Source organism: Vigna angularis, chromosome 1 (genome assembly GCF_016808095.1).
Source record: "Vigna angularis cultivar LongXiaoDou No.4 chromosome 1, ASM1680809v1, whole genome shotgun sequence".
NCBI lineage: Eukaryota > Viridiplantae > Streptophyta > Magnoliopsida > Fabales > Fabaceae > Vigna > Vigna angularis.
The window spans coordinates 4001388-4126166 of NC_068970.1; the positions used below are offsets into that span (position 1 = coordinate 4001388).

A 124779-nucleotide genomic window follows, 5' to 3' on the forward strand; every position below is an offset into this window, starting at 1 on the left:
TATATTATAATAGTCCATTGAAGAATTTAGTGGGTTTTGATGTTTAGCTAAGGATTCTCTAAAATATTGGAGTAGAGAAGATTGTTTTATTTGGTGAGTGGGAGGTTTATGATTTAGATGGTGAAAAGTTTTGAATTTGTACCGTTGATCTGATGAAAATCTGAAAAAGAAATCCAGTTTGAAGGGTTGTGAGAAAAGGACATTTGAATAGAAAGAGGTGAATTTTGGATGTATCCTTGTTTGTTAATAGGGTTGTGCTAAATATAACTAAAGTTGAAGCAAGGTGATGGCAGTGCATAAGTGTTGGAAGAGAATGATGGAGACAATGTAGAAGGGCCATTGAATTAAGAACCCCATAGCAACAGCCCAAGGCATTAGAAGTAGAAAAGAATTAAATTGACAGCTTGATCCACAGCATCAGCAACCCCATATAGGCAACTTCAGTAACTATGATGTTCAGCCATATGTAGTAAACTGGAACGCATTAATTGTAGCTAAACATTGCTGTGCATTTCAAACGTTGGACACCAGTACAAGAGTTGTCATTCTTCTTCACAGGTGACTCCACAGTTACTTGTTCCTTTTCAGCATCACTTGTTTTTGCCTTTCAATCTTCTTTCTCTTCTTTTCTCTTTTTTTTCTTACACTTCCTGCAACAGGACTTAGCTCAATTTGGAAAATATGGCCACAACTCCCATACTCACACCATAACCCAACACTAATAATAATAATAAAATTCATTTTTCTATTAACAAGAGATTATATTTATAAATACTTAAATTATAATTTTCCTCTCGTGTAATCTACTATTTTAGTTCATTACAAAAGGCTAAAAGATAATTATAATAATAAGTAATTTTGGTGAATGTAATTAATCTTTATCCTTAATTTTTAATATTATATTTAACAATTATGAATGTTAATTTAAGAGTTTATATCTTAATGTGAGTTCGGTCGTTTTATTCAAAACTCGTTTATTACTAAGTGTTCGCATCAAAAGTACAAAAAGACATAATTAAGTTCTTGTAGAATTTTGATCTTCTCTAAACCGTCATTCTTGATTCTTGAAGTTAACCAAATGATTATTTAATATATAATTTTTCTAGGTATTTAAGAAGATTTTATAAATTTGATTTCAAAATTATAGCTTTTTTTAGAATGATTCATTATTAAAAAGAGTATATGGACGTGATATTCATCCGTATAAAGGTTTAATATCACTTTAAATTTAATATCGACAGTCTCTTTTTAAAAGTGAATTTCTTTTATATTACTATATTAAGTAAAATTATGTATTCATTACAAATCAATATTCTAATAGGTATTCTTTTTTTCAAAGGATGATTTACTAGAAAAAATCGATGGATCTTTTTAAGAGAGGATGTAATGGGAAAAAAATTACATATATGTGATGTGAACAATTAATATTATTTTTAATCTTTAAGACAATAAATCTTTTTTATTCAAATTTTTCATTTCTTTCTGAAGATTTAAATTCATCCTTGAATTCCAAAACAAAAAATATATGCTTAGATTAAAAGAATCTTTGCTTTCCTTTCTGCAATTAAAACTTTACTTCATAAATTATCCTTTTACTACAATAACAAATTGAAAATGTTATTCAAAGAGTTGTAAGCTAAATGTTGATCTCATTTCTTATTCAATTCGAAAATTTTTGCTGAACAGATTACATGCCTTAAATTATCTTCATATTACAATAATAATGAAAAAATGTTTAAAAATCATTTTGTTGTTAGCTGCATATTCAAATTGGACCAAAAGGAATTAATTTCTTAAGCTTCTTTGTTTTTATAAAAAGCCTTGGTCAAACCAAAACCATGTTAAAAAATAGTATAAAACTATAACAGTTGTGTAAATTAGGTGACTCATTTTTCGTGCGTATTTTCTTGCCAAAGGCAGGAATAAACTATCATCGTTTATTACATTAGGGTATTTTTTGGTGTTATAATAATATTTCTATTTTGATTAGTACTACAAGTCAATAATGGTGTATGAATTTGAATCTCTCTTTACAAGTTAAAAGCATGATTAAATAACGGAAAAAAAAGGGTCAATTTAACTTAAAATTGAAAAGAAAAAGTAGATTTTTTTATATGATAAAAGAAGAAATAAAAAAATTGCAGCATAATAACATTATAAAATGTTTTATCCTTATATTTTATGAAAATAATGTAAAACATCTCTTAAGAAAATTTAAAAGATTATATATTTTAATTTAGTGTGGTTTGTTTGTCATATAAAAAATATTTTATGCATTGTTTATTGAAAATGATGTTTATATTATAAATATATAATAAAATAAAATATTATAAATATAAGAAGTAAGGTATAATTTATTTTAATATATATAGATTTTTATAAATATAAGAAGTAAATATTATATAATTTATTTTATGAATAAAATAAAAGTTTTTATAATAAATTTAAAATGAAAAAAAGATTTAATCTTAATAATAAGAGCTTATTATTAAATAGAGTGAAGGTGTGGAGTGGGAGTATGAGGATGAAAGATGGAATAAAGAGAAAGAAAAGAAATGGTGAGACAAAGAAACATGATTTAAAGTTGCAGTCTCCTCTTTGGAATTTGCAGACTAGACACACTTAATTCTCTCTGTTACATGTTTCTTCGTTTTCTGCCTTTAATTATCATTATTCCAATTCGTAAAAAACTATACACTTCCACCCTTTCACCTTTTTTCCTTTTCAACACACATATTAACAAAAATAAAACCAAATGGACCATGCAACCCCTTAATCAACCTTCACAATTGCATCATAAATATAGTTTAATCGGAAAAAATAAAACATAGCAATTATTATTACACCTCTTTAGAGGCTCTCCTTAAGGACGTGCCAATCTAAATACGGTTCTACCAAACAAGCCCCACGGAGCCATTTATGTTTCCATCAACAAACCTTAATTGATCCGACAAATTTTGCCACGTGGCCATCTTATGATGACTCATCCCACTAACCTGTTTTTTATTCAATACAATACAGGGGGACCAGCATAGGCACTTAAATTTTATATTTTTATATTTTTTTAATGTATAAAAGTTAGCAATAAAAAATATTCACATCCCCTGTTTTTCCTTTACCCAACTCACAGAATTAACTAACAGTGATGTTTTACCTAATCAATTCATACTTAACTATCATCAAGTTACTGTAATTCTGTGGGTTGTTTTACGGTTTTAGTTTTGGTATCAATAATGAAAACCATTTTTTATTAAAAAAATATGATTCCATTCTCAAACAGATGTAATATTAGATCGAATTAATAAAATTACTAGCTAATAATATTGCTTTTGTTAACCAACTAATATGTTTATCTACCTTTTAATTTTATTGATGTTTAACTTAAAGTTATATATATATATATATATATATATATATATATATATATATATATATATATATATATATATATATATATATATATATATATATATTGGATATTAGGTATTAGGTTCTTTTTTCATGCGAAAGAAAAGACTTAAAAACTGAGAAGTTCGCGTCTCCTTTAATTTAGTGGAAAGGAGGCTGGAAAGTAAGAAAGAAAAAAATAGAGTTAGAATTTACTTAAAATCCTAACACATTGAAAGAAAAAAAAAATCTGTTCATATTCTTTACTATATTAATTGTTTGTTTATAATCATAATGTCATTCATTTTTGTAAGAATTCAACTTTCTATTCTATTCTAGATTCAAAGATATTAATGTGAGATATTATTAAATACATGATGTTTTGGATGCTAAGTTATTGGAATTGAAAAAAGTTTATATATATGACAATAGTGTTGATATAATGATTAAAACATATTTGGTATTGAACTTCCTTCCTATGTGGAAAAAAAGCGTAAAAATTAAGAAGTTCATCTCTCACTTAACATAGTGAAGCTTGAAAGTAAACAAGAGACACAAAAAGTAGAGTTAGAATCTATTTAGAATCCTAAAACATTGAAAGAGAGAAAGAAGGAAAAATCTATTCACAATTTTCACTAAGTTGCTACTATAAAAATTGAAACTTCCAATTCATTCCCTCTTGGATCATGTTGAAAATTTGACAAGTTTGAAGCATTATGTTCTTCATTTTGACTGTTTAGATCATTGATACGAGATTTGAATTGAAAGAAATTCAGTTTGCATTACATATTTATAGGTTTTCTTTATCTTCTTTTTCTTTATTTGCAAACTTATTTTGTTGTTTGACTAAGTGTTACACTACTTTATACAATTGATAAAAACTCATTTGTAGTCTTTTATTGATCATTGTGGAACTATTTTTTTAGTCTGGATGACTCATGATTTTTATCTTTGTGAGTTTTCCATATTAAAAGTTATATTTGAATATTTTTGTTGTTGTTTTGGATTATTTAAGAGTGAAATTTCAAGTTTTGAAAAACTATTTTTATTAAAATAAGATATATTTTTTATGCAACATGTGATCAAATTTTGGAAAGAAATGATTCTGGTGCATAAATAAATATTTGACAATTAATATATGAATGGATAAAAGAATTGAACTTGGTTTTGTCTAAACAATAATGTAAAAGTCTCTGTTATAGTTAAACAAATATATATACTACGTACTGCCAAACATGTAAAGTTAAGTATAGTAAATTTTGTAAATACGTATACAATTTTCACTGAAAGTGGATAGCCTTATAGGTTGCTCGATCGTATTATATACAAGATAAAAAAATCAACTACATTATCGAAGTAAGAATGAGATTCTGTAAAAAAAGTTAATCTTTTATTTATTTATTATGTAAATAAAAAGTGAGTAATGATTATGAGTATATAAGTTATCAACTACGGACCAAAAGTGAATATTAAATTTTTTATATGTATAGATTGTGGATAGAATATAGGACCAGTATTATTATACCATATACTCAGACCCTGAGTATTCTAATACCTAAAATGTACTGTTCAATAATCATTGATATATTTCGAACAGTAAGCTATTTATAATATAAAACAACTCTTAATTATTATCTCTTATATTCACAAAAATACTGAAGTTAGATTTATTTATAGAAACCTTGGCCATTATTTATTTCATTTAAATTTAATAAGAAATCTATTATTATTCTAGTAAAAGTAATTATGTAATATTTAATTAGTTAGTTTCCTCAATTATAAATATTGTATTACATCAATAATCTTACTACAAATGTTAGGTTAATCAAATAATAATACATGAAATTTGTTTTTTAATAGAAGAACTGTTTCTTAATTATCACGTATATCTTTTGACTTTGATAATAATTAGTACTATAGTTAAGGTTACGATTTTAATTTTTGAAAAAATAATTACTAAGATAGAAATTGTTTGTGATTAAAGAAAGTAGACTTATTTCATATACTTTATTCACGTGTAGAATGAGTGTAATACATTATTGTGTGAGAGGAAAATAAGTTCACTCACGCTATTTTTAGATGTGTAGATAATAAACTAATCATTTTACATAAATATTAGATATTAAAACCAAGTTTAATCTAAGTATGTTACTTTGGTGGTTCAAAATTATTGATCAAAGTACGTTATTGTTACCAATAATACCTATTAAAAGATGTGTAATTTTTTTTAAAGTTTTAATTTCTTATCATAAAACGACAACAATCAAATATATTTTTATAATACAAATAATTTTTCCTATTTTTTTAAATTTTTTACTAAATAATCATTGTTTTTGTTGTATTTTTCATTTTTCTTTTTTTTTACTATTTTTCCACATTTGAGAAACAATTTTTTAATTGTAAAAGGAAAAATTGGAACTGAAAAAAACAAGTAATAACATATTTTTGACATTATAAAATTAAAATAGTATGGGAACATAGCAAAATAATTATTGTTTTGAAAGGAAGAATGTAATTGATCAATTATTGTTAATATGTCGGCTGAAAAATCGACAGTTGAAAACAGTTAAACAAATACGTTTGAGAGTTAAAATGATGTACCCAAAAATTCAGGAGTTGTTTATTGATTTGATCAAAAAGTGAAAAGAAAAGGTAAGAAAATTAAATCATGTATACTTTCTCATGTTAGTTATATAAGATGGAGATTAATTCAAAAAGAAACTCACAGTTTTTTATGACTTTTTTAATTGGATTATGATTTACTTCTTTCAACGCAGTATTACCCTAAATCATAGTCAGAGTAATCTAAATTATTTCATTGTTGACCACAAACTAATTATGTGAGAGATTTATGATGACAAATATGGAATCTTATGAACACCTCCAAAAGTATGTATGCCATAAAAGTATTATGTTGTATAAGATAAAGAAAATCAATTACATTCTCAAAAATAAGAATGAAATTTTGAAATAAAATTTTATTCTTTAATTAATTTATTAACTTTGTACGTAAATAAGATGTGAATATATAGTTACTTATATTTTATCACAAACGGAGATGAAGATTAAAATCACCAGACCAGAATAGGTATTATTTAGTAATCATGGATGCATTGCAAGATACAGATAAATTATATTATAGAATAACTTTTGATATCTCTTCATATGTTCATCTTAGATATACTTATAAAAAAGCTTAATCATTATTTATTCAAATTCTCAATTATTACAAAGAATAAAACGAAGAAGTGTAAAAATATTTTAATATTTTTAGTAAATATTTAATTATTTTTTTAAGAAATGTTACGCCAAACAACATATATAAAATAGAATGATGATAAATAAAGTTAAAAAAATATCATTATAATAACCTATTTTCTTTTTCATTTTTTATTTCATCACTAAATAATCTTTATTTTTACTATATTCTTTGTTTCTTTGTATATTATTTTTTTCTTGTGAAAGAAATATTTGGAATAGAAAAATTAAGTAATAAGTATTTTTTTACATGATAATAAAATGAAAATGGAGAATAATAATTGTTTTGAAAAATGGAGAATAATAATTGTTTTGGGTGTGAGATCAAGTCTGAAGTCATGTTTAAGTTATTGATAAATTATTATTATTATGTCGGCTCAAGAATCACAAATTGAAAAATATCCTAAATTTTGCATCATGTTTATCGAGGACGAGGTTCATCGAGGAGACATAAACACCAATGAAATATAAGTATAATCATATAAGGGATTGACATTATTCTTTATCCAAAATCTTAAAACAATGAGTTAATGAGTCTTTTATCTTTATATAATACCCTACTTTCTTATTTCTATCCAATGTAAGACTTAGACTCGTACATGGAATCCTAATATTTACATAGCATAAGGTGAGATTAATTGTAAAAAGATAGAATGAAAACACATATAAACATACGAATGTGACGTCTAAAAAAGTGATATTGAAATGAAAGAAAAATGTAATAGATATATGATTAGGTGTATGTAGGCGTGTTGAAGTGGTTAGCCATAGTGATTATTTAAGCAGAAAAAGAAAGGTATGAGGCAGCGATGATTAGGGAAAGAGGAAAAGAAGGTGCAGAAGAAGTTAAGGGGGACACAAAATTTGAAGCTTGGAAGCAACAAATAGTCTTCCATCTCATTTGGGCAAGTTTTGATACCTTCGAATCTCTACACAACTTTTTCTTAATTCAATTTCCCAATTCTTATCTCAAAAGCCAGAACTTGAGCCCAACTTTAACAAACATGCAATCAAATACTCTCTCTCTCTCTCTCAATATATAAAACCATGTGCCTAGCCATGTGCCAACCTCATTTCCCTCCAATCACCATTTTTCACTAACATCAAAACTTCAACCCTCTTTCAGGGAAACTTAATTCTTCATTACATAACACAAACATATATAACCTTTGATTTCGCCAATTCTGTGTTAGGTAGGCATAGCTAGAGCTAGAGAGAATAACGCTTTGTTCTTTCATTTTTCACTTTCCCCTTTTGCTCCTTTTTCATTACACCTATGGAAGATGGCACTATGATGAGAATGTTTGTATCTGCTTACTGTTGCGTATTTCTATGGCATGAATTTGGAGTACTTTTCTTCTGCCACACCATAATTGCATACGAAATAGCAAGAAGGGGAAATGAGGGAGCAAAATTATTCCTGAAGAAAGGAGCGAAAGAGAGATAGTGAGATTTAAGATTCGGTTTGTTAAAAACAAGGGTAAAAGAAAGGGTTGTTCCCCCAATGTTGCTTTAATTCGACATCTCCCTCTTTTCTTTGATGCTGTATATAGTATTGTTTATTTCATCATTTTTTTGTCACATACCACTTTGTGTGTGGCTTAAGCATGTACATTTCATCTCCCCCTTTCTTCTCTTTACTTTCAAAAGTCACATACAAAACCACAATCCTTGCACCTTTGTGTTTGCCCTAAACACCAACCTACTTAACATCTAATTTCATTCTTCCCCTTAATCACCAACATGTTCTTTATTTCCATATCAAACTTCGCACTTTTTCAAACCCAATAAACTTATCTTGTTTAACGAGTTAAGATACGAACAAAGTTTCACATTCATAAGGTAAGAGTTCAAAAGTAAATACTTCACTTTCCTGTTCTCACTTCTATGCTATGTTTTTTCTGGAAAATTAAACATTTGATTGAACCCATATGGTAGCTTGTCTGGGAATGAAGTTATGAATTTGAAGGAATTGGTTTTGGTGTGTGTGAGTTAATGTCAAGATTTCATTGTGGACAGTGATTTTCAGCTAACTGATCTTTTTGTAAACACTATGATTTAAAAAGTGATCACCACATCTAAAAGTAATTGCCTACTTATTAATTGTACAACTGTGCACTTCATTTTCCTTACAGCTGTTGTGCTTTATTACCTTAATTTAATTGTCTTGTTCTTATCCTCGCAGGACAATTAGCAATTCCATTTGCAATTTGATCGTGGTAGGAATAGACATTTTCCCTTTGTCATGTCCCTTTCAAAACAAAAAGCAGTACCATTCTCATCTACGCTTTTTTTATATCTTCCTACACCTACACTATAAACGAAATTGAAATTCATTTTTATATACATTTTGATCTTAAATTTTAAAAATAAATAGATATATTCAAAGACATTATTTTTTTTTTCAGTAATATTAAACCACGTAACAAAGAGAATTAAATTTTGGTTACTAAGCAATAGACTATTCACAAACATGGTAGAAAAAAGAGAAAAATTCCAGGAGTGATATGCTCCTTGGAATGAGAAAGATTCTTGTAACCCTCCAGAGGGTATTAGAGACTCGTGTGGGATTCACATTTCAATTATTTCTTTATATGATTTTTTAACTGAATAATGTTATATGATAAAATGTATGAAAACCTAATTGAATGAATGTAATTTTAAACCAATTTCTAACGACAAACTTTCACCCTCCAATTAATTATTATTTTTATTTTAAATATATAAAAAAATAACGTCTAAAATAAGGGTGTTAAAAATGTAAGAAAATTACACTTGTGTCATTGGGCTAGCCAACAGATTGCTAGCAAATCCAATACAAGCTAAACGGGCGACCCACATGGCCCAGTTCATATGCGTGTTAACCAACGGAAGATATTGGATAAATTTCTTTGAACTTAAAACAAATATTTTTAAAATAATTACTTATTTAAGCCATAGAAAAAAAAAACACTTATTAAAATAAAAAATACTTATTCTTGAAATAAACATTTCTTTAAAAAGCTAAATGCAAACTAACCCATTCAGTAACAATTTATTATATAAATGAAAAAGAAAACCCACATCCCAACATGTATAATGAAAACCAGCACAGCGACACGCTAGAAGGCAAATACGGAATGAAATAAATACGAAAATTAGCAAATTTGAAAACCTCTAAAATTTGGTTTTCTATCCTTTTATTATCCTAAAACAAAATAAAAAGAAATAGCAATAAGATTTAAACATATGCATAATTCGTGAGACTTAGGAGTCTACTTAGTGAAGTTTAAAAACTATGCCAGAGAGAGAGAAAGAACCTTAAATGGTATAAAATAAGAGTGTAATCGCAAATCCATAATAGTTTTATGGACTCTTAGAAAGTGAAGTTATAAAGTAAATTTGCAGTCATTTATACAGTATATTTTGACTATAAAAGATGAAAGTTGTTTCATCCATTGGAGAGAATACTGTGTAATGAGAATCGAAGAGGGAAGAGACAGAAAACAACTTACTCGTTTGGAACACACTCCATGGTTGGAAGTTCCAGAGAAAGGAACCTGAATCTACTTGAAAAAAAATAAAATTGAATGAATATAGCTTTTTCTGGCAATGTCTTTCTTCTTCAGATCCCAATGGCTGCTTGTGTGCAATATAGGAGCAGAATAAATTTTTTGAAAGAATAAGACTTGAGCCGTGATCACTTAAAAACCAAATTATGGCAGGTTTTGTCACAAGGGTAAGGACAACCAATAGCCTGGACACTAACTCGGTCAAAAAACCAGTTCCCAACAGACTCTGCGATTCCCTGCTTGTAGTTTTAGACAAACATTAGATGGCTGACATCAAACCTTAAAACAACAACCAAAATATAATGAAATTCAATATTAAATAAAAAACCTTTAAACAATTCATGAGATGGATATGAACAATTAAAACAAATTTCAAATCTTTGTTTTAGAATATAAAGTGAGACTAATGATCTTGGACTATCAAATTAACGGTTGGAACTGTGATAAAGTATAGGCACATAACAAAACATGGAGAAGTTAAAATCTACTGATTGTATTGTCACTCCGATGAACTAATCTTAGTATAACTCTTCCTTAAAATTGATAAAAGCAACATCATGATTTATTTACGAAAGATTAATTAGGAAAGACGTACTCTGTTTCCTATACGAGGAGAATCACGAGCAAACCACGTATCTTGTCTTTCTGATTGACAATGTGCGAAACATGAATTTATGAATAGCCCATTTTTGTAAGACCGTGAGAAGGCTCTTGTAGATCTAAGCATCTGATTTCGAAAACCTGTTTTATTCAAAGTTCATGATGTTGCTACCAATTAGTAACCATACTGAAAACAATTGAAATCACGGAAATGCTACTCCAGTGACAGAAAATTTACAAGGAGTAAAAAGTAAATAAAAACAACCGTTGAAACTTATAATCAATTACCTTGAAGATACTGTATCTGTGGTGCACTGCAACGTGCATAATCTTTTCTGCATTCATACCAGTTCCATCGGTAGTCAGCAGATGGTGGAGCAAGACTGGCTTGAATCTGAAAAAAGTTCAAATAATCATCTATTAGCCTTTCAGACCAGTAATCTGAAGCATGCTCGTCACACATAACAATAAGGGTCAAAGTCATTCACAAAACATGAAATTCCATGCTTCAAAGTCATTCACAAACCATACTCCACAAGTGATAAGAAACTAACTAGCTCATGAAATGTTGCTCTCAATATAAACAAGAATTTTTGTCATGGGAAAATTTTCATATGGTGAAAGGAACTTACCTGCCAAGTATCATAAGCTGCATTGAGAAGAAACAGTGGTGTCCTAACACTGGCAATTAAGTGCTGAGGAAAATAGCACTGACAATATAATACAGAAAAGAGTAAGAACAAATATTAAGAGATGCCTCTGCATTGAAAAGAACAAATGATGATAACAATACTAGTATTCCATCATATTATGCCCCATTTTAATAAAATATATTTCATCTCAAGTAACATAACCAGAATTTGATTAGACCAGTCGTGTAATTTCACAATCTTGAATGACAGTAATAGTAGTTACCAAAATTGGATTGAGGCGACTGGTGCAACTTCTTGGAAGGCTGTTTCGCACTCCCTGTCATGCAAAGATGCATCAATTAACTTTTGTTGTTTTACATGCATGCATTGCTAATAATCAAGCAATCAGAAGTTACTGAAAGCATCCTACAGGAAACTGAAACAAATTTCCACAACAAGGTGATTATCAATTATAAGGCATTATTATTACATCTTTACTCTTTTCCTTCCTCGTATGGGAGGAGCAGAGCTGAAGTTTCTGATTGACCAGTGAGCATGAATCTTCTTACAATCATAATATTATTGTTGGTTGTACTTATTTAACAGTGAAGAAACTCGTTTCAGTCTGACCAAATGTTGTTGTCATTGTTTCTCTGGTGTGCAAAGGCAATATAAAATGTTCTACAACATAGTGATTTGAGACAGTCTCCAAGCAGCATTAAAATTTGAGATTATTCGTGGTTCAGGCTTGGGGCAAACAATTGTTTGGAGTTCATGACATTCTGTTTTCTGCTATGAAGTTATCTGATTCACCAAATTTTACTATATCTATAACATAATAGAAACAGAAAGACAACACCATTAAATATTCAAATGAGTAAAGACCTGTAAGGTGACCACACTCCCAAACAAATTCCTCAAGCTGCGACGGCCAGACACATCAACACTGCAACAATACAACTCAAGATGTTTATTTTGTCTCCTAAAGCAAATGGACTAATCAGAACTAAGATTCATGACCAGATCCAACAAATAACACATTTGAATTGAAAGTTCATTGGATGATGTTTACGAATCAAGGAACAATCCAGCATCACTCAGGCATTTTACTCTTGTGGTTCTGGGAAACAATTCCCGAAATTCATCACAATGTATAATGGCAGCTAAACCTCCTGCGGAACATCCAGATAGAAGAGCCTGAAAAAGAAAAAAAACATAGATAATATCAAAAGGAAACCAGGCAGCAATTTTCTTTTCCTGAAATTATCAGAGGCTAGAGGGAAACCTGTTTGGCATAGTGCATTCCTTTTGACATTAGATCTTCCATAGCAGCTTGCCAAATGCGTTGCCCTCTGAAATATAATCCTGCTCCCTGTGGAACAAAGATGAATTTGGTATTAATTCAACCACATTCACCATCAACCCTACATAACAGAGTGTATGACTTCAGGAGGAACTTAATGTTGAAAACGAGCTGGAACAGTTACCGCATTTTGACTGTCCCCACTAAATGATGCCCCATCACAATAACGGATTTTTATTCTATTCCAATTGAAAAAATCTGAAAATATAATCATCAAAAGAAAGATGAAGCTAATTTCTACTTAGAAATGAAGAGTAATAAGAATGGACAGGTATAAACATCTGTTATGTGCGTGTATATGCAATGCTGTTGAGTCTGACAATTGTAACCTGGATTTTCCTCAGCTTTGTTGCTCAATATCCCAATAAATGGTATCTGTTTTTCCATAAAGAATGAAGAACCATGACGTGTTTTCTTACTGTAAAGACAATTTTTTATAGTTCCACACCAGCCTCCTCCCTGTCACCAAAAGATTTACTGAAATTATTATGACTCAACAGATCAGCAGGATATTACAAGTTTCCTATAGTTACATCAATACACCGTTTTGTCCAGTGCATGAGAATTAAGCCAATGAAGATGCCCAAAAAAATGGTATCGGCAAAATCTCTCAGATTCCAAAATAAGTGCCACCAATAATAAGAAAAATTATAATCTACAGTCATCACAGCGAAATGCTAAATTCCGTAACTCCACATGCTATATGGAAGATCCTTACACATCCTTGTACGTTAGAAAGAGTATTGGTTGAAATTTCTAATTCCAACTTCAAAATTATGTTTGGCTTAGTGCCATAATCATATCCAATACATTATCCAAAGTATTTAGAAAGGTAATCCATATTGCCTGTGCATTGATTTCCAGGTGGGTTGTTAATCGGTGCATTATTTACTTGCATGGAAAGGTAAGGAATGGATAAAAAAAATAAGTTGCATGTCATAAACCAAACACCACTGAGGATCTTCTTGACATCTAAATACGTTGTATATTTTTTAACAGGGCAAGCAAAGCTCCAACTTTACCAACATATAGTGATGAAGAAAGAAGGGGAAGATTATATGCAGCTTTACAATAATTAAGTAGTGCTCAAGAATCAATTTAAGATTGCATTAGCATAGCCTTTCTGGTCAATTAGTCCATGACCACTTTTATCAAGAAACTGTCAGAAAAAAAAAATGAAAAGGATGATCGTAGTCAGTAACAAAAGAAAAACCATTATGTTCCGTCTTTGGTGCACCCAGTTCAAAGTTCAGGAGTCTCACATACCTCCAATTGTATAAGCCAACTGTTTGATCCCGAACCATATCCCCGATGGAAGTGGTAACCTGGTAATGATCCATCCAGGCAGACTGCACAAAAGAACAAAAATCACGCTATATGATAATTTTCAGATCTCAATCAAAACCAGTAAAGGTTATTAGTAGCTGTGTTTTAGAAACAAAGAACACGTTTCTTCATCCTTCTCAGTTTTAAGTTCATGAAGCATGTAGGCCCAATGTCTAAATTTGTATGCTTCTGAAAAAAGGCACCAAATGAACAAAACAACCATTGATGACCTCATTTATTTGATCTACCAGATTAGTTCCAAAGAAAGCAAGCATATGTGAAGAAATAATGAATACCAGCTCCTTTAGCAGCAGCACCATTAATAAGTGTAAGCCCAACCATCAAAGGTCTGTAGAATCCTCTTCCGTTGACATATAGCATATCTATATCTGTCACATTAGTATCCTCCATGCCTTCTACCCATTTCAATATCGCCAACCCCACAAACAAAACCATCCTCTGCTTCAGCAGCTTCATGCCTCCAAAACTCTTGCCTCTTTGGCTCATTGCCAACAGAAACAAAAACACAGTGGCAACTAAAAAGGCTGCTTCACTAGAACTTTAAGCATGAAAAGGAAGAGTTCAAGAGAGTGTAGTTGGAGGGAAAGAAGAGAATGGAGAAGAAGTATATTCTTTTGGGAGAGAGGGAGAAACAAAAAGGCAAACTTTTTTCCAAAGGGTGTGAAATTGTCAAAGTGAAATCGGGGAAAGGAAATGATAAGATAAATAAGGAAGCTTTCTGCTTGGGTAATAAAGTAACAATGAATGCAGCAATAATAGCTGCAAGAAAACACAGAGGGAGCTTAAATAGAAAACATAGAAAGGTGGGACACAGTTTTAGGATTGAAAAAAAAAATGGAAATGATAAACAACAAAGTCCAAGAAACAAGCAAGAAAGGAATGAAATTCATTGAGAGAGTAAATAATGGCAATCACATGAATGAAATGAAAGTATAGATAATGAAGGAGTGAGTGAGAGGAACTAAGGTTGTAGTTTAGAAAGTGAAGGCAAAGAGAAGGTAAGGAATGTGAAGAAAAGAGCACCGACATGAAACGTGAGAGGAGGAGGCTGGCCAGAGCTGTACCTCACTCCCATCATTCTCACACTGTTGAAACTCTGGGCCCTCTGCTCTCATGAGTTGTGCAAAATCCCATCACAATTTCAGCACTCATAACAATTATTTTATTCTATCTTCATTTTCTTTCTATTTTATATCCAATCTTTAACCAAGTAATTCAGAACTTTAACTTATTGTATTCGTAAGTTTTTGTCACTGCTTCATTATTTTTACTAAACTTACACTCATATCTACGTATCAATACTAATGAAATCAATATTTTTACTCTCTCTACTTCTCTCCGTGTATCTGTCACCTTGTTCTGTTCCTGTTATTTTGGTGGTACCGCATACCATTTAAGATTCTTTTAGGACCACGGGACTTCAGCACATTTAATAATAGTTTGGTTCTTTTTCAAATCTTGAACACGTTAGTGTTTGAGGAACCCAGATTCAAGATGTCTCTGTTCAAATAAAAATATCACCTTCAAATGCTCAAGAACTCTTTTATGCTACATTCTTTCTTCCAATGTAGCGAATGTTTGTGAACAAAAACTTTCTTATCAATCAAGCATCGGCTTTTCTTTTTCAAATCGTTCCTTTCTGAAGGTAAATCATCGTTTGAGGATTTTGAAATCGTTGATTAAAAAATGAGAAAATAATTTTAGTAAGTTATGATACATATTTCATATGTCTATGTACTTTATATACATTTATTTATTGGTTTAGTAACCAAAATCTTATAAAGATACATGATAGATATGGCATACTTGTTTTTAAAATATACTGGAGAAAGACTGAACGGATGAATTTGAAAAAGAATAAAAGATAAAATAATAATATTATTTTTTTAAGAATTTGAAAATGAAAGTAAAAGAATTTAAAAGTATAATTTATAAAAGTTTGTAAATAATTTAAGAGATAAAAAAATGTTTTAATAAATGAAGAGATAAGATTATATATTTATTATTGTGGATAAAATTAATAGAAAATAAAATATAACTAATATTATGGTAAAATTAATAACTTTAATACTAAATAGGGTGTTTCTCCCTCCATCACTCCAACTCCAAGTGTTTCTTCACTTTCCACTATTTTCTTTTATTCCAAAAGTACTATACACTTCTCCACTATTTTCTTTTATTTCAAAATTATCCTACACCTTCCCATTATCCTGAATCATTTTTCTCTTTCTCTCTCTGCATTAATGGAACATTCATATGACTTACATTTAAACTTGTGATATATTGCAAAATATAAAATTCAGAAGAAACTTCAATATTAGTGCTTCTACCACTTTCATTTTATAAATTTAAAAGTTAAATACAAATACAAAATAATAATATTAATAGTAAATAATAATAATATTATTATTATTATTATTATTATTATATACTAACTTAATGAAATAACTAAATAAATTTCAAATTTTTAGTAGTTTTTAGATTTACTTTCTTTTTCTATAACAGGCTAGATTATAATATACAAAATTTGAAGGTTTTTTAAATTACTGTCTATTGCATGCGGTGGCGATAGATAATGTGAGAAAAATAGTGAGCATGTTAGATTATCATTTTACAATAAATAGGACTGTCACGAAAGAATGAAAATACTAAATAATATAACTATAAAAAAATTACGTTTGCCTAATTTTATAGAAAAATGATTTTTATATATTGTTATACATATTTATATAAAATAGATACATAGTACAGTTATAAAACTATTTTGTATACAAATAATACATGCATTATTGCATATAGATTACTATATACATAAGAGAACGGAAAAAAAACAAGAACAGATATAAATAATTCATCATAAAGTCATTTTCAATAACAGTTTTTACACGAGTTTCTTAAACTAAATTTTGAAATTTTTGTAGTATTTTTTTTAACTTTATATTGCATTTTACTTATACTTAAAAATTCACGCTTTTATTCTATTTTTTTTTTCGTACAATATTCCTTTAAGAGAATGGAAGACTTGGGATAGATCATTTATGATTTCTCTACTAATAGATTTAGCATTTTAAGATAAAAAATTACAAAGTCATATTTGAAATCTTAATTAGAAAAGGCAGAAAACATTAATAATGTAATGATTGGGACATAATGTCTTCATTCTTCCCCCTCAATTTTCCCCTTTCTTGTCTACATTTTTAACCTAAAATAATTGAACCATACTCATATTGTGATTGTGACTTCGTAACGAATATAGCATATCACAATGGCCATATAGTGAATAGTGACCACTACTTCATTTATGGATACGCCAGGAGAAATTTAAAAAAATAAGTTATAGAAAGTAAAAAAAAGAAAAATTTCTTTATGAATTTTTATTTTATAAACAAATTGAAAGATAAAAGATGTAGAAAATGGATGTGATTTTCTTACAAATTAATTTAAACATAAATTAATGTTAATCAAGTTTATTTTTTATTTTCTTTTCTAAAAATTCTCTAAAATAATTTGTACGAACATATTAGATTTCAATATGTGTTCATGAGCTAAATTTTCAAGAAAATAGTTTAATGTTAAGTGAAAGTTACTTTATCTTTATTAAAAGGATACTTTTAACACTAGTTGAAACTAAAAAGTTTATGTTTGTATTTTAAGTCATTTTAACATTTTTGTTTTGTATTTAAACATGTTTTAATTCGTTGTGTAAATAAACTTGTTGACGCTTTTAATATTTATAGTTTTACAAATTTCATCCTTTAGACTTTATATTTAAAAGCCATACATTTAATATCTATATTTGCCTTTTTTAGCTTCTATCATGTTTATGTTTGGCTTTCTATTAAAAGAATTTCAAATTAAGTTTGATGACATGTTTGATTATTTTTTAAAATATACTTTGACATGAAAAAAACTACTTAATTTTTGTTTTATGTATGGATTGCATTTATTTTAGTTGTTGGATTAACCTTTTTGATTTAAACAAAATTAATGTTGAATAATCACCTTGATAAAGAGGACCTTAAAGATGCATTTATTGGTATAGGTAATCCAAATTCATTGTGATAGTTGGTCACGTGTAATTCTTTGATTGTATTAGGATATACTGAAAAGATACCTATGCAAATATGTGATAAATTCTTTAAAATCATTATCCTTAAAATAATGCAAAGGTGATTGATATGAAAAAGAAAACATGTTATAAAACATAGTATGTCGTCAATTAAGTGGTTTAAACTTTGTTTTTTACTTTTATATTATAAAAAATACTTCTATGTCATTGTGACATCATGACATCATGTTTTTAAAATTTTCTATACTGAGTTATTATTATATAAAACATTTTGATGTCAAATATTTGTTTGTTATAAAAAACATTATATTTAGATTTAAAATAATTCACATGAGTTTAATTAAAACTTTTGAAGTATTCAGTTTGCAAAGAGTATGAAAATATGTAATTTTATTATGAAGAAATATTTTCCTGACTTATTTTACAGATGTCTCTCACAACTTTTTAAATTTTTTGTTCTTTTTATATTAATGGCCGACATGTTTTCTATTTTCCAAATGGTTATCATAGTTTATTCTTTTTTTTAATATTATTTAAGTGGGAGAATGTAAACTATTTTAAATACTATAAATTACTATTAAATAATACTTAAAATATTATTGAAATTGTTTTTTTTTTCTTAAAAGAAAACACACTTTTTCTTTAAAAAGTTTGTAGCCAGCTTTAATTTGAGGTCACGTGAATATCATTAGCCACACCGTCTTAGAATAATTAATGAATCAATCGGCGATGAATGCGCTACAACAATTACATAATAAATAAGATGGGCTCACATATTTGCCATCCCCATATTTCTACATTTCTTTCTGCACCCCACATTTTTTTTAATTCCATTTATTTCAAAAAATCTTACATTTCACTTTTCCTCAATAAATTTCAAAATTTGTTAAAAGAAATTCTTAAATTTCAAAATCTATTAAAAATTTTTATAAACTTTTAACAAATTTCGAAATATGTTAAAGTTTTTAAAAAATCTCGAATTTTAAAATCTGTTTAAGAATTTTTTTTAACAAATTTCAAAATTAGTTGAATTTTTTTTAATAATTTTTAAAATCTGTTAAATTTTTTTTCAAAACTTTAATGAATTTTGAAATCCATTATTAAAAAAAAGATATTTTTGAAATATAAGGGTGAGAAAGAAACATTCCATCTGCATTACAAAGCCCAAAAGAAAATGATGGTAAGTCCACTAGAAAGCCCGTAAAGTAATTTGATAAAAAAATATTTCTATAAATTCTATTTAACAATAGAAAAATAAATTTCACACAAAATAAATACATTATGATATATAAATCCGATAATTTCAATAGTATATAACGTGCTCTATGATATAATTGAATATGTCTGTCAAAACATATAACTTCTAAAATCATTAGTAATCTTATTATTTTAAATCTAACTCAACATATATGCATAATTGACAATTTAAATACAAGACTAGGTTTCATATTAAATAAAAAAGAATTATTTATAAATCAGAAGATCAATCAACTTTTTATTTTAAATTTTATTAGTGTTATATTTTTTCAGTAATCTTTCCATAAATTCAATATAAATAATGTTTGAATGTATTTAAAAATTATTAAACTGTTTTATTTATAGTGGACACGATAAATACATCATGGTAACAACAATGATCTTGAACATTGTTTACATGACACATTATTATTTGTTTAATAAATTGTAAAAATATAACAGTCTCATGCATAAATTAATTGGGATGGCGTGATTAGAAAGTGAATCCATAGAGTTTAAACTATACAATAGTTTCTGATCAGTGAAACCTTTGTCGTGTATCTTCTTCATTGGAGGCAGTGTTTTGGAGTGAGGACACAAAGCTAGCAGACATGTTTTCATGGTTAGGAGGTGCTGGATCTTTCTGCAACATTCCCTTCTCCTCAAATGGTACACTGCTTTGGTATTTGTACCACTTTGCACACAACAGATAAACGAGAAAGTTAAGGAGGCTGAGTATAGCCAAGAACCAGTAGAATAATTCGACATGGTTTTGGTTCAAATCACGTCCCTCTAGCCACCCTTTCTTGCTCTTTCCGATTCTACCAGTTACCAAGTTGATGAGCTCAACAAAAGCTGTGCTCAAGAAGTAACCAATGGATAAGGAAAGAAAAGAAAATGAAGTGGAAAGAGAACGCATGCCATGAGGAGCTTCTTTGTAGAAAAACTCCAACAACCCCACCAGTGTGAACATGTCAGCTATGCCAAAGATTGCGTAGTGGAAAGAGAGCCAGAAGAGGCTGATACGGTGCTCATTGTGATCATTGAATTCGTGTTTCCTCTTCACTTCTATCATCCCTGCTATCACCATTGAGATTGCTGACAAAACAAGGCCAACCCCAACTCTCTGTAGCTCTGTTATTCCATTGGGGTGACCGGTGATTCTCCTCACTAAAGGTACAAAAACAAATTCGTAGACAGGTATCAAAAGGGTCATGAATACTAAAGGAATTATGGGAATGGAAGCTGCTGGGATTTTAAGTTTGCCGATGTATGTGTTCATCAGGGTTCCTTGTTGGATGGAGAAGGTTTGCAACTGGGCTAAGCACGTGTTCATGATGATGGTACTCAGAAGAATAGGCATCATCCTTGTCAGAATCTTCACTTCTTCAACTTGTGTCACTGTGCAGACTTTCCATTTCCTTGCCTCCATGCCTTCAGGTAGAACAGCAGCTTTATCTAGAACACTGTTTGTGGACAAAACAAGTATTAAATATGCGTTTCTCTTGCATATGAGTGCTACAAAATGCCTCTTGAAGTAGTTCACTGTTTAAAAAACTCAAATTAGTATAGCAGAAACCATTTAGATAGTAGAAAGTCCAACCTGAATTGGTCAGTGTGAGGGATGATTTTTTTCATGAAGTTAGAGTCATGGCTTTGCATTTCATACAACTCATCAGAATCCACGGGTACTTTCACCCTCCAATTCTTTATTGTGACCACCAGCACCTGCAAGAACAATCTCAAATGAAACTTGAAAGAACTTGAATATCAATGAAACATGGAGGGGAATGCAGAGACCTGTAAAACACTTAACAATGGACTCTCTCCTGGCACCCTGGTACGATAGAATTTCTTTCCCGAGACAATGCAAAGAAGACCAGCAGCTGAACATGTGAGAGACATGATAAAACCTATGTACCAATGACGTTCTGTGCTCTCATAAACTACAAAGATGACTCCTATGCTGGCCCCAACTGTAATGCTAAACAAGAACCAATTGAAGAAACTGGCTAGTTGTACGCGTTCTTTTGGTTTCTTCTCGTCAAATTGATCAGCTCCAAGAGCAGGTACACAGCCTCTGATTCCACCACCACCAAGTGCCAGCAAGTATATTGAAGCGTAAAAGAGCAAAGCCTTTGTGCCATGCACACATCTTGATTTTAAACATGGATCAGGCTGAAGTTTCTGGTCGTGAGATTGAATCACAAGTAGGGAGTATCCCTGCAATTCAAAAATATCAAGATTAACTCAATGAGGAAAACTTACTTTTCCTTTTGATGGGTCTATTTATTGGTATAAAGATTACATAAACTTAGCATGACATGAATCTAATTCACATTAGAAGAAGTTCACACCACTTTTAATTCAAAATCTCAATTAATTTCTTTCATACAGTATATTTCCCATCAAGTACATATGAAATGTGTGTTGAAAAATGTACATTAAAAGATATATTTGTAGCATTTCTGTATTTCAAGTATTTAAGTTTTGACCCTGAAATTAAAACTAAGCAGCTCAGTTGTTTATACTTTACCAACAATTGAATTAAGCCAAAGAGGATGCAAGTGTTGAGGCGATTCATATAAGTATCAGAGACGAAGCCTCCAAGAACCGTCAGCAAGAAAGCAGTACCCAACAAGTTTGTTGTGGTGGTTGCAGATCCAGAGTAGTCAAAATGTATGACATTCATGAAATATAAAACCAAGCTCACCATGTTGGCCACAAAGCCTATGTTATCTAACAACATCATTGCTGCAGTAAAAAACCAATGAATTTGCCTTTGTTAAACAGACTATTCCAATTTACTTCAAGAAAGTTTTAAAAAAAGCTGAATGAGGAGAACATAGTTTACCCACCAAAGATGAAATATGTGGCTCTATATCCTCCTTGTCTCGTAGTCTTATCTGCTTGGTACTCAACATCTCCCACCTTATCCTCAGCTTTCAAATCCTTCAGTGTAAAACATCGCATTCAATTAACCAAATGAATAAACATCTAAGAGTGATCTGATTTGTTAATGAGCATGCAGAATCATTTTTGAACTATTTGAATGAGCCAAAGATAAACAGATAACAAAAGGGATGTGGATAATGTATAATATATATGAACCAGAAAACTGTGAACCCTTATACAGGCAAAGTCTAAAACTGCATATTGCAGGCAATATGCAGATAGTTACCATGACTCTCGAATGGAATGTTACAGCTTGAAAGCAGCAACAACTCTGAGAGAAATAGGAAGGAAAGCTTGCTTGTAGTGCAATCCGTTTGAAAAGTGTGCTTTATTTATAATGATCACCCAGTTGCTTTCATGACAAGGGTGACACAGACAACATGCTAATGAGTAATCATACAATGCTTTGTAAGAAGGGATATCTCCATTGGCTGGTAGTGTTGGCATAGTATGCTAAACCGGCTGTAAAAATTAGTAAAAATAAGAGTATCTTTAAGAGAAAGATGGTGATGATGATGATGATGTGATAACTTGGACAAAACCTACCACTGACTTTGCTAAAGCCAAACATATGCTAAAGGTAGTTTTGGAATTTTTTGAGGTTTGATCTGATTGATAACATTGTCCGCCCATAAACTGCACCAAACTATAAATGTTTCATTGCTGACAAAACAAAGCAGAAGTGATCCAACAACATCGTTAATATCAGAGCCTCCCATCTCTATTATGCAACAGTGCATCTTTTATCTCTTCTCTTAACTTTCATGCATTGTGATATTTACAGCTCTAATAACAACTGTCATATGTGTGTAAATAATAAATTAAAGAAATCTGTAGTGTACAAAATATACTTGCTAAATGAAAATTCGCATGTAATACTAATAGAACACTTACTAAAATAAAATTACTGTATCGATGATAACTAATCAAAATCAAAATAAGATTAAATATGTTTTCCAATCCTAACATGTTATAAAAGGGATTCACTAGTGTAAGAAGTCTTTGTACTCTGGCTAAAAAAGGTTTTTTCTTATGTTAGAAATAGACTATATAAGTCGGTTCTAAACCCAACATTGAAATTCTACCTGGATAAAGAAAAATATACAATAAAAATTACTTTTATATTGACTAAGACCTTAATCGACATAGAATATGTTGATTAACATCACAACCGACATCTTTTTTCATAAATACTTAAAAAAAACTATGTTTACTGTTCACCAATTTCCTTTAAGACTTCTTGCTCTTAGATACGCATCACTAAAAATCTACACAATTAACAATGGTTTAGTCAACAATCTTATAGTGAACAATATATTTAATATTTGACTTATCAATTGTATATATTACCAAATTCTATAGTCAATGTTAGCATATATCATTCAATGCATGTCTCATGACATAATTTCACACTCATACTTCTTCGATTAATATAAATACCACAAGTTAAATTCATATAATGTTTTAATAGTATAAAGATTAACTACTTATCGTTAATAATACAACTTCTTTTTAAACCTAGTTTGATGTCATTACAACATCAAATAAGCATAAACTATTATGTAAAAATTAATATACATTCAAATTCTATTATGTATGAAACTTAATAAAATTAAAGCATAAAATTAATTAATAAAAAACTTAGTGAATTTTTAATCGTGTGTTTCATTTAAACTAAATTTGTAAATTATTTTGTTATTAAATTTTATGAATTGATGTAAAACATTCATCCAACAAATCAAATGAGTAGTGTTTCTCATATAAAAAGAGTTTCACATTAGGCTATAATATAATTTTGCATGTCCATAGATTGAAGTGATATTTTATATGATTTTTGTAAAGTTTAGGGATAAAATCTTTTATAATTTAGTTTCAAACGAAACACAAAAGAACAAAAAATATATATCACTTATTAAAAATAATATTAAAAATACAAGTATAAATATAAGTCTTATATTAAATTGGATTGCTAAATATAGCAAAGATAATACTGACTTAATCCAATCTAATTAAATTTATTTAAATAAATCCTGACACAACCAACTACTTGCCAAAATATAGATGGTAAAAGTCCGTAGAAAAATCAAGTTCATGAAAATATTTTCTTAGATAGCGTCACCAAAAAATCATGCATTGATTGATTGGGTAAGAAAAAATCAATTTAAGTTGCAAATATTTCTATATTACATAATTAGTGGACAAAATTCGCTCAGCGGGAGGGGGAAGACTGCAAGTTCCGTATGTTTCAGTTTCACTATTGTAATAAAAGGTAAAAGCTCAAATTGTGAGAAACATAAACAAAAAAATGTAAATGGATAGTATACGTATGCTATTCAGCGAACTGGTGATTTCAGTTCTGGATCATCCCTCCCTTCATCAAAATAGTAAATTGAGGCCAAACAAATTAATGCATCCGTCAAAATAAGATTGAACACGTCGAAAACAAACTTCGGAGCAAACAAACCCCAAACCTACAAAAATTATTAAGCATTGAGTAAACTGTACAAGCATCAAATACGGATATATGGGTAAATTAAACCTATTTTAAGTTAAAAATAGAAAATTTACCATCAGATGCCGCCTTTGGATTGTGACACATAGTATCGTGAAAGTGGTCGTAATTGCTGTTATGAGCCCATATGTTGTGTATATCTATATAAAACATTGAGTGGTTATTTCATTCAACAAGCAATGCATGCAATGATCAACTAGTAGATCTACTAATAAATGAAGAAAACTCACTTGAGACAATTGTGTGAAAACAAAATGCCTTCCGAGATTAGCCTGGAACTTGATTGCTACAAGAAACGGGAGTCCAAAAACTGGAAGAATGATAGAAAAGCCAAATGTATCAATAGTAAGGAGGATTGCTTGGCGAACAAGCACAAATTCTTCAAACCTGAAAATTAATCAGTCTCAATTATTTGATTTACAAAGTGTATAGCAATAATAACGACAGAGATGACCCTTTTAAAGCCAGTAACTAATTATTCGAACACAATAATAGGGTTGATTGTAATGGTTACATTTGTTTAGAGTCCCAACATACTTCCAAAGGAAAAGGAGTTCAATAATAATTATTTACCCTATAAATGCAGCACCGTAGCGGAGACCATCAAATGCACACCTAACACCATAATTTTCAAAATTATTACAAGACAACGGGAATCCAGAACAGAGAGTTGCAATGTTATGCATACACCTACTAAAAATGATAATTATAACTCCAAAATTAAACTTTGAAAGTTACAGACATACCAGTGACCACTACAGAAGAAAAGACACGTAGCAAAGAGGCTCCATTGCATGATAGAAAAACTTCTCTGAGGTCCATCCTTACCACCTTCTATGTTAACAAACTTCATAATAAAACAACCTGGAATACATAGAAAATTAAACATTTCTTCACTAAAAAGCATGTTTGAGCTCATGAAAGAAATGTATTGGAGAATTATGCAGCAAGATATAGGCAATTTATACAACACGAGCAAAAAAATAAAAAAGGAGCACCTCCAACCATGGACGCAAAAGCAACAATGGGACCCTGTTTTCCTGAGAGAAGAATGACAGTTGAACTCCACGCAGATAACATGGATGTTGTTTTTGCAACTAAATTTGTTTTGCAATCTAAATCGCTTTTCTTAAATAATTGACCAAATGTCAGAAAAAATAACTGCCCCAAAGCAATAGCATAAATGATTCTAGGAATATAAGTTCTTCCAATGCTTTGAGGTATCAATGCGCCATCAAATCTATTACTGTCTGTGATCCAATGAGCAATTATTAGCATATAACTTAATATAGTGCCCAGTATGACAAACTTCCATGGCCAATCAAAGAAGCAGCCACTGGTGGCCTTGTACAGCCAAGCTGCCAACATAATCAGAACAAGTATTGGGACAACTTCAGCTGCATAGTCCCAAACAGGTAAACCTGAGGCTATGTTGATGATCCATGAGGAATAGTCTTTCATAAAAGCAGATGTGGCAGCCTGCTTGGACAGCCCAACTTCAATTGCAAATCGGCAAAATGTGCTCAAAATAAGAAACCCAATGCTCTGCAGAAAAGATAGACAGGTTAAAGAGCCATTATTTAATTATAATTCCAATGAAACTTCTATAGGCACACTTGCGTTAGAATGTCAGGAAATCCAGACATAAACTAAGCTTTTAGACAGAGGACAGAAATAAAAAATTAAACTAAACACATACTTCTATAAACAGCTTTCCCATGTTAACTGATTGGCGTAATGTCACAATTCCAGATGTGCTCAAAAGAAAATTCGCTACTTTCCCTTCCTCCACTGACAAAAAGATAGAGTGAAAAAATACAATGACTATTTTAAAGATTCTGGATAAACAAAGTGGAGAGTATGTTGATAAAAACTGCACACTTACAGATATAACTGTTTGAAAGGAAACTGAATGCACGAATGCCCAGTAAAAAGATTGTAAGAATTGAGGCATTGCCAATCCACGAATCTCCATACGATGAAAATGTCCCATCATGCTCCTTGGTTGTCCTTAAAATGGTAAAAACTTGAAATATAAGTGATATTAACATGATTCCAATGCCAACTCCCATCATATTCAAATCAAATTCAGTCCATTTAGACCGAGCTAATTCAGTGACTGCTGTTAGGAACTTGAAGTATGCTTCAATTTGCTTCTTAAGTGCAGACACTGATGTATTGCTGTCATTTTGTCTATCAAGCAGAAGCTTTTTGGTGGACTGTGACCAATGATTCTCCGCTGCAGCATAGATGTTTGCTATTCGTGATAAGTCATCACGAGAAAATCCAACTGCTGATGAAGCTGAGTAAGCATCTACATATCTCTTCACCTAAACAAGGAGAAAATCACTATTCAAATGACTAAATGATATCTCACACACGCTCCTTACTGCTTATAGCATTATTGGTTGCCGTAATTAAATATCAAATGGTAGTAAAACCCAAGATTTCCCTACAGAATAATTAAGCTATTTTGAAAGCAAAAAAGACTCACGTTTTTTCTAATTAAATAATACATGTATGGTAAGTTTGTGAATAATATTTTTACATACAGCACCACAGCGGAAACCATCAAAATTTACTAGCACCACAAAAATGTCCTGCATTTATTGTTTATGAAAAAATAATGCTAGTATATTGAATATGAAACTCAGTTTACTTACAATACAAAAATGTCAAAGCATAAAGCATATTTTAAGAATAAATAAATCACGCATTGACACTGACAACGTTAAAGTTTTCTACATTGCTATCCAATAACAAGTAGTCATGTATGATAAATTAGTTGATTTGTATAGTAACCACCTTAAAGTTATAACAGGACTGATTTCTTATCAGTTGATAGTATAAAAAATTTTGCAATGACAATGCATATATGTACATACATATATGTGCGAGCATTTGTTAGTCCTCGTATGTTCAATTGGGATAGAAAATGCGGAATATGTTTGTTTCAGTCTAAAAAATATTAACATATTAAATAATTCACTTGTCTATCTTGGTGCTTGAGCAGCATTTTTGTATCAACTAACAAGCTCCAACAGAAAACCGTTTTTTATAAAGTTAGCATGGGATTCTCAAAAGTCCAAACTGAGAATTTTGTTAAATGAGACAAGAAGAAGAAAGATTGCTGTGTTTTTCAGGTCAACGAATATCACGAGGAGAAGTAAGAGAAAATGCTGCAACCAGGAAAGAGAGTATTCTAACTTTCGAATTGCACCATCAAGTCCGTTTCACAACTTTATAGCCAAAATTTGGGCAGAAAAAGTGTAGAAACAGTAACTTGTAATTAAGAATATAAGATTCAGCAAGTACCTGCCAAGAATTTATGCACAGCGCATTAGCATAATTATGCATCCAGACATCTGATTCTGACAGCTTTTGAGAGGCATTAGAATTCCAACTATCTGCTCCCAAAGCGTATAATTCGGGATTGATATAACCAATGCTGATGAACAAGAAAAAGACGTTAGTATCAACATAGTTATCAACACTATTTAAAATGTGCTCTAAAAGAAAATAAAAACCAGACATCAAAATAGAAGCTTCCAGATTGACGAAATTAATGGAGAATAGGATTCAGGACATATAGAGAGGGACATCAAAGTGATCAATCAATAAGCCTTAAACTCAAGAAATCTTGAGGCTTATATACAAAAGATTAATGCTCTGATGCACAATATATTTGTTGGACTTAACTGAAAAAATTGCACAGATACTCCATTTCATAATTTTCATTTATCACATGTACACGTGTGTGTGTGTCTGTGTAATCAAGATTAAGTAGCAAGAATTTCTGAAGCCCTATGGCAAATCTATATGCCGAATAATAGTTTTATGTGACCTCCCATGACTCTGGGAGCAAGAATTTTATTATATATTCATCTATTCTCTTAAAATTTTTTAAGAAAAAACAAATTTCAACCCCCTTCAACACCCAATGATTTTCTGTAAATTCTCAACACCAAATAACACTTAAAACAAATACTTTCATGCATAAATATCCTATGCCTTTGTAAACCACCTCAAAACATGAAATACTGAATCAAGATTGAGACCTAAACATCCTTCCACTTAACCCACAACTCATACCAGAAAACAGAATGTTACCGAAATATAGAAAATTTGAGTCAATAGATCTAGCAAATTATATAGCTATACTGATATAAGACAAAGGAAGACGGTAGTAATATAGACAGGATGCTTACACTGCACCTTCCATATGGGAAAGGTACGCCAAGCAATGCTGAGATTGTTACTGCAAAGTCTAGCTGTAAAGGATGATAGGCAATTGGATACATACAGATATCAATATATTAAATTATATAAGTGGTGTTCAAAATGCCATTACAAAGTAAAAAAATTTGCTAACCTGCTGCATGGAGCTGAAACAAACATTCTTCCCATCCTGATATGTAATTTACCCAGAAAAATATTAAAATCCAAGCAAAAAATTATAAAGATCAATGTCAGCTTCATAATTACATGGATCACACAACCTATAAAGAATGAATATTTATCCGAGTGTATCCTTTAAGCTAGATAGCCATGAAGTCAGCGTTATAGTTTACTAGAGGTCCTCTCAATAACTTATTTATACATAAGTATACATTATTTATCCACTCCCAATTATGCTCTCCATTCCTTGATTTTTCTTGCACTAAAGGTAATGAGCATGTGCAAGAGGAAGCAAAAGATTGTTGAAATTCGGAGAGAGATAAAAGAAACTTGGAAGACACCAGATGTTTATTGTCTATGTTTACACTTTAAAAGGAATAGTAAATACCAGATCCTGTTGACAAGAACAAGAATCATATTCTGCAGGTACAGAAGAAAGAGGCTTCTTAAAACTCATGGCAAAAAGGGCAGTTTCAACCTGCATGATTTCATCACCAGTATCCTAAGTCAAATTGGGAAAAATTTATAAATGAAAAAAAGAAAAGCATATGAAAAGACACTATAAGTGCTGCACACACCTCTTCAGCACTCCCACCACCATGATCACCATTTAATGTTTGTCCATGGTCACCCATGACCACAAGCAAAGTATTTTCATGTGAGCTCCCAGGTCCAGACTGATTTTCCAGAACTTCAATAACTCTCTAAAACAACTTACATTAGTTTGTTTATCAACCCATGGAAATCAGCAAATATTAAACCCAAAAATTTGGATAAAATATGAATACAAGATTACCACAAATATTTGGATAAAACATGAATACAAGATTAACACAAATATTGTAAATCAAGGATTACAAAAAAACTACCTCTAAGATGGTATTGTATTGCTCCAACTTTTCTATCATTGGGGTAGAGTCAACACCAAATATGTGTCCTGCATGATCCTGAACCAAATAGAATACCATACACAGCATCACGAAAATTGCTTATCAAAACAGTAAGGAGAACGAGAACAGGAATAACAAGTATAGAATGCTGATATTAGGTGTATAGCATTAAAAAATATCAAACATACCACTCCAAGAAAATGGGCAATAAGAACATCCCAATCTTCTTCATATAAGGATGGTAATAGGTGATCAATGCACCCATTGTCAACCTACAAAATAAACAACAATATTTCATATTCACTGAAATGATAGATCAAACAAAAAGACTAAAGCCACCCATACTCAATTCACATAGACTGCAAGGATTAAACGTCTAATCAAAAGTTGGGTTTAACACGACAGACGGCCTACCGTATGAAGATCTTTGACGTTAAAAGACGGGTATGGATAAGATCTTTCAAAATGATGAGGAAATAACTGAGTCCACGTATCATCCCCCATCATGACAACTTTCTTTCCATTTTGAACCAACTGCAATTGAGCACATAAATTAGCAGAAATTTAACAAGAACCTGTTCCAATCTGGGATCAAAGTAGTGAAGCAATATTTGAATGACAAACATTACAGACAAGGTTTAAAAAAAACGACCACAATGTCAAGGACTCTCTACTCACTATGACTGCATCGCAATCTCAATTGTGTCCACAGGGCCTCATTTACCCACAATATCAAGGATCGCAACGAAACCACAATCGCTACTACGACTCTAATATAAAACCTAGATTACAAGCAAGAAGCTTGAAAGAATACCTACCTGATTTATAAAATTATCTTCGACAATTGCCGGGGCACCAAAGCTATTACCAACATCGACGAAAGTCGGAAGTCCACCAGTTGTCAAACCCTACATCAGTTCAAGATACGAAACAAAAAAAAATCCCGAATTCATAGACATTCAAAACAGTCTAGCAACTGAGAAGATTACAGTACTAATTCATGATTATAACGATGAATTCATAAAAAAGAAATCGATTAGACCTTCAAGCGCTGCAAACTTGTGGTAGGCGGATCAGCAATGGCTTTGAAAATCCTTGCAGACAACGGTCGCGTCGACGCCGCATTCTTCAAAACTGGCAATTTATCCATCCACGGTTTCGACTCTGTCACATAACATAACGAACTCGTGAGAAAAAAGAAAGAAAGTAAAAGAAATGGTTTAGCAAGTGAAGAATAGGTGAGATAGGTAACCTGCGAAGAAGGCACTGGGAACCACGAAATCAAACCTGAAACGTGAATCACAGAATAAAACGCGATTGATGAATGGTGATAACTGTGAACATCGTCCAGACAGAGTAGTGTACCTGAGAGCATCAAGAACGATGAGGACAAGACGGTTGACTGCGGGTTTAGTCCAGCAAGATCCGTTGTCGGAAGAGAAGCAAGGGGAGCTTGACACGTCCGAACAATGACTGTGGTATGGAAGCTCGGTTCGGGTTAGGAGAAAACCGGCCGTGAAAAGGAGAATGGCAACGAGGTGGAGCAACAACGTCGCCCACAGTGGCCAAATGTATCCCCACTTCCCACGCTTCTGTCCTTCCACCGCCACCGCCACCGATGAAGACGTCGTTCCCGATTTCTTCATTTCACTACCCCGCTTCCGTCTACCAATCGATTCATTCAACTGTGTCAAAATATTCCTAAATTCATCTTACAGTAATTAATAAATTCATAATTGATTGTTATTCGAGTTTAAATCTGTTTTATTTCTTTTCTATTTTGGAGGGAGATAATTAACATTTGGGTGTTGTATTGAATTATACTTATAAAAAGTAAAATTTAGGCATAATTTTACTAGAAAATTTTAAATAGATGTGTAATTATTATTTGATAAAATCAAGTCTTCTAACTTTTTAAAATTATCCAATTGAATCCTTTGTGTTACATTAGAATTAATGTCGTGTATGTGGTATTTTTATTTTTTTATTATATACATGTTAAATTATCGTCGTGTCATGCCACACTAATTTATTATATTTAATTTAATTTTTATATTTAAAATTTTGATTCAATTTAATTTTAATTTTTTAAATTAAAATAATTTTATTGTTGTTCAGTTAAATTAATAATTAAACTTAATTGCAATTTTTATATATAAGAATCAAATCATTCCGACTAAATATTAAAATTAATTTTATTTTATATATTTTAATTTTAATAAAAAAATGCTTATTTTAAACTATTTCAAATATTAATATTTAAAAATTATAAATATCATTTTATGTTTATATTTTTAATATTAAAAAAAATAAAAAATCATAAGTTTAAAATAGGGATTTGAATGAAAATGTAAATTTAAGTTACATGAATAAAAATACTTTTATTTATTAAATATAATAAAGATAATATTTGAACTATAAAAAATGCAGATGTTCGCATAAATCATGGAATACCTATCATCACCAACAAATCAAGATTTGAATAATGAGACGAGAAACGTTCATATTTAATGACCAATTTATGTTAAAGAAGAAAAGAAAGGTACGGGGAAAATAAATAATTAATAATCCCACTGCCCGTGACAAACTAGGAAACGTGGGATTCGATAAAAACATAAAAAATTTCGATCAAGTAACCTTGCGACAACATCGTTAACGCTGCTACTCGTACTTAGGTGGAATAACATACCAAATAATCCACTTAATCGAAACTCTCAGTTCTAGTATTGTATGTTGTGAAGTGCCGAAGCTACTTCGTTTACCGTACTAAAAATTGCATTATCCTACGCGAAACTACGCTGTGGTTTCCATGCACGGTTAATCCAAGTGAAAAATCGAAGGAGCCATATTTTGGTCTTTTAGGTGAAAGGGTAGCAAAATGTTAACACTTCCTTCTTACCCACTACTTACTAACAGGTACCAAGCAACCTTATCATGCTTAGATTTATATATGAATGCCATGTTACACCTGTGTTGTAGTTCCGTGCCTGCACTATAACGTAACTCTTTCTCATTCTTTAAGAATAATTTCTATATCAGGTATTTCTCTTTCTTTTTCGAGTTTATCATGATAGATACTACGCTATAGAGTTATGCATACATGCATTATGAGTTTTGTTCAACAGTTGAAAATGCCTTTAAAGTGTTGAATTGCCAATTAACAGATGAGTTGATGAGAACATGGCATTCAAGTATTTGCTGGTTGTGACGTGTGTATGTGCTTGGTTTGCATCCTTGGCTGCTTCTGATAAGGAGTTATTAAGGGTTGGTCTCAGAAAGAGGAGTTTGGACATTAACAGTTTTAGTTCTGCAAGGATCAGGGAGGCTGTTCATCATTTAAAACCAGATACAGTGTATCTGAAGAATTATCTTGATGCACAGTATTTTGGAGAAATTGGGATTGGGTCACCTCCTCAAACCTTCAGAGTTGTGTTTGACACTGGAAGCTCGAATCTGTGGGTTCCTTCTTCCAAATGTATTTTGTCTGTAAGTTAGATACCCTATATGGATACTGCTTCGGATTTTTCTTTTCTTTTTGGCTGAGTTTATTTTTAAAACAAGATATATGTGCTACCTGCAGATTGCTTGCTATTTTCATTCCAAGTATAGATCCAAGCTATCTAACACCTATACGAAAATAGGTAAGTCCGAATTAGCATGACATTGAATATGAAGTTATTCCATTTGGTTTTACAGGTTCAAAGCTTGTCTTATTAGTTCATGTTAATCCTACTAATTGAAGGACACGATTTACCAAATGGGAAATGAAACTTATATTCAGTGAGACCTTTGTGTACATCACCAGATAAATGAGTGTATTAGATAATATTTGGCTATCATTTTCCTTTTTGTACTTGATAATGCTTATACTGAAGTTTTTGTTTGGGAAATCCCCAGGAACATCTTGCAGGATCCCTTACGGGCATGGACACATTCCTGGCTTCTTCAGCCAAGATAATTTAAGAGTAGGGGAACTCATCGTCAAAGATCAGGTCTTTATGACTCTAATTAGTACTTTCATTCAAATGTATCTGTACTGTTGGGTTATTCTGATGGTTGGTTACTTTTCATCCAGCAATTTGCTGAGATTACAAAGGAAGGACCTCTGGCGTTTTTAGCACATCATTTTGATGGGATACTTGGACTTGGATTCCTGAACAAGTCAGTGGGACAAGTCACACCAGTGTGGTAATTGATCCGTTTGTTTATTATTATATTCCTTGATTTGATCTTTTGATTTTTCCGTTTCAATAATGAGTGAGCAAGAGCACATGCTTCTGTGATAGTCTTTGGTGACTAAAGGATAGAAGAAAAATCAAACTATACCCTTAGAACATGATATATCATGCAGGTACAACATGATAGAACAAGGGCATGTGACTCAAAAGATTTTCTCCATCTGGCTAAACCCAGACCCAATGTCAAAGGTAGGGGGTGAGATTGTCTTTGGTGGTATTGACTGGAGGCACTTTAAGGGTGATCATACTTATGTTCCACTTACTCATGAAGATTATTGGCAGGTCTACTGTATTTATAGCTTTATTTATGTCTCTCTATCTCTTAGCATCAACCGTGTCAATATTCACTTTTTCCAGTTTTCATCTCCAGATTGAGGTGGGAGATATTCTACTTGCAAACAATCCAACAGGTTCTCTCCCTTTTATTTCTGTTCCGCTTGATGTTAATCTAAATGCCTTGTTTTTTCATTGTTTCTTATACTTATGAATGATATTTGTTATGGAATAACTCACAAATTCACTCATAAACATCTACACACAAACAAAATAGAAATAAAGATATAACTGCAAGTGCTGAAAATGACAGAAGGTAATATGAGAAAGAACAATAATCACACACAGAAGTTAACGAGGTTCCATTGAAGTATTAAAAAGCTTCAATCTACGTCCACATAAGAATTCATTATATCTCAAATGTTAGCTTTATACTGAAGCCACAAGGACATATACGAGACATGCCTATAATCATGAGGAAGATAAAGGAACAATGCTTTTCAAAATAGAACTGAGTAGACGCTAGACAACCTTATCAGACAATCCTACCACTGCTATGAGACTAGACATTTAACGAGACAATCTACTTATATGGTCTGCTACATATAAACATAGGAGAATCTAAAATATGTCAGACGGTCTAACAACCTTCTAAACAGATTTTATTGAGTCAATTCTTACAATATCGGTGAATAAAATGTATGAAAAAAATTAAAATCGGTCAAGATTCTATAGGTTCTCTCTCACAGAACCAATGTGTTTTTAACCGCCAACTTGTACGACTTATTCTAATTCATTTCTTCAGATTATTTCATAGACTTGACTCACAAAATAATATTTGAACTTACAGGGCTATGTGCGGGTGGTTGTGCTGCTATTATTGATTCAGGAACCTCTTTGATTGCCGGTCCAACTGTATGATCTCAAACATTTTCTTGGTCCTTTTTTGGGTTGTCTTTTTTAAGGTGTCTCTTTTCTTACAAGTTTTTGTTTGCAGAAAATTGTGACTCAAATTAACCATGCCATTGGAGCAGAAGGATATGTGAGTTATGAATGTAAAAGCATCATCCATAACTATGGTGATTCCATATGGGAATATATAATTTCCGGGGTTTGCTCTCTGTACCTATCTCCTTATAGTCAGTGATTATCCAAAACTCCGCTGGAATTAACTATTATTTATATTTTATATATCTTCAGTTGAAGCCTGATATTATCTGCGTCGACATCGGACTCTGCTCACATAATAGAACATACATAAAGAAGTACAAAACTTCTCATTTTCCTCTGTTTCTTCTAAGACACATTCCTTTATTTCAATTCTCTTAACCAAAGTCTACCTTTAACCTGCAGTGATGTTATTGAAACAGCGGCACATAATGAAAGTTGGGGCGAGTCAAGAACAAAGGAGAGCCCCTTGTGTACTTTTTGTGATATGATAGTTTTTTGGATTCAAGTTCAGCTTAAGCAAAAGAACACAAAGGATAAAATATTAAAATATGTAGATGAGGTAATGGTTGCACAATGGTTAAATGTCAGAGTCATCGATTTTACTTTTGAATTGCGTATTCAATAACTCTACTTTTCCAATTTAGTTCTTACAAGCTCTTTGTTTTTTCTGTAAAAGCTGTGTGAGAAGCTTCCCAATCCCGTGGGACAAACATTTATAGACTGCAACAGTATTGACACCATGCCACAAATAACATTCACTATTGGAAACAAATCATTTCCCCTCTCTCCACAACAGGTCTGAGTTTTATGGTCAATTTTTCTAACCCCCATATAAATTTTCTGCTGTTTTAACTTTAGTGTCTTGCCACTAGAAAAATGAGCATAGAAAATGCATTATATTTATGTTAGCTACCTAGTTCTGGTTGCTTTGGCTCTGTCCAGTTTTCCCTGAAGTATAAAATGTCTGAAACTGAATATAGCAAAGCTGTGTTGGTTGCTTGACTCCATATTTGGTCATTAATACTTCATAGACATTTAATGTTCCTTTTTTGTTCTCAGTATATGCTAAGAATTGAAGAAGGTTGTTCCACTGTCTGTTATGGTGGTTTTGTTCCTCTAGATGTGCCACCACCACAAGGTCCCCTCTGGTAATGAATAATATTGGAATGAAATTACTGAAGAGCATATTAGAATTAGTAGTGGTAATAGTATATGACAGTTGAAGCATGGTTGCAGGGTTCTTGGAGATCTTTTCTTGGGGGCATATCACACAGTGTTTGACTACGGCAATCTTCGTATTGGATTTGCTGAAATTGCTTAGCCATAATTTGGTGTTAGTGCTATGTCAAATTATTTGTAGGAAAAAGCAAAAAAGAAAGAAATAAAGGTTTATAGAATTTTACAGCATTTAAAACCTGCAGACCCTCGGAATTTCTGTGCTGCAAGGTCTCTTGTAAATCTTGATTAGTAATTTGGTATACTTCACGAATAAAATTTTGTTAAACAACTTAGATTGTAACCGTGATGCAAAATATAAACAAATGCCTTAGCCTGGAATCAAACTAAGACCAATATTGCTATAGTAGGTTGTCATTCTAACACTAATGCTATAGCTTATAAATTTCATTGTCACTATTACAATGGATAACTACTTTTTTCATGAGCCATGATATCAACAAATTATTGTCTTTAAGATGAACATCCTAGTACAACCAATTATCAATCTATTTTTTGGGATGCTTATTGTCAAACATTGAGTTTTTCAAACAAAATTGCAGTGAAAGATGTAAGAATGTGATGTGTGGATAATTCGTTTTTGGATGATTCCAATGTTATTGATTAAACTTGGACATTTTGTTGGACTTAATTTTTTTTATTTGTTGAGCTTATAGACCGGCGTCTTTATTCAATTGTGGAGGAATGTCTGCGATAAAGTTTCTTCACATAATATTCTATAGTTTGAGATATATAATCCAATATGATATTTTTGCATCCAACACGTTTCAAAATATTTCACTTTGAAATTGAAATATTTAACTAATCAACATAATTAAATTTGAAACTCAAACTCGAGTTCAACACCAATCGATATAAATGCAAAAACAATTATATTATAATAACGTTAATACATATTAAAAGTAATATAACAAGTAAAATTTAAACATTATGCAACTTAATTTTTATAATGTGTAATTCAACCACGAATCAATGTATAATCATAAAACCACCAAAAATAAATACATTATATAGCTCTAAAATAACTTAATGGAGTAGTCCGCTTACTATTTGTCAAATAGAACTCTGTATATAAAATTAAGATAAAAATATAACTTCGTATAACAGTGAAAGAACAGAGAAAGTTGTCTCAGCTGAAGGAAACCTCTGGATTCTTCTCCCAGGGTTCAATACATTCGTTTCTTGTTCTCCAAGGCCTTAATATTTTGTTTTCCCTGACAATTATTGAGCTTAAATTCAATTTTCTGCTTGTCTCTGTTTGTGGAGAATTGGAATTTCGAGTTTGCCAAAATGGAAGTGAGAATCGGGCAAAGGGTTTCTCGTGGAATGCTCCCTCTCCTCGCTCTCCACACCTTCAGCGAGTATTACCGGTCGGAGAGCAAACCTCCGGTGACCGCCGCCCTCATCGCCGCCAACACTATCATCTATCTCCGCCCCTCCCTCTTCGATTCCCTCATTCCTCCCATCCAGCAAGTCTGGTTCAACCCTCACCTCATTCTCAAGGTAGCTTTCTCAATTCATTTTCTTATAACTATCATCGTCGTTTCATTCGAAGCTTCTCCATTCTAATTCTAATTCTAATTCTGTTAACAGCACAAGGACTTGAAACGCTTCCTTCTGTCGCCGTTTTACCACATCGGCGAACCGCACCTTGTCTACAACATGCTATCGCTTCTCTGGAAAGGGTTTCAGCTGGAGACGTCAATGGGAAGCGTCAATTTCGCTTCCATGGTTGCTTCCCTGCTTCTCCTCTCCCAGGGCGTTACCCTAGTCTTATCTAAATCCTTGCTTCTCTTATTCGACTACGACAAACCCTACTATAACGAATACGCCGTTGGCTTCTCCGGCGTCCTCTTCGCCATGAAAGTCGTTCTCAATTCCCAATCCAGCGATTATTCCTACGTCCACGGAGTTATAGTTCCCTCTCGTTATGCCGCTTGGGCCGAATTGCTTCTCGTTCAGCTTCTCGTGCCGGGTGTCTCGTTTATTGGGCATCTTGGTGGCATTCTCGCAGGGCTTCTTTATGTCAAATTGAGGAACACTTATTCGGGCTCTAATCCCATAACATTGCTCGTCAGAGGGGTAACTGATTTTTTGAAGTGGCCTTTCAAGTTCTTGCCACGCCGGGGAAGGATCACCGGAAGGGGAACTGTGGGAAGGGGGACTGTGGGAACTAACAGAGGGTGGAGATGCCAGACGTGTACGTATGATAACGATTCGGGGTTGCGGAGTGTGTGCGAGATGTGTGGGACGAATAGGGGTGTCGATGGACTCTCTTCTTTTCAGCGGAGTTCCCGTCTTGATGGGCTTCCTTTGGATGAGTTGCGCCGCCGGAGACTCGATAGATTTGCGAGGTAGGTGATTTTAGTCCACTACAGGTTCTGGTAAATAATACATTTGGATACCCAGATTTCACATGTTTGCACTTTTTGCTTAAACATATGTTCGTTATAGAATTACGATGACAGGTTATGTGATTAGTAATTTCATTGAGCAATGAATGTATTCATGCTAGATTGATTTAGCAGTTTCTTCTAACCAAAGTTGAATGCTTTATGGTAGCTTTTGTTGGTTTTTTTCTATCAAAATTAGTATTTCATTGCAGGTTAGTTTGAACTTAGTTACTTAAATCCACTGTGCTTACCTAAACAAATGTTATTAATAGCAGATGACGGCCTATGACGGTGAGCCAAATATCTGCCACATAAATATGGCGGAAAGTCATGGCCGACAAATTTTTACACATTATGTGCTTAAAAACAAGGATGACGAATTTATTACAAATAGCATAATAACAAACTAATATTGTAACATTTATATAATTCTTATGATTGTCATGCTATAAAGTGTTGAACATAATTCATAAAAACAAAAATATTTCATTTACTAATGTGAGGATGCATTTGCTTTGGTTTTGGATGCTTGACACTATCCTGTAAGTTGAAAGTAATCGGGAACAGTGTTTTGTACTCAAACATAAGAAGAAGAAGCAAATAATCGGTTCTAAATTTTGAAAGAAAAAACAGATATTGATAAAAATAGAGCAGCAACTACATGAGCCAAGAACACGACAAAGGAAGAAAGAAAGTAAAAAATAAGAAAGAGTAAATACACAAATTGATCCTTGAAAGATGAATGTTCTGGGGGATTAGATTTTTCATTACTTTGCATGAGTAGAAAAATATGTCTCTTAATATCAAAACCAATAGAAAACTAGGAATCATTTACATGAAAACTTCAATCGGGAAACCATGAGTCAATGCACTCGTTATTCAAGATCAATTTATATATGTAGTAAACAAACAAATAGAAGGAACAAAAAAGAAATGGACAAAAGAAACTCACTTTGAAGGTTAAGGTCGGAGCTCATGTCGCCTACGGAATCAAAGTAAGTTATTGCTATATACCACGCTAAGGGGAGTCGATGATGTAGAGGCTCCTCTAATGCTTTTACATTTTAGGTTTCTCAATGCGTTGAGAGAAGGTTTTCTTTCGTAAAAGAGGGATAAAGTTCATGGCAAACATAACCACCATTTTATTACGCTGATTAAAATACTTGTGCTTTCTGTGCTGCTGATTCTTTGTCATATATGGCATTTAAGAGGGGAATTGGGTCTTTGGGAGTGCAATTTTGAATTGAAATCCCATATTACCTGTGTCGTACCTGTATTGGAGTGAGAATGAGAACTGTCTAAACCTTACTTAGCTAGCCTTCGATCGAACACGGTGGGTTAGATATTTATGCCACTTAGCGGAGTTGATGGCCACGACCTTTTTTCTCATACTTATGTTGCTGACACTGGTGGCGTAATAACATTGTTTGGAGCTTTTAGTGTTTTGTATTAGTCATGTTGATCCGTGTTAAAATTAAAATTTATTTTAGACGTTATTTACGACACCAACACTCACTTTCCTAAGCTTCAACAAAGCAGAAGACGATATCCACATAGAGTTTAACAACACCTCCCGTTTCATAATTGCAATTTCATAACAAGTAGTTACGATGCTCGGATTATTGTTTGGAGGTGTTCAAAACAGAATACGTCTATAAAAAACTACAAATGCAAAAAAATAACAAAATCTCAAATCGATTGGAAAATTTTTTGTAATTTTTTTTCAAGCTGTTTGTACTGTAATTTGTTTGTCTTGCAACGACTCATTCCGTATTTAAATTAGTTGTAGATTCATTTAAGCGAAAATTAGTTATAGTATTATGATTAGATTAATAAGAGAAAGGTGATAAGAAGTGAGAAGAAGGAAATAGTTGTTGTTTATTATAATATTGTGATAAAGTAGATGTGATTAATTTCGCCATTGGTACATGAATTCCCAGAAGGCCGTTTGTACATTGAAGCCATAAATGCCTTCAGCAGATAGGAGCCATGAACAGCCGACACCATCACATCGTACTCTGTCCCTGCCGAAGGAATAAGCATTGAAATGGTATTCCTCAACCTTTTCCCACCCCACATCACAGAAAAACAGTGTTGTTCCAATAATATTGTCTGAGAAATCCCACCCAAACTCATCTCCATTTGCTATAGTTTGTTGTCCCAGATCATTGTCCTTCGACTGGCAATGCAAAGTCATATTCTTTCCAGCTCCAAGCCTGTTCTTTATGCTCACATGTTTCCTACATTCAACAACAATCATGCACAATCCTATCGCCACCATCAGGATCACAACATCCACTTTTCTTATCCTAGCTAACCCACCCATATATATATTAACAGGATTTCAAGCTAAAATTAAACATGTATAGCCACTTCAATAGGAACATCATATATAGTCATTGCTTTTGGTGTGCATGTTCGTGGATTTCGAAGGAAACTTGTTTTTCTCTTTCTTTCTTTATTATTTCCTCGCTAGCTGTTACCAGCTATTACTTCCATTAATCTTTTAAATGTCCCAGCCATTCATTGCATTACATCTAAGATCTCCGAAATTAAACTGATTTCTAGCATTTTCAGTAGAAAAGTAAAGTATTTGAAAAGTTTTCCTCCAATTTTTCTTGTAGAGATCGTGGTTGAGTGATATTTTTAATTTTAATGAAATATTTATTTTTATTTGTGTCGAATAAATTTCTGTCAGTCTATACTGCAAAATGTAACGTATTTATTGGGAATGTAAATTTATTTTAGATAAGTTATTTAAATAAGTAATCAGTTTATTACAAGAATTGGGCTTAGGTTCATTCTTTTTTATATTTTTTTTTCTATTTCTTCTTTCTTCTTCTCAATTCATTTTCTTCTATCACAATTTCCTTTTGTAACTCTTCTTTAACTTCTCTCTTTGTTTATGAATTTGTTTTCTATTTTTTCCAAAAATAGGTCCTACCAACTAAAAGGTAATAAAATATATAACGTTTCCATCTCATCAAAATTTAATTTAAAATAAATATATTTTTTGTTTTAAAACCTTTGTATTCTTAATTTTTTTGTTTTATGCAAGTGTTTCGAAAATTTTCTAGTCATGTCAATTCAGAAATGTTATTATTTAAGCTAATTATTTTTTTATTATTTTGATAATATTTTTGAGTATCTATATATTTGATATTTTACTTTTTTTTTTAATTGCTCAAACACAAGCACAATTAAATAAACTAGTTTGAATTATAGACGGGTTTGATTTGAAATATGGAACAAATATTTCTTGATATTAAAATAGTTTAATTTTGTATCTTGATAAGTTGAATTGCTTTTGATAGAAAAATATGAATATGTTAATGTAAACATTTGGAATGAAGATGTACAACAACAAAAAATAAAAAAAAATTGTATTGCTTTAACATTGTTTAAATGAAAGAAAAAAAACTTGAATAAAATGTGAACTTCGATAACTTAATCGTCACCATTTATCTGGTGCATACTAAATTGTAGTTTGGTTGAGATAGTGGCTGTCCAAAAATTGTTTAACATTAATATTTTTTTAATAAAAAAGAAAACTTTATATATTGATTGTATTTATAATCGATATAGAAAATTAGTGTGATAATATTTTTGTAATAAAAAAAATTCTATAACGATTTTAGTTATAATTGATGTAGAAAGTTTATTTTCTTTAGATCAGGCTAGATATTGTCCTGATTTGGTTTTATGTGCTGATATTTTTAGAAGAAGTTAAAATGACTATATGAACAATTTTTCACTCTTTTCAGAATACAAATTTCTATTTATATCGAATTTATGCGAGTTATTTATGTTTTGAAACATCGGAGGAAAGACTTTCAAAAGATTTGGTTAAAAAATTATTGTTCTTTACTATGTTATGGTTTTTAGGATCAAAGAGTGGTTTTTTAAGTCTTCTAGAGAGATAATGTAATGCTTACACTTTTATAAACCTATACACTTGAAAGTTTATCAGATTTTTCGTAAATAAAATTATTTAGGATCAAAGAGTGGTTTTTTAAGTCTTCTAGAGAGATGATGTAATGCTTACACTTTTATAAACCTATACACTCAAAAGTTTATCAGATTTTTCGTAAATAAAATTATTGTGTCGATAAGTTAAATAATTTAGTTTTAATTTATAAAGAATAATATAAGTATTTTAATGTTTTATCTCCATCTATTTATTTAATTTTTTTTCATATTAAATATAGTTTGTCTAATTTTTGTGAAATATAATTTTTATTATAAATTAAATATGATTTTTTCATACTTGTATTTTTTATTTTTTTCTTCTTTTAATAAATGTTTATATGATGATAAATAATTAATAAATTTTAATATATTAATATAACTAAAATGTCAAAAATTATTAAACTCACTGGTTCTTTGAAAGCAATCACTTTTTTTTAGCATTAAAATTTAGTATATAATCTTTAGAACTGTCAATTTGACTCTCCTTACATGGCTTGACCTTGATTCACATGGTTAGGGTCAGAAGAATCCACAAGATCAAAAAGTTTTTCATAGAAAAGGTCAACATGGTCAATATATCTACAAAAGCCCTGTGAGTCAGGACGAACCCATAACCCATTTAAAAAAAAATACTCATTTTGAATACAAAAAATTACAACATATTAAACTATTAATCTATCACATAAATTAAATTACAACATATTAAATTATCATCATATTATAAAATTACAACATATTAAACTATATATTTATTATTGAATAGTTTATAAACAGGTTTAAAATTTTATTTATTTTTATTTTTATAAGTTAAATATAGTATTATTGTTAAAATAGGTTGTAAAATGAAAGTAAAAAAAATGGATGGCTAATGTCTAACTAATCCTTTCTTGACTCTTATAAAAACTTACTTTAATATATTATTATTATTTAACTTTTTTTGGTGAAGTTTATTCGTTTATATCAAGATTTATTCATTTCACATTATAATTTTTATTTAATTATAATGTAACAACAACAACAACTCTCTTCAAACTTTGCTTACACATTCTCTGTTTTCTTGTATCTTGTAGGTGAAGAGATAGTCAATGCTTAATGCTGTCTTTCTCTGTTACACCCAAACAAATAAATATTGTTATCTTCCTATGTACCATGTGCCTTCATATATGAACAAATAAGGATGCTCATACCTTCACATCACAAAAGGATAAAACTAATTTCAAATCATAATATATATATATATATATATATATATATATATATATATATATATATATATATATATATATATATACTATTAAAAAGAATCTTGAATTAATGTATTTTTAAGAAAAGTGTGAAATATTTTTTTTCCAACAAATAAACAAGCTTTACGTCAACTATTTGTGCTCCTTTCGATTAATTATGCGTGTTAAAAAATATCAGAATTCTATGTCATATTATATTTATTTAAATAAAATTAAATCTATGAGTAGAAATAAAATATCTTGTCATTTATTATAAATAATAGTAATTATATACAATTAAATCTATGAGTAGAAATAAAATATCTTGTCATTTATTATAAATAATAGTAATTATATACAAATAAAATGGTTCTCATATTGAAAGGAAAAGAAAATATTTATTATAAATAAAGTGCGTTATCATATTTTTTTAGTGGATTAAATCCATCTTAAATTTTGACCTTAATTTACTTAAGAGAAGATTTTGAAGGTTAGGGTTTATTCGCACTTGAAAAGTTCCTTAAAATGAGATTTTTTTTAAGAATAGATTAGGACTGATGCATAGATTACAGGTCAAATTGACAACTTTAATAATTTTACATATGATAAAATCTTATGCATCACCGTCACTTCACTATTTATATTAACAACATCTCTTTTCAACAAAAAGAATAAAAGAAAAAAAAATGAATCCTTATCTAAATAAAAAATTTGATCAACTTAATCTTTATCTCGTTATATCTTATCAAAGTTATATATTATGGCTAAAAAGATGGAAAATTTTGAGAAATAAAATTTCTAGTAAAATAAATAATCAATTTAAAACTTATAGATTTAATTAAAATATACAATAATAATGGATTTATTGAAATTTAGAATAACTGAGGTAAAAACCATTTACAAAATTATTTAAAATTTACGTGAAAATTTTAGAAAATAATATGCGAATACTAAACTGTAGGCAGTTTCTGAAAACAAAGAGAAAGACGAAAAGAAGTATGAATATGATAGATACTATGACTAGAAGATAATTAGAAAGAATTTTTAATGAGGTGTTTTTTTGGTGTTTTTCTTTTTTGTCTTTTCGTGAGTTTTCCTCTAAATTAAGAACTAATTTTATTTACAATAATATGATTAATTTCCATAAAAAAAATAGTTCGCTATTTTCTAGGATATTTATTCTCATATCTACTTTTTTTTTCATTTTGGAATCAAAAACCTTATTTAAAGATACCAAATGCAATATCTTGAGAATATCTTTCTTATTAATTAATGACTAGTTAGAGAAGTAAGGCTGATGATATTTTTTTAAGAAAATAATTCTAACAAGATTAGTTTAGTAAAATTATTTTTATCTATTTATTTATTGGATTTCTTCGGTCCCTGTGGAAAAAAAAAAAGCCTAAGATTAAAAATACCAAGAGAGTGAAATATGTTATGTATTAGTAAAAACACAATCCAAAATATTTTCCATAAAAAAAACTTAAAAATCACTTTGTGTAAAGCACGAGAAAAGAAAAATTAAAGACATTGCTTAAAAACAAGAGATGAATATTATTTTCTATAATAGGTATAGAAAAATAAAGTAACAAAAGTTAGGCCGAATCTAAGAAAAAAAAAAGGAAGAAGAAAGGTTTCTATAAAAGTTTTTTATGCCTTAGGAAGGTTTCTTTTTAAAAAAAATTAAAATCTTTTATTAGTTTGTTAATTATTTTAAATGACTTTGTCTTAGAAAAATATTATGTAATTTAGAAACATTGTATAGGCATTTTACTTTAAAAGGAATTTAATGTTTATGTGTACATATACACTCATAATGATATTATTCTTTATATAGAAGAATATATTCAGCTTATAGATAAAGTCGTATGCTTAAACCAATTAACCTATACTATTCATATACCTTAGCATATTATGTTATTCTATAGGTTCGGAGATTTTACATATAATGCATTTATATTTAACATGTACATATAAATAAACACTAATGTCACACTTTTTACGTTAAACATATTATCTTAGTTAGTAGAAAGGAAAGTGTTGTAATAACTGTGAAATTTTTAGAAGAGACATTAAACATTTATTACACTGCTTGTGTATATTAATCAATGTGATATATATAATATGGGATGATATTATATTAATTATGATTAATAGATGTAATACAATATTTAAATTGTTGTGTTTTTTTTTTCGTTCTCATATTTTTTTTACACTTTCTTTATATATTTTATGTCATCTTTCTTGTTGTAAGTCCACATCAATGTCATTTTTTAATTATTTTATTTGGCAAAAAGGTAGAGGCTTCGGTTAATAAGGTGTCAAAACCAAAATGTTAATAAAATTGTCAAAATTGTTATTGAATTTTATAATTTTTTATTTTAATAGAATTATTTAGGTATTTTCAAACTTATTAAAACTTTTTCTTTGTCTTGATTTATGTGTTTTGTGTTTAAATTCAATGAAGAGATGCAAAACTTGTTTTTGGATTATTTTGTAGGAAAGTGGAATATTGGAGTTTATTTAAGCATTTATCTCATGAGTGGCTCGTATAGGAAATCATCTAAGCTAATCCAGCGAGCCATCACAGATTGTCCAGCGAGAACCTAACGCTAGGCCAAAGATCTCGTGACCTAGTGAGTGAGCTATCTAATGTATTAGAATAAGTACCTATCATCCAGCGCAAAGATTGTTTTCACCAAGCGAAAGATTGTTTTCACCCGGCGAAAGAACATCTTTTGGATTATGTTTAAAGTGTCAAAAGTTGACACAAACATTGATTTTTGGACATGGTAAGACATAGGCACATACCGGATTAAGACATTTCTAAAACTCAAGGCTTCATCTTCTTCATCTTTTTATCTTCTAATTCATCCTCGTTTCTAGAATGTATAGAAATAATTAAATTTCATTTTATTGGAATTAGACGTAATGTACTTAAATTCTTTATAACTTTTTTTATGTAATAAAATATCTTTCTGTATCAATGTGTTTTATCTTTTGTATTCACGTATATGTTTGCTATTTAAATAGTGTAAAAAATGTTTGATGATCTAAAATAAAATATTCAAAATAATGTGTAAAAAATGTTTGATGAACTGATGACAGTTAATGGCTAATACTTAATGTATTGTTCATTTAAGAGAATTTTTTCTGATTTGTATACGAGGAAGGACAAATGTGGCAGTCAGACAGATCTTACCCTAAAATTATTCCGTTGCCAAACAAAGAGACGACTTTAGTATATAATTAATATTTTCAAGGTTTTCTGTACCATCCCTATTCTAAAATTTCAAAATCATTAAAATACATATTAAAAATTCTTTACCCACATATATAGGTTAAGCTTCTTCCAATTCTATAATTATCATATCCATTCGCGTAGTAAACCATAATCACTATGATAAAGTATAATAATTATTTATTTAAAGTTAATTTCAAAATTTGTTATTGATTTTTATGACCTAAAGAAAACAAGCTTTTGTGCCAAACTAATAAGAAAGAGACACGTAAAGTATAGCATTTAACATATAAATATTCCTTATTTATTTAGTTGTGCTTGGTTTCATAGAGTGATAGAGTGCTTAAACGCATTATATATATATACGGAGCACAACATATCCCAACTCCAAGATGATTGTGAAGATTCATGAAGAACATAGCACAACACAAGTAGTTGTTCTTGTGAGTTTGTGTTTCTTGTGAAAACCGACATCGTTTAAGGATTGTTGGTGGTTATAGTTTGAGAGAAAAGACGATGGGGAGGGATAAGAACGCGTCATGTTCCGCAGCCATGAGGGCAGAATCCAACGGAGGATTCCAACATGAAAACCCTCTGGATTATGCGCTTCCTCTGTTAATCCTCCAAATATGTTTGGTCGTTGCTTTTACTAGATTTCTTGCATTTCTCTTCAGACCCCTCAGACAACCCAGAGTCATTGCTGAGATCATTGTAAGTTTTTCTCTCCCCACTATCCATACAAATTCAGGTTCCCATGCAGTCATAATGTATTTCGTTTTTAAATATTAAATATAAGAGAGTATGCTTAAATATTTAAGGAAAATATTAAATATATTTTTTGTTTCCCATGCAGTCATAATGTATAAATCTATCATTTTTACTCTCAACCCATGTGTATGTTAAGTTGATGTACCTTTTAGTTTTCATAAATATTTTTCATAGAAGAAACTTGTAATTAATAAAAAAAAGGATTATTTTTAAAAATTAGAAAAGTTGAGTACACAGCAACTTAGATAGCAATGATAAAAATTGTAGGGAGGAATACTACTTGGGCCATCGGCAATTGGGCGAAACGAGAAGTTTTTGAATGCAGTTTTCCCAGAGAAAAGCATCACAGTTCTTGAAACACTGGCCAACATAGGTCTTTTGTTCTTTTTGTTTCTCGTGGGACTTGAGCTTGACATGCGTGCAATTCGACGAACTGGTCGTAAGGCCCTTGGCATTGCCATCTGTGGGATCATTCTACCTTTTATTCTTGGGATTGGCACTTCCATTGCTCTTCGAGCCACTGTATCCAAAAGTGTTGAGCTATTTCCTTTTCTAGTCTTCATGGGTGTTGCTCTCTCGATCACCGCCTTCCCTGTCCTTGCGAGGATCCTGGCTGAACTTAAACTCCTAACCACTGATGTTGGTCGCATTGCAATGTCTGCTGCTGCTGTCAATGATGTTGCAGCTTGGATTCTTCTTGCTCTTGCGATAGCCCTTTCTGGTTCTGATGCATCCCCCTTTGTTCCTCTTTGGGTATTGCTCTGTGGTGCTGCTTTTGTCATCTTTGTTGTCTTTGCCATTAGGCCGTTGCTTGTGGCTATGGCTAACCGTTCCCTGGAGGGTGAGCCAGTGAAGGAGCTCTACATATGCATCACATTGACTCTGGTTTTGGTTTGTAGTTTTGTCACTGATACTATTGGAATTCATTCCCTCTTTGGGGCTTTTGCGGTTGGTACTATTATGCCAAGAGAAGGTTCCTTCTCTAGGGTGTTGACTGAGAGGATAGAAGACCTGGTATCTGGCCTTTTCATGCCACTATATTTTGTGTCCAGTGGCTTGAAAACTGATGTGGCAACAATTAAGGGAGGTCTTTCTTGGGCAATGCTAATGCTTGTTATATTCAATGCTTGCTTTGGGAAGATCATTGGTACTACTGTTGTTTCCTTATTGTGTGAGGTGCCTTCCACAGAAGCCCTGGCTCTTGGATTTCTCATGAACACAAAAGGCTTGGTAGAGCTCATTGTTCTCAACATTGGGAAGGACCGTAAGGTATCATGTTGAAACCCATACCAAGTTATACCATCATTTACAATTATTTTTTACCTCTTTTTCTTTGCTTTATACATGTTGATAAATACCCAACTGATTGGAAACTCACCCGAAAAAACTAATCATTAAGAAAAGAACCAACACTAAAATAGTATATCCATAACACTGGAATACTATTCTTTATGTGGAAGGCATCCATGCTACCTCGTTCCTATTACATGTATTTTAATTGTTCTTATAGAAGAATCTGAGAGTATTGTCATTTGCTCTCGTATTTTTTATGAATCATTGTTTGTACAATGCAGGTGTTAAATGACCAAGCATTTGCCATTTGTGTTGTCATGGCATTGTTTACCACCTTCATCTCCACCCCAATGGTGATGGTTGTATATAAACCAGCTCGTAGAGGAGCACCTTACAAGCACAAAACAATTCAACGAGATCCCGACACTGAGCTTCGAATGCTAGCTTGCTTCCACAACACCCACAACATTCCCTCGCTAATCAATCTAATAGAGTGTTCCCGTGGAACCGGAAGAAAAGGAAAGCTTTATGTATACACAATGCATTTGATGGAGCTCTCGGAGCGATCTTCGACAATCACAATGGTTCATATGGCACGCAAGAATGGAATGCCCTTTTGGAACAAAAAGCGGAATGGCAAAGATCAAATGATCATAGCTTTTCAGGATTATGAGAAACTGAGAAGTGTGAGTGTCCGCCCCATGACAGTCATTTCTGGTCTCAATAGCATCCATGAGGATATTTGTACTACTGCTCACAGAAAGCGTGCAGCCATGATCATCATTCCATTCCACAAACACCAACGTGTGGATGGATGGATGGAGTCACTGGGACATTCATTCCAAGAGATGAATCAACTTGTGCTATGTCATGCTCCTTGCTCGGTGGGAATTTTTGTTGATCGAGGTCTTGGAGGGACGAGCCAAGTCCAAGCCAGTGATGTGTCTTATAAGATAGTGGTACCCTTCTTTGGAGGGCGTGATGATCGTGAAGCTCTTTGTTATGGAACGAGAATGGCCGAGCACCCGGGAATTTTTCTAAATGTGTATAAGTTTGTAACTCCACCAGGGACATCATTGGCCTTTGATGCTGAATCGGTTGGGGAGTCATCAAACAAAGATAGGAAAACAGTGCATGTGATTGACGACAACGATTATGATGATAAGAAACAGGATGATCAATTGTGGAATGAGTTTTTAAGTGCATGCAACAACAACACCCAAGAGACAATGAAGTATGAGGAAAAGCTAGTGGAAAGCAAAGGAGATATTGAGACAGCATTGAAGGAAATGAATAGATGCAACCTCATATTGGTTGGTAGAATGCCATCAGTGGCAGCTTTGGGTAGCATAAGTGATTGTCCAGAGCTTGGACCTGTTGGAAGCTTTGTTGCTTCTTCAGATTTTTCCACTCTTACGTCTGTAATGGTAATTCAGCAATACAATCCCTCAACTGACATACATCCGTTTGTGAGGGAGGAATCTGATTTACCAGATATGTCACATACACCAGCTGGGGGTTAATATGGTATTAAAGTTATACTTGTCAACTTGTTATATATTACAAACGAGTTAGATGCTCGTAGAATTGAGCACTTGTGCTCATAATTGATTTTGTTGTTAGGTAACTCGAATCGAATAAAATTAAATGGTCTGATTTATGGGTAGTTTAACTTGGTTAGCAGTTTTGGGAATTTTAGAATCAAGGGTAATCAATTTATTATATCCATTAACTTTTTAAATCGTATTTCAAAATTTGGTAACTTCTTCAATCGAATTTCAAATTGGATAATTTTTTGAATCGGAAATCTAGTATATTTTTTTAACCCGTTTTTGCAACTCATGCATTCTGATTCTTAATTTAATTATAAATTACAATAATTTATTAAATTTATTATAGCTTTATTTAAAGTTTATTCGAATCTTCTACAGGCATAAATTTGTTTATCAAATTATCGTAATTAGTGTTATTTCATTTCTTTTTTATTGATGGTAGAATATGTGTTGCTAAACTATCTCAATTTATTTAATATTTAATCTCAGCTTTGAAAATTGTATTTTCATCGAAATGCTTATGGGCATTGTTTAGGTTATCATGCAATCAATTTATAAAAATAGTAAAGAATCAAATATTTATGCAACTGAGTATTCAATATTTACATATCCATTTCAGGAAAGAAATTGGTTCCATCATGAAATATGAGATATTTTTTATTTTTAAAAAATTGAAAATAAGTTACAACATAAAAATCTTCCAAGTATTCTAAGGATGTGATTTTTATAATTTTAGTTTAAGTTGTGCAAGTTTTGTATTTGTGCGGTCTTTTGGTTGTATTCATTATTTTTTTTTACAAATATTTAACATACTTTAGTTATATGATATTATATTAATTTTACAAATGATGAACGTAACAATCCAACCAGTGGCTGAGACGGAGGTTTACATCAAAACGGACCAAAATGTTATTTTTCCTAGTGATAGTGTTAAAAAATATTTTTAATAAAATTAAAAGGGGTACGCAATTTTGGTTTAACATGTGATTGGAAACTATATTTTACATAACATAAATGAGTGACAAAAATTATGTATACACATAGAGACAGCATATTATGTTATTCCTAAAAAAACTAGAAAATTATTTCTCATTCTTATATTAAAATTTAATGGTTTTAGTAAAAAGTTAATATTGCGGAAATCTTTTAGAATCTTAGTATCTCTCATTAATAAAAAAAATGTTTAAGATAAATATAAATCATTTCATATTTATTAACATACTAGTCATGTGCATTTGTTAGTATATATTAACAATCTTAAATTTTAATACAATAAATATTAAACTTCAACAAAAGAATTAAATGCTAATAAATATACAATAATGATAGCATTAACTATTTATACATATGAATTAGAAAACATAGTTTATGATATTAATAAATGTATTAATTTTTTCTTTGTCAACAAAATTATATATTTTAATTTTTATTAAATTTGAATATTAATTCAATATTATAAAATAAAATAAAACCGTAACTTACACACTTTAATATTATAATATCTTTATTCTATTGTTATTTTTAATATATATATATTTTCGTTGGAAAGAGTGGGTATAGGATGGATTTGATGAGTACCAGATGTAGAACTACTCATTCCGTATTTAAATTAGTTGTAGATTCATTTAAGCGAAAATTAGTTATAGTATTATGAGTAGATTAATAAGAGAAAGGTGATAAGAAGTGAGAAGAAGGAAACAGTTGTTGTTTATTATAATATTGTGAAAAAGTAGATGTGATTAATTTGGCCATTGGTACATGAATTCCCAGAAGGCCGTTTGTACATTGAAGCCATAAATGCCTTCAGCAGATAGGAGCCATGAACAGCCGACACCATCACATCGTACTCTGTCCCTGCCGAAGGAATAAGCATTGAAATGGTATTCCTCAACCTTTTCCCACCCCACATCACAGAAAAACAGTGTTGTTCCAATAATATTGTCTGAGAAATCCCATCCAAACTCATCTCCATTTGCTATATTTTGTTGTCCCAGATCATTGTCCTTCGACTGGCAATGCAAAGTCATATTCTTTCCAGCTCCAAGCCTGTTCTTTATGCTCACATGTTTCCTACATTCAACAACAATCATGCACAATCCTATCGCCACCATCAGGATCATAACATCCACTTTTCTTATCTTAGCTAACCCACTCATATATATATATTAACAGGATTTCAAGCTAACATTAAACATGTATAGCCACTTCAACAGGAACAACATATATAGCCATTGCTTTTGGTGTGCATGTTCGTGGATTTCGAAGGAAACTTGTTTTTCTCTTTCTTTCTTTATTATTTCCTCTCTAGCTATCACCAGCTATTACTTCGATCAATCTTCTAAGGGTGTTTTACACTACACCTTCAAGGGTTTCTCTGTACTTCCAAATTCCAGATTTGTTCTCTAATTAATAAAATTTTGATGAATATTATCATAATAACTAGATTATTAATTATTATTATTATTACTCATTTAGGACTTTATTACCATATATTAAAGTTAATATTTGTTTTGGATTTATTATTTTGATTTATGTTAAAAAATTAAAAAATTTAATGACAAATAAAACGTACGTTTAATGTTCATAAATGAAAAACATATATTATAAAAATATTGTATGGGATATGAAAATCTTAGAAGAAAACATCGAATTTTGAAATCCGATATCTCTGTCTTAGAAGAAAACATCAAATTTTAAAATCCGATATTTCTCCTTTCGAATTTTCATATCTTAGTGGAAGATATTGTAGGTATCTTAAAAATTTTTTAAGGCATAGATGAAACCTTTCGAAGTGCAAGATGAAACACCCATCTTTTAAACGTCCCAGCCATTCATTGTATTACATATAATATCTCCAAAATTAAACTGATTTCTAGCATTTTTCAGTACAAAAGTAGAGTATTTGAAAAGTTTTCCTTCAATTTTTCTTTTAGCCCACTCATTTGGTGATCCACTAAAAGGGAGCTTATTCAAAAATAGGTTAAGGTGGGATTACGTTAAATTGACACATCTATATAATTTCCAAAATTAATGTAATTTCTAGATATTTAAGTAGAAAAGTAGAACATTTGAAAAGTGTTCCCTAATTTTTTCTTGTAGAGATCTTGGTTGAGTGAAACTCTCCGGTTTTAAAAAATATTTATTTTTATTTGTTTTGAATAAATTATATGAATGTATATTGTTATACTGCATAGAATGTAATGTATTTATCGAGAAGATAAATTTGTTTTAGTGAAATTATTTAAATAAGTAGTATATTTGTTACCATATTTGAGTCTAGGTCCATTGTTTATTACATTCTTCTATCACCAATTTCCTTTTTAACTATTCTTTAACTCTCTTTAGTTATGAATTTGTTCTTTAATTATTATTTCTATAAATAGGTCTTATGAATATAAAATGTTTTCATCTGTCAAACACTCAATTTCATCTAGTTAATTAAAAGTATTAAATAAAATAAGATGAATTGATTTTTAAAAAAATACATAAAATTTTGAAAAAAAGAATATTTAAATTTGAGAAAATTACTAAAATAACTTGGTAAATGAAAAATTAGAATTTATTTTAGAATTCTATAATAAAAATAAATATTTATAATTTTATTTTTTATTTACAAATAAAATAAAAAGTATATAATAAAAATCTTCCTAAAAAACACTAGAAAGCAATAAAGTAGATAAAAAATTGAAATAAGACTAAATATGAAGAACAAATTTGTAACATAATACAGTATAAAAACTATATAAGGGAATAATCACATATTAATAATATTTCAGATCAGTCTTACAAAAGATGAGACGTACGCTCGAACGACCTTACAAGATAACGGGAAAATTAAAACTGTACAAATATGCAATCTAGACCGAACGGTTTACAGAAGACGTATCGAACGGTCATACAAAAGAAGAAAACAACATATGACCGAACGGTTATCACACAAAGAAACTAACTACTGACCGAACGGCTCTATTGTTCGGTCTTAACTTCTACCTCGACCAAACTTTCTTCTTCCAGCGCCTCTTCCAGCAAATCTTCTCCTTCTGCTCACTTCCACACAGATGATCATTGCAATAGAAGGACAACCACCGAACGTACAAAACGGACAAGACAGGAAATATGGTAAGCTTATGTAATTTAATTCAATTATCAACATATATCTCACTCAATCAATTTAAACAAGATAAATCATTAACTCTTTCATGCAAAGCCTAATACTAGACTCTGACTGTCCGGACTGTATGAATTCTGTGTAGCTACGACGTTCGTGCACTCGGGTGATGTAGTAACTGAGATACCCTCAAGAGCTGCCACCCGAGGTTAGTCCGTTCCGTCCAAATTAACCATAAGGACGAGGACCTCCTACCATTCTCACACATGACTTACCCTTCTCTACGTGAGAAACGAGTAATCACGGAATATCAGGATGAACCGTCAGCTTAGCGTGCCCACATTCATACTTTACCATTCCAATATCAAATCATGAGATATTCCTCCCCGGAACACTCTTCCATAACCAAAGTCATTTCATCCATATCGTATTCTATCATCTTTCATTATTAAAACCTCAACTGAACCAATTTGAATAATGATCCCTTAGGATACCAAATACCGCACGTTAGTTTTTAATCCAGAACAAGACCGAACACTTGGAGTGAGACCGAGATGTCTCCAACTCAAACATAATCAAATTGAGAGAGTTACTCACTAGTTGTGAAAAGGACCGAATATAATAATACTTCTCAAAGACTAATATAATCGAATGTTGTTTACCAAGTGAGCCAATTTAATGAACTGACTCTTGAGAGTTCAAACCGAACACCGTAAAGCCTAGGCCGAGTACTAGGACTCTAGGCCAAAACCAATTGAGACAGGTACTGTAGGACACCAAATAATAATAGTACTTGACGGAATCATATGAAGAAACCGATCGCCAATAAATACTTAGCTTCTTAATGAGCTAAACCTCAAGGAAACCGAATGTTAGTTGAAGACTGAGCACTGTAGAGAGCGAACTCTATGGAGTTTGGACGAACACTCTTATTATAAAGATAGATTACGGAAACGAGAACGAGCGCCTGGTGTAAGACCGAGCACTTACTTAGTACAAACGCTTGGTGTAAGACCGAGCACTACTTAGTACGAGCGCTTGGTGTAAGACCGAGCACTACTTAGTACGTGCGCTTGGTGTAAAGACCGAACACTACTAAACTTATAGAAGAAAGACTTGATAAATATAATAAGATACCAAGGAACGAACGAACGAAATATACAAATACATATAGATATACTTAAGTTTACCATCAAACACCAAGGAACGAATATCCTTGGTTGAACTCTTATATACAGATATTACAGAATGAAGACGCTCGGTCCTCAATTGGAATTCTTTCCAAATGAAAGAATCCAATTCCAACCGAGTCCACAGGAAAATCCAACGGTCAAAGATCTTCAGTGACGAACATAAATTTTCACATAAAACTCTAGACTTAGAATTCATAATCTTATCAATACATTTCTCAACATCTATCTTCATACATTCATACATCCATATCGTCTGATTCAGTGCCAATGAAGAAAGAGACAGAAGAATAAATTAGAAGAATTCGAGTTATAATTATGAGTTTGTAGTTGAAATCTGAGTTTAAAACATATATATATATATATATATATATATATATATATATATATATATATCAACTATGAATAATCAAGTGTGAAATTATGAGATGTTAACTTAAATATAATGCTACAATATATCAATTATGAATTATTAAGTGTCAGATTATGAGATGTTACACATTCAAATGGATTGTGGAATGATATTAATGTTTGTTTGTGGTGAAATATTAACATGTTAGTTCACTGAATAGATATATATTTTTATTTACGAAACATGGTGTTAGAAAAATATTATATGTTAGAAAAATACGGATTACTCAAAAGTTAAAAGTTTGGGAACTCTAAAGTAAATTTAAGAAATGGTGTTCTTTTTAAAATTTATTTTTTGAGTTTTCTTACGTGAAATCTTCTATTAAATTATCATAATTAATTTTATTTAAATTTTACATTTTTCTTTAATTTTAACTTTCTTTATGACTTATTTTAATTTTATTTTCATTATCTATTAACTGGTAAACTTTAATTTAGTTAATAATTTTTTAATTCAATTCAAACAAAAATTTATAGTTCTTCACCAAAATATATGTAAAAAAAATTCTCGAAACAAATAAATAAAAGAAACATATTAACGAGAAATGAGAATAAAATAAACATATTTTTAATTATAATACAAATTCAACAAATAAAATAAAACAACTAAAATCATACTAATCAGAAATGAGAATAAAATGATTGATAAACTTACACTAGTAAAAAACGGGGTCATTAATGCGTCTATTATGCTTCAGTTAGTTAGAAACTCAAACATAAAATGAAACGGTAATATTTTTGAAATTATTAAAGAAGTATATGTTTTAGTTCTATCTTAACCGAAGTCATAAAGCACTTACAACTTCGGTTTTTGCAACCAAAGCCATAAAACACGCAAAAGTATGAAATTTTTTTTTTAGTTAGGGAGAATGTAAGGTCTCGAAAATTTAAACAACCTCCACCTGTCAAATCATGTAATTATTGCCTAAAAACCCTGTTCAGATTTTTATTAAGAAACGCACCCAAACCCTCACATTCTGAGCATCATTTAATGCACCCTCGCCACACGTGCACTGTCATTAAAACACACTCACACTCACTCTGCATGCAACTGCCAAGTGTCACTTTGGAACATTCGAAAACGTTAGTGGAATCCAAGTGGCAGCAGGTGAATGGACGTTCGTCCTACGTGGGGAGAGAAATTAATTTTCTGAAAAACACTCTCCCACTTTTCTACATGCTTCGTCTTCTTCCCCAAATTTCTGATTTCCAAATTCTCTACCTTCTCTCTAGAACCTCCATCTTCTCTCTACCATAACTCACTTTCTTCTTCTCCGATCCAATTTCAGAGACCGTAGAGGTAATCCAAACGTCCTAAGCTTTCTGTCAAACCGAACAAGTTCAAGTTTTGAATCTGGTAAGTTCGTCCCTTAGTTGTTCATTATTAGGTTTCATGCAAAACCAAATCTGGTTACATGCATTCTCTTTATATGAATCAAATTTTGATTCTGGAAATGGTTTTAGTTCGCAAGAGTTGAGTGGTCTGAGGATAGAAGTGATAGTTGGGCGAATCCAGATTTGCACGTTAGGACGTTCGTTCACTACTGATCCAGGTAAGGGAAGCTTAGTAATTTAATTGATACTTGTATGTTGTGTGAAAGCATGATGTGAACTGGATGTATGAGATGTATGTTGTGTAATTATGCATGAACGAGCACTGTGTTTTGAATGAATATGAGTTATATTGGTTGAACTGCATGTTGATGATGATACGTATGAATTGGAAGATGGATGATTTCTATAGAGTATGAGATAATAAATGAATTCTATAAAGTATGTGATTTATGATGGATAGGAAATTATAAGATATGAATCGTATGAGAAATGTTGAGTTAAGATGGATGAAAAATCTGAAAAATGATATTCCGTACCTTGATAATGTACGCTCGTCATCGAACGGTCTTATACCATTCGGTTTTCTAGTAAATGGCTAAATGGAATTCTTTTATTTGAAAAGAACTCCGCTCGAGAATGAGCGTCCTCTTGTGAAAGGCTAGGTTTGAGCGTTCGGCTCAGCCTAGTGGTACCCGACGATCATAAATTAATTGAAGTTATAATTGTAACGCTCGGTTTTATATCCAGCGTTCGTTATAGGTAGCGTTCAGTCTTATACTAAGCGTTCGTCCAAATCGGTGTTCGGTCTTATACCGAGCGTTCATTCTAATTAGTGCTCGGTCATCTACCTAGCGTTCGTCCTAAGTAGTGTTCGGTTTTATATTGAACGCTCGTCCTTACCTTTGATTTCTGAACGGACGTAACTAGCGTTCGTCCAAATTGTTAGTAAATATATATATATATATATATATATATATATATATATATATATATATATATATATATATATATATATGTATGTATAATTGGCGTTCGGTCATTGACTGACAGTCGGCTTACTTTAACTAAATTGTCCTTGTTACATTTATTACTAATCTTTGTATTTTTATCCAGTGGGTTTTGACCCTGAATCTTGGCACTTAATTTATTCTAAGTATAAATCGAATCGTTCTAGAGTCAGTTCATTTAAATTATCTAAATTGTCATGACGCTCGTCATGAAAAGTGTGTCAGCTTGATTCTTTCGGAAAAGAAAACCTTTTGGTCTCGTTTTTAACGTTCGTCCTCATTATGAAGAGGATTGAACGCTCGTCATTTTATGAAAGTGGAACTAAGAATGAAAATGTGATTTAGAGGGAATATTATAATGTGCGAACAATATAAGAGATGAAACTATGATTATGAAATTTGAACGAGCGTTCCAAGGAGGAACGTCTCTATGATTTGAATATGAGAAGTTGTGTAATATGACCATGGTAAAGCTGCTGATGGCAGTTCATCCTGATGTTCCGTGAGTGCTCATCCTCAAGTAGAGGGGAGTAGGTCATGTGTGGGAACGGCAGGAGGTCCTAGTCCTAATGAGTACTTTGGACTGATAGGGCTAACCTCGGGTGGCAGCTGTTGAGTGTTTCCAGTTATCACATCACCCGGGTGCACGAACGCCTGTAGATACATGGATTCATACAGTCCGGACGGTCGGTCTTATGGGAGTTTTGGATGATTAAATTCTATGCGGATATATTATTGTATTTCTTGTGTGTTGATTTGCATATGTTGATTTGTATGTTGGCTGTATGAATTAAATTACCTAAGCTTACCCTTTCGTTTTTCCTTGTGTTGTCTTGCACCTGTACGTCCGTCCTGTCAATGCAATAATCATCCGTATGGATGTGAGCAGATGGAGACACCTTTTTGGAGGAAGTGGTTGAAGAAGAAAACCTGGTGGACGTCGAAGTGAAGTCCGAGACTTAGAGCGTCCAGTAGGATTAGTCTGCTTATAATTTTAAGACGTTCGGTTATTAGTTTTGTAAAACTTATCGTCTTGAACCTTAGTTATTTCTGTATTTATCTTCTTGTAAGGTTGTTCGGCCAGAATCTCTGTTTTAGCAATTAAGACTGCATTGGTTAACTGTTAATTGTAATTAATTCTAGATTATAGTTGTTACTATATTTTGGGATGTTACAAAATTTAACTCATTAAATATTTTTTTAATACAATAAAAATTAATACCGATAATAATTTAATTAATTTCAAACATAAAATTGTAATTAATTATAATTAATTTAATAGATGTTTATTAGTATTAAAAATGTTTTTTTAGGTTTTTGTGTCTTCAATATAATTTTATAATTAATTTAGTAAAAAATATTAGTAGTACAATTTTTTTTAGACCAAAAGTAAGAGTTTTACGTGTTTATCTTTAAGTCGAATCTGATTTGAATAAGTTTATAAATTTCTTTGAACTAGTAAATTACTAAATGATAGAAGCATAACTCTGTACTAACAATACCTTATATAAATATTTTATTAATCATATATTTTTTTAAGTTAGAAGAAACCTCTACGTAGTAATTTACTTATATTAATTATAATTTTATATGATTTTCTCAAATAAACCAAATTGAATATTTACTTAAAGCAGATTTTTTAGTCAATTTGAATTCAATCAATTAAATAATTGATATTATAATAAATATATTTATAGGTTTATGTAGAATTTCTCATTAGGGTCATTATAATAATAACCTAATCACCTTAAACATAATTACTAACCTATTTAAATTAGTTAGATAGTGATTAGTCCCCTCTAAACTAGAACAATTGGGAACACTTATATGTTGATATATATATACAGTACACCTTATATATAATATATAATTAAATTTGACAATAACAATCTAAGTAGTTATATGGTTGATATAGAACTCTTTTATTGATTACTATTTATGAATCCAAAGTCAACACAAATATCCACATCACACAAATAAACTTCCTCAATATTTTGTCTGTGTTGCTGTCAATTGCAAAAATTCCACTACCAACCAACGACCCTTCTCTTCCACAAACATCTTTACGTAACAATCAATAATTCGTGCTTCGGATATTCTTTACCACAATTAAATTCTAAAAACTAGCATATCTTTTTTAACAACTCCACAATTTATTCATATTTTATAATTATTAAGTTTTTCTTTTTATATTTTAAAATTTTTTTTTTCTTAGGTGCCATTTATAGAACATCCTATGGTTTGATAGGTTAAATATGTTTACTAAAAAAGAAATAAAAATAAGATTGGGATTTTGAACTTTTAGTCAGATTTTCTTAATATACTTCTTTCATAATAATTATTTAGTATCAGTTTTAAAAAAAAATTAGTGCATCGTCACAGAAAGTAGTTTGTTACTCTATTACAACAAACAAAAGTAGTTAATTTTAAAATTATTAATATTTTAAGTAAATTCAATTTTTTACTTTTTTTGTTTTATAATAGGTTGAAGAACTCTTGTTAAAAGAAAAGAAAAAACTCATGTTCCTTAAAAGTCAACTTAGGAGACACACTTTCTTAATATGTCTTCAACTTCCTTTACCTTTTTTTTTTTCTTTCAAAAATTAGACAAGACCCTTCATGAGAACAATGAATTGATTTTGGTAAATTTGTGTATTTATAATACATTGAGGTAACATAAATATTAATTTAATAAATATTATTTTGAGTTATAAGAGATGGGATAAAAAAATGTATTAATCCGGCTCTATAAAATTTAATTAAAAATCTTATTAAATTGGATTCCTTTAATACAAAAAATTAGTTTAATTCATTTAAAAAGAATCATGAAATGTTGAATGTATCTATGTAAATAGTATTTTCTAAAAATTTAAAATAAATTTAGCGTGCGTGTGTGTATATATATATATATATATATATATATATATATATATATATATATATATATATATATATATATATATATAATTAAGATTATAAAATAGAAAATTCATGTAAGTTTAAATTTTCATTTAATTTTAAAAAATAAAGTTTTATTAACTTTGTAAGTATTAAAATTAAAAAATTTAAGGATTATACTATTACTTTTAGTTAAAAAATGTATAACTTGTATAAAATGTTAAAATTATTTTAATTTAATAGAATGCGACATTATCTAGTTAAACATAACATAAAAATTGTACCCATGATAATATTAAAAAAAGAATATTTAGCACAATGCGCATATAATTTTACAAAAAAAAAATACATTTAAAAACATTTGGAAATTAAATATTTTTCTTACAAACAGAATAACTATTTATTAAAGACATAATTTACATATATTTTCTTCAATATTTTTTAATATTTTTTCACTAAAGTAAAATTACATTTCTATAATAAAATAATTTTTTTATTAATTTTGATGGAAAATAAATAGCACAGAAATGCATAAAAAAATGTTTATCTAGTGGATTATTTATTCAGCTTTATCATTAATTAGTTTTTTTTTTTTACGCAACAAAGGGTTACATTGACATTTATTCCTCAGAATTCTTCTCTTCACACAAATTAGTCTCACCTACACTCATGATTGTCTCACTCACAGTAACAGTCACCTTTGTTAATCATTTTCTTTTGGAAACATTTTTTTTAATTGTGAAAAAAGATATTTAAATTGTATGATGAAAATTGATGAAATATAAAGAAAAAAAGGGTAAGAATTGTAGTGATTAGAATTTTCTTTTAAAGAATATTAGTAAAGAGTTTTTATATTATATTAGTAAACATTTTATAATAAAATTATTGTAATTATAATTATAAAAGTAAGTATAAATATTTTATCTGACTGATCAACTCTTATTTCTTCATTTGTTCATACTAGTAAAGATAATCATTGCAAAATAAAAAAAAACAATACAAACAAAACAACACATAAGAAAGAATAAGCTAATGTAAAAAATAGTTTTTATAAACAAATATATAATTAATCATCATATATCATTCATTCATAAAACAACCTTATCACGAGAATCATTTAGACTCAATTATCTCGATAAAATATTAATGTGAAATCTCAAGGAGTTATGCACTTGTGATGACATCTATTGTTTTACAAAGTCATTGTCGATAAGTTTCATTCTACCACACACAATATTAGTCCATTAACATCTTTGGTAGGTAAAGTCCCTAAACTACAACCTCCTGCACTTTTCATCACATACCTCATTTTACTCCATCTGACCTTGAATGGTTATTAGAGCGACACGATAACCTCCAACATCTAAACTCTCACATCAATGTGTACACTAATAAAACATCACCATAGAATCTCCTTAAGAGATTCATGAAATTACGCTAAACACATATACTATTCTCTTTTCATAACCAATAACAAACTCATCACAGTATCATACATGAATGCCCACAATAAACTCATAGGAAAGCATAAAAGACATTGCAAATTATATATCAAACAACCATGAAATAAGAAATTTCAAACATGTATATTGGCACTCAGAAGTGGCATTCAACTTTAGGATTTTTCACAAAAGCCTAAACCTTTTGTAAAAGGTAGTGCTTAGTGATAGTCTTGATGTTCAACATCATTCTTCTCTAAAAAAGTCAAGCTAAGCAAAACACTTATGTCGCTAAGCATCCTGAAACTAAAATGTTATAGACCTATAGTGAAAGATGGTGCTCAATGGTGCCCCACTATCACTTCGCACCAAAGCAATTGCATTTTACGATGCTTAGTGATACAAAATTAGCATGTAGCGATCTGAAGCTAAAATGCTTCCAAACCTGCACAGTGAACTAGCGCTAAACGCTAGGTTACCACTGCTCGGCGTTGTATCAGAAAACAAAAGATGAAAACTCTGTGATTTGAGAAATTGAATCATGCTCAAATGATCAAATTAGTATTTCGTTCTTATTACTTTGGTCAAAAACAATTTTTAATTTTAGGATACATATCAATTGACTCAACTAATAGATCTTAGGTTCTTAATCAAGACAACTCAACCAAGACAATTCAACAATACAAACATCCAATAGACCAAAATCAACAAATCAATTTCATTATATCATTCAAGTATGCAATTACATATTTCAAGATATGTATCATATTAAAACAATGCAATTAGCTTCCCTTACTTGACCAACAACTAACAAGATCTTAACCAATGAAACTCCTCCCAATTTGTAGAATGTTCTATATACATATAGAAACATCATAATAACAATCAGGATATATCATGACGATTACTAATAAGCATAGAATTATATAAATGACTAAAAAGACTTATGCAAGTGAAATAAGACTATGCAATGCAACAGATAACGCAAGGAGACCAATAAAATAACTAAAACTCAACTTATAAGAACAAAAATCTGATTGGTTCAAATTGAAAGACTCCTTACAAAAATAGAGAAAATCAGAAGAATAAAAGAAAAATCTTTCAAAAAAAGTAAAAAATTATAAAAAATTATTTATAAAAATTATGTGTTTTTAAAATAATAAACTCTTTGCTAACAAAACTATTTATATTAAATCTTATAATATTAAAATAATTAAATTTCAGTATTTTTAAATTATTATGTCATTCTTTAGTATTTATAATTTTAATTTATAGAAGTTGTTATTTAAAGAATAAAAACAACATGTGAAAAAAAATATTTAGAAAACATTGAATAAATAAGGATATATTTCTTTTTTATTGAAATAAAAAAATCAAGTTTTTCTTAAATTCAATTTTTTTTTTCTTTTCTTTTTCATTCATCTTAGATAAAGGCTCAATATCCACATATTTGAAATTAGTTTGTTTTGGAAATGAAAAAGAGTGTTTTTATTTGTGAGTGAACATAACTTTCCGAGGTCCCATGTGTTACTTTTTATTCATGGTACTCAACTTCTGTGTCAAAATAAATAAACACTTGCACACTATTCACAGTCATCTAATTCAACCCTTTACATAAAAATAATATATATATATCCTATTATAAAGAAAAAATGTCAAGTGTTAGGTGAGTAAAAGTGTTAATATTAAATATTTAACCCAATATTATAAAAAAAACAATTATTGTTATAAAGAATTATAACATGAAAGATTGTGTATTACTTTTAAACTCTTATGAAATCTATCTAGAGATCTTAATCATTTATGTCTGAAATCCCTCTTAAGCTACTAAATGTGTGATGATGTGTTGGTGATGTTACCAAATTTAAATTGTAGCACTATCTATTTGATGTTGTTATATCGTGGTAACTTTTAATTACTGTAAATTGTGGTCTTCGTTTGTATGACCCGTGCAATGTGTATGGTTGTCGACAATCATCATCATTTTGATCTCTTCATAGTGTTGTCCGTGGATTCAGTTCTCATATAGCTTTCAATACATACAAATCATATCACATAAAAAAAAAGTTAGTTTATTTAGATTCAGATGAATGAGTTATAAATTTTTGTTTCTAGATTCTTTTCATTATTTATTGACTTTAAATCATATTTCTTAATGTAAATCTTTAACATCTTATAATCATATATAATTTGAAATTTAATACATATTTTACTAATTAAATTCCAACTAATAATTTAATATTTAATTAATAATATATAATTTTAAACGATAAAATTTTAAAAACAAAAAATTTAAGATTAAAATATGTAATTAAACCTCAGTTTTTGAAACAAAAATATGCACACCATATGTCCAAATCACACTACCAATTGAAATCCACTAAAGAGTTGGGAGTGTCCCACTTTGATGAACCTCTTGATGTAAGCATCATAAAATCGTGTGAATTATATTCTCTACACACATTCATTGGATGTTATAAATACAATTTCATAAATGTGTATTATTAATATAAAATTATATAATTGGTCACAAGACTTTTATAACTGTTTTTTCCATTTTAATGACTGTATTTTAAAACTTTTTTTTTCCTTTTTCAAATATACTTTTTAAAACATCATTATTTGACATATTGGAACTTAAAAAAACAACTAGGCTGATACTTCTTTTAAGTATTGCTCAAATTAAATGCCTATTCTTAATAAATTAGTTTTAATTATTATTAAAAGAGTAAATAATTTTATTATAGTATGTTTGGATAAAGAATTTTTAAAAAAATATGAATTTAGGAAATTTGTTGACCAACATTAATAAAAAAAAGTCAGTAATTTTTTTCTCAATCTCTTAAAAGTAACTTTGATCTGTATAGGCCTAAATAATATAAAATTAACTTCTGTTAACATGAAAAACAAATTGTAAATATTAAAAGAAAAACTCTAGATGAATTTTGATTGTAAAATAACATAATTCAGAATCAACTATAAGATAATATCAATGTTGACATTTTTGGATTTGTAAGAATTATTTGATGTTTGGATATTTTTTAAATATGATGATTATTGAAATATTTTATTTAAATAAAAATAAATTACAAAATTTGAATAATTTTATAAAAATATTTTAAAATTAAAATAATTTAAAATAAAATAAATTTAAATTTCTGTATTTGAATATCTTGATAATTATAATTTTTTTATCTAAATATAATATAAGAAAATAGTTTTAATTGGTTTATATTATATTTTCTAGATAAAGATTATAATTATATTGATGTAGACGGATTTGTTGATGGTATGTCAATTTATTTTATGAAACATTTATATTAATATATATTTTTACCTAATTATCTTAATAGATCTACCACTTTAGGCTACCAAACAAATTTGTTCATACTCTTTATTTGGACTATTTCCTAAATAAGTGTTTAAAATCAGTCCAAACTAAACCTATTTTAAAAAGAAAAATCTAGTCTCCCCTTTTATTTTACAAGTTAAACTTTATGACTGAAAATCACTGCTAAGTTTGTGGCTCTCAAAGCTTCCAATAACTTTACCACTTATTATTAGTGCTCCCGAGTACTGTACAAATATGTTATTTCATAAAATAAAACAAAAAATACTTTTATATGATAATTTTGAAATTTTCTCTTTTAACCAAAAAAAATTTCTTTTGTGTTTTAATTTTTCTTATATTATGTCTTCAAAATATATAGATTAAATATATTTTTAATCTTTAAATTTTAAAAATTAAATATATTATTAATCTTAAAATTTTATAGATTAATTTTAATCTTTAAATTTTGAAGTGAGATTAAAATTTGTTTATTTTTTGTTTATAGAATAAACATAATTAAATTAAATAAAATTATTTTTGTTTATTTTTTAAAATTTACAAATCAAATTATTTAAACAAATATTAACGAAATATAACTTTATAAAAATATTCAAAATCTAAAAATATATTTAATTCAATATATATTTATATTTATTTCTTTTTTTTTTAACTTTCCACCTAGTAATTTCTCCCTTACTTTTTTTTCTCATATGCAAAGTAAATAAATGATATCTCTCTCTTGTTGCCTCTTCAAAGTAAATAAACAACATGTCAACTCATTTTCTACTTATTTCATGTGAGCAAACTATTAATGTCTTTTCCTGTGATTCTTTTGTTACTTTTTCTCTCCTTTTTCAGTCACTTCATTTTTTTTTTCATACAATTTTTCACTGGTTTCTGTTTTTTCTCTCTTGTCTTTAAGTTTTAGACTTTCTCGCTCTATCTGTTACTATTTTTAGAAGAGAAAATTTTTAACCACATTAAATAAATTTCTTTATTTATATTTAAATTAATGTATACTCTTTGTTTTCATAAAACTTTAATAATACATTTAATATTTTATTTTTTCAAATTAAGAAATTATGATCTCTCATTAACATATAATTTTAAATTTAACCATTAAAAAATATATTAATGCAATAGTCACAAAAATAACATATATTTAATTTGTTGGTAAATCATATAAGTGTCTCGGTGTGTTGATAAATCATTGTTTTTTTTAATATTGCATAATGATGTTTTATTTATAATAAGAAGTTTTTATCATGCTTTTCTATTTGTATTATCCAATGTTGACAACCAATAAACTTTAGGGTTACTCACCACAGTTCAGAAACTAAGATTATATAAAATTATCTTTAATGAATAGGTTTAGGTAGAGCTGTCAAAACGGGTCATCCGGTCCGATCCCGCCCACCATGGATTGGTCATTTAGTGAGCCAATCCAATCCGATTTATTTATTAATGAGTCAGAAAAATTCGAACCCGACTCGACCCACCACGGGTTGGTGGGTAAACGGGTTGGCTCACTAACTCACTTAATTACAATTTTTTTAAAATAAAAAAAAAAATTATAAATTTTATATAATACAAATCTAAACAAATTTAACTCTCAAATTTGACTCCCAATATGGGTGTTTAATTAATTTTGAAAAGAAAAAACTTAAATAATTTTTTCAAGCAAAAACAAAATAATAAATATTTTTTTATAAATTAAAATTAAATTTTAATAAAATAAAATAAGGTAAAAAAAAAGAAACAACAACTAAAAAATCAAATGAATATGAAAACAATAGTTGTTTCTTTTTTGGAGCTTGACGGGTACACTTTTTATGTCCATAACTAAGTCAGTTTTAAAATTAGTAAATGTTCAATTATTTAAGAATGTGGATTTTGCAAAGAAAGATATATAATTAAGAAATTTTTCTTTGAGAATAAATATTTTCCTAACTATTTTCAGGACACTACAGATCAAGACAATGTAAAACTCCATGTGCAGGAAGTTGTTCCAAAATAATAAACTCGTTTCCTTCGAGAACCTATGCCATTAAATAAATCTACTAGATAAAGGATCAAAATTGCATTTTGGCGTATTTCTATATTATATTGAAGAGACAATTTATATAGTGTAATAAAAATAATTTGTCTCAAAAGATTTTATTTTTAAACTTAAAAAATTCGTTTATGGACTTAACATGACAACGTTATGATGGTATTTTAAATTTCATCATGTAATTATTTTCTGCAACTTTAAAATGAATCTAGTTTATGTTTGTATATATTATAAGTGTTAAAACAAATATATTTTTTAATTTTGTATCTTAATTATGGTTTGAAGTTTCGCACTATGATATGATTAATTTATAAATGAGTGTAAATTTTATATTACGAGTTGATTTTGTAGAAATAAGTTAGACTTAAACACATCAATTAATGATAAGACTAATTTAGAAATGAGTACAAACTTCGTATTACAAGTCAATTTTATAAGGGTGAGTTAGACTTAAAATTTAATTCTTAATATATCAAAATATGAGTTAGGGTTCATTTTATCAAAATTTGTTGTTTGTTAGATTTATTGTTTTATCTACTATTAAACTTCTATAAAACAATCTATTAATGTCTAATTTCATGTTCAAGATATATATGTTTTGACGTAATATATGTTCGAAGTCTCATGTCGACTAATAATAAAACTAATTTATATTATGTCAATGGATGCAAACATCATTTTACAAAATAGTTTTATAAAATTGAGTTAGATTTAAAATTCACTTTTTAACAATAATATTTTGTATAAAAATAATAATATTAGTTTATTGCATAAAAAATCAAGAAAAGTTTCCAAAAAGTATTTTTGTATGCTTTAAGGAAGAGTTGACAAGTGAAAAAAATGTTAAAATTTTAGATTAATAAAGGTAGGTAAAAATTTACATGAATATGTTCAGTCTATTTTAATATTTCATTATTAGAATTTTTAAGGGTGTAATTTATTGTTAAAATAAATTATTTATTAAAATGTAAAATTTTAAAAATAATCAAAACTTTCAAATAAAGTTTCTAATTAAATAACGAATAATTTGTTTTATTTATTTTCAATTCATTTAAAACTTATATATCTAAAAAAAGCAGATCTTGAAAAAAAAGAAAAAGAACACGGTCACACTTGCGACATAAAAAATTAATCATTAATAATGCAAAGAAATTGTCAAAATTTAAGCACATGTATTTTGTTAAAATTAAAAATTTGTAAATTATTCCGTACCATATATAATAGTTATGCATTAGAAGATTTTTTTTAAAATTAAAATGTGTTATGAGTTCATCAATTATTTCAAATAATTGATTTTATCTTTGTGATGATTCAAACAAAAATATTACTTTCAAAATGGTTACCAATAATAAAACTAGTTAGAGATTATTGGTCGTTGATAGGTCATTAAAAATTGTTAATTATCGATAGGATTTGGTCATTTTTTATAAATTGTATCTATTGGTAATTCCAGTTTTTATTTTAGAGTCGATAGAGATTTATATTTAAAATGTTGATAGTGGTCGAATTCTGAGATATAGAATTTATTATGTTATATTTTATGGATCAGGAGAAGTTCAAACATATTATAGTTATGACTCTTAAGAGATATGAGTAATTGAACAATAACAAATACATAATCTTAATATATCACTCAGTAAATTTGTATATGATATTAGAGGCTTTGTATTTTAGACGTAGATTTTATGAATTAAAAAGGTTATGTGAATATTTTCTAAATTACTATTATATTACTTTTTGTTTAAAACTTATAAGTTTTAAATAATTTTAACTTTATTTTATTTTATGTGTGGTATTGTTATTTGTTTGATATGATATGATCACTATACTTTACAAGAACACTAGATAACTAAGTATTGAAAAAGAAGAAGTGTGAGGCTGATTAAAGGAAATTTGTTCATATAAATAATTAATATAGATATAGCTAGTAGTATAATATCTCAGTCTATTATTATTATTTTTTAAATACAATTTGATACTTTTATATTTACAGGACTCTACGTTATGTTATTAACTATATATTATACATACGACTTTTGATATAATTATGTAATTGTCCTCTTATCGGTGTATATGATGCTATAACGGGTTGTTACATATAACATATATAATAACATTAAATTAAATAAATGAAAAAAAAATGTATTTTTATATATACAAGTAATTATTTTAATTCTATATTTTTTAATTTAAGAGAAGTTTTATGGTTTATATAGAAGTAAGGACGAATGTTTTACTGAGACAGAAAAAAAGCACTAAGATAGACGCTAAGATAGACACTAAGATGAGGTTAGATCTTTACTGTAACACATGCCATAAACCGACTTCACCCATAACTTTCTATTTATAGATTTACTGTAACACTCCCATTCTAAAATATCTAGAATTGTTAAAATATACAAAAATGTATTTAAAATATTCTTCACCGACCCATATATATATATATATATATATATATATATATATATATATATATATATATATATATATATATATATATATATATATATATAATAAGAGAATATAAATATAAAACATTTTACAAACTTTTTTAGTTCCAACGTGTATAACCACAAAATTTTTAGTTTTATTTATTTTGATATAAAATTCATAATTCATTATAGTTTCAAAAATTTAATTTATTGGAAATATATAATTATGGAGAATATTTTATATGTTATTAATTTTAAAAAAGCAATTTAACAAATGATTACAGTTTGAAATTAAATTTATGGTTTATGAAAGATGTTAGCTATAAGAGAGTAAACCATCCTGGTTTCAACTGGTCCTACCACAAACAAGTGCACCTATTTACTTGTCATTGGTTGCATATAGAGTTACACACTGTTTAACCACGCTCTCTATATATAGAGAGCTCAACTCCAAGATGATTGTGAAGATTCATGAAGAACATAGCACAACACAAGTATTTGTTCTTGTGAGTTTGTTGTTCTTGTGAAAACCGACATAGTTTAAGGATTCTTGGTGCTGGTATAGTTTGAGACAAAAGCACGATGGGCACTGGTAATAACATATCATGCCCTGCACCCATGAAGGCCACGTCCAACGGAGGGTTCCAACATGAAAACCCTCTGGATTATGCGCTTCCTCTGTTAATCCTCCAAATATGTTTGGTCGTTGCTTTTACTAGATTTCTTGCATTCCTCTTCAGACCCCTCAGACAACCCAGAGTCATTGCTGAAATCATAGTAAGTTTTTCTTACCCCACCATCCAGTTAATTTATTGCTACCTTTTTTATCAAAAGCAAGTGTGTCTCGTTGTTATAACAGGGGTTCCTCTTCCAGTGATAATGTATTTAGGCACATGGGCATGCCCAGGATTTCTTTTTTATTATTATTATTTTAACTGCTGGATTCGGTTGGTGTTATTTTATTGAAAAATGTTCACTTTGCACATGTCTTTCCCACAAGGAACAGAGATATAGAAAGAAAATATATATTTAATAGAGCTAACAAATTACCCAACACTTGGGTCAATCTTGTTAAAGTTTAACTAATGATCTTGAGTTTGTATCATGTGTAAGTCCGTTAAAACGACTATATTCTATATATATAAAAAAAGAACTTGTGATTTATAAGGAAAGGGATTTTCTTTTTCGTAGAAAGTGGATAAAGATGTTGAGTATGCCAATATAAGTAGTAATGTTGTTAAAATTGTAGGGAGGAATACTACTCGGGCCATCTGCAATTGGGCGAAACGAGAAGTTTCTGAATGCGGTTTTTCCAGAGAAAAGCATCACAGTTCTTGACACACTGGCCAACATAGGTCTTTTGTTTTTTTTGTTTCTCGTGGGACTTGAGCTTGACATGCGTGCAATTCGACGTACTGGTCACAAGGCCTTAGGCATTGCCCTCTGTGGGATCACTGTGCCTTTTGTTCTTGGCATTGGCACTTCCATTGCTCTTCGAGCCACTGTATCCAAAGGTGCTGAGCTATTTCCTTTTCTAGTCTTTATGGGTGTTGCTCTCTCGATCACCGCCTTCCCTGTCCTTGCGAGGATCCTGGCTGAGCTTAAACTCCTAACAACTGATGTTGGTCGCATTGCAATGTCTGCTGCTGCTGTCAATGATGTTGCAGCTTGGATTCTTCTTGCTCTTGCCATAGCCCTTTCTGGTTCTGAAGCATCTCCCTTTGTTCCTCTCTGGGTATTGCTCTGTGGTGCTGCTTTTGTCATCTTTGTTGTCTTTGCCATTAGGCCGTTGCTTGTGGCTATGGCTAACCGTTCCCTGGAGGGTGAGCCAGTGAAGGAGCTCTACATATGCATCACGTTGACTCTGGTTTTGGCTTGTAGTTTTGTCACTGATACTATTGGAATTCATTCCCTCTTTGGGGCTTTTGTGGTTGGTACTGTTATGCCCAAAGAAGGTTCCTTTTCTGGGGTGTTGACTGAAAGGATAGAAGACTTGGTTTCTGGCCTTTTCATGCCATTATATTTTGTGTCCAGTGGGTTGAAAACTGATGTAGCAACAATTAAGGGAGGTCTTTCTTGGGCAATGCTAATGCTTGTTATATTCAACGCTTGCTTTGGGAAGATTATTGGCACTACTGTTGTTTCATTACTGTATAAGGTGCCTGCCAGAGAAGCCCTGGCTCTTGGATTTCTCATGAACACAAAGGGCTTGGTAGAACTCATTGTTCTCAACATTGGGAGGGACCTTAAGGTATTTATGTGAGAAATATATTGTTATTTTTATTCTAAACAATAATAATTTATCTTAGTATTAAGATCAAAGTTGATTGTCAAAGATCTATGTGGAAGGTTTCCATGCTACCACCCTATTTCTTATTACAAGTCTGTTAATTGTTCTTTCTTATAAAAGAATGTTATTTGTTCTTATATTTTTTATGAATCATTCTTATACAATGTAGGTGCTGAATGACCAAGCATTTGCCATTTGTGTTGTCATGGCATTGTTTACCACCTTCATCTCCACCCCAATAGTGATGGCTGTATATAAACCAGCTCGCAGAGGAGCACCTTACAAGCACAAAACAATTCAACGAGATCCCGACACTGAGCTTCGAATGCTAGCTTGCTTCCACAGCACCCGTAACATTCCATCGCTGATCAATCTAATAGAGTGTTCCCGTGGAACAGGAAGGAAAGGAAAGCTTTGTATCTATGCAATGCATTTGATGGAGCTTTCGGAGCGATCTTCGGCAATCACAATGGTTCACAAGGCACACAAAAATGGCATGCCCTTTTGTAACAAGAAGCGGGACGGCAAAGATCAAATGATCATAGCTTTTCAGGCATATGAGAAATTGAGCAGTGTGAGTGTGCGACCCATGACAGTCATTTCTGGTCTCAATAGTATCCATGAGGATATTTGTACTACTGCTCACAGAAAGCGTGCAGCCATGATCATCCTTCCATTCCACAAACACCAACGTGTTGATGGATCGATGGAGTCACTGGGACATTCATTCCAAGAGATGAATCAACTTGTGCTATGTCATGCTCCTTGCTCGGTGGGAATTTTTGTTGATCGAGGTCTTGGAGGGACGAGCCAAGTCCAAGCCAGTGATGTGTCTTATAAGATAGTGGTACCCTTCTTTGGAGGGCGTGATGATCGTGAAGCTCTTTGTTATGGAATGAGAATGGCCGAGCACCCGGGTATTTTTCTCACCGTGCTTAAGTTTGTAACTCCACCAGGGACATCATTGGCCTTCGGTGCTAAATCGGTTGAGGTGTCATCAAAGAAATATAGGAAAACAATGGATGTGGTTGATGTCAATGATTATGATGATAAAGATGATCAATTGTGGAGTGAGTTTTTAAGTGCATGCAACAACAACACCCAAGAGACAATGAAGTATGAGCAAAAGCTAGTGGAAAGCAAAGGAGATATTGAGATAGCATTGAAGGAAATGCATAGATGCAACCTCATATTGGTTGGTAGAATGCCACCAGTGGCTCCTTTGGTTAGCAAAAGTGACTGTCCAGAGCTTGGACCTGTTGGAAGCTTTGTTGCTTCTTCAGATTTTTCCACTGTTACGTCAGTTATGGTAATTCAGCAATACAATCCCTCAACTGACGTTCATCCATTGGTGATGGAGGAATTTGATTCCGCAGATATGTCAGATTCACCAGGGAGTCAATAATACAGTATTAAAGTCAATGATGCAGTATTACAGTTATACTTGTGAACTTGTTATATGTTACAAATGAGTTAGATGCTCATAATCGATTTCACAAGAACGTTTAATGATGTTTTGGATGTTTTACTATAACAAAACTAGCAGTATCGTTTTGGACTATTAAGCAGGAGAGAGAATCATACAATATTTCTAGACATGTAGGATAATAATAATAATAAATTAAATACAATTTAAATAAATTTTATATGTAAAAAATTTCCAACAGTTAACTTAAAGTCTTTGCACTATCCATAACTTTACGTGATTTTTTTTCTCACACACATACAAAATATAAATTAATATTAAAAATATACTTACAGGTATGAGAAAGTGAAATTAAATAAAATGAATAATATTTGTTTATTAAATGGTATTTAAAGAAATTAAAAAGTTAAATTATATGTTTTAACTATATATCCAAGCACAAGGGAGGCAAAAGCAAAAGGGGAAAACGTGAAATTATAAATCATGAAACTGAGTTTGTGGTAGGTAGGTAATGGGGTTCAACTTCATTATTAAAAGATAATGGTATGGAAAGAAACATTAAGTAAGGTAAGAATGAATTGAAAGTGATAAGTTGGGTTTCAAAAGTATTGATAACTTAAATGAAATTCGATCTAATGAGCCTTTCAGGACAACAAAGGAGGTGTAAATTATGCAAAAGAAAATACAAATATCCTTTTGAATATGGTAATTTGTGATGAGATCATTGTGTAAATATTATTTTTTTAATTGACTTTTATTTAGCCTATGGCACGTAATTGTGGGTACATGATTTTTCAAAAGATATTGGTCTCTTGGATTAAGGAAAGAGTTCAGACAAAAATTTGATTCCCATTATTCCGAACTTGAAATAATCGGTTATGATATAGTTGATTTTTTATATGAAAATTATGGTATAATTTTCACTTATATTTTCACCCTTTTATTGCGATGAATGCATACATAACATTTTACTATAATAAAATCTATGAATTAAAACAAATCAGTTAATTATTGATTAATTTTTTAACATAAGAAGGGCGTGGGATGGGCTTTGGGCTTGGGCTTTGCGAAGGTGGATTAACATGGGCCGGGGGCGAGCGGAAGGTTGTGGAATGGGGCGAAATCAAAAACCGAAACGAAATCAAAATTGAAAGGAAGGAGAAGGTCAATGGCAGAGAGTGTAGGTGTAGGTGGGTTGGGTGTTACAGGTTCAACTCTTCCCTCATTCTCTTTCACAAGATCTCACACTCTTACTCCCAACATCTCCATATTCTTTCGCTCTCAATCTCATTCCCCTGCTTTCCGTTACTTCACGCGTTACAATCCCCACCTCTACGCCGCCGTCACTTCCGACTCCAAGGCCACTTCGCTTGACCTGACTCAACCCGATTTCGATCATACCGGTGGCGGTTCCGACGCTAACGGAAACGGTAACGGCTCTGGTGGCGGCGGAGGAGGCGGAGGAGGAGAAGGAGGTGATAACAGCAAGGGCGAGGAAGGATCGGGCAGTGACAAGAAGAAAATGGCTTTGTTAATGTCCCAGAAATTCACTCTAGCTTATGCTGCACTCGTCGGAGGTACTTCTCTCTCTCTCTCTCTCGGTATTTCTCTTTCACTCACTTAATAACTAAAATGAGATAACTGTTGCTGAACCCTAGAGAATGATATTGCTATTGTATTATTTGTTTGTTTTGTTTAATTATCTGAGGGAGCTGACTTAGTTAACTTATTACTTTTCAATTCATCCAAAAGCATTTTGGAATGTGCTTGACGGATGAAAGTTTTCTAGGACAAGGTGTTCGATTCACTGCAATTTCAGATGCTAATTAAGCTGCTATTTGAGAGTCATCTTTAGCTGCAATTTCTTCCCAAATTGCAGGGTTAGGAAACACTCTCCAAAATTATTAGCAATGTCGAGTGGGACGCTTGCGTGTGTCTGAAACAATGGCTCTTTTTTTACTACTATGATTTGGTCCTATATCTATGCTTCCTAGTTATATGGTCCTATACTACTTCTGCTTTAAAACTGTTTTTTCGAGTCTGTCATGTATTGAAGTTGTTCACGGTATAATGTCCAACGGATTCGGCCATGCCATGATTTTGCATTATCTGCTTTATGTTTTTCCATTACCCGATGACGTACGTATAGACAACGATGTTTTTTATGGTTTTTGGCAGTGGGTGGTGTAATGGGTTTTCTCAAGAGTGGCAGTCAGAAGTCGCTTTTGGCTGGGGGTTTGTCTGCATCACTGCTATATTATGTATATACTGAGCTACCTGGAAGGCCTGTTTTTGCATCATCTGTGGGCCTTGGTAAGTGACTATTTTCTCCCCATTTTTTACTTACTCATTGCTTAAAGCCTACCTTAGGAAAGTGTTATATCATCATAAAAAGATAAGATGCATTTGTAACATTTTGATTTTTGGGATGTTTCAATTACGTGTAAAATTTAAAATTTTTAAAACCATAATACTATTGCGAAAATCCACTTATATAACACCGAAATTAGTAAAATAAAAACGAAATAAAATAAACCCGATTACATTGTCTCTAACCCTTATGATACAAAAACTTTAAATAACACAAGTCTTTTTCCCACTCTCATGTCTCTATCATGCATCTGGAGCATCTGCAACATTTGCTCCCATATAACCAAAAGTTATACGATCATTGCAAGACACACATAACTACAAACACAAACACAAACAAATATGGGTAAGCTACTGTAACACAACCAAAAACAATAAAATATGTACATAGGAAGCAAACACAAGTTAATAACAAATGAATCATCTACAATGCTATCCTACTAACAAAATCATTTTTACACCATGATCATCATCATCATCCTCATTAACTATATCATGACTATACTATCAACGTCATCCTTATCAACATCGTCTCCAAACACATCGTCACTACGAATCATCATCACATGAACCTCCATTAGAAATAATCTCATCATGAATCCTTCATCATCAATAACACCATGAGCCTCCACAATACCATAACTCCATAGTGAAAAGAATTAGTCACACTCCTCTACCCTACCTCAAACCTGTAGCCTCCTCACAGGTCTACTGTAGTCTCTCCTACAGGTCTGCTCGAGTAGTTCCGCCTACCTGGCTAAGGAACATTTTCCTGCCACACAAGGACAAGGCAAACACCATCACCCCCATACAAAGAAGGTTCAATACCCGAGCACCCCCTTTTCGCACACAAGGCCAAAGGGAGTCGCTATCTCATATCAGATGATCGATAGTCTCAGGCTTTACTAAGTACAGCAAGTAGACCCATTTTCCACTCTTATGCTCATCAACTACACACTCAGGTACATCTCAACATTCACTCGTTCCAACCTCAATCAAAGTTCATCATATACCTAAGTACAACCACCATTCTCATTCTTTGTCTAACACTATTCATTCATTATTATCCAAAATCTCATTCAAAAATACAATGTGCTCAATGGATTCCACTCAAACAATAAATAAATATAATTCAATATCAATCCAAAATAATAAATCATTTGTTACTTTAATCAATCATTAAAATCAAATTCCAAATTAATTTAAAATCTCATTAATTTTCTTTTTGAATCAAATTAATTTCTCTTTCCAACTTTTACTTAAATTAATTTCATTGCCAATTAATTGTTAAACAAATAATAATAATTTTTTTCTCATAATTATAATTATTATTATTATAAATTGTAAAGGAGATAATTATAATTATGAGAAAAAAATTATTATTATTTGTTTATCAATTAATTGGAAATCAAATTAATTTAAGTAAAAGTTGGAAAGAGAAATTAATTTGATTCAAAAAGGAAATTAATGGGATTTTAAATTAATTGGGAATTTGATTTTAATGATTGATTAAAGTAACTAATGATTTATTATTTTGGATTGATATTGAATTATATTTATTTATTATTTGTCATTTATTGTTTGAGTGGAACCCATGGAGTACATTGTATTTTTGAATGAGATTTTGGATAATGATGATTGAATAGTGTTAGACTGAGAATGAGAATGGTGATTGTACTTAGGTATATGATGAACTTTGATTGATGTTGGAACGAGTGAGTGTTGAGATGTACCTGTGTGTGTAGTTGATGAGCATAAGAGTGGAAGATAGGTCTACTTGTTGTACTTAGTAAAGCCTAAGACTATCGATCGTCTGATACGAGATAGCGACTCCCTTTGGCCTTGTGTGAGAAAAGGGGTTGCTCGAGTATTGAACCTTCTTTGTATGGGGGTGATGGTGTTTGCCTTGGCAGGAAACATGTTCCTTAGCCAGGTAGGCAGAACTACTCGAGCAGACCAGTAGGAGAGGCTACAGGTTTGAGGTAGGGTACAGGAGTATGACTAATTGTTTTCACTATGGAGTTATGGTATTGTGGAGGCTCATGGTGTCATTGATGATGAAGGATTCATGATGAGGTTATTTCTAATGGAGGTACATGTGATGATGATGTAGATTAGGATGACGTTGATAGTATAGTCATGATATAGTTAATGAGGATCATGGTGTAGAAATGATTGTTAGTAGGATAGCGCTGTAGATGATTAATCTGTTATTAAGTTGGGTTTGCTTCCTATGTACAAATTTTATTGTTATGGTAGCTTACCCATATTTGTTTGTGGTATTGCGTCTCTTGCGATAATCATATAACTTTTGGTTATACTGCTCCAAATGTATGATAGAGACGCGAGAATAGGAAAAAGACTTGTTATTTAAAGTTTTCGTACTATAAGTGTTAGAGTTAATGTAATTGGGTTTATTTTATTTTACTAATTTTGGTATTATGATTTTAAAAATTTTACACGTAATTGGCACATCCTAAATCGGGAAGTTACATCATTCATCGCTGTGTTTTATTTTGTAATACTAAGGAATTTGCTCTATTTCAAAAAACAAAAAATTTAATTTCTTTAACGTGCATTAGTAATTTTGAATAAAAATTAAGTGTGTTTTTGTGTGTATTCTCACGTATAAGTTGGGAGTATATGCATTAGCACTTCTGAATTAAAGGTGATCTTTATGTCTAAATTTTGGATTTCTTTTGAATGTGCATCTTAAAGTCCTACTATGTTTCCTGTACAATACGTTAGTATTTTTTTAATTTAGCTAGCATTCAAAAGAAAAATTAAAAAAATTCTATTGTTAAAAAAATAGTTAAATCATTTATTTTAGGGGATAGAAAGTGAATTCAGGTTTAACTCAACGAATATACAAATCCGGCTTGTAAAATAAAATTTGTATCTATTATATATTATGATTTGATTATATCTTTAATTTATGTTAAATTTACAACATATCTTCTCATGTTGGTTTTTGAACATCTTGAGCTTGAATCTATATATTTATGGTTGGTTCAATAGCAGTCTAGTAATAGATAGAATAAAAAGTTTGACAAACCTTGCTAAAGTAGATTGTGTCATATCAGGAAGCGAATTTATATGTATTTCAATTCTACTAAATCGGCTTACAAACAAGCTGAGATTTGCAAGTGCCTATTTATTGTAATTCAGCCCTATCTTTTTATGTGGGATGTACAACATCTTCATTTTTTATTAAGAGATGAAACTTTTGAAGTTGAAGAAAAAGTTATATAAATAAATCTTGCAAATCATTAACACATAATTTGTGTTTATTAATTTGATGAGATATGTCAAAATTCAATTTGAGACTAACTAATGTGAACTGTAAAAACTCTATCGGCTGGTTATCCCAGAATTCTGAAGTTTCTTTAAAGAATTTAATACTAAATAAATATCTTATTCAAGCCTATAAGATTTATACAACCTACCAAAACGAAATACTGTTTAAAGTTGCCCAACTGGCTATGGAAGAGGCTATATGATGTACTTTTATATAATTATAGTCAAATAATGTGGTTTGCACAGAAGGATCTGTGGTCACCTAAATAATGTTTGATAAGCCCGACAATTTTATTACCTGGTTCAAAGTTTTTACCGGTAAGAATCTATTTTTGAAATATTAATTTTGAAGTAGACGTGCGATTATTGGTTTCCTGAGTTGAGCTTATTTGTTTAGTTTACATTACTTGTATATTACTTCTACATATATACGGCATGGACTTTGATATTAGAGTAAAGCTTGAGCTAATTTTCTGCTCTCATGTTGGATTTCGTTTACTTTACTCCCCACATGTAGGGATATCTGCTGCACTTCTAGGGGTGATGGGTTCTCGTTTCAAGAAATCAGGGAAGGTTTTTCCAGCAGGTGTTGTGTCACTTGTGTCGCTTATAATGACTGGTGGTTACTTGCATGGAATTATGCGTAGTGCCCACTAGATACAATACAACACAAATAACGAAGGTGAGTTCTCAGTGTTGTTCATCAATGTAGTAAACCTTTGTTGTTAAATAAGGATGTTTGGCCTCGGTTTACGGCCATACTTGTTATTTTCGTCTGTACTTTTATCGTGTGCACAGTTCTGTCCCAGTTCTATTTGAACCTATGCGTCTTTAGTTATACTCGTTCTTAACTTTTTCACTAGTTACTGCATAATGCACTGAAAGAAAAATACAATTAGAAAAGGCGAACCCAAGATCTGAACATTGTTCTTTCTTTTATTTAACTTTGTGGTTTATTTATAGCACTGCATGCTTGCAACCTTAATTAAATGTTATTATCAAATACTAGTATTTTTGCTACTAAAAAATAGAGGGGGCACGTGAAATGTCTTCCTTTTGCTACTAGTATTTTTTATTTATTTATTATCTTGTCGTAATGAGTTATTATTTTTGAACATATTTCCTTCGTATACATTAGTGGTCAAACTAAATTGACTTGGGGTTAGATTCTTAACTTTTTCGTTATCTAGAAAACTTGACCCGAAAGAGAATATCTCCAATTAGGTGTCTTTTAAATAAAATTGATGATTTTTTAAAATATTAAATATATTTTTAGTCTGAACACATGTTTAGATTTTATCTTTATTTTAAATTTTGATATAATTTGATTGAGAAGTTCTAAAAATGAATAAATGTAATTATCGCATCAAAAGTGAAAACATGTTATAAAAAAAATCAAAATATTGGATCTATAATAGTTTTTCATACAATTATAAATACATATTTGACATAAAAACTTACGAGGGTAATGATTCTATATTTTTTAAATCTTTATTTTTGGTACAGTAAAAATTATTATAAAATACAATATTAAAATTAAATAAAATTGTCAGGCTTCATTAAAAAAGCACCTAAAAACTCTCTGAACGGACGTCAGGTGTCAAGCGAAGGGGATCCGAAAATCAGATAATGGAAGGTAGATGTCGGCAAATGAGCGGATGTTCGTTTTGACGTGGGAAGCAAAACTGATTTTCGGAAAGTTCACGTCACACTCTTTACATACACCCTTCTTTCCCAAACTCTGACAATTTTCATTTCTCCTCCTCTCTAAAAGCTCTCCCATCTCTCTACTAAATCTCACCCTTTCTTTTCTTCGATCTCTGTTCAGGCATCGTAGACTCACTTCCGGCATCAAGAGCTTCAGTTTGAACCGATCGGTTTCGAGTTCTGAACTGGTAAGTTCTTCTTCTCCTTTAGTCGTTCGTTCTTTGGCACATGCAAACCAAGTTCTGGTTGCATGAGTTCATAGTCTCGTTCTGAATCATTTTGGTCTGTTGTTTGGTTTAGTTTGAAGAATTGTTGAGCATTGAGGATAGAAGGAATTTTAGTTAGGCAAACCGTATTCTGTCTCTAGGAACATTTGTTCACGCTCAGAAGTAAGGGAAGCTTATTAATTTAATTGTATGATTATTTGTATTTCATGAACGTTCATTGGATTAAGTGAATTAATATGATATGTGATGATTGATATGTTTGACTATATGATGTATGAATATTTATGATGATATGGATGTTGAATTTCATGGAAATAGATATTGAGAAGTGAATTGCTATAAAGAATTATATGTATGAAATTACCTATGAAAGTGTATGTTCGTCACTGAATGGTTTTTGACCGTTCGGTTTCTCTATGGGACTTGGTTGGAATTGGATTCTTTCATTTGGGAAGAATCCTAGTTGAGGACGAGCGTCTTCATGTTGTAATACTATGCATGAGCGTTCGACCAAGGGTAGTCGTTCCTTGGTATTCGGTTACAAACTTAAGTATATATATATATATATATATATATATATATATATATATATATATATATATATATATATGTATTTGTATATTTTCGTTTATTCTTAAACACTACTCAAAATGGTATTCATTATATTTATCAAGCCTCTTCTCTATAAGTTTAGTAACACTTGGTCTTATACCAAGTGTTCGTACTAAGCAAGTGTTTGGTCTTACACCAGACAATCGTTCTAGTTCCTTAAGCTAACTTCATAATAAGAGCGTTCGTTCAAGTCCAATAGGGTTCGCTCACTATAGTGTTCAGTCTTTGACTGACATTCTGATGGTTATTGGTGTTTAGCTCCTTTAAAGTTTAAGTATATTTATTGACGTTCGGTTTGTTCACCGGATCCACTTAAGTACCCTTATTTGATGTCCCTCAGTGTATGTCTAAATTGGTTCCAGCCTAGAGTTTTAGTACTCGACCTAGGCGTGTTGGTGTTTGGTCTAACTCGTGAGTCAGTTCATCCAATTGGCTCACTTAGTATATAAACGTTTGGTGCTAGTCGTCTTCGAGAATTATTATGTTAATCACTCCCTTTCTTAAACCAATGATTCCCTCTCTATCAATTTTGATCCGCTTGGGACTCGAGACCTTTGGTCTCACTTCAAGCGTTCGGTCTTGTTCAGAGTCGAAGTTAACGTTCGACATTCGGTGTCTTCAGATACGTTTATTTGAATTGATCTCATTGAGGTCTTATTAATGAAAGATGATGAAATATGTTATGAACGAAATGAAGTGGATTATGAACGAGCGTTCCGGGAAGGAATGACTCATGAATGAATATTGAAATTGGTAAAGTATGAATGTGGGCATGCTAAGCTGGCGGTTCATCCTGATGTTCCGTGAGTACTCATCCTCACGTAGAGGAGTGTAGGTCATGTGTGGAAACGGCAGGAGGTCCTAGTCCTTATGGTTAATTTGGACAGATAGGACTAACCTCGGGTGGCAGCTGTTGAGGGTATCACAGTTACTATATCACCCGGGTGCACGAACGTCGTAGTTACACAGATTTCATACAGTCCGGACAGTCAGTCTAGTATTAGGTTTTGCATGAAACGTATGATGAAATTTATCTTATGTGTTTGATTGTGTGAAATGTATGTTTATACCTGAATTAAATTACATAAGCTTACCTGTGTTTCCTGTCTTGTCTGTTTTGTACGTTCGTCTTTGTCATTGCAATGATCATCCATGTGAGTGTGAGCAGAAAGAGACGAGCTGTTGGAATAGGCGCTGGAAGAAGAAAATCTAGTTGAGGTAGAAGTTAAGACTGAACAGTAGAACGTTTAGTCAATACAAACAACCTGATTGTAAGGTGGTCGTTCGATCACCTTCTTCTTTTGTTTTGATTGACCGTTCGATATAGGTTTTTGTAAACCGTTCGGTCAGACTTGCTTATCTTGTACAGTTTAATTTGTAACCCTTTCTGTAAGGCCGTTCGGCCATAACTGTATGCTCTAATTTAGTGTAAGACTGATCTGTATTATTATTTAATGTGAATATTCTATTATATAGTTTTAGACTGTATTTTTGGAAGGTTACAAAAATTAAATTATACTAAAAAATTAATAGAATAATATTTTTATTGAAAATATTATTTATATTTGTTTTATCTTCTATCTAAATATAACTAATGTTAAATTTTCAATTTATAGTCATTTTGTGTAAAAATAGTTCATGAAAAATAGTTACAATTAATTTAAGAAACGTATGAAATTACAAAAATAATAAATTAAATTTTAAATACTTACACTTTTACTTTTATTCTATGTTATTGACTATAATTTTTTTTTTCAATTTATATTTTTATATTGTATATGTAAAATATATATAATGTGTATAATATCTTTGCTAGTAAAGTGAAAATCATCTAATATTAATAAAGAAATATATATTTTCTTTTAATTTTAAAAAGTTAAGTATATTTTTATTCAATGTGAATTATATTTTGTCTATATCTCAAGCTTTTTGAATTATTTTTATCTCTAAATTGTATTAATAAATGAATGCAACTCTTGTGATGAATCAATATTAATGATTTCTTGACGTGGCAACCGCATTATTATGTGTGTTAATATATGATTAACAGATGCATAATAATTAATTAAGAGTTATGATTAATAAATTATAAATGAACATTAATTCTCTCCAATACACACATGTTATTATCAATCTTTCTCCTCATCATTATATAATAATTGTTAAAATAATAATCTTAATACATGTGAATAATAATAATAAAAATAAAGAAAATCATTTAAGTGGGTATGCACATTAAATTGTTGGAAATTATCCTTAAATGTGTGCTTTTCTCACATTAAATAATTTATTGCTTGTGTGATTAAATGCAATATTTTACAATCACCATTTTCATTTTTTTTAAACAAATTATTTCTCACTTTTTTTACTAAAAGAAAAACTAAATAAAAAATAACGAATTATTCAACCCTCCATACAATACTATCACTATTCTCAATATCTATCTAAACAAATCATTTTTATTTTATTCTATATCAAAAGAAAAATTAAATAAAAAATAATTTGTTATCCAACACTCATAAATATTAAGCAAAAGGAAAAATATATTTATAAAAAGTAACTAAATATTAAAATGGAAAATAATATCAAGTTATAACATATTCAAGTAATATATAATTATTCAAGTAATATATAATGCATGCTTACTTCTTTTATATATATATTTCATATTTATATTTACACGTAATTATGTCTAAAATTTATAATATTTTAATATTATAATTGTCTCATACTGGTTTATGTACTAAATGACCATCCGGTCAATCATGAATCGAATAATCGACTATTTAGTAACGAAACGATCAGTCAATTAGACCACAACCAATATCAGCTATTAAGAGTTACTAGATTAAACCTAAACCAAGTTAATAATATATGGGTCATAATTGGACCAGCCTTAATTAGAAGTCTATCACGAAAATCTATAAATACAAGTTTGATATTTAAGTAGTTAAATACTTTTTTTCATCATATTTATTGTCAAACTATTCAAACAAACACAGACTTGAATGTCAAAGTGTTTTTTGTAGGTAACACATGGATGGATCGAACGAAAATTTAAGAATCAACCTAAGCTGAAAATTAGAAAACAATTTATGCAAATAAACTCAACTTCAATCCCACAAACCAAAACAGTTTGTTGAAAGATAATAAAGAGAAAAATCTTATGCACAATTTCAACTATTTTACTTTTCTCTACCTTTAACTTTGTTTTTAATATATTAATAAAGAAGAAAAATAACTGTAATAATTAAAGATATATCTAACTAAAAATGTTATTATTATTTTAGAAATACTAATCGAAACACACGTGTATAACAAATATATGTTTACTTTTTTTATGATGAAAAAAATAAAATTATTATTATTATAATTATAAAAATAAATATAAATGATTTTTACAATTTTATTGTAGATAATTTTTATTTATTTTCTAGGTAATTTTTTCCTTATAAAAACTTATTTTACTTTTAAAAATAATTAAATTTAAAAACAGATCAAATAAAAATACATTTAAATTAAAAAAATTAAAACGGATACCTAATACAAAATTGGAAAATAGGACAATAATCTATATAATAGTATAAAATACAGCTATTAATGGTGGTTGTTAATGTAAAACAACATGAAAAGTTAAAATTGAAAGTAAGTATATCCCCACTCATTAATTAGTGCATGGATAATAGTTAATGATTATTTAATGTTTCTATAGAAATTAATGATTAATAAATGCGTGGATGATAATTAATCGGTTTTTCTAATGTGTAATGCTTGACGCATCTTAGCAATTATTAAAAATTATTTTCTAACTCAAATTTTCATATGTTTATTATCTAAGAAAGCACTTTTTAATTAAAAAAATATTAATCATAATTTTTATACTATTTTTTCCATTTTAATCCTCTCTTTTCACTTTTATTTATGATTTATGTTCTAATTAAGATTATTTTTTAATACATATTAACAAAATTATATAACCATATAATTATGTCTCAATAAAAATTAGATTAATTGACTTTTTGTTATCATGATAAACTTTATCTAATATATATTAACTCCTTATTGTTTAAGTTTAATATGAAATTTGTTGTCAATGCATGTCAATGACGAATGTTGTAAGTATTTTTATGTTATTTAACCTAATAATCAATGAAGGTAAAAAATTTGAATGCGTCCTTCCTTTAAAAAATATTGAATTGAATAAATAAATTATTAATTATATCTAATAAAAAAATAAATATATGTCTTTATTTTATTCAAAGGATTCTTTATCCTTTCATTGTATACATAGTCTGTCTCTAGATGCTCCAAGAGACAATTTGAACGATAAATAGCAACTGGCAAGGATTCAGGGAAAAACACAACATGTTGTGTTTCAAATTGAATTTGGTGGGAATGAAGGGTTTGATATGTTTGATGTGGTTGTCGATGTGGGTCTCTCAATCCAAAGGCCGATTACTGTCGATCCCGTCAAAACCCGACCCAAATGATGCTGCTGCCACTGCTCGTTGGCTCGTCTCTCTCAATTTCTGGGGAGTCCTGAAGTACTCTCTTTCTCTCTTCATCTCTTCCATTCCAATTCTGAACTTGCATGTTCAAGTTATTGGATTTTTTTACCACTTCGCTTTCACTTATTTATCTGCTTATGAAACTCAAACAGTTTCCTTTTCCCCCTTTTTTTTTCAGCACTATCTCATCTGATTTAGGTGGTGCTCCCTTTGGGTAAGCGTTTATTGTCCATCCTTCTTATTCGTTTATTTACTCTGCTAAAAAATTCTGCTGAGAGTTTCTGGTGCCTTCAACATTATGTACTGGAATTTGTTAATTTTGAATGCTGAAAAGTTATTGTTATGTTATGTATGTGCAGAAATGTAGTGTCGTATAGTGATGGACTCCCCGGTGCAGGCACCGGAATCCCTTACTTTTACTTGACAAGTCTGGACCCAACAGCAAGAAATGCACTGCAAAATGATAAAGCTTCATTCACAGTCAGTGAATACCCTCTTGGGACCTGTCTCAAGAAAGATCCGATGAACCCTACTTGCTCAAAAATTTCTCTAACTGGAAAGGTGTGTGAGGAATTGAATTATATCCAATATGATAATTTGGATGTGTGAACTTGATGTTTTTCCTCTGGATTTTTCTTTTAATTTCTCTAAACTTTTGCTATTTTCCATGTTCAACACCAATCTTATTTTTTTCGTTGGGCACCTAGTGAGCAGTGTTTGACTCGCCATATGATTACTAGAGTGTTGGTGTTGGTGTTGGAAGCATTTCCAACTCTCCAACACTTGAGTATTTCAAACCCCAGGATCGCGAATTCTTACAAAAAGTCAAAAGCATTCTTTGGGTGATAAGAATGTTTTTGTTAAAACTATGCCATTTTAATCTATGATATATGGGTACTCCTAGATGGTTAGTGTATCCACACTGGGTGTACATATCCAGTATCCTAGATGGACATGAATTTGTTCTCAATACGAATCACCAGCATACAAATCAGTCAACGTAAAACACTTAAGTTTCGTTAAAATGGTTTGGTTTGTGAAGTTTAATGTAGTCTTACTTTATTTGTTTCAAACACTGCCTTCTTTTAATGCTTAAGTTAGAAGATTATGAAAAATACATTTATCTCTATACTCATTGTATTTGTAACGTAGTTTATACAATTTATTCATTGGCATAGATGTTTGTACCAATATCTACATAACTTGAACGATCTTAAAGAAACTACTCTCAAGTTTTCTCTAATCACTAGTAGGCCTTAGGAAGTTGATAATTACTCTTTCTTTGTGTTTCAGCTGAAATTGATTGATCAAAATTCCAAGGAAGCCGAATTTGCTAGAAAAGCCTTGTTCTCCAAGCATCCAGAGATGAAAGGTAAAATCAAGGAATTAGCAGCATTCATTCTTTCTGTTTTTATGTGACTGGTTACTAAATTCGAATGCCCCCCTTTCTCCTTGTTATATACACCATGGTTGATAAAAAATGATTCTGAACTATGTTTTTCATGTTGTTGGCAGGCTGGCCGAAGGATCACAACTTTCAAATCTTCAAATTAGATATTGAAAATATATTTCTAATTGATTGGTTCGGTGGTCCAAAACCACTCACAGTGGAACAGTACCTTCATCCCAAAATGTAAGTCCTAGAACTGAAATACCATCCTTGAAAGGAAATAATATGAAAAGATATCCCCCCTCCTCAGAAAAATAAGAAAAGGGGAGAGGGGAGGAAAGAAAATGTCACATTTTGTACTCTGAAATTATTCAAAAGTTATGCCATTTATCTATTTCTCATTTTTATTTTCCGTCCAATTTTGGTTCTTAATCTACAGGAACAATGTTGCCATCATTCTCTGAGTGCTCCCGAATTGCTATTCCTATTGTGGGCTGTAATTGTACCATGGAATTGTAAATTGATATACTGTCTTTTGAATTGTGTATTCCTTCCAAAATACTCTTGGGCCATGGTTCTTTATTCCTGTATATTTGAACTCTGTACAGGTTTATAATCTTGGATTCTTGCCCTTTGTGTTGTGGCTATTATCTCTGAGAACACTGCAATCATTAAGAGAAATAAAAGGTATCCGAGAGCAATAATTTATTACAATAAGATGCTATGCTTATCTCTATAATTTGGTGTCAAAACATCTGCGAACTCTTAGACTGTGGTAATGTTTGAAGCTCTCATTGGGGCACTGCATAAAAAGTTTTCTAATAAAAGTAATAGATTGTTCAATTGCTTGGGTCCATCCTTCGCATTTGTAATTGGCGTTGCACATTCAAAGGATGATACTTCTATAAGGAACAGTCGGTTAGGATTTGCATCTGAATTTTTGGAAGGGAAAAGAATGATTCAAACATTGATCACATAACTTATATAGGGTTTATTTTGTTCATTCCTTTTTATATTATTTGATGAGTTTCAATTTTTTTTGTCCAATATCGTGCACGACTATTTGTTCTTTTTCTTGAAATATTACATATTTATCTTTAACTTCTTTTCAACCGATTTTTTATAAGGTTTGATAAGGTCTATTATTGTGCATGCTTCTTAATTTGAGAAACATTTATGACTGCATATGATTTTTTGTATGAAGTACAAAATGCTCATACGTTTGACTATCTATGTTTTTGTGAATAAATTGTTTTCAGTATTAAATATGTTGTTTTTTAGATACTGTTATAAGTATTTTTAAGGGAAGGCTTATAAATCATATATTGTACCATAACCTCACCTATGTAACCTTCAATTTGAGCAAATGCTATTGGTATGTGATAATTACCACCACTCACAAGTAGAAAACATAATATACTATAAACAAGTATAATTTTTTTTACAGATATAAATTTTTTATTCCATCACCGTTGAGTAAGAAGTAGACTCATATTTATGTTTCGTACTTATTTTCTTAATGTTTTAATATTAATTAAATAATTTTCCTAAAAGGATAAAAAAATTATTAATAAAAATATGATGTTATAAAACATTTAATATCAAAAGTATTTTTGTTTCAAATTAGAATATTAAATAACAAATGAAAGAACTATATAAATATTATACAATTACACAAACAAAATTTTAATGACAACCAAAAAATTTTTAAAAAATTCAAATGTTTAACTTAAAAATATTAAGAAAAAGAAATATTTAAGTTTAAAGATTATAATATATTACATAAAAATAAATTAATTAATAATAATTTAAATTTAGACATAAATGTTTTATTTTTTGAACTCCCAATTTAAATTATACAGTGATAAACAAAACTCGAGATAATGATATTAAATTATTATATCGTAGTATTTTAAATATCTTTATACAATTATAATGATAAAATTACATTTAGAGAATAAATTAAAAAATAAAAATAATTATATAAAAAATCAAATGCAATATTTTTGCATAATAAAAATAAACAATAAATAAAAATATTAAAAAATATATAAATAATTAAACGTGAGACCTTAAAACTATTTGATTAACTATATTTGAACATAATTGATATAAAAGAATAAATATGTAATAAAGGTTGTGTTAAGAGAGAGAGAGTACCTTGGATACGTGAGTAGATTTTGAAGATATATAACAAGCCCATCAATTGGAAGAGAAGAGAAAAATGTGTATAGTAAAAGAAAGAAAAGATTTATAAACTATAGATACTTTAGTAATTTAAACATAAATGAAAATTATAATAAAATGAGTATTAAGATGGATATGAGGATGACACATATACATATATGTCAATCTTTATCACTATACTCAATTGAAAATAAGTATTATATATAGTAATATTAAAAATTTCCTCTCAAAAAACAAATAAGTTTGAACAAGATCTATAAACATTAATTTATCCACCATCTATAATAATTCAATTTATGTATTAGTTAATTAGTGTAATCTCTCTCATATATAAATTTTTTAAGTGATGTAGCTAAGATCATAATAGACTTATGATTCCATGGTGATAGGATTCGAAAGAGTGTAATGTGGTGTGTGAAAATGCAAAAATGTTATAGGTAACTCTAGTTAAATGATTCGGCTTGACATGTCCAACGAGCTTGTTTATGGTTAGAACTTCCTTTTTTTACTAAAAGGGGCTTTTCGAACAAACATAATCTAACCTTTTTTTTATAATAATAGACGTGATCATTATTTTAAAAAAAATTGGGCTAAAGAATACGAGCGTACAAAGTCAATACTAATAATGGATTTTATTTTGAATCAAATTTACGAAAGGTTCAATAATAATAAAATTTGAATCAAATTCATATAAGAAAGAGTGATTATACTTTCAATCCAAACTTAAAAAAAAAACTTATAAGTTTTTGTATGTATTATTTAATATTTTGAAGTAGTCGTTAATAAATGTTAAGAAGTGTGGTGCCACTTATCTTATTTGAAATAATGAAAACAGGAAATTCCTTAGTGAAGAACGTAAGCAATTGAATCCACGTGTCCAGCGAAGTGAGAGAATGTTAGATATTTTGAGGCGAAAAGCATGTGCAAGATAAGCCTTTCCAAACTTGAGAAGACACAATAGTTTGTGGAAAAAGGGATGAGATCATTGACTAGGTATCAATGCTGCTTCATTATGGGACCATCAACTATATTATGCAATTAAACAATTTTTTGTCAAACAGGACACCTCAATTTTTATTTTTTATTTACTTTTCTAAAAGCTTAATAAATCCAAGAAATTGGCTTACAAAATCATTTTCTCAAAACAATTAAATTAGTTGGGTGAGTCATAAATTCTGAAAATTATCTTCTCCGTTTTTCATTATATTGTATTCACCTAAGTCTTCCAACTTTTATCGCTGGATCTATTACGCTATTTTGTATATTTACTATGGATATTTTCAATTTACTATCGGTGGATTTATTACAATTTTTATTTTGGCTCAATTTAATTTTAACTAGTATAATTTATATTTTAATTTATTATTATATAAATAAGTTAACGGGTAAAATTATGTATATAGAAAAAAAAATATCAGAACAAGTGATCTGACTTAGATTGACGGGTTAACTAATAAATTTATATTCTAAATGCACTATACTTTTTAAGTTCAACGCGAAACTTATGACAAGTCAAGAGATGATTTTACTTGTTTTGAAAAAAAAAAACTTTAAATATAACAAAATAGAAAAAATTAACTCATTAATAAAATTAATTTTAAATATAATAATTCAACATGTGAATTATAATACATTTATATCGTACAATAATATTAGTTTTATTTTTTAAAACAGAAAACTAAATAAACCCATATCTTGAAAAGCGTATCTATCCTTAAAATTATCCATGACAAATATTTTGAATCTCATTGAAAAGGGTATATAATAGTCTTCAAATTAAAAAAAAAAAAAAACAATCACAGAGGTTAAAACTCAAACATCAAACTTGTCCAGGGCAAGAAGATGCTATGAATGCTTTATCGATAAATAAGTGCTGTAATTATTTTGTTGAAACATGTTTTTTCTTTCTTTCTTTTTGAATAAGCATTTAAACACTAAAATTATACATCTATTGATGAAAATCCACACGAAAACCGACAGTTTGTTTTGTTTTGTTTTGTTGGTCTATACTGAAAAGATAAAATAAAATTGTATATGGTAGAACAGCAAAAAAATACGAAGGAAGCAATAAATGATGTTACAACATAACCGATAACAATTGTCTACACACATTATAAGGTCCACCAGTGACATTTAAAATGCAGGTTTTCTTCGCATAATGAACATTTTCTAGCTAGGCATTATAACCAAACTGATCCAACTTTTCAAGTCATACTTCATAGATTAAAATTCAGTAAACAAGCACAGAATATGGTCTCGAGAAAGTAACATAGTTATATTAGTTTCTACTTCCATAGAGCAGAACCAACACATGTTGCCTTAAAGAGGCGACAACACTGAGCTGAAATTCCTCTTCTGATAGTTCAAAGAACCAAAATGTGACATTTCAGAGAAGAAGCTGTTCTCTATGTTGTCAGCCATGTTTTTACTTGAGGCGTAAGGTGCTTTGTTAGCCAACCTTTATTCAGGAAACAGAAACAAAGTCAATACCAGAAACAGCATATGTAATATCATCAAAAATGCTAACACTGTCTCACACAGACATTCTAAATCATATAACTATGTTGGTATGATTCCTGAATAACATGATTCTAAGTTTCAATAAAGTTTTGAACTGATTAGAGACAGCACTAACATGATACATTGTTAGTACCTGTTTCTTCGCTTCTCAAGAAACCTTTGAAGTGATTGTCTGCGTGCAAGAGGAAATTCTGAAGAGGGGCATCAAACAAAGGCCAGAAAAGACTTATAATATTAGTGGATTAACATATGAAAAGTGAACACAGAATTAATTCCATACAAGAAATTTGTTTGATGATCGATCAATCATCTAAATCTAGTAGAGTAATAACAAGAGAGCTACCATCTTGCAGCCTTCGAATGGAACTCTTCTTTGCTGAATCAGTAGAGTTTCCCAGTAGAGAAGAAGGACTTTTTGAAATGAGTGAAGTCCAAGGGACCCCTCTCTTCATTTCAGCAGACTTAGCAGAGACAGAAGCAATCAACATTATTTCACGCACCTGTTAATGAATAAATGTGAGTTGTACCAAAATCATAACAGCCATTTCATCATCTTTCACAAGGAATTACCTTTTCTGCGGGAATTCCTTCATAAACACACATATTCCCCTTATAGAGGATGGTGAACTTGGTTGGATTTGGAATCACTTTGATCGGTCCAGATGATGGCACTGCCACTGGCCTAAGAGGGAAGGGGTGAAACCACATACCATAAAAATTATCCAAAACTTTCACATTGATAGAGATTGTATTGTACTATGCAGCACCGTTTTCTCAACAATCATGCATGCTTTAGACTTCGTAGCTTTAGTATATTTTCTAAACTCTGCATTCAATACTTGATTAAATAAGAAGTGTAAACTCAAAGGTTCAAAACTCAGAAAAGTTTTGCATTTTCTTCCCTCTGAGAGAGGCTTATCCCCTGAGGGTGTACCCTTTATCTAGGTGAACAAATGCACAGAAGCTTTTCTTTAAAATAAACAAAGAAAACCTGAGGTCATGACTAAAAACCAACAAACACACTATAGTATATCCCCAAAATCTGCTTCTTTTTTGGACCGATTTCCATCTCAGAAGCTGATGTTTTTTAGGTTCAGAATAGACATACTCCTAACCATCAATTAGAATGTAAGCTTAAACAAGTCTAATCTATAACTCCTGTCCTAATCAGATACTTTGTTCAGATCAACCTTTCAACAAGTAGTAAATACTTGTACAGAAAGAAAATAAGAAGAAAAAATACATGAACTTTTTACAGAATGTTAAAATCAACTATGCATATATTTCAAGCTTTTTGAAAAGTATTTTTTTCTAAATTCTCCAAGGTGTGAGACACATAAATTAATTTTAATTTATAAAAAAATATTCATTTTAACTATTATTTTCTTAGATAAATACATATGAAAAGGTTCATCCATATTAGTCCAAAATCTTCTTTTCATGATCTAACTCCCCATAATAGATGGGTCTTGATCTCACTCACAGAGAGTTCAGAATCCCCAGAAATTTGAAATCATGAACCAAACAAGGTGTCCCCCAGTGGGGTGATTGATTGCACATGGAGAAGGGGGCAAAAAAGGGAACACAAGAAATGAAGTATCAAATAAAGAAAACATAAATCCGTGTGCAAGAATATAATACTATACATAGAAATAGAGGAACAGACATGTTCTACAGTAAAGAGAGTGACACACCTGGTAGCAGAGAAATGCACAGAGGCATCATCAGTTATGGTGTTGTGGACCTCCATGTTCTCACCCCTTCCATCAACACTGTCAAGAGCAATCTCCATAGCAGAAGAAGGAAAAAGGTTCCACCTTTCTTCTGGCAGGGTGTTCACACCAGCCATGGTTGAAAAAAACAACTTGTGATGTGTTGTAATGAATGGTTTAGGAGCAAGTGGGGTGGATTTTCAAAGGATGATGCTTAATTGTTGTTCTTGAAAACATTACAAGAGGAAGAAGAGGCTCTAATTGATTCCATTTGATGTGGTGGTCCCACACTGCCCCCAACTGTACCATTTTCTCATGCCCTTTTTTATAACAAGCACGTGTTTTTTATGCTTCATTTAACTTCCAGTCCATTATATGGATAGAATTCAATGTTAAATCAAATACATACCAAATACATACACACATGTCTGTTGCTTGCAGACACATTCACAGGGTAACTTCAAATCTCAAATATTAACTTTTGCCTTTGAATTTTTCTTCTATTTTAACTCTTAAATATGTTTTTACAGTAAGAATGTTTAGGGATGTTTGGTGTCAATTCAGAACCAGACACTTCAATAATATCTCAGGACACTGATTAAAATCCTTTTTAATGGAAACTGTTTAAACTGATTCATTTTAACAGTAGGTTTAGTTTTCTGTATTAATCTTGAATATATACAAAAATATTTTACTTTTGATATCATGAATTTTTTTTTAAAACAAAAGAAAATAGGTGAAAAATTTGTAGATTATTTGATTGATGTAAGAGAATAATTTTTTATATTAATATAATTAAAAGTAATTTAGAAAATATAATTTTTTTATATAATTTACTTTTGATATCATGATTCTTTTTTTAAAACAAAAGAAAATATGTGAAAAATTTGTAGATTATTTTATTGATGTAAGAGAGTAATTTTTATATTAATATAATTAAAAGTTGTTTATTTACTATTTTATTATTAATAATTAAAAAATATAAATATTAATAATACCTAATTTATTAAAATAAATATTTCTTGCTTATAATTTCCGACAAATGATTTTAGTTTTGCCCAAAAAGTTAAAACTGTAAAATTCTTTTTCTTTTGCTTTATTTATTTATTTGTAATACTTACAAATTTTAGACTTTCTTCACTTTTCTGTTCTGTTATCTTTCAAGTTAAACTTAAACAACGAAGTTAGATGCATATGATTATATACTATTCTTATTTAAACAAAATTTATAAAATTTTATATATCCATAAAATTTATTTAGTCAATTAAAAATAAAATATATTAATTTTTTTAATTTAAATTATGATATTTATTATCATATTTTACGCGTAAAATAAATTATTAATACTAGTTAAATTTGTTGTGTTGTGTGAAAAACTTTATTGTCAGATACAGTGGTTAAACCTAAAGCGACCATATCCTAGCTGTGAGTTTCGTACAAAAAGTAATTTTAAATATTTCTAATATGTAAAATATAGAGTATTAACTTAATAATTTATAAAATATAAAGAAATGGCGATAATTTTCCGTGTATGAATTTCTGTTATTGTTATCTACTTTTATATATTAAATTATATTCATTTACCATTCTTTCATTATTTATTACCAGTGATATCACACAATAATAATAATAATAATAATAATAATAATAATAATAATATTTTAATAAAAAAACAATAAAACCATTATTATTACAAAATTGATTGTAAATAATTTGTATTTATTTTGAGGATAATTTTATAATTAAAAAATATTTAAACTTAAAAATACAATTAAATTGAAAATGATGATTGAATTTAAAGAAACAGTTTTTTTTAAAGAATAAAATTAATGAATAGTTGTTTTAATTTTAAAAAATATTTAAAAGATAAAATTAGAAAATAAATGTATCTTAAAAGATAATCCATTTGTATATATTATAACATTTTTCAGATATAATTATTTACTTTAAATAGTCAAACTAATAATATAATTAGTATATTTAAAAGTGTGAGTCTACAAACATTTCTTTATAAGACATCAATGGTATCTCCAGCTAAAATTGTCATCGTTATTTAAAGTTTTTAATTTAATTAATATTTATATATTTTAAAATACTATATAAACCTTCTAAAAATATTTTAATTATAATTATTCTTAAATATTTTATATTAATTATAAATTTGCTATATTAACTGAAATTTGATCTTTAAATTAAATGTTATTATTTACTAATACTTCTAATAATTATGATTTACTCTCATATTAATATTTACTGTAATGTATACAAGCGGATTCTTAATCAATTAACAATTAATTACATTGATTTTTTTTATTTTTTGGAATAAATTTACTTAATTTATTTATATATTAATATTAACTAATTTTTCTTAAACAATTATAATTAAATTATTTTGAGTAGTGATTTAAATATCCCAAAATATAAACTAAATGTTTCGATAATGTAGAAATCAATATTTAGACATTATTTTTTAAATATTTATTTATTAATAATAATTTTAATGCTATTAGTTATTTTTTTTATTTTTTTTGTAATTTGGGTATAAATTGTTGTAACACTAAAATGATATCATGTTTCAAAAATTTGTCAAAGATGTTATTAGCTCTGATACTTTTTCAAAAAGAAAAACATATGACTGAATAATTATTGGCTAGGTCAAATTGTCCTTCCCCATTTATGGTCATCTATTTGGAACCATAGGAAAAAAATATCACTTTTTTACATACGGATGATTTATCTTATGTGCCCACACTTATTCATAAACATAAAAGCATCACCCTTTATTTTGTGTGCTCGGTTTTCACAAAATGAAAAAAACAAAACAACATAGGAGTGCTTAAGATTCTTTCATTGTTTTCTTTTTGTCTTTTAGTACTCATTGCCCACACTTCATTTAAGATAATAAATTTGTTCTAGAGTTGAGTATTCTTCTTTTATAATAGTGTTTTACTTTTTATTAAGACTTTTATTGACCTCACTTGTATTTAATTTATTTTACTTATGAGATTAAGTGTCTACCACCTTTCTTATAATGTTTACAAAGTTTGTTACAGTAATAAAAAATGGAAAAAAATATTATTATTTATATGTTATAGTTATACTGTATATAATAAAAAATAAAAATAAAAATAACAAATTAATAGATTGTATAACAAACTAACATGCAGTACCCTAATAACAAAAAGATATTAATTATTTATATCTAATTCTTCCCACAAATTGAGGCATGTATGTCTTTGATGTTTAGCTTGTATAACATAAAGAAAAAATGAGTATGATGTAAAATTTTAATGTGTAAATTAACAAATTCAGCTACCGTTAGAATAGGAATAAACTTTATAATAAAAACCTAACAAAAATTTATAGTAAAAATATCAAATGAAGTTTTGGAAGGTAGTACTTTGAGAATTTAAAAAATTTAAAAACTTTGAGAATTTTGAAAATTCTAAGAATCTTGAGAATCAACAAACTCGAGAAATGAAATAAATTTAAGAAATCAAGAAGTTTAATATGTTAGAATGAAAGAAAAATTATTATTCATTTATCTTGAAATAAGAAGATAAATTAATATGTTTCAAATATTAATTATTCATTGTAATAAACTATAAATTATAAATTATATATTTTATTCTATATTTAGAATACGTAATTTAAAAAAATTGGATCTGAAAATAGAATGTTTAAGGTTTAAACCCTCATTTGGTCCTCGTATTTGTGTGTCAATCTCATGTGGGTCATCGTGTTTTTTTCAGTCTCAATCGGGTCCATAAACTTGTTAAAATGAACCAATTAAGCTCTCTCCGTTAATTTATCAGTAACGCCATCTAACTCTGATGACGTGGTGCACATATTATTAGCTCAGTTATCAGGATTAAATTACATGGATATTTATATTTAAAAAAATAGTTTTTGATGTGGCAGGAAATTAGGGATTTTTTTCCTGAATTTGCATTAGGGATATGTTTTTTCAGAGTCTTCATCATTCTTCACCGTCTTCGTCTTTCCTTTTGAGCCTTTTTCTTTCTCAAGGTTATGGTTTGCACGGCGTCTTCGTCTTTCCTTTTGAGCCTTTTTCTTTCTCAAGGTTATGGTTTGCACGGCGGAGATGGATGAGTCGAGGGAAAGAGGTATGTGGTTTCAAACTGGGTCATACGAGATTCGACTCTGGATCTGCGTCGACGCCGCTGATATACTTCGGCCAGACTGCTACTTCGACAGCGATGAATGTTCTCCCCACCGGGAACATCTACCCCTCTGGGAATATCTTCGCATTCATCTGCCCCACCGACGATGAATGCTCTCTGATCATGTTTTGGATATGTATATGTGCAGGATTTCATGTCTGAAGATATGATCTTTTGTGGTGTTTTTGATGGGCATGGTCTGCACGGTAAAACTTGCTTCAAAGGGAATGTAAAATCTGATAGTGTAGAATTTGAGAAGGATTCCTCCATAGAGGATAAAATGAACTCTATGTGGATTGCTTCTGCAGTGGGAGCACTACTGTGAGTATAGTGAAGTGGGTAGTAGAAGAGCACCATTTTACTGTTATGATTGTTTCCCATTCTTTTTCAATTTTCTTGATTTCTTATCTTACCAGGGTTCCAATCTGTTCTTGACAATGGCGCAAGGGCAAGCTTCCTTTCCTCTCCATCTTTCTCTGATTTTTGATTGGGTTCTCTTGGGATTTTCTATTAGTGTATTGCGGTCTTGAAATTGGGATTTCTGTGATGGTTCATTGGATTTTCTATGCAGGTTTTTTATCACATTTTTGAAAGTTGGAGTTGAATTGGGATTTTGATTGTGTTCCCATTTGTGAGCTTGAAACTGTTAGGTTTAATTGAATTTGTGAGTGGTGGTTGTTGGTGGTGGTGCCAGTGGAGGTGAGGAGCAACGACCTCTGACGGTGCTCCGGTGATAATGCTCGGTCGTACGACAGCCACAACATTGTCTTGGTGGCGACTCCAGATTGCGCGGCGTGGTGGGCGGTGGGCGAGGAGGAGTTATGTGTTTGATTATACAAATAAGTCATTCAAAAAAATTTAATACACCTTAGCATGCCACGAGATCTAAAAAAATTACACTTGAGCATGTGTAGACGGCGTTAATGAAAACTTAACAGAGATGACTTAATTGGTTCATTTTAACAAGTTTATGGACCCGATTGAGACCGAAAAAAAATGATGACCCACTTGAAATTGACGCACAAATACGAGGACCAAATGATGATTTAAACCAATATTTAAATATGAAAACATAGGATTAGGTTTTAAAATAACCATAATTAGAGTTATATAGGAAAAAAATATCAATATTTTAATTTTTGTGTTTTTTATAGAATTGTTAGGTGGGAAATTTAGTCACTATTTTGTTGTTTTGTTTTAACTTGACAATATTTTTTTTTCGTTTTAAATTATATTGTAATGGTTCTGATTTTTTTGACATAAATTAGGTTCTATGTATTTAATTATACAGTGAAAGAATGATAAATCGAGTTCAAAGATGTTTAATTTTGTTTTTGAGTAACTATTAACTATGCCAGTGTAAGACTTTTATAGCCCGCGTGTCATGTTGAGATGTCAAAATATGTAGAATATCAAGATTAATGTCCTCACAATGTTGTCTTAAAATATGTTAACAAAATTTTAGAAAAAAATATATCATAAAAGGTGAAGAAATATGTTGTAAAAAGAATGTTGTTTATTATTCGAATTATCGGTAAATTTATACATTATGTAATGTGTATAAATTAATGGATATATTTAAATTTACAACACCAGTTATTTAAGAGAATTTTATTATCGTTCAATATTTTCAATACTAATTTATTTTTCAAGTGCGCCACTTGATCTGTGATCGTATCTATATTATTTTTATAAATTTGTTTTATTCAATTGATGCTCTGTTCTAAATTCAACGCGCGGGTGCTATGGTATTTCTTAGATCTAATTTTATGAGAAAAACTAATGATTAACAATTGATTTTCCATAATCTTCAATGTTTAACACGCTAACCAAATCCTCCTGATACTGTTTAAAGCCTTATTGGTGGTCTCTACGACTGTCACCTTTCCAATTCCAAAAATTACCAAACAATGTTCTTTTCCATCTCTCACACACTTCCACTTTTTGTACTTCGCTTGTAACTTCCGTTTCAGTCAAATAATAAAAATAGTAGAAAACGACGTTCGATTCTTTTTCTTTTTTTAAACATTTTATAAAGATAAAACTGTTATGAAACCTGAAGTTTTAGATGGAATAATATTTGAAATCCTATTGTTTCATAATTGGGATCCAAGTCAACTCTATTGTATATAAATTCCAAACAATTTTCAAACCCTTTACAATAGTTATTTTGATGTTTAAGTCACCACTTACAAAAAATACTTGAATGTTTAAGTTGATAAACAACTATTTGATAATTAGGATTAATTCTTCACAGTTTAATAAATGTAAATTATCTATCTTGACAATTTATAAATTTTTAATGAATTTTTAATTATTACCTAATCACAGTATAAGAGTTGATAACCATATTTAACTTGTAAATCCAGTTAATTTGTAAGTCTAATTATTATTAGAGAAATTCTCGATCGATCAATAAATTTTTATTAATGACTATTCGATTTCCAAAAACTACTTTTTAATGTGAGAAAATTGATTGGCAAGTCAACTACTAACCAAACAATCATACTATGCATTTACAATTGATCTTATTTATATTATTTTAATAAAATTAAAGACTTCTTTTAGTATATTCATCTCAGATGTAATAATTATATCTAATAATATTATTTTAACAAAGTTCACATTAAAGCAAATTACTTATCCTTTTCATATCAAACATATATGAATATAGTAAAATAAATAAGGGTTAAACATGTAAAAATTTTAAATTTGAATATAAATATAAAATTCATTTATATCTCTATGTTTTGATACCATTTTAGTTTATAAATTTTAAAAATTGATAAATATAATTTTAATAATTTAATGATATTAGTTTTTTACGAGTTAAATATCTTTACAATGATATTTGAGTTAAAACATATATAAAATATAAATAACTAAAATGTAAGTTAGAAACATTATTTAATATGTAAAAAGAATATTACTCAAATTAATTACGAATTTTAAAGTATGAAAATAAAAGTATATAAAAATTTAAATTATCTATAAATTTTAATTTTAAATTAAAATTTAAGTGTTAAAAATATATAATATAAAGTCATTAGTTAGTTTGTTATACATTTATGAAAAATATTAAACAAATTTTAATGAAGTGAAGTTGACAGCAGCTAATGTGATATTAATTTGGTGTTGACAATTGACTTCATATATTGTAGTTTGATGAAAGCGTGTGAAAATGTATTACCTATGCTGTGTTCGTTGCACCCGAACCAATGCAAATTAATGTTTATTTTTATTTTTTCCTTAAATTTTTATGAAGACGTTTATGTTTATTGTTTCGAGGGAGTGAATCTCTTTTCAAAATATTAGCGTGGAACACGTTGTACTTATTTAGTTTACTCGAAATTTTTAATTACTACCATTTATGTTAGACTTGACTCGAGGGAGAAATAGAATGCGTTTGGTTTTATCTTTTCTTGGATCATTTTTTAAATTTTGAATCGATGATATGATATTTTGGTATAAACAAAATCTCACGTCAAATAAAATATGAGTTTATATATATATAAAATAATTTTATTATTAATAAAAGATTTTCTGAAGTAGTATTAAAAACAAATTAGATTAAGTAAATTTTATTTTAAATTAGTTGATATTCTATTGTTAGTTTTTATTTAACCTAAAATTCTATTTACAATTATTTAAAAATTGTCAAAATTGAATGAAAAATAACTCCAATAAATTAAAGACTATTATTCCTTGTGCGAGTCACTTTTTTTTCTAGACATTAAATTTACTAACTACTAACTTTGTTAGGTTGATTACCATATGTCCATAATGTTATCACTGTAACACTCAAGTGTCGCCATCCAACCATTGTGTTGCTTCTATTTTTCTTTTTTCTCTTAATTTGTCGTGATAGTAATTAAATAACAGCAAAATAATTCCATACGTTAGGGAAAAGAAATTAATGTAAAAAATAGTGCAACCTTTTATGTATAATTTGTTATAAAAAAATAGAAAACTTGTTCATATTGAACACATTATTTTTAGTTGTGCATTCGTATAACACCTTGTGAAGTTTTGTGTAAAAAGTTGAATATAGTACGCATACATTGAATTTTGCAGTGCAACCACTGTCCTTTCGGGAGCATGCACTCCGTACTCAGCAATTCTAAGCGAGGCACAATTCATCCCGTGAAAAAAAAAGTATTAGATTTGAAATATGTTATATATCAAATATATCCGGTTTGGAAATAATAAAATTATGTTTATTATGTTATTTATTTATTTATATTGATATCATATATATATATATATATATATATATATATAGGTTTGCTAACATGTCTACGTATGTTTTTCAGTTGGTACATTTTAGTAATGTGTACCGGATTTTAGTAGACAAAAATACTCTTATATATTATGTTTTTCAGTTGGTACATTTTAGTAATGTGTACCGGATTTTAGTAGACAAAAATACTCTTATATATTATGGATGTACCGGGTTTTAGTAGACAAAAATACCCATATTATGGATGTACCGGGTTTTAGTAGACAAAAATACCCTTATATATCATGGATTTTAAGTTTTAAGGTTAAAGATATTTTAATAATTTTCATTCACAAAACTAAAAAAAAAAACTTCAAACCCTTATTCACCTCCCTCATTCCTCTGAGTCATTTCTCTTTCATTTCTCTCACTCACTCTAACATTCTCTCTGTCATCCTGTGTAGCCCCAACTGAAAAAAATCAGAAACATTGGCAGTTAAACAATCTTACAAAAAAAATATAATGAGTTTTCATTTTATAACTTTTGTCTTGTCTAATTTTATCCAATTTTCACAAGCATAAAAGAATTTGTAATTGACCTAGAAAAAAAATAAAAATTACTTGTTGTTAAACAATTTCTTACAAAAAATTATTTTATAATGAGTTTTCATTTTATAATTTTTGTCTTATATAATTTAATCTAATTTTCACAAGCATAACGACATCAAAGGAATTGGTAATTAGCCTGGAAAAAATCAGAAACACTCGTTGTTAAACAATTTCTTACAAAAAAAAAATGATTTCGTAATGAGTTTTCATTTTATAATTTTTGTCGTATATAATTTTATCTAATTTTCACAAGCATAATGACATCCGAAAGGAATTGGTAATTGGCTTGGAGGATTTTTTTAGAGATGATGATTCAATATATGTAGATGATAAAATTAGAGAGGTTAGTGAAGATGGTGAAATTGAAGAGATTTTGAATGAACCTTTGCCTAAAGGTGAATATGTCAATGACTCAACTCTTTACAAAGGCAAATTGTTTAGCAACAAATGTTTATGATTTTTTCAATTAGGGATACAGTAGGGATGATAGAGAAAAAGTTGGAGCGAGAGATGAGAGAGAAAAGGGTGAGAGGAATGAGGGAGATGAGTAACAATTTGGGGTTTCTTTTTTTTTAGTTTTGAGAATAAAAATGATTAAAATACCCCGGGTTTTGTCTACTAAAACTCGATATACATTGTTAAAATGTACCAACTGAAAAATAGACGTACACACGTTAACAAACCTATATATATATATATATATATATATATATATATATATATATATATATATATATATATATATATATATATATATATATATAACTTTAATTAAAATTAAAGACTTGATATTATATAGAGATTATGATAATAAAAAATAAGTTTTATATAATTTTAATTTATATCGATTATGATTACAGGAATATTGAAAATAAAATATCATTAATATGTTAGATCAATTGTGGGTTTTATCAAATAAAGAGTAAAAGATTTTATTTGATCATTGAACTTATTTGAAAGAGAATTTTTAATGATTAATATCACTTTTAAATTGATAATGGAAAATTCTTTTGAAGAAAAATATAATTTTTCTTAAACTTGATATTATCACGTAATTAACAAGTTATTTATTATACTTTGATAATAAATATCTAACGCTTTGTAATGTTGGTTGAACGATTGTTGGATATGATTAAATTCTCGTAGAATTAGTGGTTAACGAAAAAACAATTCATCAATTATTGACAATGAGTATGAACACTATAAAAATAAAGACATTGATTATAGTATTATGAATGAAAGAAGAAAAAATTTTCTTAAATGATTTATTGTAGGTTAACTTATTAGAATTTGACAATTATACTATATTCTAGAGTTATCTTATAAATGTAAAGATTGAAGGAAATAATATATTAATTTTCCAATGGTTTTAAAGTAAAAAGTATTATATGATATCATGGTTAAGGAGTATTGCTTGATGTCAACCTTGATCAGCAAATTAATAAGTTAATTTAATGAAACGTATGTTACAATACTTGTTAGATGATTAAATATTGTTGAATAAATTAAAGAATCTAATTTTATATATTTTATTTAAGTGAAATATTATTATAGTTTTTGTTAGTACCAAAAGTATAATTAATATAAAATTTAAAATCTGTAAAATTGATTGAGTAAGAAGGAATCAATCAATTTAGTAAGAAAATAGATTTTTAGAAGGAAGTTATTTACATTTTTATTAATTATTTTGTTATTAAATAAATTAATTTTTATTTATTAAAAATTAAAATTGTTTAATTAAAATGGTGATAAAAAGAAATTAACAAATGGTATGTCTCTTAAGATATAAATTATTTTTGTTTTACTCTTAAAATTAAAAATAAAGTGGCTATACATTTTTCGGGCCTATAGTGGGGTGTATAGAAGGGTGTTGCTCCCTCCACCTCACCCTTTTTCTCCTCCACCTCCCCAACTTTCTGCAAATATTTTTTAATTACAAAAAAACCCTTTTTTTTTACCTTTTAACCCTATTTTAATTACTATGAATCCTAAATTTCTACCATTTCCAACTCTCCTTCTCTCTTTCCGCAGCGCACCGCTAACTCTCCCAGTCTCAGTTCGTTCCATTCCACATTCTCACCACACTCTCACCTACCCTACTTCACCTTTAGCTACTCTAAATATTTTACACAGAAAATAAATTAAGACAAGTTACTGTTTTTAGTTACTTAAGGAACGCCAAATTGTGATAAGTAGTTTATGTGGTTAATGTTGATCAGAGGTTTATTCTGCCATGGCAATATTGCACGGTCATGCAGTGGAAAATGCTTGCAATTGTCAGAAGAGGAAAATTTGATTTATGTCGGCCAGTTTTTGGCGGAGCATGGTTTGTTTGGACCGAAGCCACTTGTTTTCGGTTCGTAGACGGTTACAATGGTGAACGAGAAACTGAAACCCGTTTTTCAGTTTCCGGTTTTCAACCCGAAACAGGTTCATCTGGTTTTGTAAGTTCTCTAAGTGTCTCTGTTTACGCATGTGTGACCTTCGTGCCGAATCTATGTTCGATATCATTCTCGTGCGTTTTTGCTCCTCCATGAGGGACACAACCCAGTCGGAATGGTTCGCGGGCGGATTTTGGTCGGCAGGCGTTGTTTTGGGGTCGTCCGAAGCAGAACTGGAGGTGACGAGGTTGGGGCTAGTAGGGTTGAAAGACAAAAATCTGGCCCATCCCACGGCGCGAAATCATAGTCGAACGCGGGGAATGCATTTCCCAACAGAGAATCGAAAGTAAGATCAGAAAGCTTGGTCTGAAACTTGGGAGGGAGAGAGGAAGGAGGGAGAAAGGGAAGAAACGCAGCTTAGGGTGGTCGTATTTAAGGATGCGGTAGGACGAAACCTGCGTAATTGGGTTGGATTAATATAAAAAAATAATAAACTAATAAAAAAACTTAAAATAATCATGAAAACGTTAAACGGATGTAACGATCCGTTAGCGGATGTCAACATCCGTTTAAGGCAAAATGGACGTCGATATCCGTTTTAGCTTAAACGGATGTTGACATCTGTTGATAGATGCTCACATTTGTTTAAGATTTTCATGTTTATTTTAGGGTTTATTATGTATCTGGACGATGAAGTTGCTCTGCATTGCACCTTCACCACCCCCACCGACCTTTGACATTGATGGATCAATTCCTGAAGAAATGAAACGTTCAAGAGAAAGAAGATCACAAAAAAACAATGAGAGGATGAATTGAAAAAGAGGAAGAAGAGTGTGTTTGCCGTCATGCATTCATGTAAAGGATTACAGTGAGTAAAAGTTATAAAATATAAATCTTAAAAATAAAATTTTCCTAAGGATAAAACGGGAATAAAAAGATAAAGGAGGGGTAAAATAGGAATGAAGTGGTGGAGGGAGCAATGGACGGTGGTGTTCGGGCATAGGCCCACTTGTATTTTTTATCCGAAAACAAATAGGTCCAAGAAAAACCAGAAAGACTCTTCCACCCAACAAAAATTAATGTCGTTATTCCTGATCCTCCATTTTGAGAAATGAATTGATTCTCGTGACTCTGTGATTTGATCAGCACACACAGAGACTGAAATTTGGAAGCGGAAAGAGAAGATCATGTCAACTGCTGAAGCTCCTCAATTCCAAGAAGCAGCGCGATGCGTTGTCTGCAATTGTGGTTTCAACACCTTCAGAAGAAGGGTACATCTCTCGTCTTCCTCACCTTTGTTTCCAATTTCGATCAGAACTTCTGTTTTTTAATTCTTTCATGTTACGCCCCCTCTTTGGATGTATCATAAACTTATGAACACTTTGCTGTTTGTTTAGCGATTTTGGGATCATCATAGATGTAAAATAGTCGGTGTTTGAATCGGTTGGGTCGGTTAGTTTTTTTATTTAAGGAATTAGAACGAAGTTTATTATTTAATAATGTAAGATCAAGAATGATAACTTTTTATTAAATGATTTTATATTAAACGTCGTATTGATCATGGTGCGTAGGAGTTGGTTAATCAACATATGCGTCGACCTTTCTTTTGGTTTGGCATGCAGTTGGGTAGAAATGAAGTTTAATTTATATATATTTTTACTGTTTTAGAGATACACTTAATAAGAATTTATCTTATGCTCATGTTGTATCAATGAGTAAGATAATGTGGTGAGAATAGAATAGTGAAAATTTATTGGATGTCTCTGTAAGATATTCCATATTTATGTGTATATAAACTAAGTCCAAATTCTGCTATTTCACGCGAAATTCAGTTCACTGGAAAATTTCCAGTATTGGAAAGTGACTATACTGTATACTTCTGTATAATGTATATATGCAGCATCACTGTCGATCCTGTGGGAGAACATTATGCAGTGAACATTCATCAAATCAAATGGTATGCTATTTTGCCTTTGGTTTTGGATATTAATGCCAGTGTTATCCTTGATGAGCTACATTTAACCATATATTTCTTTGTAGGCTTTACCACAATTTGGCATTTACTCTAATGTCCGAGTATGTGCTGATTGTTTCAACAACTCAGGGTAAATTACTTTCTCATAACTTCATATCATGTGTTTTTTATTGTTTTTCAATAATCATTTGGGTACATGAAATTTTAAAAGCACCATTTGAGTACCTGTAAATTTAATTTATTTTCCACCTTGTTTAGTCGAACTTGTGATCTATTTAAGCATAAATGTAAGACTTAACTATTGAAGGTTTTTTCTAGGCCCCTAAATACACCGGATCTCTTTATTTTGTTTATAAAGGCTCCAATGTTCAAGCAGTTTTGAAATAGTATTTTGTTTTCTTTTCTTTTTTTGTGGATAAAGTATTTCTGTTCTAATCGATATGGCAAAATGTAATTGCAAAAGCTGTGTATGCTTTTTCTTATAAAAGGAAAAATTCTTGAAGATGAGAAGGGGATTACAAAGTGTTAGGATGAGTAGAGTTTCTCGACCGAGGGGCCTAATCTTACAGAAGTTATGTGAACTAATAATATAAATTATTTAGCATGAAAAGATATCTCATGATAAACTTTCAAACTCTATTTCACTCACAATTTCGGATTGGAAGTACACATTCCCCAACCTCTGGGACAGCATAATGCATATCTTAGTTTTCAGCATTATCCTTTTCTTTTTTTTATATATTTTTACTCTAAAGGGCCAATGACAAGGAAAACGTCCTCTTGTCCCTTTTTTAACTTTGTAAACTTTTTACTTCCATTTGTTTATATTTCTCTTTGTATTTGTCAATTTAGCCTTCCTCTACAAGTATTTTATTTTTCCTTTTTTGTAGAAATATCGTTACTTTCTACACAAGACCAGTATTATTTAGAAATTATTTATGCATTACATATTCTCTGTGGCACAGGTCTGGAAAGGATGTGCCACGGGGTTCTTTGGGCGGAGCTAACAGTGTGACGGATACAATTTCTAAATTAGATATTAATGCAAATGCTGATTCAAAATCCACACCAACTGCAGCGAGTAATCTTGTAAAAGAGTGTAAGTGTGGAATGCCACTTTGCATTTGTGAAGCTCCCTCCCCTTCCTCCTCTGATGCACCCTCCCAACAGGTAATAATTTTTAATGTCATATGCATATTTTCGTTTTTGTTTGTGCAATTCGCAGACTCACAATTTTTCTGTCTATCCTCTATGACAGAGGAAACCGAGCCCAGTTATTGCAGCTCCATCAAATCCTAAACCTAAGAAAACAGAAACTGCTCCGAAAAATAGAAGCTCCAGTTCAACTAGCAAATTTAGGTCAGGACTGATTAATTCATATATGTTTTTGCTGAAGTGAAATTGAATTTCCAGTTGACCTGAAATTATATTTGGTGTGAGAGAAATAGAGAGAGAAAAAAGAGAGCATGGGATGAATTCTGCATGTTTAGGCCACAAGAACACTATTGATTTGTAATAGAGAAAACATAATTACAAAATATTCAATTACCCTATTTTAAGATAATATGAATATCAAATTAATCTAATTAATCCTAATAACCGTTGTTACTATATTTACTAGATTCTAACACCCTCCTCTAGCTTGAGTACATTGGTCATGCACACCGAGCTTGTTTCATATGTAGCTAATCCAAAGATCCCTTTGGTGACTTAGTGAATATATTTGCTAGTTGATCATAGGAGTTGGCAAATCTAATAGTTATATCCCTGGACATGATTTTCTCTGATGAAGTGATGATCAACTTCGTTATGCTTCATCCTTTCATGGAGTACTAGATTGAGGCAATATGAATGTTGACTTGGTTATCATATAAGTAACCATTGTTAGAGCATTGCAGCAGAATGGTTAGCGTGAACAACAAATCAAGAGGGATGAATTGGTTTCTTATCGTAAATCGTGCCTTTAATAATTTTTTCTTATAATTCAATTTCCTTAGCGATAAATTAAAACAATTATAAAGAGTGTAAGAAAGAGAGAAAATTGCACAAAGAATTTTATACTGGTTCAAATCACAAGGATCCTATGTCCAATTGTTAATCCAAATGAAGATTAACATTCCATTACCACAAAACTAACAAATTGTTACAATCACAAAGAAAAAAACAAGTTTAAGGTTTAGAACACCTCTCTTGTTACCACAAAAGATGAAACTCACTTCCCTGGAAGGCCACAAGATATGAAACTCACTTCCCCGGAAGGTCACAAGGGATGAACACCTCCTCCGAATGTTTCATGAAGGATGACCACCTCCTTTGAATCTTCACAAAGGATGACAGGCTTCACTCAGCAACAACAACAACACTCAATCACAAACCCAGTGAAAGTTCTTGCTTTATGCCAACACCAAGTTCTCAAAGCCACAACACAAAGGTTACACAAATCCTAGAATACACATATCACAACACACAAGCAATAAGATAAGATTTTGTATATTAGAATGAACGTCTTAAATCAATATAAAAAGATTTCAATCAAGGATACCTCCAAAAATCCATTGTCAGCTATAATCGATTATCATAAGCTGGTAATCGATTATTCCAGAGACAAAAAATGAGTTTTTAGAAACTTTTAAAAACCTTTGTGATAATCGATTATCTTTAGTGCTAATCGATTATTGCAGAGTTTTTCTGACTCCAAAACGAATTTTAAAGCATATAATACATGGAATCAAGGATAAATGACACCCTATATATAAAACTACTAAATTACAAAAGCTTTAACACAAACAAGTCTTCATGAAGGTCTTCTTAAGACTTGACTTTGAGACATCATCAAAACTTCTAAGCTTCAAGATTTTGCTAACAATCATTGTGTAACTTTCCTAAACTTTAGTTCCTAAAGCAATTGTTTGAGCCATGTGATCATGATTGGCTATAGTCATAGCTCATACTCGCCTCCACATTGGACATGCTTACAACATTGTGCTTCTTGCTTTTTCAATAGACAATGACCTCTTTGACAAATGTACAAAACCTAGAAATAGACCTTCTATCAATGGGGGAGCCTTCCTAGTTTGTATCAATGGGGGAGCCTTCCTAGTTTGTATCAATATACCTGACAAGTCAAGTGTGTCCTCTGTCTTTGAACAAAATATTCTTTCCTAGAGCTCCTATAATTTTTTTATCAATGTGAGTAACTGTGTTCCAATGTTCCTTATGTGGAGAACTGAGGAATTGACTTACTACACTTGCAAATGAGATATCTGGAAGAGTTGGTCATTATTACGTTTGATCAACCTTGATTACATATGCCTATTGACAACCAATCATTGACTTACTTGGTGGTAGAGGAACATGGTTTGATGTCCCATTGCTCTCTGCAATGCACACATCTCGTTTATTATAGCTTATTTTTGTCTTGGATGGACAAAGACTTCAGTTGTATTCTTAGGAGTAGTAGCAGAGGACAAGGAAGACAAAAAATAGTAGAAAGTAGAAATGTGATGATAACTCAAAAAAGGATAAGATGGAGTAGGACTATAAGTAGAATGTATACTTTTTCGTAGAGCAATGGAAATTTTTGACTTAGGAGGCAGGATTGGAGGATGAGGTGACTGAGTTGTCTCCGAAGGTAAGTTTGTGGTGTTGTTAGTGCTAGTTGGCAGCCATATAGGATGGGTATGAAATTGGGGAGATGGGCCTGGAAAAGTGGAGAGTCCTTTGGAGGACAAAAGGGTACCAAGATAGGTGTAATTGTTGAAGGAGAAGTCTTGGATGAAATACAAAGGAGATAGGTATGGTTCAAGCCCCAAAAAAGTAACTATTTCAAAGTTGACATCAACAAAGATGAAATACATGAAAAGAGTATGGGAATAAGACTTGTACCCTTTTTGAGATTGAGGACACCTACACTTCTGAGACACCAAAGAGAGTCTGTAAATCCTAGAATAAAAAGCATGAGCAAAAACATTAGAACCAAAGACCCGGTAAAGGATTGAGAGTGGTACAAATATAGAACTTGTTGAGGGATTTTACCTTTTAGAATGGAGGAAGACACGGAATTGATAAGATATCACAGAAAGTATGTGTTACTCAAAAACTGATGAAGGACATGAAAGTGGAGAAGAGTTATGTTTGTATAAAAAAATATGTCAATTTTTCGTTCAACAATTCCATTATGATGGAGTATGAGGAAAAGATGTTTGGTGTAATACACCAAGCGCCATAATAAGGCGTGAAATTGAGTAACCAGATACTCATATGCACTATTACTTTGTAAAGTGCAAATATGGATACTAGATTGTTGATTTCATTAAAAAACGATTGAAAAATAGAAATAAATAAATATGAACAATCTTTCATCAAATATAACTACGTAAAATAGTTACACTTATTTATATAAGTAACAAAGTATCTTGACCCTAATGTATAGGAAATACAACTCCATATATCTGAATGAACTAGAACACAAGGGGATGAAGCCCAACTAATAGTGCGGCTAAAAAAAGAACTCTGGATATGCTTGCACAATTAACATTACTTAGAAAAATCTAACTTAGAAAGACTGGGGATTGAGTGTTTCAACTTATTAAAACTTGGATGTCTTAACTAAGCATGAACCAGCAGGGATGTTGTGGCTTATCCAAGAAGATAAGGTCTATTGAGCAAATATAGGCCATGAGACTCACATATAATGTCAGTTGTTCACCCACATTCTTTGCTCTTGCAAGAAAATCTTTAGTAAAAGAAATGACAGAATAAAGAGATTGTGTTAGTTGATTGAAGGACAATAATTAGAGGAAGTCCTGGGGATATAAAGGACATTATTAATAGAAAGACAAGGAAAATGATAGACAATGCAAACACTTTGGGACTGTGTTTGAGAACCATTTACCACGGTGACAAAAGGTTATTAACCAAAGGTAGAAAGACAAGAAAAAAATGAATTTATTATTGGTGATATGATCGGTGGCCTAGAATCAAGGACCCAAAAGCCCAAAGAGTGTGAGTGCAACAGTAGCAATGAAGCCACCCTAACGATCTTCATAACATTTCAGGAAGTCATCATAGGAAGGTGATGATACTAGTTCAAAGGCAACAAAGAAGTGGAAGCTAAAGAAGGAGGGCTAGAACTCTAAACAACCCAGGAAGTGAAAGGAGATTGACCATACAGTGTCCAATGCTTATCAATTATGTGCCAACCTTTGACAATGTTCCCATCAAGGACGTCCTTTATTGTGTTGTAAGGGTATATTGTTGCCAGTGACTAAATCAGAAGAGTCAAGTGAAAAAGGAAGGGGCTAAGACTCAGAGGAGGCTTTAGTAGCAACATGAAAGAGAGTCGCCAATACTGCCCATTATAGCTTATATGGGGCTACCAAGATTTGAGCTCAAGCATTATAATACTTTGTGGGTAAACCATATAAGGCCAAAGGCAGGAATAACTTTTGATGATTTTGAAGCTCTGCTACAAGAGTAACAACAAAGACCTTACCTAAATAAATCGAATCAGAATCCTTAATCTGACAACCACATGGATGGTCATGAGAACTTCACAAATCTAATAGTCCTTGAGAAGTGTTTGTAAAAGGTTGTTTGGCACGTGTTTGAATTGCTTTGCAGGTTTGTGAGTGTGAAATACATGTGAGGACATGGGTGAATGGTGGCTTGGATGGTACAACACAACTAAGTTCAACCTTCTTCCATACATGATCTACTATGGAAAAATTGTCTTTCTTTTTAGTGAGATGTGTCTCACTTACAATAAGCCAAAGTTCAACCTGAGAAGTGCATAAGGAGTAGTTCTTACCATCCAATAGCTTGGATGAGAAGTGCATTGAAATGGCTGGTAAAAAACCGAGTGTTAAACTTCATAGTGCCAGAGGTTGACATTGGTCTGCAATAAGAGAGAAACTGGCAAATAATGGCCAAAACAGGACAAAACAGTGGCAAGGAGATGTCCAAACACCAAACCAATACCATATGTAGATGGTGGAAAGATAGGCAAACAAATCCCAGTTGATGGTGTTAGGAATAGACACTTGATGTGTTGTCAAATTTGTTGGATTTGGCAGCATGTGGGAGAAGAAACACACATGGATAGAGGCGGTGTGTCTGGGTGCATGCAACCTCCTATGGCTATCAAATTGATGGGAATAGACTGCTCTTAAGGAGACAGTGTCAATGGTTTGCTGCTTGTCAGAAAAGACTAGTGGTGGTGGCAAGAATAGAATGGCAAAACATTGATGGAAAAAAAAAAGAGATTCTGATGAACGGTAGGTTTATCAGGACATCTTGGAATCATCATCCTCTGGTTAGGCTTTGGATTTCATGTTGATAAAATGAGAAACAAGACAGCTTATGATGAATTTTCTGTGTCTAGACCATAATGGAGCTATTGAATTATAGGGGAAAAAAAATTCAATTACCCTATTTTATACTATTAATTAACATAAATATAGAATCAATCTAATTCATCTTAATATCCACCATTACTATATTTACAAGATTCTAACAGTATTCTCGTATATTAAGCATTCCTTGGCTGAGATGATAACCTTACCTGTCATCTGAAACTCAAGCTGAAAAAGCAAGCAATTTCTGGAAAATTAAGGAGTGGATTTACGTTGGAATATTCTGGACAGGAATTATAATCCAGCCATAGACACCATAATGGCTGTTTGCTATTTATTCTTGTTTTCCTTGTGAATATGAGAGAATGAATTGATGAAGTACATTCATCTGGAAAATTTGGCTTTTTTGGTATCCTGACATTTCTTTGAGATACCATACATTTACGAAACAATCACGAGTCTCGTTATACCTAAGTTAAGCTCATAAGCTGTTCACCTCGAATTCATGAGTTCTCATGTGTGTCACGTATTCGTATCCAATTATTTAAGATGTTTTACTTATACTTGTCAACTCAATCTATGAATCCCTAATTGTTTGATGATATTGATATTTATAATTTTTTTACTTTGACAATGCATAAGAAATAAAATCTTAATTTGGATTCGCACAATTGTATTGTAGTTATATATTTATTATGTTTTAGGAACTTCAGTACATTTTTAAATATGTATCGGTCATGTATTGCATTTTGTTGTTTTCAAAATAAACATATTGTCTAGTCGCATTTTGTTATTTTCAAAATAAACATATTGTCGTGTTGGATAAGCATCATATCCATGCATCATAGTTCATGAATTAATTTTTCATTTGAATGTTTTATTATTGTGTCATCATTTGATAGTTTATGATGCAAATTTACAGTGCTATGAATGGCACCTCAGACAGACCTCAAAGTGATTATGGAGTTAGTGGAGAGGTAAATGTTTTTCTGTTTAAATGTAAACAATTACTTCTCTGTATTGTGCTAAACGATATTGGGAGATTAAAATCATATCTTGAATTAACTGTGACGCTTTCAGGGTTTAAGAGAGGCAATAAAAAATGGTGATATTGGTGCTGTCAAGAAACTTCTTAACGAGGTTTGTCACTTTCTAAATAGACACTTACCTTTATAGGTTATATTTTTGGAAGTAGTATTCATGGATTCTGAAATGCGCAGGGTGTGGATGCAAATTACAAGGACAAGCAAGGACTGTCTTTATTACATTTGGTACCTTTCTCTCTCTTTTGCCAATGTTTGCTCATGATTGTGCACATGCATGAGCATAGTTCTATTTTCTTGATCATACGGTGTTCACCAATTTTAATATTCTCTGTAGGCTGCAGTCTTCAATCAAACTGATATAGTTTTCACTCTCATGGATTCGGGGGCAAGCCTTGAGTACAAAAATGCACAAGGCAATTGATCTTTTTCCTTTGTAGAATTCAGCCATTTATTATATTGTTTTTGCTGTTGTTCTTTGTAAGAAATGTCTTAAAAATATAAAATATGCAGCAAAATTGCTGTATGAAAATCCTAACCAACTGTTTCTTGTTCAGGAGAAACACCTTTAGATTGTGCACCAGCTACACTGCAATACAAAATGCGTAAAAAGATAGAAGAAGGTGGCGCAAGGGACTAAAGCATTCGAACAATTTATTACTTTTATTAGTTGTCTTTTATGCAGTGCTCCCCAAAGAGAGCTTCAAATATTACCACCGTCTAAAAGTTCTCTTTTGCCAGAACAAAAAGAAATCTGCTTATGGATAACTTTGACAGAGATGGAGTTCAATTCATCTTTGTGAATAGGCAATCTAAGTATGCCTACCTATATAAGACACTTTATCAGTGACGCAAATCAGGCAGTTCCCAGTTTGTAAATTTCTTTGGTTAATGACATCAGAGCATTCTTTAAGCGCTTTCTTACTTTCATCAACCGCATGCAGTCATAAATGGGGAACTCTAAAATTTGAAAGGTTTCTAGGTATGATGTGGTATGAAAATCCCATTTCGTGCCCATGTAATTTCCTCTCTCTTCTGTTGCAAGCAATGAGTCATAGTTGACTGTTTTGTGGCGTATACAAGGCACTTTCGCTCCTCCACTAAGAACACCCTTTCCCGTTTGTCATGTTCATCGTACTTCTTAATCAAATGGGGGTAATGAACTGTGCATGGGTTGGATCTGAGTAGGATGTTAGGAATCTACACATGCAATGGGACCACTATGACGTTTCATGATCATGTGAAAAAGCAACCTGACTATTGTTCCCTTTATCTTTCACCTAACAAATCCCATTATTTTAACAACTGAATCCAATTATGCCCGAAATTGATGGCAGCGAAAAGTGTATTAAGCAATTGTTTTTCTGAAGTTAACATGGTCAATCAAAATTAAACTATATATATACTTCACTCAATTTTCAAGAACCTTTCAACTTGAAAGCGCGTTGATTTGCTACATTAAAATAAGTATTTGAAACTGTGCTTTTTTTTTCTCCCATTACCCCGTCACACCCTGTTTTCACGCGTATGTAAGTGTATAGAATTAAGATAATAATTTTTATAAAAATTCTTACCAATTTATTATAAAAGAGATTTATAATTAGATTGCGATGTAAATTTCTTTACACCCTGGTAGAAAAACCCATGTTATTTTATAAGTGAGTTGATTGTAATTCTCTGAGATGCCATGCAGAAGTGTTATATCTAAAATAGAGAGACAAAAAGACATCAAAACTAATTTATAGAGAATCTGAAAATCCATTTTTATGCCAGATGTCGCAACTGTATTAGCTGTGAATAACCATCTCATTCTTTGATTACTAAAAAAGCATGGGCTTAATCGATCCTCACACTGGCTCCTGATGACACGAGGGAGAGTCTTAAAGACTCGTCGGTGACCCTTTATTCCTAATCACAACAGGGACGGTGGATAAACTTTAACTAAACAATAAAAAAAAAATAATTAGAAAAAAAACATGGGAAGAAAGAACGTAGAAGCGAGTGAAAGTAAAAGGAAAGCCAAAGAGAAAGCAGAAAAAAAAAAGGCATAGTAGTAGCCTCCACTACACCACCACTCCCTTCTCGGCTTTATAAAAAAGCCATAGAACCCATTACAACTTCCCCCTTTTCCCTTTCTTCTCTCTCCCACATACACTTTCTTCCACCATAGCTGCTTCCAATGGGATTCTACATCGAAGACCCTCTCTCCGGCTTCACAATAGGCCAGGCCATATACGAGGCTGCTCTCATCATTGCAGTTCTCAGATGCCTCTTCTGCTTCCTCTTCAGACTCATCAACGACACAACCACAACGTCTGAAGACACCCCACCTGAATCCTGTCCTCAGACCACAAGGGAGAGGGACACCACCCTTTTGCTCACCACCTTCGGAGACATTAAGGAGAGGCTGCCACAGACCGAGGACACGTGTGCGGTTTGCCTCAGCCAGCTGGAGATGGAGGACGAGGTTCGGGAGCTCATGAACTGTTACCACGTGTTCCACAGAGAGTGCATAGACAGATGGCTGGAGCACGAGCACGAGAATCACAACCCCACGTGTCCACTCTGCAGAGCCCCTTTGCTGAGTTCTTGCTGCCACCACTACTCTGCCGCTTGTCAGCCTCCTCCTCAGCCTAGTTGGGCTGTTGAGAGACTTCTCTATCTCTTCGGCGATGATTTGCTACCTTGCTAGTTACTTAGTTGTTTTGGTTTTTGTTTCTAGATTCTGCACAAAAATAGCTTAGCCAAATATTCATTATTTGTTATCTTCATCTTACCTCAAATCATCCTCTGTACTCTATCCTCGTGTAAATGTTGCTGCAACAAAATAACTAGGACACCCACTGCCTTCAGGTTTCTGTGTGTATATATTCATATATTTTTTTCACATTTCGCTAATATTTCTTTCCCTCCTCGATTCTTTAATTCTTATTGTTGTCTGATTATTGTAAAAGGAACAGTGGTTTCTTGTTTTGTTATCGTAGGTTTAATTCGATCTCGATTTAAGCTGTGCCAGAGTGGAAATTTTTGTCATTCAAATCGGGTTGAATTGGGTAATTCAATTGGTTTATCTGTTTAGTGACCGGTTCACGTCGATGGTTAGATAAAGCAGTTGGAATTCGAACTAAATGATGGTTGAACTAGTTTGAGGCATGGAACTTGTTAAATAAATCAGCTTCCAGTGTAAGTCTCAAAAAGTGAAAATGAAAATTGAACGCAAGAAGGGAAATCTTCTGTGTGCGCTTTATGGGAGTTTTTAAAAATCATAACTTTCTGCTTTTCATGTTTCTTCCATTAGAATTTGTTGATGCGAAGGTGAAGTGTAGAAGCAGCTCGTATATCAGAAGCTTATGTAGATTAGATAAATGATTACAGGGTTATGAAAATGCCCATTTGCTCTGCAAGAACAAATCACTCTCAGACTTCTTCATTTTCTCATCCTTTTAGGTTAAATATTTTCTTAAAATTTAATCTGAAATTAGAACTATCTTTATTTTAAATTTCGATAGAGTTTGATATTCATTGCTTTTTTTTTTTAATTTAGAAATTAAAATATATCACAGTTAAACAAACTTTAATTTCAATAGGATTAAAAATATATTTAATTATTATTTTTATGTGTGAGTTTAGTAAAATTTAAAAACTTGAAACTCCTTCAGTTTTTTAAATAATTAAAGAATAATAGAATTTTGACACTTACATTTTTTTTACGGTTATTTAATATTATTTTTTATCATTTTCAATTTTTTTTTACGAGTACAAAAGTTTATGAATATTTTACTCGTATATTATGTGGGTTAAATAAATGTTATTAATGTCAAAATATTATTATTATAAGGGAGAATAAATTCATTACTTCATTTATTGACCAGGTATAGAATAATGGATATTAGTGACAGAAGAAAAGAACAAGTCAGTGAAAAATTCATAGGGATGTCATATTCTAATTTCTAATTACAAGTAAGCATAGACAAAGGAAATGGTACAAGATATGAAATTACTAGTGTTAAATTAATCACGATCTTTGGTTATATCATGGTGACATTTTGCTTTCTTAGTTGAAAATGTCAGTGGCTGGTGACATTTAAAAACACGAAACTTCAACCTCAATGGAGATTAACAAATGTTGTTTTTCCCCTCTTTTGGGAGCAAACAAAATGATGACGAAGATTACATTAAGTTGGGATAATAACAAAAGCAAAACGATCAGAGAAGCACTTAATCATATTTAATCTATGGCTTCAAAAGTCATTCCATCAAAAACAGGTTGAGTAAACAACTTATTCAAAACCGTCTTATGACGTGTTAACACAATATTTTTTAAAACAAAACTTTATAATTTGACTAAACATTCAAATGTTAAGACCATACACAAATAATTATTTATAGCAGTAATACAAGTTTAAATTGCAAATAACTTTTCTTAATTGCTGTAGTTGAACTTGCTTCTAAACCTCATAAACATCTATAAAAACAAATTACTCTTTTAAACAACATTTTAGTTACTCACTCATATTGGGTCTATCGAGGAGAAGGTTTGTTTTACTTTCTCATTTATATCCAATGTGGAATTTGGACTCACACTTGGATTCCCAACAATTTACCAACTGGTAAGATATTGTCCGCTTTGGAGCCAAACCCTCACGGATTTGCTTTTAATACCACTCCAAAAAGTCTCTTACTAATGAAGGTATCTTATGTGTATATAAACACATGTTCATTTCTTATTTTATCAAAATTAATATTAAGAATAATTTCATTAATCCTAAGTTAAATCATCACTCTTTGGATCATAGTTAGGTTAGTACTAATGAAAAACTTATTTCATAATCTATAAATACATGTTTGTTATTCATTTAGTTGGTTATATTAATATTGCACATTTATTGCTAGTACTATGAGACAAACACTGACTTTAACATCAACAAATAGCACTTCATTTTCATCTAACGATAGCAAAAACAGATTGAAGATAAAACTTTGACCTGAACTTGAAGATTGATTTTTTTTTTATAAAGAGACTTAAATTTAATCCCTTAAATCGAGTTATTAACTATATTATTATGTGAAAAAAATAATCTAGTTACTTTATGTTTATTTCAAATTAAGCCATGGTGCCTTAAATAAATATTAGCGTGGGGCCAGTTTAGCCACGCTTTAATACATATCTTACATCAATAATTGAATGATAATTTATCCCAATTATCACAGAGCCTTCAACTTTTTGTCTCAGCTTAAGATACCTAAACGCGATTTTATATTCCCTTAGTACGTTATCTTCAACTTCTCACTCAATATTTATACAAATATATGTCTGTATCTGCATGTAGTGATTTTGTATCATCTATAAACAATGCAAACAACTATCTTTATTACATTAACATATTCTGCATACAACTATGGATAATGCATTCGCTTACGTTTACGTTTATTATATAATAACAAAATTAATTATCACGATATATAACAGAAAAAGTTACTACAATTTTATTATATTAATAATATAATTGTATAAAAGTTAGGTGCACCAAAAATGTTTATTGAAAGGACATCATATTTATAATAATAATACATATTACGAAATAAATATTTGGAATTTACATCAATTAATGACTTAGGGGTGTTTTATTGCTTCTTTCGTAATTTAAATAATTAATATTTTTATTTTATCATAAATGTTATTAATTAAAAATTTTAATAAGTCCAATAAATCTTAAAAAAAGCTGGTTCCATTAAAAAAAAGGTCATTTTCACAGTTGACCCCGTGTATAAAAAATTTGCCTAAACTTCTCACTTATTTGGCATTTCTGCACATTGAGTTTTAACAAGAATTCTTCCTTGACCATGTACATTCATATATACTTGTGATCATCAATGGCTGAACATTACTTCTATATCCAATAAGTCCGATAAGTGTTAAAAAAAGTTTGTTCAATTAAAAAACAAGGTCATTTTCACAGTTGACCCCCGTATATAGAAAGTTTGCCTGAACTTCTCACTTATTTGACCTTTGCTCCCAGGCCTGTTTTTGCATATTGAGTTTTAACAAGAATTCTTCCTTGACTATGTACATCCATATACTTGTGGTCATCAATGGCTGAACATCACTTCTATATCCAATAAGTCCAATAAGTGTTAAAAAAAAGTTTGTTCAATTAAAAAACAAGGTCATTTTCACAGTTGACCCCCGTGCGTAGAAAGTTTGCCTGAACTCCCCACTTATTTGGCCTTTGCTCCTAGGTATGTTTCTCCACATTGAGTTTTAACAATAATTCTTCCTTGGCCATGTACATCCATATACTTGTGATCATCAATGGCTGAACATCACTTCTATATCCAAAATATCCAATAAGTATTAAGAAAAGTTTGTTCAATTAAAAAACAAGGTCATTTTCACAGCTGACCCCCTTTGCTTGAACTCCCCAATTATTTGGACTTTGCTCCCAGGTCTGTTTATGCACATTGAGTTTTAACAAAGATTCTTCCTTGGCCATGTACATCCATATACTTGTGATCATCATTGAGTGAACATCACTTCTATATCCAATAAACAGTGGAACAACGCAGGAATCTGCTTTGTTTATCGATAAACGACGGCGCGCTTCCGATAAAGGGTGGGAAGACACGCGAGCGAAAGGGATTACTTCATGGGACTAATTTTTCGGGGGCTAAGCACGTTCCAATCGGTGACACAGCGGTGAAATGTCATCTGATAACCGTTGAACGACACAACTTTGACAAGTGACGGTGGAAACTCTATCGAGCTCTTCTCACTGGCGTGAGTGCTTCTCTCTCTAGGGTTTTCAATCCAAAATTCTGAATACGATTTTCAAATGCAAAAGTGAAACGCATTCTTCAAACCCCTCTCCATTCAATATCCATGTCATTTATTATTTTTTATTCATTTTACATGTGGACCACTCAGAACATGACACGTGACGGTGTAAAAAAAATTTCAAATTGTGGGTGTCAAAGTATGATTACCCAATAAAAATATGGTGCAAGCATGGATTTCAACCACTTTCAATCATCAAATTTAGTAACTTTTTCAAACAATTATGCAGAGGCATACTCAAAATTCACTTTCTTTGTGACAGGTTACTACACAAAACGTCATAACAATTTGGGAGGCTTAAGTTTGGATCATGATGTTCACTTGCTCAATTAGAAGTTAATTTTTCTTTCATTTGTAAATTATAATTATTAAAAATATTCAAAGACTAAACAACAGTTACAAAAAGTAACAACGCATACAATCCCTTGATATCTTTTTTGTGTATCAAATATGTTGTGTTTATCAAGTATTATGTCAAATATTATTAGGAAATAATTTATCTCGGTCAAAAAACTTGTAGGGAGGAAGAATCTATGTCATATTTGATATACAATAAACATTTGTGACATTATTCACTTGACACCGAAAGTGTAATACCTTGTATTTTTTTTGTACATAATTTAAAAGTAATATTAATTGTTATTTATATTTGACTTTCTTATTACATCTTTCAAGAGTAAAATTGAATATTTTTTGTTAACTACATTTTTTTCATAATTATACATCACCTCCTAAAATTTCTTTAAATTACAAATTGATCCTATAAAGTTTCTAATATTTGCAAATTTGGTTCTTAATTATGTGTTGTCAATTGTAACTTTTAACATGTAATTAAATTAATGTTCACACCTACAACATCTTCATCCATGTCTCTCTCTCCTCCAACTATGAAAATTTTCTTTCATTTACCATGTTAAATGTCTTTCCCAAATAACACACTTATAATATTTAATATTTTGTTCTTAAGTAAATTTACCTATAATAATTTTATTTAAATGAAAACATACAATTTTCCAAGCATAATATCTAATATTTTCTAATTAAAAAATTTGTTCCAAATTTCATGTAAATATTTCAAAATATTTATATCATAAAATCTATGTATTATTCAAATTAAATTTATATAAATTAATTTAAATTCCAATGTTTTAGTTACCTGTAATTTGTTATGTATATTTTTAAAAAATAATTAAGTATTTTTTTCGTAACCAATTATGGAGCTTAAAAGAAAAAAAGTACATAGTAAATTATGTTTCAAAACCAACCACAAAATCAATTACCCTCAACTTTGCATGTTAATGGACTTTATTTTTGCCTTAACTTTCAACTCCATTTTGCACACTTCAACATGAAAGCTCGTGTACGGGAGAATCAACGTATGAGAGCTTGCATG

The 124779-nt window shown here is 30.5% G+C and overlaps 13 protein-coding genes and 1 long non-coding RNA gene across 22 annotated transcripts; 9 read left to right on the plus strand and 5 right to left on the minus strand.

The window, feature by feature from the left end:
* Nucleotides 1-9930: 9930 nt before the first annotated feature.
* Nucleotides 9931-15267, minus strand: LOC108347320 (pectin acetylesterase 10). Its single transcript, XM_017586490.2, has 12 exons — nt 14414-15267; nt 14058-14140; nt 13121-13250; nt 12916-12989; nt 12714-12800; nt 12501-12625; nt 12314-12374; nt 11712-11765; nt 11429-11506; nt 11085-11190; nt 10792-10937; nt 9931-10432 (listed from the first exon to the last, which is right to left on the minus strand). The coding sequence occupies exons 1-12, from the start codon at nt 14622-14624 to the stop codon at nt 10325-10327; spliced, it is 1263 nt and encodes a 420-aa protein (XP_017441979.1). The 5' UTR covers nt 14625-15267; the 3' UTR covers nt 9931-10324.
* Nucleotides 15268-19814: 4547 nt separating this feature from the next.
* On the minus strand, nt 19815-23185 carry LOC108347309 (protein NRT1/ PTR FAMILY 4.5). The gene is made up of 7 exons (XM_017586479.2): nt 22945-23185; nt 22625-22860; nt 22302-22395; nt 21980-22197; nt 21244-21666; nt 21047-21171; nt 19815-20909 (listed from the first exon to the last, which is right to left on the minus strand). The coding sequence occupies exons 2-7, from the start codon at nt 22625-22627 to the stop codon at nt 19982-19984; spliced, it is 1791 nt and encodes a 596-aa protein (XP_017441968.1). The 5' UTR covers nt 22628-22860; nt 22945-23185; the 3' UTR covers nt 19815-19981.
* Nucleotides 23186-24535: 1350 nt separating this feature from the next.
* On the minus strand, nt 24536-31902 carry LOC108323875 (GPI ethanolamine phosphate transferase 3). Of its 3 annotated transcripts, none has more exons than XM_017556677.2 (20): nt 31564-31901; nt 31451-31464; nt 31241-31362; nt 31017-31106; nt 30613-30732; nt 30387-30470; nt 30178-30255; nt 29887-30012; nt 29697-29786; nt 29283-29318; nt 29126-29181; nt 28226-28358; nt 26796-27240; nt 26610-26701; nt 25909-26455; nt 25657-25774; nt 25484-25525; nt 25141-25297; nt 24967-25050; nt 24536-24869 (listed from the first exon to the last, which is right to left on the minus strand). In XM_017556677.2, the coding sequence occupies exons 1-20, from the start codon at nt 31842-31844 to the stop codon at nt 24732-24734; spliced, it is 2853 nt and encodes a 950-aa protein (XP_017412166.1). In that variant the 5' UTR covers nt 31845-31901; the 3' UTR covers nt 24536-24731. The 3 variants fall into 3 exon arrangements, 2 of the variants coding, with proteins under 2 accessions (XP_017412166.1, XP_017412165.1); XM_017556676.2 differs by having other exon boundaries at nt 31451-31485; nt 31564-31900; XR_008246533.1 differs by having other exon boundaries at nt 24813-24869; nt 25141-25220; nt 31451-31485; nt 31564-31902.
* Nucleotides 31903-32958: 1056 nt separating this feature from the next.
* Nucleotides 32959-37323, plus strand: LOC108318710 (cyprosin). 2 transcript variants are annotated; one of them, XM_017556411.2, is made up of 14 exons: nt 32959-33114; nt 33363-33684; nt 33779-33839; nt 34096-34190; nt 34274-34386; nt 34550-34718; nt 34807-34846; nt 35560-35624; nt 35707-35820; nt 35910-35974; nt 36063-36219; nt 36337-36456; nt 36720-36808; nt 36897-37323. In XM_017556411.2, exons 2-14 carry the CDS (start codon nt 33379-33381, stop codon nt 36979-36981), a joined length of 1479 nt encoding a protein of 492 aa, XP_017411900.1. In that variant the 5' UTR covers nt 32959-33114; nt 33363-33378; the 3' UTR covers nt 36982-37323. The 2 variants fall into 2 exon arrangements, with proteins under 2 accessions (XP_017411900.1, XP_017411901.1); XM_017556412.2 differs by lacking the exon at nt 32959-33114 and adding an exon at nt 33154-33237.
* A 672-nt stretch (nt 37324-37995) lies between these two features.
* Nucleotides 37996-44460, plus strand: LOC108318794 (rhomboid-like protein 14, mitochondrial). Of its 6 annotated transcripts, none has more exons than XR_008246535.1 (4): nt 37996-38399; nt 38490-39250; nt 41230-41339; nt 44329-44460. XR_008246535.1 is itself a non-coding variant. In XM_052871792.1 (3 exons), the coding sequence occupies exons 1-3, from the start codon at nt 38187-38189 to the stop codon at nt 44330-44332; spliced, it is 978 nt and encodes a 325-aa protein (XP_052727752.1). In that variant the 5' UTR covers nt 37996-38186; the 3' UTR covers nt 44333-44460. The 6 variants fall into 6 exon arrangements, 4 of the variants coding, with proteins under 4 accessions (XP_052727752.1, XP_052727750.1, XP_052727751.1 ...); XR_008246534.1 differs by lacking the exon at nt 44329-44460 and adding an exon at nt 41441-41730; XM_052871792.1 differs by lacking the exon at nt 41230-41339.
* Nucleotides 44461-48127: 3667 nt separating this feature from the next.
* Nucleotides 48128-51426, plus strand: LOC108329934 (cation/H(+) antiporter 19). Its single transcript, XM_052871794.1, has 3 exons — nt 48128-48433; nt 48758-49759; nt 50065-51426. The coding sequence occupies exons 1-3, from the start codon at nt 48239-48241 to the stop codon at nt 51304-51306; spliced, it is 2439 nt and encodes an 812-aa protein (XP_052727754.1). The 5' UTR covers nt 48128-48238; the 3' UTR covers nt 51307-51426.
* Nucleotides 51427-53075: 1649 nt separating this feature from the next.
* On the minus strand, nt 53076-53447 carry LOC128194205 (self-incompatibility protein S1-like). Its single transcript, XM_052869116.1, has one exon. The coding sequence runs from the start codon at nt 53445-53447 to the stop codon at nt 53076-53078; it is 372 nt and encodes a 123-aa protein (XP_052725076.1).
* An 18443-nt stretch (nt 53448-71890) lies between these two features.
* On the plus strand, nt 71891-75342 carry LOC108329925 (cation/H(+) antiporter 19). Its single transcript, XM_017564314.2, has 3 exons — nt 71891-72317; nt 72790-73791; nt 74000-75342. Exons 1-3 carry the CDS (start codon nt 72123-72125, stop codon nt 75233-75235), a joined length of 2433 nt encoding a protein of 810 aa, XP_017419803.1. The 5' UTR covers nt 71891-72122; the 3' UTR covers nt 75236-75342.
* Nucleotides 75343-76331: 989 nt separating this feature from the next.
* Nucleotides 76332-81862, plus strand: LOC108337588 (protein FATTY ACID EXPORT 2, chloroplastic). Its single transcript, XM_017574183.2, has 3 exons — nt 76332-76833; nt 77435-77569; nt 81441-81862. The coding sequence occupies exons 1-3, from the start codon at nt 76425-76427 to the stop codon at nt 81578-81580; spliced, it is 684 nt and encodes a 227-aa protein (XP_017429672.1). The 5' UTR covers nt 76332-76424; the 3' UTR covers nt 81581-81862.
* A 963-nt stretch (nt 81863-82825) lies between these two features.
* On the plus strand, nt 82826-84944 carry LOC128195010 (uncharacterized). Its single transcript, XR_008246536.1, has 2 exons — nt 82826-83019; nt 84638-84944. It is a non-coding gene; the product is annotated as an uncharacterized LOC128195010 (long non-coding RNA).
* Nucleotides 84945-87751: 2807 nt separating this feature from the next.
* LOC108336073 (uncharacterized) lies at nt 87752-90084 on the plus strand. The gene is made up of 6 exons (XM_017572393.2): nt 87752-88013; nt 88156-88191; nt 88337-88538; nt 89271-89349; nt 89493-89610; nt 89807-90084. Exons 1-6 carry the CDS (start codon nt 87835-87837, stop codon nt 89829-89831), a joined length of 639 nt encoding a protein of 212 aa, XP_017427882.1. The 5' UTR covers nt 87752-87834; the 3' UTR covers nt 89832-90084.
* A 3524-nt stretch (nt 90085-93608) lies between these two features.
* LOC108335488 (protein TIFY 3) lies at nt 93609-96021 on the minus strand. The gene is made up of 5 exons (XM_017571514.2): nt 95769-96021; nt 94645-94756; nt 94418-94574; nt 94208-94265; nt 93609-94012 (listed from the first exon to the last, which is right to left on the minus strand). The coding sequence occupies exons 1-5, from the start codon at nt 95921-95923 to the stop codon at nt 93874-93876; spliced, it is 621 nt and encodes a 206-aa protein (XP_017427003.1). The 5' UTR covers nt 95924-96021; the 3' UTR covers nt 93609-93873.
* Nucleotides 96022-108225: 12204 nt separating this feature from the next.
* Nucleotides 108226-117464, plus strand: LOC108322620 (vacuolar protein sorting-associated protein 27). The gene is made up of 10 exons (XM_017554770.2): nt 108226-108451; nt 109081-109137; nt 109221-109285; nt 110121-110325; nt 110414-110514; nt 116431-116485; nt 116589-116648; nt 116729-116779; nt 116889-116967; nt 117109-117464. Exons 1-10 carry the CDS (start codon nt 108368-108370, stop codon nt 117189-117191), a joined length of 840 nt encoding a protein of 279 aa, XP_017410259.1. The 5' UTR covers nt 108226-108367; the 3' UTR covers nt 117192-117464.
* Nucleotides 117465-118424: 960 nt separating this feature from the next.
* Nucleotides 118425-119438, plus strand: LOC108336016 (brassinosteroid-responsive RING protein 1). The gene has a single exon (XM_017572295.2). It carries the CDS (start codon nt 118731-118733, stop codon nt 119241-119243), a length of 513 nt encoding a protein of 170 aa, XP_017427784.1. The 5' UTR covers nt 118425-118730; the 3' UTR covers nt 119244-119438.
* The last annotated feature ends 5341 nt before the right edge of the window (nt 119439-124779 follow it).

Bases quoted from the DNA above. Each gene is read 5' to 3' on its own strand.
- LOC108322620 (XM_017554770.2), top strand. From the start codon at position 108,368: ATGTCAACTGCTGAAGCTCCTCAATTCCAAGAAGCAGCGCGATGCGTT. The intron at 110,326-110,413 runs GTAATAATTTTT...CCTCTATGACAG, and splicing joins CTGATGCACCCTCCCAACAG to AGGAAACCGAGCCCAGTTAT. The intron at 116,486-116,588 runs GTAAATGTTTTT...TGACGCTTTCAG, and splicing joins ATTATGGAGTTAGTGGAGAG to GGTTTAAGAGAGGCAATAAA.
- LOC108323875 (XM_017556676.2), bottom strand. From the start codon at position 31,844: ATGAAGAAATCGGGAACGACGTCTTCATCGGTGGCGGTGGCGGTGGAA. The intron at 29,182-29,282 runs GTTAGCAAATTT...CATCCTTTACAG, and splicing joins GTTTCAGCTCCATGCAGCAG to CTAGACTTTGCAGTAACAAT. The intron at 24,870-24,966 runs GTAAATTTTCTA...TAATTTTTGTAG, and splicing joins TCCAAAGGCGGCATCTGATG to GTTTGGGGTTTGTTTGCTCC.
- LOC108337588 (XM_017574183.2), top strand. From the start codon at position 76,425: ATGGCAGAGAGTGTAGGTGTAGGTGGGTTGGGTGTTACAGGTTCAACT. The intron at 76,834-77,434 runs GTACTTCTCTCT...GGTTTTTGGCAG, and splicing joins TTATGCTGCACTCGTCGGAG to TGGGTGGTGTAATGGGTTTT. The intron at 77,570-81,440 runs GTAAGTGACTAT...CCCCACATGTAG, and splicing joins TGCATCATCTGTGGGCCTTG to GGATATCTGCTGCACTTCTA.
- LOC108318710 (XM_017556411.2), top strand. From the start codon at position 33,379: ATGGCATTCAAGTATTTGCTGGTTGTGACGTGTGTATGTGCTTGGTTT. The intron at 34,387-34,549 runs GTAATTGATCCG...TATATCATGCAG, and splicing joins GGACAAGTCACACCAGTGTG to GTACAACATGATAGAACAAG. The intron at 34,719-34,806 runs GTCTACTGTATT...TTTCATCTCCAG, and splicing joins CTCATGAAGATTATTGGCAG to ATTGAGGTGGGAGATATTCT.
- LOC108335488 (XM_017571514.2), bottom strand. From the start codon at position 95,923: ATGGCTGGTGTGAACACCCTGCCAGAAGAAAGGTGGAACCTTTTTCCT. The intron at 94,757-95,768 runs GTGTGTCACTCT...CTTCCCTCTTAG, and splicing joins GTGCATTTCTCTGCTACCAG to GCCAGTGGCAGTGCCATCAT. The intron at 94,266-94,417 runs GTAGCTCTCTTG...GCCCCTCTTCAG, and splicing joins CATTCGAAGGCTGCAAGATG to AATTTCCTCTTGCACGCAGA.
- LOC108336073 (XM_017572393.2), top strand. From the start codon at position 87,835: ATGTTGTGTTTCAAATTGAATTTGGTGGGAATGAAGGGTTTGATATGT. The intron at 88,014-88,155 runs GTACTCTCTTTC...TTTTTTTTTCAG, and splicing joins AATTTCTGGGGAGTCCTGAA to CACTATCTCATCTGATTTAG. The intron at 88,539-89,270 runs GTGTGTGAGGAA...TTTGTGTTTCAG, and splicing joins AAATTTCTCTAACTGGAAAG to CTGAAATTGATTGATCAAAA.
- LOC108318794 (XM_052871790.1), top strand. From the start codon at position 38,187: ATGGAAGTGAGAATCGGGCAAAGGGTTTCTCGTGGAATGCTCCCTCTC. The intron at 38,400-38,489 runs GTAGCTTTCTCA...TTCTGTTAACAG, and splicing joins ACCCTCACCTCATTCTCAAG to CACAAGGACTTGAAACGCTT.
- LOC108347309 (XM_017586479.2), bottom strand. The intron at 22,198-22,301 runs GTGGGTAAACTA...TTTTTACTGCAG, and splicing joins AGCCACATATTTCATCTTTG to CAATGATGTTGTTAGATAAC. The intron at 21,667-21,979 runs GTAAAGTATAAA...TTTGAATTGCAG, and splicing joins TTGGCTTAATTCAATTGTTG to GGATACTCCCTACTTGTGAT.
- LOC108329934 (XM_052871794.1), top strand. From the start codon at position 48,239: ATGGGGAGGGATAAGAACGCGTCATGTTCCGCAGCCATGAGGGCAGAA. The intron at 48,434-48,757 runs GTAAGTTTTTCT...TAAAAATTGTAG, and splicing joins GAGTCATTGCTGAGATCATT to GGAGGAATACTACTTGGGCC. The intron at 49,760-50,064 runs GTATCATGTTGA...TGTACAATGCAG, and splicing joins ACATTGGGAAGGACCGTAAG to GTGTTAAATGACCAAGCATT.
- LOC108329925 (XM_017564314.2), top strand. From the start codon at position 72,123: ATGGGCACTGGTAATAACATATCATGCCCTGCACCCATGAAGGCCACG. The intron at 72,318-72,789 runs GTAAGTTTTTCT...TTAAAATTGTAG, and splicing joins GAGTCATTGCTGAAATCATA to GGAGGAATACTACTCGGGCC. The intron at 73,792-73,999 runs GTATTTATGTGA...TATACAATGTAG, and splicing joins ACATTGGGAGGGACCTTAAG to GTGCTGAATGACCAAGCATT.
- LOC108336016 (XM_017572295.2), top strand. From the start codon at position 118,731: ATGGGATTCTACATCGAAGACCCTCTCTCCGGCTTCACAATAGGCCAG.
- LOC108347320 (XM_017586490.2), bottom strand. From the start codon at position 14,624: ATGAGCCAAAGAGGCAAGAGTTTTGGAGGCATGAAGCTGCTGAAGCAG. The intron at 12,626-12,713 runs GTTTCCCTCTAG...TTTCTTTTTCAG, and splicing joins GAATGCACTATGCCAAACAG to GCTCTTCTATCTGGATGTTC. The intron at 12,375-12,500 runs GTAAACATCATC...GTATTGTTGCAG, and splicing joins GCTGGATTGTTCCTTGATTC to TGTTGATGTGTCTGGCCGTC.
- LOC128194205 (XM_052869116.1), bottom strand. From the start codon at position 53,447: ATGGTGGCGATAGGATTGTGCATGATTGTTGTTGAATGTAGGAAACAT.